A 125,078-nucleotide genomic window follows, 5' to 3' on the forward strand; every position below is an offset into this window, starting at 1 on the left:
TTAAACTGGGAGTTGTTTGTATTTGAGTTAAAGTATTTTAGGGATTTGGTTATTGGTATAGTTGGATAAGCTTAGTTAGAATTTGTTTGCTTATTTTTAACCCTGTATTCAGCTCTGGGAAGTGAGGGTGGGAGGGTTGGGGTGGGGGGGAGGGAGGGAGGGTTATTGTATTATAATAATAAATTTGTATAAAACTTTTCAATTAAAAAAAAAGACTAGGGATGACATGATAGCAGTGTTCCAATATCTAAGAGGCTGCCACAAAGAAGAAGGAACCAACCTATTCTCCAAAACACCTAAAGGCAGGACAAGAAGCAATGGATGGAAACCAATCAAGGAGAGAATCAACCTAGAACTAGGGAGAAATTTCCTGAGAATTAGAACAATTAATCAGTGGAAAGACTTGCCTCCAGAAGTTGTGGGTTCTCCAGTATTGGAGGTTTTTAAGAAGAGATTGGACAATTGTTTGTCTGAAATGATATAGAGTTTCTTGCTTGATTAGGAAGTAAGACTAGAAGACCTCCAAGGTCCCTTCCAACTCTGTTATTCTGTTATTATATTACATAGTATGTCAGGATCCTTTGTCTGAACTTGGCAGAAGCTGCCTAGGCATTTGACATAGCATGGACAGATAAGAATCCCTGTTAAGTAGTAGAATGCATCTGTTTTAAGCCTTTGATTGCCCCTTGTCACTATGAGAATAGATGCAGTTCCTTTAGACAGAATAAATGTTCTGGACTAGACTATCTCTCTGCTCACAAGGAGTGAGAAGGGTTTAGAACCTTAAATGCTTTAAAAAATGTTTGAATAGAAAAGGCTGCAGCATTATCAGAATTCCTTCTGTCACTATTGGTTATTTCGTACACTATATACAAATCACATCCTAGATTTGAGTCTTCCTCAGGTTTGCTTTAGACTCTAAATTGTGAGGACAAGGCATTTGTAAACTTTAAGATACTTAGATGAAATCCAACAGACTGGACTCTAAACACTGCAGACTTTAATCTTTCAGTGGCTCACTCTTTTAAAGAACATTAAAGATGGCAGAACGTGTTGACTAATATGAGTACTGAAACAGACTTTAGAGTCTTTGTCTAACAGAAGCGTTTATATGGATGAGAATCACATTCATTTTTAATGGAATATATTTTCTGCTGCTATGTTTTGGACCAAAGAGTGCATGGAAATATATCAAACATATACACCCACTTCAGTCCAAACTTGAAAACGTATGTAAATCAAAAGTGAATTGAAACAGTCAGTATTTTCTGAAATACTACTCCACTATAATTCCTTCTACTAAACAAATAAAAATGTTTCAATAGCTGTGATAGTGCTGTAAGATAATTTATAATTTTAATTATCACACAAAAAGCATTAATAGAATTACAATTTATATAATGGCTTACTTTCACTTAGGATCATCGAGATTTATTTTGGAAACTTTTTTCTTATTAAAATGAACTGTGAATTGCTTTTATAAGTCAGATGGGAAAAAAACTGTGCAACAAACTCTTTAATAGCTAAAAGCTCTCAAAAACTTCCCTCCTTCTAGAACAGTGGTTCTCAACCTGTGGGTCAGGACCCCATTTGGGGTCGAATGACCATTTCACGGGGGTCGCCAGACAAGGCTGTCCGCCATTTTTCCCCCTTTTCTTTGGCCACGCCCCTGGCACCCGGTGATGTATAAGTAGTTGGGGGTCACCACAACATGGGGAACTGTATTATGGGGTCACGGCATTAGAAAAGTTGAGAACCACTGTTCTAGAATCTGAAAACAGGCTTTCTCTAACTGGTCAGTAGTCCCCAGTACTTATCAATGCCATCCAGTAGGTCCATTAGACGGCAAAATGAAGCAACTGCCCCAACAGCAGATGCCAAAAGGAGGGAAGCAGCTGCAAAAAGTCAAATCATAAGCTGGCTTTCTTTCCACAAGTATGTGTATGGATTTTCTCAGTCATCCAGGTCATGGTTGTCCCAAAGATGCTTTTTCAGGAGGCAACTGGACTTTCTTGTTTTTCTTTGAAGATGTTTCACTTCTCATCCAAGAAGCTTGTTCAGTTCCCCACCATCCAGTCAGAGCTGAAGAAACTTCTTGGAGGAGAAGCAAAAAGTCTTCAAAGAAAAACAAGAAAGTCCAGTTGCCTCCTGAAAAAACACCTTTGGGTCCACAAGTATGGTGGAAGACACTTTCCTGTCTGCAGTACTGCAGATGACTGAGAGATGACAGCAAAGAGATAAAGAAGCCTCTAAGCCAGACATGTCAAATTCGTGATGTCACGTGACGTCATGCAACTATCGGAGCTTTTTCGCCATTACCGGCAATGGGGTGGGCATGGTTTCCCGGTGACGCATCCAGCCTGTGGGCCGGCAGTTTGACACCCCTGATCTAAGCCTTTTTGATCATCTATTGTTGCAGCTCATGTATGAAATACCAAAGTTGTGATTTAGCTGAAAGTAGAGTTGGAGAACATTCTGAGGTCAATCAAAGCAGAGGTAGTTTTCAACTTAATAAAGATCCAACACAATGTGACCAAGAATGGATATGGTTAAAGAATTTATACTAGCCCTAATAACAATGGACTTTTCAGAAGGCTAGTCTGAAACTACATTGCTAGTCTGATATATGTTCTCATGGTCAACATAGAGAGGAAATTGACTAGGGCTTTTTTTCTGTTATGACAGGGGACTTTTGTGGCCAATTTCATTCATGGCAAAAATGATCTGTATTCTATTAAATACTTGGCTAAACATGTTACCTGTGAATAGGGAGTGAATTTAAGACATCCCTTTTCAGTCATGATTTTACTACTTGCATTTTCTCCCATAGCAATGTAGAAAAGAAAATTGCAGGCAGAAATGTAAATGGAAGGAAATCAAACAGTGATATCCCCCAAAGTGGACTCCCAATAGAACACTGATCTATTCTAGTAGAATAGCTGAAAGCTATTCTTTTATTCCAGGGCAGGGGTGTCAAACTCAATTTCATTGAGGGCTGCATCAGCATTGTGATTGCCCTCAGGGGGCTGGGTGGGTGTGGCCAGGGTGGGTGCGGCCTACTGGGTGGGCATGGATGGAGTGGGTGCAGTCTACTGGGTGGGTGTGGCCAGCTCTACATCATTCATGTCAAGGGTGGCTGTGGGGGCCTGGGCAGGAGTGGGATAGATCGGAGGGTCTCTGGCAGAAGGCAGTGGGACCAGAGCAAATGCCAAGACATGGTCCACTGGAGGAGCCTCATTGTTCCTCTCAGGCCACGCAGGGGGGGGGCTTATGGAGCTAAGACTGAATGCGTTTCAGCATAGATGGCCACCACAAAATGGTACATTGGCTCCCGGCTGGCTTGGGCCAGGGCCATGGCAGAGGAGGCCATTCCCTCAGTTTCCAGGATGGCTTCGCGGGCCACAGGAAACCACTTCATGGGCCGCATCTGGCCCCCGGGCCTTGTGTTTGACATGTCTGTTCTAGGGCATAAGCCTCAGTGTATAGTCATGCTGGCTATATAACCACAGAAACATCTTTGGACAATGCTGCTAGGAAATGGGGCTGAGTACTGCCCCTAGAGTCAAACATGACTAGACAGGAGAAACCTTTATCTTTCACCTTTTTATTCTTTTATTGAGAACCAGTTTGGTTTAGTAGTTAAGCTGCTTGACTCGGATCAGGTAAATCTGGGTAATATTCCTGATTATTTGTGGCCTGTCACACTCAGAGTTCTAGAAAGAAGGCATTGACAAACGTGTTTAGAAATGCCAAGGTGACTGCCTGCATCCAGGTAGTCAACAGGAGTCAAGACTAAATTATCCGCCCAGCCAAAAAAAATCCCCCACTCCACTTTTAATATCATGGGTAGTTTGACCCTGAAAGTGCCAGGTTCAAGAAAGGTCTACATGTTTTCAAGACTAAAGCCAGTATTGGGCTGTCCCAAATACTTTAGAATTCTTGATTCTATGTTTTCAACCTATCTATTTCTGGTTTCCCCAGCAGTTTCTAACATAAATTTTAAGATCAGAAGGAGTGGGAAAATATATTATTAAAAAGACTTCACATATGTGTCCATTCTAACATCAACATTCACATAAATGTCAGAAAGGAGGAGAACAAAAGCACAAAGAAAATTTTACATTATGGATGAGGTTTTTTTTTTCATTTTAAAGAGAACAATTGTACAGAAAGCCAAGAGTTTTAAAAACATGTCTTAACAGAAGCTTTATGCCCATACATACCCTTCAAATTAGTTTTAGCTTATATACTTCAAAGATTGAAGTAAATCAGAACTGAATTTTTCCTCTTTTTTTGGTGAAGAAAGGGTTAGGGGCCCACTCACCTAATGGAAAAATAACATTAATAACATTATTATTAAGAAGCTACATCAGCGATGAATCCTCTGCATTAGGAATACTAGGCATTGTGATGTTGAAATGATGATATAATTTCCGGGCTTACCTTGACAACTTTTTCATTGGGAATTAATCTAGTTCATAAATCAGCAGGCAATCTGACAGAATTTTAAAAAAGGTTTCTTGCTTCCTAGATTCATATGTGGTTAATTATATTCACTGTTAGCACTACTTAGAACAACTTAGTTCCTGATTTGTGGCAAATGTTTCTTAAACTCTTTTAAATGTTTTAATGTGTTCTAATCCTTTTACTCTAACATTTGAAGTGCTTCAGCTTCAGACATGAGTTATAGATTTCTTTTTCCCGCCATATATTAAAATTGAAACTATATTCTTTGGTTTTTTTGATCACTTAGACAGAATGTGAAACATCAAACCCTTACATCAGGCTAATTTGTATTTAAATAGCCAAAATTCAGATTGGAAATTAACTGACATATTAGCATACCTTTAATGATAGAATGGATGAACCGCTTGTCTAAAACTGGATGAGGTGTGGCCATTTACTGTGTACACAGTGGGGTGTTAAGTGAATTCTAAGGAATAAATCCAGTGACTTTTGACTGATTAGATCAGTGGTTCTCAACCTTTTTAATGCCGCTATCCCAACCGGTCGTAAGTCGAGGACTACCCAACCGGTCGTAAGTCAAGGACTTTCCCTGCCCGGGAGTGCTGCGCATGCGTGGTGCCACCCCCTGCACCAGCCGAGGCATAGCTGGCAAGCGGCAGAGACGGCGCAGGCCGACCACTGGCTGGGCCACCAGCTGGTCCAGCCCAAGGGAGGTAAGGCACCCGCCGGGCCCCACACGCACCAGCAACCCTCCCTGCGCCCGCAGGCCTCCCACCTCCCACCCCTGGCCCTCTTTTACTTACATTTTTAGTAGTTGCTCAGCAGGGAGGGGTGGAAGCTTCCAGATAGCTCGCCTTCGCTGCAGACAACTTGCAGCACCGTTTGCAGAATGGGACTTTTGGCAGGCTCAGCAGGGCAGAGACAGCCTGGACAATTCCTATTGGCTTTTGAAAGTCAATAGAATTAGACTCTATTCAAGAGAGTCTATTCTATTGGCTTTCAAAAGCCAATAGAATAAAAGAGAGTAGCACAGCTAAGGAAAAGGGGGAAAAATGGAGGACTGCATTGTTTGGCGACCCCTGTGAAATGGTCGTTCGACCCCAAATGGGGTCCCAACCCACAGGTTGAGAACCACTGGATTAGATGAAAGCAAGTTGATCTAGATGAGTGACTTCAGTTGGCATGCCAGCTGTGACAATACTAACCAGAGACATGTTGACTATAGCTATCTATCTGCTGGCCTCCAACCATCAAAATTACTGCAATGCATTGAATATGGTATTGGAAGCCAAATAGTACAGGCCGCTTGCTGGGACCAACTGTTTTCAATATATCACTCAAGGATTGGATCAGCAATATAAACACTTTTCAGATTGAATGTCCTCTGAAATGTTCTCTTGACATACAAAAAAGTAGTGAGAACCAATTTGCTAAGATCATGATTGTAAGGGGATGCCATAGATGTACTTCTTTTATTTTTATCTGATGCATTGTCTTGTTTTCTTTCCTTTAATATTCACTATAAATTACCATGAGTCTTAAGAGAAAGGTAGAGGTCTCTCTGTCACTGCAATCCATTTTCTTAATGAGATCCCTATTTGCCTTTGCACTTTGGAATTTTTCTGGTTTACTCACAATAATACATACACAAAAATAGAAAGTGCAATATAAATAGAATTATTAAAAAATAAAGAACAAGATGGCAACTCTAGCCAACAACAATCAAACATATGTGAGATTGGCCCCAATCACTCTACCCCAAGGCCTAGAGAATAATTAAGTTTTTTAAAAGACTTTTAAGAGAGAAGGCATGCTTCCTTGGTTCTGAAAGATGACATTATTTCACTGAAAGAGTCTGAAGCCATTATAGGCCAATTTTTGTTGGCTTGTAAGGGCTGGGCAGACACCACAGGAAATAGGCAGTCCTTCAGATTACCTCTTTGTTGCTGTAAACCACCCAGAGTCAATTAGATGAGATGGGCAATATAGAAATTTAATAAATAAATAAAAACAAGGCCCCATACCATGTAGAATTTTTTAGGTCATAAGCAGCACTTTGAATCACACTCAGAAACAAACGGGCAACCAATACAGTTTCTGTTTGTGCATGAAAATAGGCAAAGATGTACCTAAACAGAAAAATGGGGATTGAATGCTGAAGCAAAATACAAAAAATTCAGTTCTGGAATCTATGCTATATATAATTAGAAAGTACCTCTGCAAATATAAAGGGTTTTCAATTCATGTGCAGTCCTAGCCCAACACTGTATTTCCAATGCTGAGAGGGAAAGTGAATTTCATCCAGTTGAAGATAGCTGTAACCTTTTTTTGTTTGCATGGACCAGTTGCAGAAAAGACTATAATCCCATCTGCAGGCTCTCTCCAAGATTTACAACTCTCTCTGATGCTGATGATGAAAATAGTGGACAGTCTCCTTGTAAGAAATTCTTTAAAATTGATTCCTTCTGACAATAACATTGGACCACTCTACCAAGCAATATTTTATAGATAAAATTAGTTCTTCTCATGTCAGGATAGCTGATTTCCTATCCATGCCAGCTTCTTCTCAGTTTACAGATTGCAACCAGCCACAGCAACTATGGCTGGCATGTGAGGTCCTATCTTCCTCAGCATCATGTTTCCTAACGGATTGCACTTTGGCAGTATTGAATATGAGTTTTACTATTGCTTAAATTGTTGCTGCATTTTAAATTCTCATTGGGAACTGGGGTTTGAGGAATACAAAGCAATGGCTTTGTGTATATATATGGCTTAACTAAATTTGGGCAGGAGTTGTTCCCATAGATACAGCACATTGCATAGTCTGGTCTCTGAGAGAAATCAAATAGCTCTTTTTAAATTATTATAATCTTTTTCTCTTGTTTTACTTTTTTTAACTTTTTCCTTTGGTAATTAATAGGTATAAAATTTATACCCAGAGACAGAGAGGAATGTACACTCACTAAGTAACAATAAGTAAAGGAGACTTTCATAACTAATCAGCTTCAAACCTCTATATAAAAATGACTTTGATGTGAGCTATAGTGGTTCCTTTTCAGTTTTGAATGAAAAAGCTAAATAATTTTATACTTGTAATATGATTCTCATTATTCCAAGCTATTTAAATAATAGAACATTAATATTTTTAAAATATATTGTACAAATATCAATGCATGAAAACATGACATATTAAGATTGACAACATAACAGAAAGGGGGGGAGAAAATACTGCAAATTAAGTAACAATACATTGCCTATGTTCAGCCCTACTAAACTTAAATCTTGTTTGATTTCCAGCTCAAAATTTGTCTCCCAATATCAGCTGCTTTCTTCTGGGCATCCAATCCAAGGGTAGAAACTGACAATTTCACCTGGAATTTGGAATGAGTTGTGTTGTGATTGAGGACCAAAAAGTTGATAGAGAGCATTTTTTAGCCAGTAATGCAGTTCTGAATAAAGTTATGTTCTCCTTGGGGTTAGCTTTGCATTGAGAAGTATGGCTAGCTCCAGTCCTGTTTCTGGACACTCAGATGAGATCTGTGACCAATAGCAATATTTAGTTGATTGGCCTTTAAAGAAAAAATCCTTCTTATCAACAGTGCTATAGGAAGCAGCAACAAAGTTATGAGACTTCATTCTCTGAGTTTGTGTGTGTGTGTGTGTGTGTGTGTGTGTGTGTGTGTATGAGAGAGAGGGGGGGAGAGAGAGAGAGAGAGAGAGAGAGAGAGAGAGAGAGAGAGAGAGATTTACATTAATTTCCAGTCAGTTGTTAAGGACCATTTGGACTACTTGTGCTTGCCTTTAAAAATCCTGGAGTATGCAGTCTGTTACCATGCAAATATTTTACACTAACCTCTGTCAGTCACACTCAGAGCGGTAGAAAATACACTCAACGTGCATCAGGACCTTCTATGTAGTTATACCTAGAGCTAGAAATTCTCATTCTAGAAACATTTTGTAAACTCTTTTCTTTATTCCAACGTTGATTTTCTTTGGTTGGCTTTCTAGAAGCAAAGAGAGGTAAAGCATACTGCTAATTTTAGATTAGTTAATTGTATATTAATTTTCCTGATTCAGATTGGGTTTTACTGAGAGGTACGGTTGGTTTCTTGATTGTGGGTGGGGTGACCAGCATTTTTATTTATTTTGGAATAAGGAGTGGTTAGTAAAACTATTTGCTGTATTGCACAATAACAGAATTACAGAGTTGGAAGGCACCTTTGAGGTCTTCTAGTCCAATGCCCTGCTCAAGCAGGAGACCCTATAGCATTCCAATCAAGTGGCTTTCCAGTTTCTTCTTAAAAGCTTCCAGTGAGGGAGCACCCACAACTTCTGAAGGCAAGCTGTTCCACTGTTTAATTGTTCTCACTGTTAGGAAATGTCTTGTTAGTTCTAAGTTGCTTTTCTCCTTGATGGGGGGAGGAAGTGTTTGTGAAAAAGCTATTGGATACCTGACTGAACTAAACTGGGACATATGGAACACTCCAGAAGGCCTGAGCCTGCTTGATTCTTCTTTTTAGTTACACTTTATGTACCCTTTCTGCAATCCAGAAACTCACAGATACCAGGTATCTTGAAAAACCTCTTAACAGAAGCCACCCAGGGACCTGATTCAGGCTTTATAACACAGAGACAAGTACCAATTTAAAGTGGACGCCAATTCCCAAAATGGCACTATCTGTGTTGTGTTAATTCTTTATTATACAAAAGATTGCTAACGGTTCATATCTGCACAAATGTGTTCATGCTTCATTCATTCCAAGTCAATAATAATGGATTCCTACTATTGATTATACATGAGCCTTTTTGTCCCATCATAATGAAATTTTAATGTTGATGGTCCCTAAACTATTATTTCAGCCTAATAGCAGCGAGACTTGACAATTACCTTGGTCTGTGAATTGCAGATAGAACTAATAAGGTCATCCTTAATAACTTTTTGTTTACCTGACATTTGGTAATTTTATAGCTATTATGTATTACTTTAAAGTCAGCGGCTTGTTTTCGTGGAGGAACGTTGCCTCTCTGTGGAGTCAAAATACAGTGCCAGCAGAAGGAGGCCCTTTGGGACTAGAAGATTCTGACCTGCTGCATGGCCCTCACTTCTGTTACGAGATCCTTCCAGCTGCAGACAAGAAAGGAGCACAATGAACTTCCTAAATGCCAAAGAAAGACAGAGAAGAAAAGAGAGAAAGACCTCTTTAGATCTTCCAAAACAATTTAGGAAGGGAGGGGGGATGAATTTAATTTCAGCATCAATAAGAGCAAACACGTTGCCACAGTGATGGTGCTATTGCTGCTGCTGCGTCTCAGCAAGCTCAATACAGACATTTTACTCTATAAACTGCATGCTAACGTGAGGTTCACCGTGAAGAGGTTTCAATAGGTGTGGGGTCGGCACAAGTGGCTTTCTTTGCTTGCAGCTAATCTAATGCTGGTGGCCTGAAGCAAGTCCATTTGATGTAGTGGTGAAGAGAACCTCTGAATGAAAAAGTTTCCTAAATGAGTGGCAGACAAATGCCAGTACTCACAAGGGAAGCAACAGCCACCCCATGTAGGAGTGCCTGTGGGAGAAAGTTGCACTAATCTGAAGTTGCACTGTATTAGGAAGTTACTACTACACTCTTGTGTTCACATATAACACTAAAGGTCAAGCCAAGATTTCTAATCATTTAACCATAGTTAAGCTAGAATGGCTGGATTCATGCAACACATTAAGACAAAAATAAATAAATTGCCCTATCTTCTATCAGATACAAATAACATCATTCTAATTTTTGATGGGATTAGAAGGATGTTACTTGTGCCTAATAGAAAACTGGGTTTTATTTAATTTTACTGTAACAGACTGAACAGTTCTTTGTCTATATACCAAGATGCAACTTATATAGCTTATTTTTTTAGAAGTGATGTCATATCAACTCACTTGGCCAGATGCCCAGGATTTGCCACAGATTAGCAGATCTGCTAATCTACCAATTTGATATTAGTTGTACAACTGTCCCACTTGAAAAATTCCTCTGGGGGGCCATCTATAACCACTATTATCTATGCCTTAGTAATTTTCTTATTGCAATATTGCTATATGTGAGGCTGCAGAATGTAGCAGTGTCTGTTTCGCTGCATTTTTTCTTTACTTTTTAAACATACAGATCATTATGCTATTTTAACAAAAATAGTATTGATATTACTAATAATTGTATCAATAAACTTTAAACCTCTAATTTCCACATTGTTTAGTGGCTGAATTCCCCTTGACCAACACATGGCAGAAAAATATGGAGACACAGAAACAAGAATTCCAATAAGCAGAGTGCAGCATTGTAAAATATATATATATATAAACCAGGTTTTGCTTTACAGTAGTTTCAAATCACGGTGGAGCCAAGAACGAAAATTGGCTCAGCTAATGTCCAATGTTGACAGCATTCTCTGAGAATGTGATCATTATTCTTTTCTTCCAGCTTCTATCATGCCTGAGCCTATCTTGAAACTCAGCCTGTGTAGGTATGGAAGAACAGGATTATTCTGTCATATCTTTAGATTTATTGAAGCTGACAATGAAGCTAAGTGACATAAGAATGAAATCTTCGTTTTGCTTCTATTCAAAGAGAGCCAGCATAATGTAGTGGTCACAGAGGTCTTCTGGGCCTCCCTTAAGCATAGAAGCCGGCTATGTGACCTTGGGTTAGTCATTCCCTCTTAACCCAAGACAGCATCAAGCTCTGTGACAAGCTGGCTGATGAATAAAGCCCCTTGTCTTGTCATGTCATGCACTGATAGCTTCACTGGAAGAACCGGCACAATGCAAAAACAAGTGGGTCCTGCAAGGATGCAGGAAAATGGGAAGAAAAAAACATTCCATTTCACAAAGGACCTCAGGATCTTTCTCTTTAAGGCTCATCTGAAGCCTTCAGTGAAGGAGCCTTTCATTTCAAGAGCATGAAACCGTTGTCATAGCCTAGTTCGAAGAGAAAAGAGGCTAAGGGAGGGACAGTATGTGAACAGTTTGATTTCAGTTCACTACAGCTGAAATGTTTCTCTTGCAAATTTGAGAAAAATAATACTTGGAAGGAAATATCCTCTTCCCAAACGAGAATTTTTTGAGATTTACTCATTTTGCTTATAGTAGCTGATCAGATAGACCAACTCGTTTAAAAGATCTCGTTTAAGACTGAATTAGGTCTTGTTTAAATTAGAAATCCCACTGTTCGCAAAAAGTGCAATCCCAGTTAGAAACCCTGAGAAGTTCTGCACCACATATTCTGTTTATGAAAAATGGAAGCACACTCCACCAAATCTTCCCTGCCTTTAATGAAAGCAAAGTGCCACAGAAACAGTTATAATCAACGGTTCTGCTTTAGTGGTGTACATGCTTATAAAGTTGATGGATTCCTTTGTAATAAATAGGGGCTTAATACACCACACAAAGAGTAAATGCAACCGCCTTAATAAACATATTCATTTCCTCTTTAGAAAAGATAAAATGCAGTCATAAAAAAATGTGCAGACCTAAAATGTACAAGGACAATTTTCCACCTCAGCAAACATGCTGGGAGCAGCCAACTACTGCCCTTACCAGAGGGTTTCTAATTAAAGACTCAGACATTTGTGCACCCAAGATAACAAGATACAGTTTCCTCTCTCAGAGGTTGCCCAGATGCTGTTACATAACAATGGCCTACGTTAACCTGGATCAATAAAGATGTTTAAGATGCAGTGCAATGCATATTCTTAGATAAATATGGCCAAAAAAAAGCTTCCCATCAAATAAAAACCAACAAATAAATAAATATCCCAACAAAATTATGAGGGAGAAATCTCTGGCAATCTTGTTTTACATGTCTAATTAGAAGGTACACATCTTTGCTATTTGTAACTGATCTCTGAGTTACACTGGTTAGGTTTTCAGCTGCAATGCATTTCATCATTAGAGTCTCTAAGGCAGGGGTGTCCAACCTTGGCAATTTTAAGACTTGTGGACTTCAACTTCCAGAATTCCCATGGCTGGCTGGGAATTTCTGTGAGTTGAAGTCCACAAGTCTAAAAAATGCCAAAGTTGGACACTCTGCTCTATGGAATAAGTAGTTTCGGAAAAGATTTCTGAGAAAGCACACATAAGAAGCACAAATAGTTTGATACCCTGACTAAAAAGGCAAGATATTATAGAGTTAAGGGATCCTTCCTCTCCCCTCCCCCCATCATTTTGAAGGAAACTCAATGAAGCTTTGGGGCATAGGTTGTGCGTTCTTGTTGTAGACAGATTCTTATATTGCAATTTGCCCCCCTCCTCCTACTGATCTGATAATCCAGATTTCTGAAAGAGAGAAGGGGCCACAAATTATTGACCAATAGCAATGTTAATTATGCAGAACAAATGGCAGATCTGCCCGGAACATGTCATTTCCCTGATCCAAATTATGGGGAAGAGACAGATAGTCTGCTTTTAAAAGCAGAACCCTACATGAAAATTAGTCCATAGGCAAGTCTGTAACAAAAAATCCATTTAACCATTAGAGGGCAACAAAAGGGACCCCTATATCGCTTTGCTGCCATCTGGTGCCCCCCCCCCAAAATTTTTATAGCTCAAATATGGTGACCTTGGGCCACTCTGGAATCACAAGTTGTCCGTTCCTGCTGTAGAGGACATTTAAAAACTTTGCAGAAGAGGTATACAGTTTTATAAATGCAGAGCCTACTTTTACCTACATTGCTAAACAAATCAATAGACTGTCCCACTTGTAGGCACTCAGTCTTGCCAGTCTCTTTATAGGAACTGTTCTGCTTCAAAAAAAAAAGAACTAGAACAAGAGCTTTAAAGTCTCTAAATAAGTTTCAAAGCTCAAATTATACCCTTTGCCTACAGAAATACATGCTGGCAGTTGGGAACTTCCCAATCTAAACCACTTGACTGGGAACACATATCATAACATCGTAAATGACATTGTCCTTTTCCAAATACCCAAGTTCATGTCTCAGCAAGAGAAAATCATTTTTGTTTTATTGGATAATCACCTTTTTAAAGGCAATATTTATAAGCTTCTGGTGTTTTCCTCCCAAAATCAGGCATAAAAGGGTAGAAATTATCCTTCTGGATAAGATCAGTTGGTCCAGCACTGCATTTCCCCTGATGTTCATGAGGCTTCTACAAATACATTGTGAGGATAATCTAAAACCAAACTCTCCCTCAGGCTACAGCCAAGCTTTGGATATAGAGAAAACATATTTGGTCATAGTTTCATCCAGCCACCTGCATGAGATTTGCTGCTGGTCCTCATTGTCATATACTTCTAAGCTAGTATTTCTCAACTTTGGCAATGTTAAGATATGTGGACTTTGAATCTCAGAATTCCCCAGCTAGCAAGCTGACTAGGGAGTTCTGGGAGCTGAAGTTCATATGTCTTAAAGTTACTAAGATTGAGAAACACTGCCCTTTGTGTTCATGTACATGTACATACATGACTGCACAATGGAAGATTAGCATAAGCCAAACAGTACAGCTGGCTTGTTGGCAGCTTTCTCTGCGATTACTCTTGTGCCTGGGAAAGCAGGGTGTCTGTTGTTTCTTTCTGAGGTTCTGCACTTACCAGCCTCAACAGTAATATTTATTAGGTGGAAGCAGCTTCTTTGTACGCATATTTACACAGGAGTAAATCAAGCATAGGAATGCCTTTCTGGGGGTCTCTGTTGTTTTTTGGCATAGAAAATCAATAAGGAGCTCAGAAAGTAATCAGGGGAGCTCATAAATCCCAATAGTGCATGGAGGAGGAGGAGGAGGAGGAGGAGGAGGATGAGGAGGAGGAGGAGGAGGAGGAGGAGGAGGAGGAGGAGGAGGAGGAGGAGGAAGAGGAGGGATTCCATCAACCCATTAGAGTGAAACTCTTATCTCATTGCACATGGCTGCTTAAAGGCTTCTTCTCTGGCTATGTTGGGCTTGACACAAAAATGGGAGCAGAGCCCCTTCTGACATCCTCATCTTGGGCTGGCTGCTATATCATCATGCAGGACAGCCAGGACAGTTTTGTCTTAGGAGACACCAACTTCTGAAAATAGATGGAAAAAGTTTATCTTTGGACAAACTCCTCCTCCTCCTCCTCCTCCTTCTTTTTCTTCTTCTTCTTCTTCCATGAAAGAATATTAGTCTGTTGTCAATCTGTCTTTTAAAAAAATGAGGCTGGGCTGAAGCTGAAGCATGCACTGGAACAAATAATCCCTTAGTGTGCAAATATATATCTGGAATTTTTAATCCTTTTTTTATTCTCACTTTAACCTCTCTCCCATTAAGAATAGCCTTCCCACAGCTTGACTCTTTTATGTTAAACCAATAGTCACATTACTATTTCATCTTTGGAAAGTATCCTTCTTGATCAGTGCCAGTATGCATAGTCAAGGGCCTTTCAAAGCTAGCATTTAAATATTGCTAATGGAACTTCTTTGTAATAAGATCAGGAGATTTAACTCTGCATCACACAGCAAAGCCATTTGAAGCATCTGTCTTCAGACAGTCAACAATTGCAGAATAGAAGGAACTATGGCTCACCCTCATTTTTAGTAGGCATGATCAAACAAGAAAATGGCTTTAGAAAAGTTAGCTTGATAGAAAATGCAATGAAAAAGGCTCAGCTGAAGACAGAACAGTGGAGGACCTCAACAAAAAGGCAGCCTTCCAACAAATGGTGTCTTGATACTGACAGTCATCCTTTCCTCTCCATGATACCCATATTTAATGTAAAACAAATCGTCACATGCTACAGTATCCTGGGATCTTTGTCTATCCCAGATTACAGATCAGACGACAATCCAGTGTGCAATTTTTCTGAACCAGGATCACATTGGCGATTTTGAGGGCATGTGATGAACACATTCACAAAATGCCTGCCATAATGGGCAGCCACAAAACATCCATTGATCAGCAAACAAAATAGCCCCTCTGTTATCCCAATAGGATCTTTATTGATGAAAATAAATATGATGCCATTGTTCTGGCATTTTGTGCTGCAGTATTTCAGCTCTTGATTTGTTTTATAAAAAGCATTTTTCTGTGGTGAATAGGCAGCTAGGTGGCTTCAGTGGAATTGTCTTGAAACACATAGGTAAGAATGATCAGGGAGGAATTATGTTATATGGTGATTAGAAAAAAATGATAGATAACAGAAAAAAATGAAAGTTATGTTGTAACCTTAGAGCAAGAAGTCAATTTAAATTTAAACTTTACATGTGTTGTAAAAGAAAGTTGGGTGGCATTTCTTTGTATTTCTTTTTCTTTTATTTCTATGTTTTTGGCTTTGCTTTCTCTTTCTTTACTTTTTTCTCTTTCATATCTTAAATATTAGTTCTTGCTAGTTTTTATCTTTCTAAAAAAAATCTAATAAAGTTATTTAAGAAAGAAAGACTGATCAGGAAATAAGGAACTAAAACATGGAAAAGCAGTTGACTAATCTGGGCACATTTAGTTTTGAGAAAAGAAATTTGTAGTAGTACACTTCCAATTTATTTATTTATGTTTATTTACTTATTCAACTTCTAAAGTCAAGACCTTCTCTTCTTTAGTCGAGAATAGAGGGCATGGAATAATGGATCTAACTTATAGGAAAGTTAATTCTGATTAAAAGTTTTAGAAAAACCCTTCCTAGTTGTAAAAGCAGTTCAGCAGTGGAACCAATTACCAGAAAGATAATGGGCTTCTCTTCGTTGGATATGTCCGAACGGAGGCCAGACAGCCATCTGTCTGCGTTACTTTAATTTGGGTCCCTGCAGGAATCCAAAATAAAGCAATGGGTTGGATTCAGTTGCTTAAATGGCTGTTTCCAATTCTTTGAGTCTATGTCTGCATAATTCTGTGACTTTTTTATATTTTAAATTAATACCTGTAGTATATGTAGGTTATTAAGGCTAAGCCCACCCTTTAAATCTATACTATGGTACACTGTATATCTAATCAGCTATAACGTCTGTGAAATGCTATAAAAACTATCACTGTTCCATCAGGGTCACAGATACATTTCACTGGGCTTAATATTTTTCCCCATCCATCCTAAGGGTTTCTGCAGGCATGCTTTTAAAAGATAACATGGCTCAATAAAAAAAAAACAGTCTATAATCCTCCAAGAAGTTCTTTATCAAATCGGTCCTGGATAATCGAACAGGTCAAGTTCTGCAGTATTCCTGGACAAAGTAATTCAAACAGCCAGTGGACACGCATGGGTTCGTTTCACAAAAGCTCTTTTTATGTGGATATCAGTTTCATGAGATTGTCACAGTCTAGTGAACTAGTACTATTCACTGCCAACAACAGGACTTATTTCTCTGGTTCTAAATCCTGTGGACACACAAGTTCCTAAGTATCTCCTTCCGGTCATCCTTCTCTTAATGCTCAGTGCAAGAAAAAGAGGATTGTACTTATGGGTGAGTTTAATCACAATGAAATTAAGTCTATTACTTCCAGTACTACCCTGACTTAGAAAATGTTTTGATCTCAAAGACAGGTTTAGGGTACAAGCAAAACAGAGTTGTGGAAAGATTTGGTATTCCTCAGGAATTTGTTAGAATCTCTTTGATATAAAAACAAAAAGAATATTGCCTATGGATATGCTTCTATTCAAGCACAAGAAGGATGTCACTAGATCAGAGATCCCCAACCCCTGGTCCGTGGACCAGCACCGGTCCGTAGCATGCCAGCAACCAGGCCACACAAACAAAAAAAGCCCCATCCATGGGATGCAGGCAGTATACAAAACCACACCCCTTCTGGTCCATGGGAAAAACTTTTTCCACGGCACCAGTCCCTGTTGCCCAAAAGGTTGGGGACTTGTGCACTAGATCTTCTGAGACAAAGATTTGGGGGAATGGGGTAGACCAGGCTGCAGTTCCACTGACAAAGAGACTTCAGATTAAATTGGAAATTGTGTTTAAGATATTTGGAAAGAAGACCTTCAAGAGCTCTAAACATTTTAAAAAAAATTGGAAGAAGGCAATGATAATCACTTTCAAACTGCCACCAGAACAATATAGTGTCCATAATGCTCCCAGTGTTGAATTGAGACTGAAAGAGATTTTATCCATTGTTTTTGTCCAGATCTTATAAATTCAGCTGCAGTGAATCCACAAGTAGCATAAGAGATATTCTGAATGGGGGTTGTTATCCAAGCTTACATTCTGGAATCTGGATGTATGGTTTGATCAAGTTGGACAGCCATTTGTCTGAAATGGTATAGAGTCTCCTGCCCGAGCAGGAGGTTGGACTAGAAGACCTCCAAGATCCCTTCCAACTCTGTTATTCTTTTATTGAAAAATACAAGAAAGAACCAGCAGGACTAAACACTAAGTTTCAGGCACTGCTGGAACAAAATAAATGAATAAATGCCAAATTCAGAAGCGTTAATCAAATCTGAGAATATTGTTATGTAAGATCTCATATGAAAATGACTATGAACCATGTCTATTTGTTAAGTGTGATGAAACAACTATAGATGATTTTTGTGAGTACAGGTAATCCTCGACTTAGAACAGTTTGTTTATGACTGTTCAAAGTTACAACGGCACTGAAAAAAGTGATTTACGTCCCTTTTTTACAGTTATAACTTTTGCATGCTTAGGTGATCAAAATTCGGATGCTTGACAACTGGTTCTTATTTATGACTGTCGCTGTGTCCCAAGATCATGTGATCCCCTTTTGAGACCTTCTGACAAGCAAAGTCAATGGGGAAGCCAGATTCACTTAATAATCGGGTTACTAACTTACCAACTGCAGTGATTTACTTAACAACTGAGGTAAGAAAGGTCGTAAAATAGGACAAAACTCATTTAACAAATGTCTCACTTAACAATAGAAATTTGGGACTCAATTTTGTGGTCCTTAAGTTGAAGATTACCTGTATGCACAACCCTATTTATTTGAGCAGTGACAATTCAAAAACTGAAGTTGAAAGAAGTTAGTTAATATTCATCAGAACTAAAACTAAATCGCTACATTATTTACCTAAAAGCCATTACGTATTTATTCCCAAACTAAAAGTTGTTGGATTTTTTTAAAATATTCCTTTCAATCTTAAATTAAGGATTTTGTCCATCAAGCACCAATTGGCAAACTATTTTGGTTCTTTCATTGGAATATAGTAGTACTATATTACTGAGAGCCGGCTTGGTGTAGTGCTTAAATCCTGGCCTAGAAACCAGGAAACTATGAGTTCTAGTCTTAATAGCTAGCTGGATGGCTTTGGGCCAACTACTCTCTCTCAACCCAACCCAAGCTACCTCACAGGGTTGTTGTTGTGGAAAAACAGAAGGAGGAAAATTATGTAGGTTGAGTTACTTATAATGTAGTAAGGGCAAGATAAATATCTAATAAATATTTAAATAAATAAATAAGAAATCAGGATTTCTATGGCAGTGGCCCCCAACCTTTTAAGCACCAGGGACTGTTCCATGGAGAAAGGTTTTTCTGCAGACCGGAGAGGGTGTGATTTTGCGTGTTGCCTGCATCCCACGGATGGGGCTTCACTTTTTTGCATGGCCCAGTTGCTGGCATGCCGTGGCCCAGTAATGGCCCATGGAACAGGGGTTGGGGACCCCTGTTCTATGGGATAATAGCATTGCTGAATCATTTGAAAAGTTATAAAAGAGCCACCAATTTTGTAGCATCCTTTCAAGCTCAATGTTTATATTAAACAAAACTAATCAAGTTAACATTATTCTAACAATTTTTAACACACTACAGTCTTTGACTATCTGAAACACAAAGAAAGCAACCCAAATGACATCCCACTTGTTGACAGGTTGCTCCCTTCTGCCTACTACTGCTAGTTGTCCTCTAAAATGCATAATCCTAGGAGACTGGTATGCTGACGGTGCATTTCTGACCATCATCTCAGTTCACAATAACCTACCACACAAAGCCCAACATTCTGTTTGAGTTGAACTGGAGTATTAGCATCTGATCCATCTTGAGCATGTGATTTCATATTAACATTGCAAATAGAAAAAGACTGCAATCCTATATCCTTTTCTGTGGGAGGGCCCCCTTCTGAAAACAATAGGACTTGCCTCTGAACAGACATTACCATTGCTAATCTTAAACTAACAAGTGAAAACTTTCTAGTTTTTGTCCCAAAGTTTCAGCTGAAGGATCACATTTCTTTAACAACAATTGGGTTTTTTTCCTCTGAGCTTTCCAATTGGCTTGCAGTCATCTAGCATTTCTGTTTCCAGGTTACTAACTTCTAGGCCTCATTATTCACAGTATTTCTGGTCTTGGTTTTTGTTCTTTCCATTAAATTCCCACTGCAGGAACAAAGTTAAGTTTGGCAAGAAATTAGAGAAATGGTGCCTGTAGAAGTGAAAGGATGTGTGAATCGCCCGAGGCAGCCATTTCTTTAGAATTTGTGTACATGATATAGGAAATGGGATACATACGGAGGAACTCTAATAGCAAATGTTGGAGCCACAAACTGCAGAGGTGGAGAGCCATAGAACTACATAAACCTGCTTGAAAGAATTTTCAAAAAAAAGGAAAGAAAGATTTAAAAAACCCTTGCCAGATGCATGGCAGAAATGCCACTAGAATACTGGGTTATATTGTGCTTAGCTGATTGTTCATCTCCTTTTATTTGATTTTTATTGTATTTATTGTTTTAAGTGTGTTTAACGGTTATGATATCATTTCAGTTGTTGTTGTACACTACCCAGAGTAATGTCTAGTGAGAAGAGTGGCCTCCTAAATTTGCTAAATAAATAAATAAATAAATAAATAAATAAATAAAATTCAAGCCTTTAAGAGGGAAGCAATTCCAAGCATTCAAGCCACAGAAACTGATACCAAAATCATATACAGCAATCAATGTTAATCATGCAATCTATTTTTGTAATTTCCCTTCACACTTGGGACATATTGTTTTTTAAATCCATTTTCCTTATAGCATTTTCCAGAAAGGGGGAAAAGGCTAATCCAAAATACTTAGATACACCTTGGGTGATCTCCTAAATGATTCTGAACTCCTGTAGTCAAGACACCATTCTCCTTAGGGATGATGTCCTATTCCACGCATTCTCCATTAGCACATGGCTATTTGTCTCCCACATAGCATTACATCTGCCATGTTTTTCCAACAAATCTTTATTTTCAAGAAGGTATGCTAGTGATATGCAGAATGCATGATGATGCGCTTTTTAAACTTCACCATAGAAACATATTATGAGTCATGGGATCCACATACCACAGTGATCGTAGTGGGCTTAGAGAGACGGGATTGAAATGAACTGCTGGTTCCAAATTAAAAATGTTTGTTATTTAATAAAATGATTTATCATAAATCTAGGCTGTCGAGTCTGTTGGACTAGGAAAAGAAAAAAGCAGACAGTTTATAAGGCCACAATACTCTTGTTGTGAAAAGAGTCCAAAAAAACCTTAAAACAAAACAAGAAACTTAAAAGTCCAGAAAAATATTTTAAAGGTTATGCCTGCCAGAGACAGTATATAAGGATAAAAAGGAGGACATGTTCTTTTGCTGGATGTCTGGTAAACCTAATCATTCTGGGTGTTCTAATTTTATATCATCCTTCCAATTGTATATCATCCACAAATTGATAAACAGCCCATCAATTCATATTTAGATTATTAGTAAAAATCTTGAATAGTATTGGCCCCAAGGCAGATCCCTGCAGGACACCACTGGTTACTGATTTCCAATTCAATGTGGAGCCATTAAACTTTCTCTTCCTTTCTCTTGTGGGGGTTTGTCCTTCAACCTTAAAAGTACTAGTGAGAACACCATCTGGGCCCCAAGATCATTCACTCTTCTCCCCAAGACATGAAGTCACCTTTCATATGCAGATGGTCATACCTTCCGATAAAAAGAGCCAATTTGGTGTATTGCTTAAGGTGTTGGCCTAGAAACCAGGAGACTGTGAGTTAGAATAGAATAGAATAGAATAGAATAGAATAGAATAGAATAGGATAGGATAGGATAGGATAGGATAGGATAGGATAGGATAGGATAGAGCTGAAAGGGACCTTAGAGATCTTCTAGTCCAACCCCCTGCTTAAGTAGTAGAACCTATACCATCTCAGACAAGTAACTATCTAGCCTCTTCTTAAAAATCTCCAGTGATGGAACGCCCACGATTTCTGGAGGCAAGCTGTTCCACTGGTTAATTGTGCTCACTCTCAGGAAGTTTCTCCTTAATTCCAGGTTGCTTCTCTCTTTGATCAGTTTCCAGCCATTGTTTCTCATCCTTCCCTCTGGTACTCTGGTGTATAACATGACCCCCTTTTCCTTGTGGCAGCCCCTCAAATACTGGAATACTGCTATCATGTCTCCCCTATTTTTTTCTTTTCTTTAGACTACCCAAACACAAGTCCTGCAGCCGTTCTTTGTATGTTTTAGTCTCCAGGCCCTTGATCATCTTAGTTGCTCTTCTCTGAATTTTTTTTCCAAACTCTCAACATCTTTTTTGTGTGATATGGTGACCAAAATTGGTTGCAGTATTCCAGGTGTGGTCTTCTAGGGTTTTATAAAGGGGTACTAATACTTTGCATGATCTTGATTCTATGCCTCTATTTATACAACCCAGGATTTTATTAGCTTTTTTTGGTTGCTGCTGCACACTGCTGGCTCATAGTCAAGTGATCATCCACTAGGATGCCAGCAACCAGTCTGCACAAACAAACAAAGCCCAATCCATGGGGTGCAGGCACCATACAAAGCCATGCATTCTCAGGTCCATGGAAAAACCTTTCTCCACCGAATCGGTCCCTGGTGCACAAAAGATTGGGGACCTCTGTATAGGACTCCAAGGTCCCTCTCACGGTTACTGTTTTTAAACCAGGTCTCGCCCAATCTTGTACCTTTGATTTTTCCTGCCTAAATGTAAGACTTTGCTTTTCTCCACATTGAAACTCATTTTGTTCAAGTTTGTCAGTTTGGTATCATCTGCAAATTTGGAGAGTTCCCCTTCAATTCTATCATCTAAGTCAGTGATTCTCAACCTTTCTAATGCCGTGACCCCATAATACAGTTCCCCATGTTGTGGTGACCCCCAAGTGGGTGTGGCCACCAATAAGAGGGAGTAGGACAGCTATGGAAAAAGGAAAAAATGGCGGACAGCATGGTTTGGTGACCCCCGTGAAATGGTCATTCGACCCCAAATGGGGTCCCGACCCACAGGTTGAGAACCACTGATCTAAGTCATTGATGAAGATATTGAAGAGTACTGGGTTTAAGATGGGACCTTGTGGTGCCCCACTGCTTACTTCTCTCCATGTGGATGTAGTGCCATTGAGGACTACTCGTTGAGTATGGTTTACCAGCAGGCTACAGATCCATCTTGTGGAGATGTTGTCTATTCCACCTTTTCCTAGCTTACCAAGGAGTAGGTTGTGGTCTACTTTATCAAATGCCTTACTGAAATCTAAGTATACTACATCCACAGTATTTTGCTGGTCTACTAGTTTAGTCACTTTATCGAAGAATGAGATGAGATTGGTTTGGCATGATCTGTTTTTAACAACCCTGTGCTGGCTACTAGTTATAACTTCGTTTGCTTCTAGTCGTTCGCAGATCTGTTTTTTGATTATCTTTTCTAGGATCTTCCCAGGAATTGATGTTAAACTGATTGGTCTATAGTTTCCTGGGTCCATTTTTTTTTCCCTTTCTTGAAGATGGGAACTACATCAACCCTTTTTCAGTCCTCAGGTACTTCCCCGGTGCTCCAGGATTTATGAAAGATGTGGTGCAATGGTTCTGATATAACATCTGCCAGCTCCTTCGGAACTCTGGGATGTAATCTGCTAGATCCCAGTGATTTATACTCATCAAGGTCAGATAGGTGTTCTCTTACCTTTTTCTTGCTTATTTTAATTTTTGTTTCTAATTTATCTTTTGCAGTGGGGTTTTTTTGGGGGGGGGGTATGTTGGGCTATAGTTTCTTTTTGTGTGAAGACTGGTGCAAAGTATGAGTTAAGCAGCTCTGCTTTCTCCCTGTTGCCTGTTATTTCCTTGCCATCTTCTCTCTTTAGTGGGCCTACAGTTTCCTTGACTTAACTTGAGTTCTAGGTCTCCATTTGGTATAAAAACCAGCTGAGTGACTTTGGGCCAATCGCTATCTCTCAGCCCAGCCTATCTCACAAGAAGGCAGATTCCATAAGCAACTAAAAGCTCTTTTATTCCCGTAAGCCTTTTGGTCCAGCAGGTTAAACCACAGTCATATTTTCTTTGAGATTTTGTTTGATTCTTACATTATAATTTTTGTTTGATACATTGTATGCTACTCTGAATTCTTCAGAATTGGGACAAATTATACTTTATATTAATAAATAAGCAAATACATTTCAGAGAACTCCCCTCAGAGTTTCAAGACCCAAAAAGGCTATATGTACTACTTTAACTCAACCTCAGTAGTCCAGCAAAATGGGCAAAAATATTGACACATTTTTGAATGATATTGACCAGCTAGTAGATAAACCTCTTTATATTAGTCTTTAAAAAAAATAAGGGAATAGTTTTTCCTGGGGCAACCATTTAATTATTATTAATATTTCTGTATAATTTCTTGGGTGAAGACTACCTGAAAACAGAAACTTATGAAGGGTGGGGGGAATAATGGAACTAGAATTGGCTGCAACCAAGCAAGAATAAAGACATGTCCTGGTATTAGATTTTTTTTCATTAGAAGCCATGTAATTATGTGGTCAGAAAACTTACTTGTAAATGAAACCTCAGGGGTAGCTGGTATGTTTCTTGATTTCAGCTAAGATATAAGAGCTACCAAGTATGTTGATCAATGAAAATTGGAATTTGAAATAAGGAATTGAAAAAAATATTTTCAGTATAAAAAGACACTAGTAGGAAAATGAGCTGAGAAAATAAATTTAATTCATAGTTATGTTGCCTGGTTATAGCTGTCAAACACATATCTATATCTTTGCACTTTTTAATATCAAAAGAATGTCAATATTTTCCCCACTCTGTTGATCATGTGTTCTGATGTACTAAGTTTTGTTTGTGTTGCATTCTAATAATTGCTGCCATCTTTGACTCCGAAAAAGCCATCATGATCTCCTTAACCAGTCAAAGCATCTTAGCTCTTGTTACACTTCACAGCAATGTGTATATTGTATGTTTCCATAATGGGTGGGAAGTGGGATTACACACCAAGTTGTGTAGAGGAATATGCGATTGTAGAATATGTTCTATAATTATATAGTAGGATGAGACAAATACTAAATCTTCACAATGTAAGTGATAAAAATAGATTCAACACTGTAGCCTCTAAAGCAGGGGTATCAAACTACCAGCCTGCAGACCGGATGCATCATAGCGAAATCGCACCCACCCCATTGCCGGCAATGGCAAAAAGTCACAATACAGTGCGACACATCACGTGACATTGCGAGCTTGACACTCCTGCTCTAAAGGAAACATTGGGTGGTGAGGGGGGCATAAATAAATTCAGACCATTGCACTGATGTAAACAAGACACCCAATTGTTATCCCAAATTTGTTCCATCATGATTCTCAAAGCAACTTACATGAAGCTCCCTAATGGCTGAACTATCCTGCTGCCTTCGGAAAGCACTGTTTTTCTATTTGTATTTGAAAGCTTGGGACTATTCTTTTTAATCCATTTTTCACCATATATTACGAAAGTGTTGATCCTCTTTTCCTCCAGAGTTAACCTGCACACATTACACATTTTTCAATAAAAGTAGTTTTTATTCATTTGGCAATGTATTTCTTCTAGGTTAAAACTCTTCCAATAGAATATCATTTCCAAGCATTTTCAGAACTCAGTAGTTAACAATTGTTTTCTAGAGACATCAATCTTAACTCTAGCATCATTTCACATTACAAGTTGTAAGGTTTTCTCAGTGCTGCCACTATAAATAATTTTTCATGTATTTATGGCATAGTAATAAAGCTTATGCCAGTTGGATCTGAAAAATCCCACATCAGATGCAAATATTTTCCTGAAGAAAGATATGGGTGATATTTTAACTGAATAGGAAGTTCTCAATTAGAAAAATATTAGTTTTTCCTTAACTAACACATTTGATGCTAGCTAGGGAATATGCATGCATAGAAAATACACCATAATAAAATATAATTGTAGGTATGCATTTGCCAATATGCATTTGCAATGTACAACATTTGTTTGATTTTCAGATTTTTTTGAAATTATTTTCCAATTTGATATACTCTGGATAATTGTCCAATTTGTGATGAAATTAGGAGCTCAGGGGCATATATCTGAGTCCCTAAATTTCACCCATCCTACCCATGCCATCCTTATCTTCTCCCTTCAATACTGTGAAAGTCAGTGCACATCACATTAACTATTATGTGACGCAGGGAATCTCAGCTATTGTAGCTAATTCAGTAAACAATGATACATTAATGAAGGTATGACTGAGCATTAATTATGAACTATGAATCCTGTCAGTTATTTTAATTCAGATTTCGACAACCCTGTTCCTCTCCAAATCTACTGACTTGGAGGTCCTAAAAACCACCTCGTTGTGGGTTGATGGACATCATAATAAAGTATCACAGGACATCCTGTTAGGGAAGTCTGCCTTAACCAGGGGTCTTCAAACTTGGCCCTTTTATGACTTGTGGACTTCAACTTCCAGGCGGCTGAGGAATTCTGGGAGTTGAAGTCCACAAGTCATAAAAGGGCCAAGTTTGAAGACCCCTAGCCTTAACTGTTGCAAGGTGTGGGTTGGGATTCAGCAAAAAAGCCTATACTCACAGAAACAAATGACTTCATGACAAAGTATTGCATGTACCAATAAGTGCTGGAGTATACCATTACAAATCAAGTTGCGCAGCTTGCATGTGTTCGGCCAGCCTCAAGAAATCAGCACACTTAACAGTCAGCTGGAAGGGCTCCCTTTCACCTTTCTTGCCTGGCAAATCTCCTTAGCACAACTTTTGGTTTTCTGAATTTATAGATATGCAAGAGTCTACAGCCATAATCCTGTGGTGCAATGAGTGTTTTTAAGCCTATGTAGCTTTCTTGCAGTATATAACTTTTCTTCTCTGTTTTACAAAGTTTTTTTTTTTTAATTAGAAGTCCAGGTCTATATGCCAAAGAGCAGCAGGATGTATAGAAATCTAGGGATTCTTTTTTAAGCCTCCTTTCACTTTCATTCCTTGCTCTGCTTTCCCCCAGCTGCAGTTCCCATCATCTGAGTTTAGACAGGCAGTTCCTTGCAATGTTACAAGTAATTCTAAAGAGACATCTGCTGGGCAAATGGAAAATTTGCTCCTGAATCTTTGCTTCAAAAGATTAAAAGACTATGGGTGTACAGAAGTGCAACATTTAATTTTTCAAATAAATGTGAATGCAAACCCACTATTGTCCGAATAGCTTTAAGGTAGAAATTCATATTAAGGATTCAAATTCTGGCAGAGAAGCGCAGCCTCCATTCTGTTACTTTCTAAAACTTTATTTTCCAGTCAATCAATGTCATACAGTTTTTCTTATAATTATTATTTATTTATTAACATATAATCTGATTTTCCTTTAGGAGTTCACAGCTTTGTATCTCAGACTTGGTCCTTCAACTTTATCACCAAAAAAAGCCTTAAAGTAGCGGTTCTCAAGCTATGGGTCGCGACCCCATTTGAGGTCAATCGACCATTTCACAGAGGTCGCCAAGCAAGGCTGTCTGCCATTTTTTCCCCCTTTTCCGGCGGGTGCCTTATCTCCCTTGGGCTGGGCCAGCTGGTGGCCCAGCCAGTGGTCGCCTGCTCCGTCTCTGCCGCTTGCCAGCTACGCCTCGGCCGGCACAGGGGGCGGCACCACGCATGCGCAGCACTCCCAGGCAGGGAAAGTCCTCAACTTACGACTGGTTGGGTAGTCCTCGACTTATGACCGGTTTAGTCCTCAACTTATGACCGGTTTAGTCCTCGACTTACGACCAGTTGGGGGTTGCGGCATTAAAAAGGTTGAGAACCACTGCCTTAAAGGTAAGTTGGGTTGAGACTGGCTTTCTTTCTATGAGAGGCAACTCTAATAAAGACCAAATTAACAGGTCATACAATTGATTAAACCTAGTTAGTGAGCTACAGATGGCTAATTTAATGCAGAGTGTCCCTGGGGTTGCCATAGGCCAGGATCTTCAAACTTGGCAACTTTAAGAATTGTGGAGCCTGCTGGCTGGCTGAGGAATTCTGGGAGTTGAAGTCCACAAGACTTAAAGTTGCCAAGTTTGAAGACCCCTGCCATAGGCCAATTAACCATGCCATGCAAACCTGGGTTATCAGAAGCTTAACCAGAGGTCAGTGCCTAATGCCTACAAACATGGAACTTCCCTCCAAACTCCTGCATATGGTTCATTTCCTTTTCACACAACCCTTTATCAACATTGGTTGGGAGTCAAAGAGGTTGGAGAAATGGCTAGAATGGAGTGAGTAACCAGTTCCACCCTGGCTGTAACCTAGTTAGGCCAGTGTGGACTTGTTCACATTTCACGGAATGGCAGGAAACAATAGCATCCTTGTGACTGGGCTTCCAAGGTTAAATATGGATTTAACCTTCAGTTTCTCTAAGACAAGCCCAACATGGAAACCTCTGTGCCACTCTGGCAGTTTTGAAAGTAAATCCTAATTGGACCTAGTTGGAGCATTTACTGCTTCTGGAGGCAGTGGAACAGCCTGCCTCCAGAAGCAGTAAATGCTCCAACATTGGAGGTTTTTAAGAAGAGACTGGACAGCCATTTGTCCGAAATGGTGTAGGGTTTCCTGCCTGAGCAGGGGGTTGGACTAGATGACCTCCAAGGTACTTTCCAACTTTACTACTATTACTAAGTGTATAAAATGACCCAGCAGGAATATAATGAGACTCGCTATCACATGTTTTGGGCTGGGTGGCTGAGAGACTTGGTGTCAAAGGGTGGGGAAAAAAGAACAAGAGAAGGTATTCATAGCCCAATGAAAGCACCACCCATATGGGCTCATCCTTGATTTGGGTGTTTAGCTGAATGTGTAGATTGCTGTCCAGCTGGATTCCCAACTGCAAGCAAGCGTGGAGTATCACAAGACTTCAGCTGAGTTGGCAAGTTCAAGCCCCAGCCAGGTGTCTATGCTGAGGCAAAGCCATTCAGTTCCTAGACAACTGCCATTGGAATACAGAGTAACTAATAGTACATTCCCTTCCTTTCCTGGACCTCTGGCGTATTGTGTTCCACTCTTCTTCCTAGCCCTTTCTCTTTCATTTCCAGCTGAAATGTTTAATATTGTTTATTGGGAACATCTAGAGAAGAATGCCTGCTTAATCAGGGGAAAGAAACTTCATGGAGGCTGGGAGAAGCACCTAGGTCAGGGGTAGGCAACCTTGGCTCTTTTATGACTTATGGACTTCAACTCCCAGAATTCCTGAGCCAGCCAGCCCAGAATTCTGGGAGTTGAAGTCCATGAGTCATAAAAAAGCCAAGGTTGCCTACTCCTGACCTAGGGGTTGGGGCAGGGGTCACTGAGGGAGAAGGCAGAATGGTAGTGATGTGATGTGAGTGAAGATGGTAAGGAGTTTATGTATTTTCGTGGGTTGAGTATAGGGGTTCTTTGTACAAGTAGTCCTCGACTTACAACAGTTTGTTTAGCGACCATTCAAGTTGCAACAGCATTGAAAAAGTGACTTATGACCATTTTTCACCTTTACAACTGTTGTGATATCCTTGTGGTCACATGATCAAAATTCAGATTCTTGGCAACTGACCCATATTTAGGATGGTTGCAGTGTCCTGGGGTCACATGATCACCTTTTGAGGCCTCCTGACAAGCAAAGTCAGGGGGAAGTCAGACACACTTAACAACCATGCTACTAATTTAACAATGGCAGTGATTCACTTCACAACTGTAGCAAGAAAGGTTCGTAAAATGGGGCAAAATTCGCTTAACAAATACCTCGCTCAGCAACAGAATTTGGGGCTCAGTTGAGGTCGTAAGTTGAGGACTACCTGCAGCGTTAGCCATATTGAACATGTTTTATACCATAGCTTTGTGCGTTTCCTCGCTCAAAATTATGGGAAAACATCCTGCTGATTTTCTGCTGCAAAAAAAGGCCTCAGGACAACAGGTGTCTGAGGTTGTTCCCTGCCCACCCCAGGCTAAACTGTTTTCTGCCATCATTAATCTACAGCTAGGCCTTGGGAAATATGCCATAAGGTTTCCTTGAATATAAGGAAACATCTCTCATCCATTCTTTCCTTCCTTCCTTCCTTTTCTACTTTCTTGAAATCAATTGCAAGGTTTAAGAACTTCCCTCTTTTGTACTCTTACAGCCATTGAGCATTTCATTTCTGCCCTGAGAGCAGATGATATACAATTACACCAGTATTATGTGCTTTTTATGCTTCAATGTAATTAGAACCCCTTGACATATTTGGTAGAAAGAGCCTTATAATTTCCAAAAAGGGCATTGCACTCGCCATTGAACTTACAATGACACTGATTTAATATCAAATTGAACAATTTCACAGTGGGTCACTATTTTCATCTGCATTTTGCAGATGTGGTTTATGAGAGCAAGTAAGCCAGCAAGAGAAGCTTATTTTAAATCTCCATCAAGCAAATTCGTAGCAGGGGCAGGATTTTGAGCCAGATTTCAAGTTCAGTCTAGCTATTCTATTAAACAGAAATATGAGGACTTCATTCTACTTCTATATTCTCACTTTTCACCTGAAGCATAGGTACCTCTACTGTACATCTTGAAGGAGAGTGAACTTTTTATGAACCCTTCTTTATTTCCAGAATCATACTGAGGCATCACCACTACTACATTAAAAGGGTTCATCCAGCTGACTTTGAGTCAGTGTGGGCATAACCCTTGCTTTGTCCATTGGTCATTTGCATTCTGCCTCTGTTGTGTCTGACTCACTGCCAAATGGCGTCCTTGTCTGTGAGTACCATTATTTATAGGCAACATGATTAGTTGTTTCCTGTAGCTTTAGAGCACTCTTTCTCAACCTTGGCAGCTTGAAGATGTATGGACTTCAACTCCCAGAATTCCCCAGAGTGCTTTAGAGCAGCGGTTCTCAACCTGTGGTTCGCAACCCCTTTGGGGGTCGAACGACCCTTTCACAGGGGTTGCCTAAGACCATCGGAAAACACATTTCCGATGGTCTTAGGAACCGAGACACCGCTCCGCATCCGTCTCCACATGGCCTCCTCCGCCATTTGCAGAGAGAGAGACAGAGAGGCACTTTCGCTTCCCTTCTCTCTCTCTCTCTCAGGCAGACTTACCTCCTGCAGGGCTCCTGATTGGTCCTGCGCCCGGGTGCCCCACCCCCTGGGAGAAGCATGGCCAGGGCCTCGTGGCTTGGAGCCACCCGGGGAAGCCCCAGGATCCCTGCTGGAAGCGGCCCGCTGGAGACTCCGCTGAGTGGGCCAGCCCTCCCGAAAGCTGCGGCTCAAGGGAGACCAGCCCCTGCAATCCCCAGCCATTGGACCTGGTGACCAGGAAGGCGTGCCAGAATCCAGGCTGCTGGGAAGGAAGAAGGAGATTCAGCAAAGGTAGGAGAGGAGAGCCGCCTCCTGGAGCCCGGTGCTGGCGGCGGCTTCCTTGCCCTTCCTCCTCCCCTTCTGCTGCCCCCAAAGAAGCTTGGGCGGGCGCCGGGGCAAGAGGGGTGCCTGGGGGGAGCAGCCAGGCTGGCAAAGGGACTGGCAGGGGCCGTGTGGCACCAGCCCCCACCGCAGCTCCATTGGATGGGTGGAGGGCAAGGCTGGGCAGCGCGGAGTCCCAGCTAGAGTGATTGCTTCCTCGCCCTCCTCCTCTCCTTCCTCCTGCTTCCCCCCAGGAGGCTCGGGCAGGTGCTGCCTCCACCGCAGCTCCATCGATGGGCGGAGGGTGAGGCAGGGCAGCACGGAGTCCCAGCGGGGGCGGCGGCCAGGCCGGGGGCAGCAGGGACCCGATGATGCTTCCCTATCGCTGACGCTGACGCCGGAGCCGCTGCCTCCTGTCCTGCTCCCCCTCCCTGCCCATTCGGCTGAGGATGCAGCGGCTGGGCCGGGGGCAGCGGCGAGGAACCCCAACGATGCTGCCATGCCACCGCCGCTGCCGCTGGAGTCACTGCCTCCCATCCTGCTCCCCCTCCCCGCCCGTTTGACTCAGGATGCGGCAGCCGGGCTGGGGGCGGCGGTGAGGAACCCCAACAATTCTGCCATGCTGCCGCTGCTGCCACCGGAGCCGCTGCCTCCCATCCTGCTCCCCCTCTCCACCTCTTTGGCTGAGGACGCGGCGGGGTGGCGACCAGGCCGGGGGTGGCGGCGAGGAACCCCGATGCTGCCATGCTACCGCCACTGCCACTGCCTCCCTTCCTGCTCCCCCTCCCTGCCCGTTCGGCTGAGGACACAGTGGGACGGCAGCCAGGCCAGGGGTGGCGGTGAGGAACCCCGACAATGCTGCCGGGCTGCTGCCACCGCCACCAGAACCACTGCCTCCCATCCTGCTCCCCCTCCCACCCGTTCGTCTGAGGATCCACAGAGGCTGGAGGCGGTGGGGACCCTCGACAATACTGCCATAAGAGAGAGAAAGAAAGACGGGAAAGAGAGAGAAACAGAGGAAAAGAAAGAGGAAAGAGAGAGAGAAAAAGAAAGAGGGAGGAAACAGAGAAAGAGAAAGAGAGGAAAGAGAGGAAAGAGAAAGAGGAAGGAAACAGAGAAAGAGAAAGAGAGGAAAGAGAGAAAGAGAGAGGAAAGAGCGAAAAAGAAAGGGGGAGATGAAAGAGAAAAGGAGGGAAAGAGAGGAAAGAGGGAGAGAGAGAAGAGAGAGAATGAGAAGAGAGAGAGAGGAAAGAGAGAGAGAAAGAGAGAGGAAAGAGAAAAAGAGGAAAGAGAAAGAGAGAGAGAGGAAAGAGAGAAAGAGAGAGAGGAATGGTGCTTCTCCAACCAGGCTAAGGGGAGCCGGCGGAGCGGCCTTCCTGCCCCCCCTCCCCGGACAGCTGGATGGGTGGTTGGGGGTCACCACAACATGAGGAACTGTATTAAAGGGCCGCGGCATTAGGAAGGTTGAGAACCACTGCTTTAGAACCATCCCTAGAGATTTGCCTTGGTGGCAAATCACCAAGCAGCAGGGAAAACATCTGCCAGATGGAACACTGCAGCAGAAATGTGGTGAATCTCACTTCAGGAATCTGCCCACCTTCTTTAGCTTGGGTTATCTGACCTGCCTCCCATAACTTATTTGGAAATTTTCCAAATTTACAAAAACATGTAGCAAATAAATCTGAGGGAAGGCAACAGGTAGGAATAGTTCCACAAAAGGAAGACCCTGATATGATTATACATATAGCTCATCCTGTAGAACAGAAGCACTGGAAATAATTAATTGATAAGCAACACCTCTCTTCTTTGAAGGAGAGGGTAAAAAGCTAATGACCAGTTTAGGGAAATCAAGAAATAGGAATTCCTCCCCCGCCCCTCACAGGCATGCACGCACACACATACACAGACATTTATTTTCCACATGGTACTAAAAACAGAGAAGAGGTGGGTTATGGGTATGAAGGAACTCAGGAAAGAAGAAGCTAATAGAGGCTGACTAATGATCAGAGGGGAGAGGGCCTGTCCATACTATCTCTGATTACACTCACACCTGGTCACCTAACTTCACCTCCAAAGAAATATATGGTAAAGCAGACCAGATTGTATTTTCTTGAGATAATTTGCAGTGTGCCAGAGCAGCTAATATAATGTAAGCCCATGTCACCCACATACTGGGGATGAGACAAAGGCAACAACAAGGGAACAAGTCATAAAACTGATGTCGTGAGGACACAACTGGAGCAACAGGGCCTCAGTCTTTTCTCCAGTGTACTATATGATCCTGGCGTCAACTGCCATACTCTATGTACAGTAGTCCTCTAGTTACAAAGGCAGTTGGGACCAGAATCTCTGTTGCTAAATAATGCAGTCGTACAATGCAATGACATGTGATTGCCATGCTAGTGATGGGAATCATGGCAGTCGCAGTTCCCATCATAATCTCAGGATCATGCAGGTCATTAAGTGGGGAAAAGAGGTGGGAGTCTCAGGCAACGAACATGAGGGGGGTGATGGGTGCATGGGTAAGTGCTATGGAGCATGGGCAGACTGATGGAGGCCATGAGCAGACACGATGATGTGTAGGCAGGCTGATGCGAGCCTCAGGCAGGCTGATGGGGGCTACAGTAGGCACTACAGAGTATGGACAGGCAAGCGATGCAATGGGTGGGTGCAGACAATGGAGTGCAGATAGACGAGGGTGGACTCGCTAGGTTCCTCAGAAGAAAAAAGGTGCAGGGTCAGCTTACCAGATTACTTGCAACCTTTCCTGCCAGCTTCCGAACTGACTTTGCTTGTGGGAAGTCAGCAGGGAAGGTCACAAATGGCAATCATGTGAACATGGGATGGTGGAACCATTGTAAGTGCAAGCTGGTTGTCAAGTTCCCAAATTGTGATCACATGAGCACAAAATTTTGAGAACCAATGGCAGGAATTTTGAGAACCAATCAGCAGTACCATCAGGTTACTGAATTAGTGGTTGTAACCTGAGGACTCCCTGTGTAGACAAAGAGAAGAAAGCATCACAGAACATCATTTAGGCTACTAAGTTCAAGTGCTTGCTCAGTGCTGAAACACTTCTGGCAGATGGCTATTTATCTTCTGTTTGAATATTAAACTTGGCCAAATAAGGAATACTGCACACATCAAAGTAGAGATCCCAGTCTTGCCAAGGGTATCAAAATATCTAGGAATGCATAAGATCCCTGCAATATTTTCATTTCCTTTCATTATGTGGTACAAAGATTTCCATAGATAGATTTGTCTCTTTCATTAATTATACAAGGTGCATTAATGAACTGAAATCTACTTCCCTGCCCCCAAGTCTGGTACTTAACAACCTTAGATAGAATTAAACCACTGTTTTCCATTCATATTTATTTAGATGACCTATATTTTCCTTCCATTGAAAAACCAAAGATCTGCCAATTGGAGGGAATCTAGACTTGTGCTCCAAGGAGTTCTGCTGACGTTAAAAGAAAATCAGGTTATATTCACATTTATTCATCCTTTCTCTTGCAGCCTTTTGTGTTTCCTGAAAAATGTTCTGAAGTGGAATTCTGGAACAATTGAAAAGTGCATTGGAAGTACAGGGGAACTGGTCAAGATGAGAATGCCCTTCTGCCAGGGAGAATAGTCTTTCTACAATGGAGCCAAACTTTCAATAGATTGGACTTTGAAATGAATATGTGCAGTATAGTGAATTAAAATATGACTGTCCTACATGGAAACTTCTTCCCTCTTGGGTTGTTTCCCCTGACTGCTGTCTTTTTAAACAGGAGCTGACCACATTCATTCACACATTCAAGGGTAGCCTGCCAGAAGAACTTTGCCCTCAGCCACAGATCACTAGGCTGCCTACATCACACTTATAAAGGCAGAAAACTCCTAAATGTTTTCCATTTCATATGATTTCATTTCAGTCAAAAGCATAACATACCTAACTGGATGGGAAGATCTAGTTTTCTTACATCACAATCACACAGGACTGGACAAGAGCAAAAATAGGGGCAAGTTTGCCCTGATTCCATTCATAGTGGCAGCAAACTCAACTTAACTTTTTTTCTAAAGTGAAAAGTCCACAAGAAAATGACAGTCTTCTTAGCTTTATCATAGCTGGAAGAAGTTTTAAAAGCTTTTCCTTTTTTTTAGTCACTTCATTTGAAGATGCCCACTATCAAAATAAATCTTTTCCTTGTTTTTTTTTTCCTCAGGGTTCCTTCTACTACGGCAAGTTCTCTGTTTCTCCTGGGCTGGAGAAAAAAGGCTGAGAAAAGCTTCATTTTAACCAAGTGTCACCTCTACCCTCTTCATTAACAGGGTGAAAATCATCTTTCCCTTGTTTACTGAATAAGTAGATAGGTTAGGACATGGTGATGCATTTTATCCATATTCCCAACAATGGGGCAGGTGGCAGCTTCGTTGGTAGCATCCCAGCCTTTGTGAGGATAGAAAATATTCAGCTGGAAGCAGAGATGAGAGTCATCTCCCATTAGAGATGCCATTTGGCCCAAATTGCTCTGGCGTTTTGCAATCATCCATAGTGTCAAATAATGGGCCATTTAATATGTGCATATATGCACATTAATCAACGCAATGATGAAAGGCTGTTTCCCCCGCTTGGAAGAGGTGCCAGTTCTACTCCTTCCTCCCACAGGCACTGTTACGCCATTCCACCTTCTCTTGGCCACAGAAGCCTCATAACTTAACCATTGGAGATACAGTACGCTGGCAAACAAGAAAATGGCGCAACTGATTATAATATTAACAAGCAGCCATCAAGAGATTCATACATATATGGAGCCGGGTTTGCAACTACAACACACATTTGCTGCATATAAATTTCTGGCTCACGGTTGGCAATCTGCAATATTCCAGATATTCGGGAACCAAGCCCCTTATCTGTATGCAGCCTGCTTTAGTTCCAAATCTCTCTTCATGTTCTCTCTCTCTCTTCTTAATTAACAGAAAGCAGTTATGAATATTAAAGAAGAAATTAACAACAGTGTAAATAAATCTGGGTGTTTGTAGATTCCATATTTAGTTTTTAATTAGCCCCCACTGGTTTTATAAGAAAGTTTGAGAAACCTCATTTTAAAATTCTCCTTGTGCACTTTTTTTTTTTACAAGTATGAAAATGGTACTTTGGAACTGCAGGCATAAGTATTACTTGGAGACATTACCTTGGGGGCTAGTTTGGACTTTGCTTATGTCCATAGTACAATCCATTGTCCAAAACACCATTTTCCTTTAAATAATAGAATATGGTCATTTAAACAATATCTCTTCCAAAATATCTAGTCGGAAGACTGACAAATGAGACAAACCTAAAGTCTGTGAAATACAGAAACATGCTCCTTCCACACTATGGTGACACCAATGGTTCATTACCATTATAGTTACTGTAAGTCCACTTATATATCTCCTAAATATCAGAATAATAACAAAGAAATGTAATGTTACCTTTAAACTGCCCAGAGTCATATACATGAGATAAGCAGCTATATAAATTGAGGAAGGAAGGAAGGAAGGAAGGAAGGAAGGAAGGAAGGAAGGAAGGAAGGAAGGAAGGAAGGAAGGAAGGAAGGAAGGAAGGAAGGAAGGAAGGAAGGACACATCCTTACATATATCTCCTTCCCATCAAACAATCTTCAGAAAAAGCACTATGAAGGAAGAGATGGAGCTCCTCTGATCCTCATGACCATTCCTTCCAACAATTGATTTCTAATCCATTAATTTCATTCTATCATTAGCAGCAATTATCTGCTTGTGGAAATAATTTGAAACAGGATCTCTGGGAAAAAGTGAAGTCAGTAGGCTTCCTTCCCTTCCAGAAATCCTGTGATTTTGGTGAATCACAGTTCCTCTGCTAAACTGCAGTAGAAAACCTTCCATCCTCAGCAAGATTGTTAACCTAACAATCGATTGATAAATAGACTGCTAGAGAATATAAGGAGTCAAGATGTTTGCCTTAATCTAGATTTGCTAGGCCTTTGGTTTGATCCAGAATTGCTCTGTGTGTTTTTATGTTCTCATTAAATATATACATGGGCCTGTTAAAAGAATATCCATACTAAATGTATAATTATAACAGCACAGCCTCAAAGTGCAGATTATCCTTTTTACAGTTTATTTTTATTGAGCCCTGACCATTATCCAATAAGGGCACTCGACCAAATAATTAAGCACAAATTATATCTGAAGGTTCTGTGCTAAAGATTGTACAGCCCTTGAGACTAGGAAGAGTACAAATTGTTCTTTTACATATAACTTAAGAAAAATAGAAAATGGGCAAAACACATTGCTAAATATCATGCTCAGTTCAATGGCAATTATCTTGATCAGCAGTGGTCAGATGGAAGCCTACTTCTCTGCTCTATTGCCTATAGATCACTATTGGGAGTTAATATCTGCCCCATAGAATGATTGTGTGCTATGAAGTTGGTGTCAGCTTCATATACATAGAGTTTCTACAGAAAATCTATCCCAAAACTGGTCCTTCATGTCTTCCAAAAGTGCAACTCTTCACCAGTGTAATTGAATCCATCCATACTCTACTGATTGTCCTCTTTGTCATCTTGCCCAACATTACAGATTTCCCCACAGAGCTAGGTGTTCACATAATATGTCCAAAGTTGGATAATTTGGGCCTGGTCAACTGCTGTCCATGGTACTCACAGGAGTCTTCTCCATATGAATAGCCTTTCTATCCTGCTCTACACAGAGCTTCAAAAACATATGGAATGAAAGCTGGAGTCTAATCATAAATATAAATTTCCATTTTACACCATGGATGGTGTAGACAAAGATGACTAGGCAATTTACTCTACAGTAAATCGTGGATATTTATAGGAAGTTAACATTTCAAAAAATTAAAAATCCAGTTTGTATTATTGCCTGTGGAAGTTATTTGGAGGCAATCAGGATACAGTAGCATTTGATTAACTAGTCTAGAAAAGGAGCTGAAAAGTTGTCACTTTCTCTTTTGCTTATTTCAAGTGGAACAAGTTTAGTTCTTCAATCACATCAAATGTTAACTCTTAAACTTTGTTTAATTATAAAAATAGGTGAAATAATGAAAGTTACAGAACTTAAAGAGATGTAGCTCTGAAAGCACACCACATAGCCACCCTCCAATCCAGTAATTGAAACTCAGCTTCTGCACAAGTTCTGTAGCACTTTCACTAATGAAACTTTGAAACGCAAAAATAATAATGAGTACAACCATTCAACTTCAGGTTATTTTTTTCCCTTTGCTAAGAGAATATCTTTATAGTCAGATAAGTTCAAACAAAACATAAAGAAAATGTGTTTCATGTAAGTTTTACAAGCTGAGGATGGCACCTTACTGTTCTACAGTGCCCATAGCAGGTAAAGAAAAAGGCAGGTATAGAGAGAAATATTTAATTTAAACATGCCAGCAAAAAGTCACTGAAGAGTTTAAACTCTTTTTCAAGTATTTTTCTGTCATCGTTATCTGTTGATTTAATGATTAACACTTTTTAACCTCTTGGTGTTCTTTTTCAAAGATTTCCTTCTCCTGTCATACTTAGTAGTGTCTTTTCTGTTATATTGATTAGAAAGCTTACTTCTTCCTCCCCATTATTTCCTTTTCAAGAAACACTTGTAATATTGGCTGGAAAAATGTCTAACTAATTATAAATGAGAAAATTGTCAGGTTACAATGACAATTGGAACTGGGGTTGCAGTGATTAAATGATGCGGTCATAAAGTACAATATCATGTGACCCTGACAGTCCTGGTTGCCAAAACACGTGAGCATGAAATAGGAAGAGGCAGGAGTCCCAGGTAAGGAGCACAAGGTTACTGCAGAGAGGGAAGGCTGGGGGAGGCCTTGGAAGTGCCAGGCAGGCCATGCAGAAGTGAAGGTAGTGCGCTGGGTGGGAGAAAAAGCAGGAACAATTCACCAGACTGACTTGCAACCTTCCCTGCTGGTTTCTCCACTGATTTTATGGGAAGCCAGCAGGAAAGGTGACAAATGGTACCCTTGTAACCATAGTTCCCTGTGACATTACAATTGTGAGCCAGACAATGAGCCAGGTAATATAACCATGAGGGTGCTGTGGTGGTGGAAACTTCAAAACATCCATTTTTTTCAGAGCTCCCTAATTTTGAACAATGGCTGAAAGAACAGATATAAGCTAAAGACTAATGTCTTACTAAGTTATCTGTTTGGTTACTCCTTGTAAAGTAGTGTTCTCCAAACTGAGTTTATCTTCTAGTGACCACATGGATACATCCATGTTATTTTGCTATGAACAGCTTCTTGTTTTCTTCTGGAATTTTCTTTAAATTTCTGAGATTTTCAAGCTGCCTCCCATCCAAATGCTAGTCAAATATTACCATGCTACCTTCTTCACTATCAGCCTGTTGAGTTCTTACTTTTTTATTGCTTACATATTACTTACATACATTTTATTTATATACATAGCTGCCATTATCTCAGCTCCACCACAATCCTGAATCTTCCTGCCCATTGGCAAAATCATATTTTCAAGATGTCTCAAAAAACCAGCAGGGTTGGGGCAAACCTAATCCCTGGGTGGGGATGATGTCCCACAGAGTGGGCACCACAGCAGAAAAGGGTCCCATCCTTGGTTTCACCAGACAATAATTCTTGAATGATCTGAAACTTGCTGTTCCTGCTGGATCTGATACAATGGGTAGATGTGATTGAGAAGAGGTAGTCCCACAAACAACCTGGTTACTGCCATATAAGACTTTCTAGGACATTACTAGCATGTTGAATTGAAATCAGAAGCACACTGGCAATCAATGCAGCTTATAAAGCAGAGGTATAAAACATGTATGGATTGTGGAACAAGCCTAATTGCGTGTGTAGCCACATTTTGCAGCAGCTGAAGCTTCTGGGCAGCCCCATGTACAGTGTGTTACAGTAATCCATACAAGAGGTTATTAAGGCATATGTGACTATGAGCAAGGCCTCCTAATTCAGAAAGAGGCACAAGTGGCACACAAGATATGCTTGCCAAAGGCCCTCCTGGTCATAACTGAAACCTGTTCTTTGAACAGGAGTTGAGTCCAGAAGGAACCCACATTGCACATAGATTCTGTTTGGAATAGGGCAGCACCATCCAGAACAAGGGGTGGAAAGCCAGAGGTCTGCAACGGGCAAAGCCACCCAAAGCCAGTTGAGTTGAAGCCTGCTGTTCCTCATCCAAACCCCCACAGCCTTCAGGCACCAGGACAGGACCTCCATAGCATCACTTAACTGGCCTGGGATAGAAATATAAAGGTAGGTATCATCAGCATAACTGATGATCCCTTACCCCAGGCCATCAATTATCCTTATCCAGAGGCTTTATGTAGATGATAAACAGCATGGAGAAAAAGTCAATTCCTGTGGCATCCCACAAAGCAAGGACCTCTCCCCTCTCCCTTGATCAAGATTGATTGGAACTGGTCCCAGAGGAAAGACAATTAATTATGCATTAATATTTTCCAACATTTCAGAGAACGCGGTAGGTAGGGTCATAATATGGAATTGGCCAGTGTATAAAAATCCACCTTTCTTTTTAAATGATTTTACAATCAATTTAAGGCTTATACAATATTTTTGTGTATTCTACCTTAAAAAGAATACCCAAACCAACACAATTTTCTTTTCCAATTTTTTCAATCACACTTCTGCACTCTTGTAAACTTTGAATTCTTCTAAACCTGCTGATATTTTTCTCTGGTGTGGATAGTGTTGTTTTGCTTATATATAGCTCTGTACTCTTACCAAATATTCTTTTTCTAAACCTCTTGTTCCTGGCAATTCTGGCCCAGTGAGATTTTTCTCCTTCATTTTGTTCTTTTTAGTGCGAGAAATCACTTTCTTCATTAGATTTTTGAGTTGCCTTCAGCTCTATAAACTTTGGAGAACTATGTTTGTCCCCCAGATGTCACTAACATTTTAGATTCCCACATTCACAAATGCTCAAAGAAAGCTAGGACAAAAACTCCAGTCAAACTCTACATTAAAAAAAAGCAATCAAATCTGCAAGGAGAGGAAAAGGGGAGAACCCTTGCCTCCAATCTAGGGCTGACAATTCCTGACAGTCCAGATGACACTGAACTATGATTCTCAGCACCCATAGGTTGCTTACATTTGCTCCAGACTATTTCACTTTTAATGATCTAATGTGGAGTCATGTTTTTTAATTAGTTCTGTATGGGCCTTGGTCTACTGGATATCTTTAATAAGAAAGAATATTTGGGGTATGGGAAATCCTACCTTCCTCTAATCTAGGTACAGCAATCCTTACTCCCTTGATGCCTTCATACTTAAAACCATTTTATGAAACTATAAATGCGTATTTCATATTTTCCAAATTCAGCAGACTTCTATTAATAAATACATAATTTTTCTTCATCTGTTAGTCATTAGATCTTCAGAGATTTCCAAACATTCCAGTTCCTTTGATTTATAACTATATTTGAACATCTAGTTTCTCTTAGCACCTTTCCAAATCCCAGGCTGTAATTATTATCACTCTTTCCTGCCCTTGTAAGAGACTGCATTGAACTGTAATAAGGCAGATCTAGCCCATCAATTGTGGGAAATACTTATCTACCCATTATCGCATCTCATGTCTTTTATCCTCTGAAATGCCCTGGGTGTCAGTTTCTTTGAATTTGATGGGATCTCTCATCGTTAAGAGCAATAAAAGAGCCACTTCTTGTCCATGAAATTATATTAAGTGACAGAAATACCCCCTTTTAACTGATGTAAGCATATGGACAGCTGCATTTGTTCCCATGCCGTTAGCATCACTCATCAAGTGCATTAATATTGGATTAGAGGCCATAGGTCATTTTTTCCCCTGACATAATTGGTATTTAAATTTCCTTGTAATGAAAGTACTAATTGATATTATGCTTAAATGAACTTTTTTTAGTGCAATTATAAATATTCTGAATGCAAAATAGCATTTTCATTGGCATGTAGAAAGCCCTCTCTTTCACTGGACTTTTACAGGGGCAAATCATGAGATTTTGTTTACTCCATTTAGCAGCAGTTTTCCAGGGTCTTGTCTAGAAGTTCTCATTAGCATCTCTACATGAGAAGCATTTTAACTGGAGATGTCAGAAACTGAACTATCCCCCTCCCCAGTCCAACAATTTTGGATGAAAGCAGCAGCAGAATAACAATCTTCAGAAAACAATATCAGGGCCACATGGGAAACACTTTGTGGAAAAGGAAATATGGGGGTATGTATGATGGAGTCTAGTTTGGAGCAATGTTTAATGGATTTGTTTCTGTCCCAACCAGATCATAAGCATGAACTACAAAAGGAATGGACTCTATAGGATAGATCAGTCTCTCCCAACTGTAACGATATATCTTCCCTGAAATATATCAGTAAATCATGTACAAAAACATCTACAGACATAAGGGAATTAGCAATCAAGAAATATGCTGCAGACTTCCGCTCTTCTTGACAGCAATTATACATTTTTATTTTGCCCATTCTCTGTAAGGTTACCTCATAATTTCCTTTTTTACATAAGCTTCTAATTGTCAAACCCCAAAATCACAAGTTTATTTATCTCTTTATAACAGTCCATTAGGGGTTTCCAGTCACTAATAAATGTGGTGGTTGATCTTTCTCTATTCAGACAGGTTAATTTTGCTATCTCTGCTATAGTTCTATCATTTTTATCAACCATTCCCCCATTGTGGATATTTCAAAGTTTTTCCCATTTTTTTGTTTATAATTGTCTTGCAATAGTAATCATATATAAAAATAATATTCCATGGCTCTTTTCTAATTGACTGTCCATTACCATCAAGAAAAAACTCTGATTTCAGTTGAATGTTGATCTTTAAAATTATTTGAATCATTTATGTATTGGAACCAAGAGATCTCTGGGGGGGGGGTTACTAGTCCACCAGGCATCGTAAAATTACCCTTCATGTTGTTCACATTTCCAACATAAATTTGAAGTTACCTTTATAGATTCTAGACCAGGCATGTCAAACTGCCAGCCCCTGCTGGATGCATCATACTGAAACCGCACCTAACGCATTGCTGGCAATGGGGAAAAAAATCACGATAAGTTGCGTGATATCACGTGATGTCACGAGTTTAACATGCCTGTTCTAGACAATTTTTCTTGAGTCATTTGGCAAGAGCACATCATTTATCACTGGTTGCCATTCACTATCGCACCACTCTCTCAACTACTTGGAAGGTATCTAGTCACCATAGAAACTCACTCAGAAGACCTTTATAATCTTTATTTTCCTTTTCCTTTTTTAAATTTTCTATTTCTTTTTTACTATTTGCAACTCTTCATTAATTTATTATCTTTATTTGCGCTTATGGTTTTTACATGTTACAAGTTTCTTTCATAAAAATTGTTTAAAAAAAAGATGCTGAAAATTGGCACTAGTGAGAAATGATGGCCTTGGAAAAGACATTCAGATGCCAAAATGTCTGTAGCTGCAAAGAAAAGAATCATGTAGACAATTGTTTTTCCTATTACATTCTTTGGAAGCTTTGATGAAGCAGAACAGAAAGAGTACAGACACTTTTGAAATTTGATATTGGAGAAGACTCCTGAGAATATGATGGACAGCCAAAATAGGAAATAAATGGATCACAGAAGAAATCAATTCATAGATTTCACTCAAGGCACAATTGAACAGGCTGAAATTATAACATTTTGAGCACATTATGCAAAGACCTGGCTCTCTTTAGAGATCTGCAATGCTGGGAAAGATGGAAAGACAGGGAAGAGGACAACCACTAGTAACGTTGATAGACTCAGTGCTAGAGATATCGGATGCATCACTGGAAAACATGAAGGGTTAAATTGGACACAGATTATTCTAGAGACATTGACTTGATAGCAAATATTCAAGAAAACAATTTTTTATTCTAGACATTGATAAGGCTGATAACTTCTTTTGTTTTTAAGAGCAAAATTGCAATCCTATTCACAATTATTCAGAATTAAATAACTCAGTGTGTTTGATAGGATTTATGTTCATGTAAGTGAGAACAGTATTACTGTATACAGTACATTGTTCTATCTACCAGGATACATTTCTAAATCTATGGATTGTCTCACAACTTAATACATAGGATATAGTAGTGTTCTAATTATGATAAAATGTGAATTTTAGTGATATCTACAGATATCAGTATAGAACTGCTGGAAAGGACCAAGGATCCTAATTAGGGTTGAATATAAGTTAATTATGGTTGTTGTATGCAAATCCCAGGAGAGATTGTCACATATATTGGGTGCAATGTGTTATTTTATATCTTTAAATCTAAAAATGCTGCTTTCTATTTAGAATTTGGATGAAATTATCTTCTTTACCATATTTTAATCCAAATCAAACTGAATGCTACTAAAGGAACTTTGGATCCATAAATGCTGTATAAATGAGATCTTAATTTTGAAACATACAACAGTTGGATGTGAATAGCCTTTGGGGGGGGCTATGCATTTATATGTCACAGATTCAATAGAAAATGTATAAAAAAATAATAAAAATAAGCAAAGTCCATCAGTTATTATTTACTGCAAGTATTTATATCTACATTTAAAAAGTCAGAGACTACAAATGATGTAACAAAGTATGTGCAATTAAGGGTTTTCAGAAATCACATTATTTTGCATTCTTTATCCATATATCCAGTATCTTATACAAGCAAAACAATTTGGATCTGGGTTCATGATAGAAGATTAAGGACTTAGATGAAATGAAGAAAGTCCCTTCTAGCCAAATGGCTCATCTTCCCCAGCACAATATCCTTAAGACGTGTATTTGGCAGTGAAGGAAGACACCCAATTTATTTCTTAATGGTCAAATTACTATTTCTCTGTGCACAGTGAAAGGAGCTGTCCTTTCTCTTGGAGGAGAAAAAACAGCAATTTCTAATGGGTATAATATGGATAAGTCTTGAGAAAAGATGTTGACACTTTCCTTAAGAATGTTTCTGAATAGGATATGCTTTTTCTTTTCTTTTTCAGCTGGACCAGAAAGAACAAGATTTGCACTGTATCTGCTCAAATTATGTGTTATCAAAGGAGTGTGTGCTCGCTCTCTCTCTCTCTCTCTCTCTCTCTCTCTCTCTCTCTCACACACACACACACACACACACACTCACACACACACCACGGTGTTAGGACTCTTTATTAAGGCTTCCAAATCTGAATTACTATTCCCCTTTGCCCACACCAGTGCACCCCCAATGAGTTCAGTAGGCTACTCAAGAGCAGCCAGAGCCAGTCCACTGCGCAAAGGCAAGGCAAGTCCATGAGGCAAAGGCAAATCCAGAGTTCCAGAGGCAGGGTCCAAAGCTCAAAGTATAGAATCCAGTCTGAGAATCAAGGCAAGAAGAATACACAGCAAGGAAACGGACATGTTCCCAGCGTCATTTCATTCCACTTGCTGAGCTAAATAGCCTCTTCCCAGTGTGGCCCATCAAGAGGGGTGAGGCTGCCTTCTTGCAAGTAGCCCAGCTGATCTTCGTTGTACCTGCCTCTTTTCAGTCCTACATGCTCCCATGCTCGGGAGGAGGAGGCAATTCTTCCTCATCTCTGCTAGCCAGCTGCAGCTGTGTACCAACTCCACTCGAAGCTTCTGGGCTTCCCAGCTACAGCTGTGTCTCTCCTGTCCCTAGGTCAGCCAGCTGCTCATCGGGTTGCTCCACTGTGCTCAGGCCCTCCACTCCTGGCTCGTAGCCTCTGGCAACCGCCAGACATTCCTCCACATTTCCCCCCGACATCCCTGGGTCCAGCTCTACCTCATCCAAACTAACATCCAGGGAAGCATCCAAGGAAGTCATCCCAGAGTGATGAGCATCATTTGTATTACAAGGGAGTGAATAAGTATCTGGTATTTATAGCAATAAACTATTATTATATTGTGCAAGCCTGTCTTAGAGATGCAGCATCTGCCATCGTATCTGACATTTTCTGAGACTAACCACTCTGGAGATGTCCCAGAAGAAATATACTAAGGATTTTTGTTGGAAAACAGTTATGGCTGCATATTCAGATTACAGCAGAATTTCCCAACCTTTCCGACTTTGCGGACTGGCGGGGGGGGGGGGGAGAGAGAAGCAGCATGCAGCTGGCAAGGGCATAGCAGTCACTGCTCATACAAGGGGAAATGCACATGCGCAAAAGCTCACCCGCCACTTCCGTAGCCCAGTTCCAAATGGCTCATGGCCCAGTAGTGGTCCCTGGCCCAGGGATTGGGGACTCCTGGATTACAGTAACAAGGGGCTATATGCTGAGTTACACACAGCACAGAGTGACACCATGAGAAAAAATATCTTAATCCTGAAAAATCAGTTAGACATATTTGAGATTGTATTTATTTTTTATTTGTATCCCGCATAATTCTACAAAGTCCTGGCCATCTTATATGTAAGTCCTAAATTATAATATACTTTGATTAAAGCATACTAAAAACATAAAGCAACCCCAAGCCTCCCTTTGCAACTAATGTGATTGCAAGTGCTTAACTGAAAGGCCGGGTATTAGAACTTTCCAAAATTCTGACAAAGTGGTGACCAACCAGCTCTTGGAAAACAGAATGGTTCCCAAGAAGCTGGTACTGGGGCCTCATCTCCCTAGTCTCCCATGGAGCAAGAAGAAACATTGATCACACTCAGGTTATTCCAACATTTACTCAAAAGGAAAGATTAAAATCTTTCTGTTGTTTTGACAAAAAAAATCATCCTGAATGTAATTTATTATACTTAACCAAAAGGCCATTCGTCCCACATCAATCATAAAAACAACCAAGTTGTTTCTGTTTTCTGTCCTTCATCTGCACCTCTTTTCTTTTTTCTCTGATGGTGAAGTATTGTGTTCTAGCTTCTTTTTTTCTTCAAAACAATTCTACATTTAAATGCCAAGAACCCTCAACTATATCTCCCATGCAATCTCTTCAGTGGGGAAAAAGACTTTTGTTTTGGAATTAATTTGTTCATAATTAGAGAGGCAGGCAAAGCAGGTTTTCTTTTAAAATATTTTTATTTCTCAAAGGATTCTAAAATCGGGGAGGGGGTGTCTTTAGAAAGACAGCATCTTTCTAGCTCTTCACAAATGTGCAGTGGTATTTTCTTATATCAGCACTGAAAAGAAGTATATTTTCTTTGAAAGGATTTTCAGGAAAATTTCATTCTGTTACACAGAAATTTCGGGTGGCACTATAGGTAGCCCTTTGTAATAGAATTTTAACAGGGAATGGACGTAATAACTGATAAAGATCTACTTCCAAATGGGCCCAGGCTCCCAAATAAAATCCATTTATTATGAGTTGGGAGAATGGATAATTTAAATCTCACTGATGAATCCTTTTCATACACTGCCACCAGTCAGGGTGAACATCCTAATATAATCTAATCTGTTATCAGCCCTTCAAAGTAGAGCAGATTTAAATATCAAGACCATGAATACTAAAGCTACTTTTTATTATTGAGTTACTTGCAGTTCCAAATGTTTCTTCCACTTCTCTGCACTTATCCTAAAATGAAGTAGGAAGGGTCCAGTTTGTGATGCTTTCTCAAATTCCATTCCTACTTTGAGCTCAGATTTCCTTTGTCAGACATTTGCTTTGGCTGTGACTCTTCCTTCACTTCCTCAAGGTGGTTTTCACAGCCCATTACATCTCTCCAGATAGTGAATGCTTCTAATGAGGCAGGCAAATGGATGCCCAGTCCTTCACTGCGATATTGCAGCTGAATAAGGCAACTGGGTGTAGGATCCAGACTGTTGATAATACTCTCTGGATTAAAGATAGATCTTGAGATCATCTCATGTATTCCAGACAACTTGATTTTTTGAATAGATAGCAGATGCTCTGTTTTTTCAACCACTTGCAGTCATTAGGAATTATGGATTTCATCCTGCTCTGAGCAATTATTATAGCCTTTTAAAAGAATTTTTAAAGAGTTTGACCAACCCTTATCCTTTTAATCAACTTGGAGTTTAATTTTTTTATTACCTCTTCAAGAGTGAAAAACCTTCAGAACAGCAAGCTTTGTAATCTCTGTTTAATATATTTAAACCGAACAGAAACTACATACTTCCAACTTTGTAAGATTTTATTTTTGTAACATACAGCAAAAGGATGACTATAATGTTGTTTCTGAGAAGTTTTTAAATGCTAAGAATGTGGATGAAATTGATTTAAAGAAAGATGTGGAAACTAACTAAAAATATCCTTTGTGTGGGAAAGAATTTCTCTGTTTATAAGTTGCCAATATGAAGGTTTTGAAGATTACTAGAAAGCAACAGATTGCTACTTAAAGGAAATTTATGATCTGCAGACTCAAGAAATGTATGAGCTGCTTAACTCTATTTTGCAACCAAAAAGTGTTGAGGAGAATCAAACTTCTTTGAATAAAATTGAAAAAAATTATAGTTATAAAACTATAACCTACAAGAAAAAAATGGAAACATTACATTTACAATTGGAGCTGGAATTTTATTTAAAAAACAACAGAAGCACACAAATAACATATCAAAAGTGGGGTGTGTCGGGTGTGGAAAAACCAGGACAACGTGTGAAATTCCAATTAAACGTATCTATTGCCCATTCAGGAATATTCTGCACTAACAGCACTTGCTAGAAGTTAGATAAGGGTCAACAGAATTCATGGTGGGTTAGCCTTAGTATGTTTGTGATTGTGTAGCAACTCTGATTCCTCTTTTAACTCTGCTCCCAGGCACTGTCTCTCCTTCTCTTATATGGTGTGAGTTAATTATTTAAATTGAAATCTAAAAGATGTGCTAGAAGAGCTACATTGAAACTGCAAGTAGACTTTAATAAAGGTGACAAGGACTATGAAAAAGAGATAAAAATAGCAGAAGAAAGCAGGCATCAGAACTTTATGTATGTGTTTTAAAGACTGCCAGGAGAAAGAAGAAAAAAAATGCAAAACTGGTTTGTTTGATTAGGGCTAAATAATGAGTTGCTGTTTCTGGTGTTGTTCAATATATAATTTTATTGGTTGGATGTATTTGTTTTGCCTACATTATCTAGGTTATTATTTTTGGTATATAAATGGTTATTCAAATAATGGGTCACTGTCTCTGTTGAAATGTTTTATTGAGTGTAATAGGTTTGTTTGTAATAACTATATGGTTTGTATTATTTATAGTAGTATTTTTACTATATGAATAAGTGATATGTTGAATAGTTTTTAATTTTTATAGTGTTTAATTGTTGAGATTAGACTTGATTATTAAATAGTTATTTGGGGAAAATAGATTTTTAGGTTGAAAGTGGGACTATATGTTTAGCATGTTTGTTAATTTTTACTGAATTTTTTGCTGACTAATAAGAGAAACTGAGGATTTAGATATGAATTTATAGAAAATAGCATGACCTGGAATAAAGATGTATTTGATTGTGTTTTAAGAGACAGTGATAATTTATTAATGTTGAATATATTTGCTGGTGATGAAAGAGGAAGGTTGTTGTTTTTTAAACAATCTCTTCTTTTATCTTTTGGGGGGAAATGTTTCTGTACTTATGAAGACAAAATGTCATTGTTTTTTATCTGTTTTATCTGTTTAATGTTTAATAAAATTATTGAAAACAAATCTGTCCAGATGAGTCAGCTGGGCTTTCCTATAAGTTATGGAGAATAAAAATGAATGTCCTTGGACCTTCCTGGCCAAAGTTTAGAAATCCAGAATTTAAAGCTTGTTGCCAGATAGGTAAAGTAAACACTTTCAGAGAATCAAATATTAATTCAATATATCTTATTATCTCAACATGGAGTAACCTGCTAAATGCTTTTCAGGATCCATGTAAAATATATGAGTTTACTTTTGTAAGAGTTTTCTGATCTAAGACATAACTTTTCAGCATATGATTTACACATGACAAATGCAAAGAAAGCATTGCTTGGGGTTAGCAAACATCAGTTTTGATTCATAAATCAGATGGGTCTTTTCAAGCCTATTTATTCAAAATCTAAACTAAAAATTATGTCTAGGGAAACTTCTCCAGCATGACAAAATCCTATCTGTATTTCTTAAGCTTATAAAGTTGTAACTAAATAAGAAAAAAAATCAGAAGCTGAAGAGTGATAAAATTTAAAGAGTGTCTCCATGTATCTGCATAGAGTAAGTTTTTGAACATGCTTACTCAAATCTGCTTATTTTGTTTTTACTTCTCTTGACAATCTTCATTAACAATAGTTAGAACTATATTTGCTAAGCTTTTGACCTGCCAGTTCCCGTCCTTTCTAAGCACTCTCATAAGTAAAAAATAAGTTTTTTAAAAGGAAGGGAAGGGGAGCCTTGTAAAAGAGAAGACTGAGATTGAACCAATACTAGCTGTGCTGAAATTAAAAGGTATGTCAGTACTTAAAGTCTCAGGAGTGTTTTGGTCATTCCAATTCTCCCCACTCTTCTGAATGTGTCATTACTACACATTAAAACTCTATGGAGGAAGTAATTGTATTAGTTCAAATGTTTTTGTCAACAGCCTGTGTTTATGGGATGGTTTTTTTTTTCTCCTTCTGGTGCTGAACCTGAGCTTGTAGAAGGTCAGCTTGTAAGAAGCTTGTGGTTGCTCTGTAAGGATACTGAATATCTGAGCTATGACATCAAGTTTGATAGTTATGGTTTATTGACTTAAACATTACTCACCAAAGTCTGAAGATGGATTCACCATAAAATTTTTAAGAAAAAAGTTCTGAACTCACAATGGATACAACTAAGCACATTGGATCAGATCCTCCTATTACTGACAAGTCAAGAAGCAGATTTTATTTTATAATACCTTAACATAAAGACTAAGGACTGTCCTGGGTGTGATGACTTGTCTTGAAAGGATTTTCACAGACCCTTGATAGCCTTTTGCAAGAATTAGTTTTCACATGATGATCACAGAATGTCATCACAAATATAACCATTATAAAACAAAGGCCAGATAGAGACAGACCATCTAGCTCAGAAAAGAAGTCCAATTAGTCCATTATATAGAATGGGGAGGAAAACAAATTGCAAAAGAGTTTGACTATTTTTTTCTATACTGGCTTGTTCTTCAACAATTACTGAAATTCTTTGATTATAGCTTTCTACTTCCTTCAGCAAGTTTTACTTACCTGTAGAACCTGGATTTCTTGTGAGTTTGCTTCAGTTGTCCATTCCTGCCTTAATGGAGAACCCAATGCACTTCTTGAATCAATTGCAACTCAAATGTTTGATGACACTGAGTGTGTCAAGAATCAAGTACAGGTCAACAGATGCAGGGCTAGGCTAAAATAGGCCGAAAGTACTCAAATCTAATTAAACAATATATCGAAACAATTCATTTTTTTAATTCAAAAGTTCAAATTCAGTTGTTACAATGAAATAAGAACAGGATCCCTTGTTTCTTCTCTTCTACCTTTCTCTGTCAAATATCTTACCCTTTGAGCATAATGTGGGGAAAACTGTTTCAAAACAGTTTGCATTCAAAAATACATGAATTAGGAAAAATGCACATGAAAAAATATAAATAACTGTGTGGATTTTTTAAAAAAATAATCTTTAGATGGTACCTAAACAGGATTTTTTAAGAAAGAAAAATTGACATTTTAATGCATCGTGTCTATTTCAAAAGTTTAATGTATGAAGCATTGAAAACAGGCCTCAAGAATTTCTGTCACATCTTCCAAATATATATACCACAATCCAAAGTTTTTTTAAAAAATCAATCATCTCTTTTCTTTTGCCTAGGCCTAAGACCAATTAGTAAAGTTCTGGTATATAATCTATCCTTTTTATGTAAGCAGAACAGTTCACTGTTGCATTTCTATACAACAATAATACCAGAACTTTCTTCAAAGGGCTTATAGCAGACATGTCAAACTTGTGACATCACATGACGTCACGCCATGTATCGGAGCTTTTTCTCCATTGCCAGCAATAGGGTAGGCGCCGTTTCCTGGTGATGCATCCGGCCCGTGGGCCAACAGTTTGACACCCCTGGCTTATAGCTTTCAATGTTCACATAGATAGGATGAACGAGTGAGGCAGGTTTTGAAGGGATCACATGCTGTTGGTTGAGGCCTTGTCAAATCAGAGTTGCCAGAGTTTTCCCAATGATGTGACTGCTAGTAGCTGTGCAGGCATCAGCATAGGCAACCTACCTAATTACAGTATGAAAATGCCAAAAAATATTAAGGAACTAAGTGACATTCTGAAATAAATGGCTCCATTTTTAAATGGAAATAAGTGGTTCCATTGTTTCTCCTGGGGCCTCAAGAGAAACAAGTTTGATTAGAGAGATAAGGTTACCCTAATAAACCAAAATAAAGTGGAAATTCAAACCTGGACATTCCAACTTCAAAACCATGACCTTTTGTACATTTCATGATACCAAAGCAAAAGCTTTGCATTCAGTCTTCACAGTTGTAAGAGAATTTTACAGATCCATTTGTTTTGCATAAAATGCTATCCATTCATGAACCTAAAACAACAGAGGTCACAATTTCTGTTAGCTTTGCTCATTTAAAAAAATCCATCTATAATCATCAATATCTTCTTTAAACACAAAACTGAGTCACCCTGAAACATAATGTCATCAGTTTGCCATGAAACAAGTACTATGATAAAATTAAACTGACCTGAGATGAACTAATGGTGCTTCTGCAACTCTGAGGGATTGACTTCTTCAAGCAGCACTCTGACTAAGGGGAAGGAACTAACACTGAGAATTAATAGCATCTGGATCTAGTCTTTTAAGACAAAGGGGACCTCAGGTGCTTCTGTCAGGAAAAGCCAAATGTATATGAGCTTTCTGAAATTCTCTTCCTGTGTCCTAACAGATTAGAGAGAAAATCAGATGCAACATCAAAACAGAGATTGCTTTGTGAAAAGTTTAATATATCGGAGGGAAATAGGAAACAATAAATTAATTTCAACAGAAGAATTTCCAAACATATTTTTAATAAAAATTATGACTATCAAGCTCAAGTTAGTAATGCTTTCACTAGTTTAACAAAATATTCCATTCTTGATTTTATTTTAATAAAGTAATTTTGAAGAGCAAAGGAAAACAACCATCTATTTGGGAACTGGTCAGCTGTATCAGATTTTTTTGCTGTCTTTTTTCTCCTTAGATTTATAGGCCACCAAATCCAGATTGAATTACTGCAGCTAACATACATACATACATACAATATATAAAGAATTATTTGCATATCAAATTATTGTTTTCAATAATTTCAATTAAATCCCAAATGGTATTTTGAGCATCTGAAATGTTAGCACTTTAAAGTCTTCAAGCATTTTTTGCAGGGGTTAGTAAGCATAACATAGCATTAACTGATGTCATCAGAGGTTCCTGAGTTTAGAAATCTTTGTGGAATATGTGGCTTGCATATTACCTGGGTCACAGTATTGTTGACAAATTTCAAAGAAAGAAGGCGGGAAGGCACCTTACCACATTGGAGAACACGCAACTCAGGAATGCTGCTGATATTCATGGTAAGTAAATACTGGATTTTTTACAAATTCAAAAATAAATGCACCCAGTATTTGAAAGAAGCCTATCCATTGACCTGATTCCAACAGAAATATTGAACTAGAATAAATACATAGTGAAAAATTGATAGAATGTACAACTTGAAGCATTATGTAACAAATGTATTAAGATATTTTGACCTTTAACTATACGTACATACATATACACACAATTAATTTTCTCTTTAGCAGAAACAATCCATCTTTATTAAAAAAAAAATGAAGATGAACTAGCATGTGAAATACACTCTTCTAAGATCGCTTTTATTTCAATACACAAGCATTTTAGCAGCAGGATTAACCTTGGCAATTTTCATAATATCTACAATTGCTCTAAGTAAATTATCCAACTAACTATAATGCATAAAGAATTAGAAACAAATTTAATTGACCTTGGTACACCAGTTATAATGTCTACAGTTTTATAAACAAAATCCTATCAATTTCTGACAAGTGCAAAATGCAGTGAGTTTTTTTAAAAAATAGCCTCATCACTTAGTCATTACATATTTGGCTTCTTACTTTCTTTCCTCCTTTCACAAATTTTTATGACAATAAAAAGTAATCATAGACAAATACAAGTGGATTCAAAGAAACTAGTTGCTTGCCTGAATGATACCTGTTAGAGTACAATAAATAAAAGACAGAAATTTCACACAATTCTCTGCTCTGAGTGTAATACTATCAGTGGAAGCCCTCACATAGTTTGGGAATTCACACTGCTTTAGAACACTTATCAGCACTACTCTGAAACTAGACTTCTCTTGATGATTACAGGCTTCAGAATAACAACAACAACAACAGCAAGTATAGAAGTTCAAGGTATATTGGTCCTTTTGTTTATAGAGCTGCCACATTTTGGCACTGGCAATTGTTACATTGTAGGACTTACATTTTGAAGAGTGGGATTCTTCTAAGATTTCTTCTTGTGTTTGTGTAAGCCACTATGGGCACTGGTTTTTTGTGTATTTTTGCTTGAAAGTCCTTGGGTCAAAGACTTCTCTATTTCAATTTTCTTCTCTTGATTATCTGTGCGTTTTGCAACTAGTCTTGGGGACAATGATCCAACTGCACTCTGAATCTTAATAAGACAATTAAAAACAAGATATGTCAAATACTGAATGTAACATGGGAGATAACATTTAGCTAAAGTACATAGTTTCTCTGTTACTGCTGAAACAAAATTTCATTGGTAAGATTTTGAAGGAGTTTACATTAAGAACAGAGATGTAGTTATAGCTCAAAATGACTGTAAATCAAATAAACTAAAATGTGAATTAGCAACAAAATCTGCACAGCAAAACTATAACCCAGAGTACACCGAGAACTTTTGCACTGGAGACAAATTCCTTGTTTGTCTAATCACACATGGTCAAATAAATTATTCAGTTCAAGTCAATCCTTCAGAGCTAGAATAGCTAAGCCATTCCCACAAGCCCCAAGAAACATGGCAATGGTGAAGTACTTTCCACCTACTGCTTTAGAGTTCTTTTTTACTCACGTGTGCTATGATATTAGTAAAAATCTTTCTGGTTCAGCATATGAACATGTCCTGAAAAACTGTGGGGCTACATTGGGCTTACATCTATACTTACCTCACTTGAAAAAAATGAATTCATGAAAACATTCTGATTTCTGTGATAACAGCATTTTTCTTATCAACTCTAGTAACATAGAGCACTGATCATCCAGGATCCCAGCCTAGTGCAAGTGCTTACAGTTGGCTGTTACATAAACTAAATTGATGGTTGGGTAAATATGCTTACACTGGAGGTTGATTTGGCAGTTGAACTCTTCTTTCTATAAGTCCCATTTGGTAAAACATTGACATGAATTTTTTTCTTGCTAGTCTGGGGAAAAAAAAAGTAAAGGACAAACTGATTTTAAGGAAAATATCAGCTGCAAACATAAAAAGAGATATCAGGCTGACTAACACAGCTCTGTGCTTAGCTGTTTCATTTAAGCTGACAAATATTTTAAGTTTACTTGTTTTGTTGGTGTTGAGGGTTTGCTGCTCCCACTCTCTGGTTCTGTTTCTATATTAGGGTCTGAATTGCCATTGCTGCTAACAGGGCTATCTTGTTCTCCACGAATTTCTTCCAGTTGTGAGGCAGGTGATGCACCATTTAGCCCATCTTCAAAAACCTTTACTTCTGTAGTGCTGCTACTACTGTTATTCCACTTCTTCATTAACTCAAGGACATTAAATGGCCTTTGAACAATGTCTGTTTCACCCTAAACAATAACAACCAATTTAAAAGGTTTGGGTTTTTTTAGGAAAAATGAACAAAATAGACGAGCAACTACAGTACTACACTGCTCTAAATAGAAATTATATTTCTTAATAAGCCAATGATTAGAGTGCAAGTAAGCCAAAGAAATATTTTTTTTCTCTTTTAAAAGAGAGAGACAGAGACAAACATAGAAAATTAAAACAGTAGAGTACTAGTGGCTTTTTTAATAAGAACACTACCAACTTAACAGAGTACTTTTTTGATATAACTCTTTTTCATTATGACCAGAACATGCCAGAAATTGCTTATAAATAGCACAGGAATGACAGATTGTGCAGCTGGCCTCTTTGGAGAAAAAGGTCTCCTTAAGAGTTTCCATCAGAAAAAAAAATCCTGCACCAACACCCACTATGTTTTATGTTTTATTTCAGAAATGTACATCTTAGGGAAAAAAAGTAGTAGTTTGGACGGGATAACAAATCCATTTGACTGGCATTTAATTACAACCAAATTATTTACATATAAATTCATAAAGTTATTTTCCATTTCAAAAATGTTTCCCTTCCATCATTTTAAGAGTATAATTGGGCAGCAACTTTGGTGGCATGCTGATCTCTCAGCCAAGGCTCAGGTTCTGCCCTATAATTAGATATTGCATATTTGTTAAGAATACCTGAAGAAAATTATCATAAATTATTGGAAATGATCAAGGTTAGAAATAAGAACAGCAGAACTCAATCTTGATATTGCAAGTGAAACGTGCAGTATCTGCAAATATGGTTTGCCTCTTTCCTGGCAACAAAAAATTTCATGAATTCTGTCAGAAAAGCACTGGGATTATTAGCAAAGCTTCACATTTATAGTTCAAAAGCAATAATATTTCTAGAATAACTGTACCATTCCAGCCTACCTACCCTCAGCGTCAGCTTTCTCGTTGCAAAGTATCAAAATATTTAAATAGAGAAAGAAGTATCTGAGACAATGACCCCCCACAGATATTGTGCTACACACAAGTGCAAACATTCACAAGCAGCAAAGAAGCACTTTTGTCCTTATGAAAAGTACAACCCTTTTTCTATTACTATGTAGGGAATTGGAGCTGTGAACAGCTGAAAGAGCATAGCCATTTAGAACGAAGGTACAGCTTCCTGTCCTCAGTTTGAGTTAATGTCACGTCATGTGACATATCGCGGGGTTTTTCCCATTGCCGGCAATGGGGTGGCGCGGTTTCGGCGTGACGCATCTAACCCGCGGGCCAGCAGTTTGACATGCCTGAATTAACGTAACAGAAGTATGAAGACCAAAAAATTATTTGGTGGTGGTATCATGACACAATCTGCCTACCTAGGACTAGACTAGATTTGTGTTCACATGCGTGTGTGTAAGATTTTTTTATTGTGATCTATGACAAAAGTAAACATTTGATTTTAATACTGTCTTTATTATAATTATCAACTCAAGGTGGTGAACACACGCACTACTCCTTCCTCCTATTTTCCCCACAACAACAACCATGAGGAGAGTTGGGGTGAGAAAATGTGACCGACTCAAAATCACCAATCTGACAGGACTAGAACTCACAGACTCCTGGCTTCTAGCCTGGTACCTTAAACACTAGACATAAGGACTGGAATAATAGAGACATGCACAAAGAAAATTCTATATGCATTTAAATAATGTATGCCTAGTACTTCTGAATTTATAGAATAATTTTCAGATATGAACTCCCAGTTGTGAAGATGCAAATTTACTTCTGTAATTAACAGTAGACAAACTGATGTTTCAGACAACAAAATAACTACCTTATTTGCAAGCACATTCAGGTAATTAAGTGCACCAAATCACACCTACCAAATAAGAGGCTGAGTTGTAGCCAGGGGAAACAAGCCTATGTTTTAAAGGGCTTCAAATACTTAAATAGCACATGAAATAGGATGGTTGTATTCTGACAGTTTTTAAGAAAGTGGAACCACTTAAGTTAATTGCTATATTGCTTCATTTGAACACCTGTTGCTTTTAATTTTGCTAGCATCTGGTGCTAATTATGGGGAAAGTGGAGGATTACTAATTGGCTGCCTTTTAGATTGTTCATTTTCTTTTGTCTTTCCTTCAAGTTCTTTTCATCCAGATTTTTAAAAAGGGCACGTCAATAAGATTCAAATCATAGATTGAAACAATATGCCCCTCCATCATGTGGCACTCAGCTTACGTCAGAAAGACATTTTCCACTTTTATGATCTTCAAACACTTGCCTCTGAATGGCAATATTCCCAGACCATGCCAAGAGAAAAAAATAAAGATTTGCTGAAGAAACTCTTCAAAAATTAAGAAAATAATAACAAAAACCTACAGTAACAGAAAAAGAGGCTTTAATAGCACTTACTGGCTACTAAAGAAAATTAAATATATGCCCATAAACAAGACATTGCAGAATTGCTGAGCTTATAATGGTTAAAACAATTTATAATGACCAGAACAGACAAAACTAGTGAAAGCATACTCAGTGCTTAATAATAGTGAAAGGAAAAACCATGGTATTGAAAATAAAAATGTAGCACTCAGCCATGTTTGATGTCAAGAAAATCAACATCAAGTACAAACCAATTATGTGATACAAAACATAGTAAATTATACTTTCATAAGATAGATAATAAATTTATGTCTAATGAAGTTCACAAGCACAGGCCAATTATTTATCTTATTTTCTTCAAAGGCTTTTGTTCATTAATCATTGAAAGAGAGAAATAGAAAATTCTAAGGATGCAGTCATTGTCTTCCTACAATAGCTATTATTACAATATTGTAAACATTATGTCCAAAACTAATATTTAACCATTTTTCTTCTAACACTGTTAGGATAGCAAACTCTCATTTGATATTTTAGCTTTCCTATGCTGCACTACAAAGAAACTGAATTATCTATAACTCAGATTAATTATCAGATAAATTAATAGTTAATGGGTTATCTTAGCCATGGTAACCTCACACAATTACTTATAATTTGCACTGATTTCTTCTCCATTTCCATACCCCATTCAAAGTGCTGATATTAATCTTTAAAGTCTTAAATGGCTTAGGATCAATATGTACTTAGGCTGTCAGATTTTATTTTGAGATCTTTCTCTGGATGCTCCTGCCAAGCAATGTAAAGTTAGTTATGGAAATTTTAAATTTTGTTACATTATCTGTTGCTGTAATTTAAGAAGAAAAGCTTCTTCTCATTTCCCCTTGTTTCTATCCTTGCTTGTTCACAACATTATTCCAATAAATTTTCAACCTTCCTGATTCCCCCTCACCCATCATAAATCTCTTAGCTCAACTGATATAAATCTAAAATATAAACTTTCCATAAGACTGGCATCCACACCACAATCATTTCAACATCAGATGCACAATCTTTGGTAATTCCAAGTATTTTGCCTTTCATTTTTATTAAAAGAACTTCTTAGATCCATGCTCTGCTGCTATACTGGGCTTTTGAGTTTCATTAAATTTATTCTGTGGAGTTCTAAGTACTCGCTGAGCTTGGCTGTTTGCTTGCAGACATTTCCTTACCCAACTAGATAACATCATCAGTGACTAACATAAACAGGGCACTGATGATGTTACCCAGTTGGGCAAGAAAGGTCTGCAAGCAAACAACCAAGCTCAGAGAGCACCAAGAATTGCACAGTTCAACCCATTCAATTCCATTCTAGGTCTATTCTAGAACTGTTGACATTTCTTTTTCATTTTATATTGCTCCACTATTTTCATGTATTTTATAGTTTTAACTTTTGCTTATGAAAGGCCCACCAATCTTAGTAATTGTATAGCACAACCATGCAATATATAAATTATATATTTATATATTGAATATATATAAATTCTATATATATAAATTCTAACTTAGAGGAAGTTTTAAAATTAAACCTAGTTTTGCTGTATACGATTTTCTATAGAAATTGTTCTTCTTATGACTATTACTGTGATTCATTATATCCCTTTTCAGTATATCCCTTTCCAAAAGAAAGCAACACCAATGGATACAAGAACCAAAAGTAGAATTGTTTATTCAGAACTCAACTGGGCTTATGTCAGCAGGACAGCTGGCATTTTCCTCTCTTTGTAAGTTTTTTAATTTTTAATTTTCCTCCCATTGTTTACAATGGAGTAGAAAATTGACCAATTCCAGGATTGCCACACTTTTCCCTAATGTTATTGGCAAGTATGAATAATGGGAAAATTGCTGTTCTTGTGAGTTCGCAACTTTCTGAGGTCCCTCCAAAATCTCTCCCCCCCTTTTTGCTTGAGCAGCCCAAGGCAGCTGGCAGAGGAATTTAGAGCTTGGATCTCCACCATTGTAGAAGTTCTAAAAGACTGAGAAAAAAATAGAATTGTATAAAATAGGAGAGTATTATGGATATTATGGAAATAATTATTTCTATAGCTGTAGGAACTTTCTGCAGTTTCTAAACTTAATATACTGAAAAAAAATGAATACATACTCTGCAAATTACTGAAAGCAAAAGGAGATTTTATTTGCTTATGTGTGGAGGCAGAACATTTTTAGACAATTGTTTTGAGGAAGTAAATTGTGCCCTTAACTGATTATTTCCATTGTATTATGTTCGCTTATTTATGATCTAGCAAATAAAATGAAGATGTGTTACTATTCATTTTTGAAGGAGCTAAATACATTATCCTGATTATGTCACAGGGCTCAGTTTCTAAAAGTGCTGCCTACCATTTAGAATCAAGGGATTAATTTTTACAGTAGAATAATTTTTCGCTATTAAATATCTGTATAGCATGAAATTATCTGGACCATTAATAAAATCTGGTTTCACCTTTAAACTGTTCTAATTAGAATATGTTAAACGTATAGGTATATAACATGTATATAACATGTAGGTAAGTAAATGTTCATTTGAACTTAACTGGAAAAATTAATTTTGCAAACAAAGAAATTAGAATTGTTTAAAAGAAAAATGAAATAAAGCTTACTGTGATCCACTGGCAGTCAAGCAGTTCATTTGCAGTGATTCTGTGGGCAGGATCTACTTTCAGAAGTAGCCGCAATATATTTTTAGCTATAAAAAAAGACATTCATGAACCTAATTTCTAATAGTTGTAAAAGATACATCTCTCCATTGTATTCATGTATGTTAACCCAGCAGAGTACTACTCAGTAATTGTTTTGTGAAATTTCTTTATACTTCAATGAGGATCATGTTAGTGATTTTAAAAGGTAGAAGGTGATTTGACAACACTTTTATTTTATTTATCAATGGATTTTTAGTCATACAGTTATCTACTTACCAGCTATATTGACTGATTGCCAGACTGACTGTTTAAAATGAAGGTCTCCTTTTTTTATAACTTCAAAAAGTTTTTCTTCTGAACTTGCCATAAAAGGTGGTTCACCAGATAATCTGGAGAGGTAACAGAAAAAATCTTTTCAGTTATTGAAATATATCTCTAGTTCTCTACCAATAGCTTCATGTGTATACTGTATTTTTTTCAGTTTATGGCAGTATTTTTTATCCAGTTGAACAGTAAATATAGAAGGAAGAATGGGGATATGATGGGCAAAGAAGCATCAAATATCAATTCCAAATTCTTAACTGTCAAGCTCAAAGAAGTTATATATTGTATTACAGCTTGACCAAATATCCCTTTTTGCAGTGATTCAACTCTAGCTTAAATAGGATTCATAACCAATGAAAGTAGCCTTGAAGAACTATAAACAGAGTACAGAAGTAGCCTTGAAGAAGTATGAACCAGCCATTATGAAAAATATAAGCTCAGTCTGGAAAGACAGAAAGGGAGGCAGTCTTGAGGGCTGACATAATGGATACTTACAAAATTACCCCTAGTCTGTATATGGATACAGGGATTTAAACTGCTCATTCAAATTTAGAACATAGTAACTTGTTTCAGGAAACAGGGATTAAAATATTTCCACAAAATTCTTTTTAGGATATTTGTTTATTAAATCTGTTCAGAACTACTGGTTTCTTCTTATATTTGTATTAATGTAGGTTATGGCTTCTTTTGCTTCTCTGGATCAGTTACATGAATGATCCACCCAGTTGGAAATCATGCTGTAAAGTGTGACATCATACTATTGGTCATCTAACCTAATTTTACTGGCATTATTATCATTAAAATTAAATGACAGACTGGGTGAAAGCAACATTTCTGAATCAGTCACATAGAGGATCCCAGTCAAGTGGGGATTACAATATACGGAAAAATTATTATTACATTATGCAGTCAATCCACGTTAACTCCATGATGATGATACTATTGGAGTACAAACAAAGGTAACTGAGGTTAGAAATTAAAATGTAAATGAACAAGAAAACATTTTGAGAAGCATTACCAAAAACTAATACGAAATAGATGTATTTCAGTATTTCCCAATATGTTCCTATTTGCAAGTATAGTTGTTTTCCAGAATACTGTGGAAAAAAAAAATACTGACCAGAGATATTGCTAATTTATCCCTGTAAAATTTGTGATCCATGAGGGCATGACAAACTCAGCCCACTAGGAACTCAATAAAAAGATAATTGTCTCTTGTTTTACTAGTCGGTATTTAAATAGAGATGGGCCATAAATTGCAGCTACATTACAATAAAATACACCATAGAGACCCTATGCTACTACAAAAAAGTATCCATGAAACTCAACATTTCATTGTAAAATGAATATTGTATTTGAAGGATTGGATTTTCTATGGATAACAAGGTCAAGCTTAGTGTACTGTAATAGATATGCTGGTTAAGAGAAGGTATGCCATCTCTATTAATACAATTGGTTCAGCAGCTAATACATTAATATAGATCCATTAAAAACTACTAGGCACATCAGTTAGCAATAACAACATTAAACATTCACTTAGCAAGGATAGCTAAAAAGATAAGCTAACAATGGTAGAATGAGCTGCTTATGAAAACTGTACAAAAATTAAAGAATATTTCATGTGTCTATTAATATATCTTCCAAATAGAATAAAAGGAATGTATATTCTATTAAGTTTTATCAAGTTTGATTTTTAAGTGTCAGTTAGGGGCAATATAAAGTAACATTGTTAAAATATTACTGTGTTTCTACAATTCCAACTTAAAATATTTATATGTTAATTAAAGTATAATGTTATGAAGCCTGAACTGTGACTAAAATCAGGACAATTCGGTGCTCTTTGTTTTACAAGTTCTGTGAATTGTACAGATTGCAGAAGCAGCATGGAATTCTTACTTTCCAATCAAATTACCCCACTCCAATGTATAATACATTCAGCTATGCTATATTGTGCAAAAATGGCATGGCAACATTAATACAATAAACTGTGATCATAAAATTGGTACTGTCTTGGTATTAAAAAGTTTCAGAACACAGCATGATCTACACATTTTTTAAAAAGTAAAATCTGTGTGCTATGCACAAGAACTATATTGGATAAATTGAAGGAATAATTATTTGGGAAGTATTAACTTTATTGGGAAGAAGTTTATTCTTTTTACTTGACTGATCTCTTCTCAGTTGCCAATATTGATGTTTTAAAGAAGGGCAGCCTAATGAAATCCAACAAAGAAAAAGAACAATGTTAGGTCCCATCTTGTTTCTCCATCAAAGAGAGTTCCTTGTTACAATTTAGACATATTTGTAGAATTCAAATTGAATTATAAATGTAAGGACTAGAAGTTTTTTACTGTTCAAGTATACTGCATAAAATATTTCTGATTTTCGTTATTCGATTAAAATATTAGTCTTATTTATAAATAACTGAATAGTACAGTAACCCAAGATCTATAAAGTACAACTGCCTATAAGTATTATAGATAGTAACTTGGATCCAGATTTGGTCATATTAAAAGGGGATCTGTTATAATAAATGAGATTTAAGTTAATCACAATTTCAATAGGTTCACATGAAGTATGACTTAGATCCAATTCTAACCTTAAATAAAAATATGTGTATTATAGTGTGTATCCACTTAAAACAAAGGCTTTCAAAGATAACATTTCGGGCAAATAAACTCCATTTTGTTAAATGTAACAAACATAGCACAGAAATAAAAAACTGTGTGCTCATAGAGAAAGAGACAGAGGGAGATAGGAACAGAGTACATGTTTTTAGCTATGATCCAAGAATACTTACAAGAGTTGAGGTTAATAATTTCTTTTAGAAAGGATTCAGCAGAGGCAATTTAACTAATGTAAAACACTAATCAATAATTGACAAATATTGTCTTCTTTAGGAAAAATATTTTTATTGTATGTAAACTACTTACAGCATATACATAATGACACCTATGCTCCAGACATCACACTGTTGGCTATAGTCATGTGCACTTATCACTTCTGGAGCTGCCCACAAAGAAAAAATATAGATATTTTTAACTACTTAAAAGAAAGCAGTATGGATGAGATACACTTTGTTCACCCATCAAAAAGTAGCAGATGTTGATATTAATAATGTAGGGCCCTAAACAATTCATGATGATATATCCTCACTTTGATCGTTTAGTTAGTCACGATTATCATAATTCCTAATTTTGTTGCTTGTACTCTTCCTATTTGTAAATTCTGAACACTGTTCCTAAAATCTTGACTTCAAATCCTTTACAATACCACACAAATACATTTCCATTTGAAAAACAAATACATAGGTTTATATATCAGTTTTAAAGTAGGAAAGGCTTCTTCCCTAGTATATACTGTAAGAGCAGATTTTAAATAGTATGACATGCAGTGAGAAGTAAAAGTGTCAGAATAGGAATTAGTAACCTGTTTGTGTTGAGAGGTCATGTGGGATGTTGAGTTTAAACAATGGGCATACACAAAAAAAAGGAAGCCATAGTGGACATGACTAGTCTCAGAAGGAATTTTCCAAAATGAAAATGGTCATCAAATATGCTTTCTGTCATCCAAATGGAAATGTTGTAGGAACTAAAGATTCTTCTACAAATTTCCTATTTGTTATTATTTTTTTAAAGCTAGGTAGAACAGGGAGCTTCATGGCCACCATTTTATAAAATAACAGGATTGCTGCTGCTGCTGTTGTTGTTGTTGTTGTTGTTGTTATTATGTTTTAACTTAAGTTACCCTATGGTAAGATGGCGGCCAATATATTTATAAATAAATAAATTATTCATACAGTGCTTCAATAGATGAAGTGTTAGTCTTTATAAATACTCTTCATTTAAATTCAACTTCAATCCTCGTATTGTACTTGCCAGCAATATTCTAAGAACTCAAAGACTATGCTTACTTATACCAATATGGAACAATGTTCCCAATTAGAAATCCCTTTGAAAGTGAATCAAACATTGCAAGTAAATTTATGAAAATGGAATACAAATGTCTGTGCAAGTAAAAATCCATTGATACAGTAAGGCATTTTGCTTTTCTGATTGCAAACTCCTGCTCTCCTCTATTTCATCTCCAACAAAAAAAGCACAAACAGACCCATGTTGTGATAATGTGATCTTGCCTACTATCATGCAAAATCTGCTTACATTAACCTTGACACTATTCATACAAGCAACCTCTTCCAATAGTTAGTCATTTCATTCTTTCCCATGCCATATCTCAGTTCTTCTGATTCCAGATCTCCCCAAAATGCAGAAGAATGGGGGGGGGAGGAGGAATAGGAAAGCCCTCTGTACCAAGCGTGCTTCTGAATGTTAATATTGGAAGCAAACTTCTGTTCTCGACAGTACCTATTAACATCATTATTTCCATTCTACTCAGTTCTGTTTGAAGAAACTCTGTTGGTAAAATATACTTATAACTAACAACAATTGCACAGCTTCAAACTTATATCATAATAATGTATCCGTAAGCCCTGCGCATAGCAATTATTGTACATATATAAATTAATAGCATCCAACGTATTCGTACACATGTATTGATAGTTACAAAACTTTAATTCATTATATTATTTTAATCAGTTCAGATTTAATGGAAAATATTACATAAAGTACTGGACTTACCCATATAAATAGGAGTCCCACAGGTAGACTGGAACCTGCTTTCACTTCCTCCCGTCTTTTGAACAGCTAAACCAAAATCAGTTACCTGTAAGAAACATAACCGTTTTCTTTCTTACATATGTATTTATTCTTCTTAAGATTTCAATATTCAGAGCAAAACCACTTTGTGAGAGATTTAAAAAAATCTCAAATGATTTCCTATAATAGTTCACATTAAGCAAAAACTCTGCATCAAGGTTTCCATAAATATTCCCAATTTTTTGTTTGGAAATTGCATTTGTGCATACACAAAAGCAAGGTGGGTATTCAAGAGAAATAGCCAGGAAAACCAAATGCTGCTATGGGACGTACATTAACACCTTTAAAAGACACATAATTATAATTTCACAATGTTTAAAGATCCAAATGCAGTATGTGATATAAAAGATACTAATACTGAGCAGAAGCCAGTATAGAAATAAAGACATTTAGAAACTAAGTGAATATTTCAACTTGGGGGAATTTCATACATTTTATTTGTACACATTCTATAAACAAATAAGCAACAAGGAAAAGGGAGGGAGGCTGGAGAATATTTTCCTTCAGGGAATCTAAGTACCCAAGGATCTTTACAGCCTATATTTCATAGACTGCTTTCAGAGGGCTGCCAAAGTATTGTCCATTTTTTGTATTTTTTATTTCAGACATAAAGGACAGAATGAGATACACAGTGTCAATCATGTGTCAGTCGTGTTCCTGTCAATCATGGTGTCTGCAATAGATAAGTATTAGTCGATTCCATCTAGTTGATCTCAAAAAAGCTAAGCAAAGGCAAATCTAGTTGAGTGCTTAGATGAGAGATAAACAGAAAATTCCATCTATAAGAGAGACTGGGAAGTCAAAAAATATCCAGGAAAAAATGATACCTAAATCTGTATTATTGTCAAGAAAATAACAAAAACATTCATGAAATCATCAAATATCATTATGGAATGGAAACTAGAGCAATGGAATTGGTGCTTTTATTACCGCAAATTATGTCCTCAACTTTCTAGGGAAGTGTGTTCCATTTTCTTTCCAGGCATATTATATGGCAAAAAAAAAAAAAGTCAATCCATTGCTTGGTAACATCTCCCTTGAAAGGGCTATTGTGTGGGTAGAGGCAGAAAGGAGAAGAGGGAGGGAGGTTTGTCCAATTTACTCTCTTTTCCCTTTTTTCTCTTCCTGTCTCAGGAAGAGAGGTAATCTGTGGTCCCTGCTTCCCTGTAAACAGAGCTTATTTCTGCATCTGTGGGAAATATTCTGCTACATTGGACTCAGGAACCATATATCCTGACAAGAAGGAGGCTGGATAATTGTGCCTACAACATGTTGCACTCACCTATTGTTGGCACAAAAGAATAGGATTATGCCAAAGTGCTATGCAATAGAAGAAAAATCAACATGGAAGAACTAACATTGCCAGCATATTTCTGAAAATCTCAGCTACTTGAGTTACATTATTGTGTCTTCAGGCATTGATGCTTTGTCTGGTGCACTGTTTCTTCTAAAACGTTTTCATCAGAACTGTCCAGGAAAACTGATGCCAAAAGAGCACAGCAAGGCTGTGCAGTCTTAACACATAGTCAATACTGTGTTGAAACAGGAGAAAAACAACAGTCTACTTTAACACACAAATATGCCTCTCCTCAAACCCAAGAATGATCATACATTTCTCCCCAGAAATGCAAGCAGGAGGATATGCAGAATCAAAAGGCATGAAGAGAAGCATAAATTAGCCCTAAGAGAAACCTTGATTCATGCAGAACACTCATGGAGATAAAATACACTTGATCATAATATGTGGCTTTAATTCCCATAAAATGTACCCTAATATTAGATATCATTATAGACATTTTATTAAATCCTCCCAGTCATTTAAAGCAACTATAAAAATAGTAAGCATTTTGTAATTATATTTATTAAAGGCCAATTATTTCTTTATAAATAAATAAGTGTACGTTCTTGAGTCAGTTAATGCATTTTGGTAATAAATATTCATCTGAAGTCTATATAGTAGAAAGTCGTTGGGATGTAAAAACTATAGTTTTCAAAATTACTAAAATGTTTAAATTAACTTGCCAATATGCATAATTCATGCTAATCATGGATCTCCAGGCTTACATTTGCTAACAGTTTAAAACTCTATCCAAAAAGTGAACAAAAAGAATACTTTTAAAAACATTTCTTTACATATAACTATACTGTTCTTTGTTCAATAAGAAGTTTTTCACTAGTGGCACTTGACTCCCACATTCCTGTCAATTGGTGCTATGTCAGAACCTTATTTTCTGGCTTGATTATACCATTACAGTTCAGTTTAAAAGCTACTAATAGGCATTTACTGGGAAAAATGACTTTTGATACCTGTATCTGAAAAAAAACAACAAAACAAAAAGTAGTGTATAAAGCAAAGTATTACAATTTCTTACCTTTATGTTTAATTTCATTTCATTTTGTTCATCAATGTCACTGCTTTTAACTAAAATGTTTTCCAATTTCAAATCTCTATGAACTATATCTGTCAAGATGGGGAACAAAACGTAAAAGTGTTATTTATCAAATGCATTGAAAAATATTCTGACAGAAATATTTTAAAACCCTTTTGACTGAGTAATTTATGTGCATTTCATTTTACATTAATGCACGCAAGCAGACACTGTATTCTTTCTTTCATAAAAAAAAAAAAAGAACAGTGTCTGTATATCCCAAACCTCGGTCAAACTTAGATCTATTATTCAAATAAAATGAAAGAGAAGCCTGCATAGATTTTATTACATTAAAGAATATAACATGTCACAGGAATATTTTAAAAGCACTAATGTATAAAATTAATATTTTAAATGAAAATAGTTTGCTTTCTATGTTCAGAAACACAAAACATTTTAAAAAAGTTCAGGTGAGCGCATTTTTTCTTATTCAGTTCCTTCTCACCACTACTACTGTTTTATTTCAATTCATAGCTGAACCACAAACTGCCCATTTTCTGTTTTCTATCATTTGCTTAGCATTTTTTTTTTAAATATAGCAAATCTCACAATAGTATTTTGTTCCATGTGTGTCTATTTCTCTGAGAATCCTGGGGGAATAAAATGGGGCTCCGTGACACTCTCCAAAACAGTGTGAACTCTCTATACCAGTGGTGGCGAACCTATGGCACGGGTGCCAGAGGCGGCACTCAGAGCCCTCTCTGTCAGCACGTGCGCCATTGCCCCAGTCCTAGGCCTTCAGATGGGTTTTATAAAACCTTTTCGTTTTAGACCTCTGCCGCTGTGTGCAAAAAAAAAAAAGGTTCAATCAATCAATTTCAACGTCTCACAGCAAAAAAAAAGATCATGCAAAGTTGGAATTGATTGATTGAACTTTTTAGTCCCACCCAGTCTGCCATTACCACCGCAGCCACGCCCACCCAATGGGCCACGTCCATCCAATGGCCCATACCCACCCAGCATTCGACGATGCAGAAGTGGATTTTGGGTTGCAGTTTCGGCACTCAGTCTCTAAAAGGTTCGCCATCACTGCTCTATACTCTCTTCAACTTCTCTATAACACCCCCACACACACACACACACACATCTTAATGACTAAGGGGAAAATGAATGAATGACCAAATGTTGAAGATGAGGCTCAAATCGTCTGTACTGCATCGCACAGTAAGAAAAGGATTTCATATAATAATTCACCAGCATCCATAAGTAAAAGATTCTAATTCTATATATTTTTAATCCAAGAAGTTGGAGGAAAGCTTTGTGATAGGACCCAAGGAAGGTATGAATCCTATTGTTCTAAAAATACTAAAAAATAAAACATTCTTGTATGGACCAAATAAGAATAACCATTGTCTTACCAACTGTCCATTCAAAACCGAACAAATTAGGAGATAATTTTAGAAAGATATAATTTCTTCTCAAGGCCCTTCTCTCTCTAAAACATATCTTCTTAATTCCCTTAATGAAGATTACTGAAAGCTATACACAAATGCTCATATTGATCACTGTTTAGATTAAAAAGAATCAGAATCTATATTAACTTTTGCCCAAATTCACATTGATAAAAATGAAACGTCCAAACTTGATAAGTATGTTGTGAAATGGATCCAAATATTTCTAGAAATAGCACCTTCATTGCCATCCTCACTGGTTTTTGTGCATCAGTTTGTAATGTCACTATACAAGGAAAGGATATTTTGTCATATTTTGTTAAATGTTTTATACAACATTAAAACAAACTGGCTGAAAGACAAAAGCACATGTAAGAGATTCTCTGTTTTATTTTTTTATGTTTTCTTTGACTTTCCAACAGCAGTTCTTGCTACATTGTGGGTCTTTTCTGAACCTCCAAACCCGGAGGTGATGAAAAGACACATCCCACTCATTTGTTTATTGAACAACTTTCTGGACTAGAACTTATGTCCGCAGAAATGATAAGAAAATAATGATTATTGGAAATATTCTATTTCCTTCTTACCTTTGAATAAACTGCTTATTAACTTACCTATGCTAAAAATATAATTAGAAAAATGATTTTCAGCTAAAAGTACAATGAAAATAGGAAAATTGCAATTACTAAATATAGCATAAAATGAACATTCTTACCTTTCTTGTGAAGATAAGCAATTGCTGATGCAAGACTTTGGATTATATGCCGAGTCTCATTCTCTGTAAATTGACCTTTTCTTTGAAGAATCTCTTTCAGTTCTCCATCTTCGCATAACTCCATTACAAGATACACTCGCTGACATTAATAAAGAATATATGTATCTCTGTTTCTGTGTACCACCACCTTAGCTTACATAGAATATTGAACTGAAGGAGTAATGTGGGAGTAACTTTAATAGATAGTTTTTTTCCCAAATTTTCTCAAATTCAGCATGTTCCAAAATTCTTGATGGCTGCAGATTTAACACTGAATCTTTAATATCAGTGAAGGCTTTCACCCAATACTTTGAATGTTAGTGTTCTTTTGGCCCCACTGATGACTCTAGATACAGAGATACTATACTTGAAAGAGCAGGGCCACAACTTGGATGTCATCCCAGAATCCTGCTGCAGCACATGGATCTCTTGGACATATTGGGGGGGTGGAGGGTTTGCCTAGCTTCAGCTACACGTATTGTAGCTGGATCTAAAGTGAGAGCTGCAGTCACTCATGCTAACATCACCACTTGTCCAGACTACAGCAAAGCATTCTACAAAGCCTTTAAAACTTCAGTAAACTTCTTTATAGATGTTTAGGACACAGATGGGATTATGTGATATTATATGATATTATATATTATATATTTCAGGCCCTACACTGGTCTTAACCCTTATGGTTTGATTTCAGGTGACTTATAGGAATGCATCTCCCCACTGGAATTTGCAAATGTGCCAGGAGAGGCCCCTGATTGTTCCCAATTTTCAAGAAGTCAAGAAGGAAGATGTGTTTTATGGTGGCAACGCTGGTGTTTTGAGTGGCTTCCCACTTGAGGTTAAGTTAATTCCAACACTGATCACTTTCCAAAGGAAGCTGAAGACGGAGTTCTTTCGGAAGGCATCTGAATCGTTATAGATAGTGTATGTTTTATGTCTAGTGTGTGCATGTGTGTGCGTGTGTGTGTGTGTGTGTTACACTGTATTTATTGTTATGTCCATTTTATTTGTAAACCATTGAAAATTGGATTAGATTGTGGTGAGTAACAATTTAATAAATGAAAACATAAATAGTTGACAGGGAAAAGCTGGCAGATATAACAATCCCGATAGAAACAAATAACAAACACCACAATCTATGGGTCAAAAAGCAAGGTAGTCATAGCAGCTCTTTTTTTTACAATGGAATAGGCTTTCAGTCACCTAGCTGCAACTGTCATTTCACCATTTATAACTGCCACCATCCAACAGTTATCAGAGCAACCAATATAAGAATAATCCGACATTCATCCAATCTAAATTGGCAAAAAAAACCAAACCAACCAAATGCATTTCAGAATATGCAAGCTTATTTGAAATCTGTTCAGAAAAAAAGATATCCGAATGCTACAAATTTGAAACAGAGAGAGAGAGAGAGAAAACATAGCATTAAATAATTGAGAAGAAAGTTTTGATCCCAACAAGGTGGTTAGGGAAGGCTTAACACTATTTTTAAGAATTTAGGAGCAAATTAATTATAACATACCTAACTGCCATCATTATATCTTGTTTTCCGCATAATATAATATTAACTGAACACTGGGAATTAAAGTTATGAAATCTTACCTTTGGTGTCTCAAACACTTCTTCAAGATGTATTATATGCTCATGGTTTACTCTTTTCAAAATGTTTACTTCTTGTTCAAGACGCTTCACAGCAGAACTCCCAGCCTTAATGTGAGAAAAGCGTTATTTTTTTTGCAAATAGTACTAAATTTGATTATTTTTTGTTTGTTCTTATAATTTATTTTCATTTATTTATTTGTATCCCATCTTTACTATTTTTATAAATAATCAAGGCGATGAACAGATGCAAAATACATTTCTACCAAAAAGAACTTGACATTGAGACTATAGAGGTTATCAGACACTGTAAGAGCCTCAAAAAGAAGCAACAAAGCTAAGCTTTGTGCAGCTGAATGTTTGGTTGGGGCAACAAAATACAAAAAAAAAAAAAAAAAAAAAACCAAATGCCTACCTTATGCCACTTTATGTAACAAAAGGAAAGAGAAAAGGATGACGAGCAGCTAAGTGGATAGACTCAGCTATACTGGTAAAAGTGCATGGTTGGAAGACCTGAAAGACTGGATTAGGGACCCATCATGATAAAGACAATATGGTTGGCAACAGTCAACAGCAACGTGACGACACATAATCAATCATTCAAGTCAACAATATTTTGTGAAGTTTCCTGATTTGTAGTCTGATTTCTAAAGCTACCAGGCCATTTGTCACATTTCATACAAGGGAGAGCAGGAAATCATGCACTCCAAATGTTTAAACCTTGATTTTGAAATTGTCTGACTTGCTTGACTTTTTTAGGGATATTTGAAATTGTTTCTTTGCTAGGCGTCTGCATGTTTTCTTTGAGGGGGAGGTTGTGGGTCTGCGTGTTTCCATCTAAGGGGAGAAATCGATTGCTCAGTTTTAGTGGGGCTGTTTCTGGTTGGATTGGATTGGGCAAAGGGGGTTTGTTAGTTGTATGTTGCTTCTTTCTTGAGTATTGTGTTTCCTCCTATGTGTGACATACTTCCATTTGTCTTCCTCCAAGGGTTTATCAGTAGGGTTAAATCCTCTAGGAGTTATTTGTTCATTAATTGGTTCAGTTTGGGTAGAGCTTTCTTTTGTATGTTGGGGTTTGGCTAGAGTTGCCTCTAAGTTCCTTACTTTTTCCTCCGGTAGTTTACATAGTTTACATCTAATGCATGTATAGTTTGGGCGTTCTTTGGGCATAAGCACATACATGGAACATGTACTGCATACCACAATAGTATCAGTCACCCGTTCCATGAGTTTGTTGTTTGAAAATCCCTCTTTTGGGTTGGTGGATGTGCTTTGCTGTTAGCTTTGTTTCTAGCTTCTCTGTTCTAGGTAATTATACCTATTTTTTTCTCTCCTTTTTTCTGCCTGTTTGTGCTCTTTTTTTGCCTTGTTATTTAGGTACAGATAAAAGTATGATTTTAATAGAAAAAATTGCAGTTTATATTGAAGTTAAAAGCTAATGTTAGGATACGGTTATTTAACGAAAGGAAGGGCTGCTTTCTCCTCAACAAGGGATTTGCTTTTTGCTTTCTGCCTAAAAATTCATCCCTATCCTTCCTTTTCTTAATTTGCTCCTTATTTATCTCTATCCTCTCTGCCTTGCTTTTTTGACTGCCTTCCTGTTCTCAGCCGATCTTTCTAATTGCCCCCAGTTGCCTCCAACTGTTGCTCATCTGAGATATCTTCTATGTTCAGCTAGTTTTTCTGTGCTGAGCTGGTCTAATAGCCGGTCTTTCTGAGCTGGGCAGGTTTGCTAGTTGGTTTTTCTCTGCTGATCAGGTTTAATAGATGGGTTTTCTCCACTGGACCTTCCTACCAATTGCCTCCATCCTCCGCTATGCCGCTCTGTCTGCAACTGTTGCTCCATCTTCAATGTTCAGCCAGGTTCTCTCGAGCTGCCAGTTGGGTCCTCTGCTGCTCCGCTGCTTCTGTCGTGCTGCTTTGTTTCCACCTGCAGGCCTCCCGATCAAGTCCAGGTAGCACCTGGTCTGCTGCCGTTTGTAGGCCCCAGTCTATCGGCATCCATAGCACCTGGTCTGCTGCCCTCTGTAGGCCCTGATCTACCAGCATCCATAGCACCTGGTCTGCTGCCATCTATAGGCCCTGGGTTACTGTCCTGCAGCGTTCCACCACTTCCACCAACAGTTCCATGGCCACCTGGCTCCCGTTTGCTGGTCCGCCGTGCTGGTGTTCTGCTACCTTCAGCAAATAGGGCTGCCTGGAGGGTTCACAATAAGCTCTCCTCTTCTCTCCCTGGCTGGCTCTCCTTCCTTCTCCTCTATCTCAACAGCTCTCCTGTTTCTCTTCTCTGCCAGTCATTGCGCTGTCCTCAGTCGGCTTTCCTCTCCGCCCTACGGTTGATTCTCCTTTCTGCTCTGCAGATCTTTCTTCTCCTTTTCTCTTCTCCAGTCTTTATTTTTCTGACTTATCTTTCCCTCTTTACCTCTTTTCCTACAGTTTTGTCTTAGTTTGAGATAACTTAGTTTAAGTGCAGCTTCTCTTTCCACAATGTAACCATGCTTCCTCTGTGGCCACCATCTTGCTTAGCTCCTTGCTTTACTTCAGGTTTAAGGTTACTTTTTCTTTGTGTAAATATGGTATTATCACTTTCACCTTAGCTAGAGCTGTTACTATAATCTCTTTTGTCTGATCTTGTTCACCGTACCACTTGAGTAGTGACCACCCTAGGCATGGTTTTTCTAAGGAACTATCTGATTAGAAACAGATTCATATACAACCACTCCTTGAATTAACATAACTTCACATTACTGGAAAACTTATGAACATCAATGTTTGCATACATTAATCTAAACTACCCAACATTTCCTCACCAGATAATGGGAACAGAAAGGGTTTGGTGGGTCAATATCCTTAGGTGCAATTGCTTCTCATCACATAGGGAGATGCCCATTTCATGGCTAGTCCCTGCTATTTTTAGACTGCATTGCCAGGAACCTTCAACAGGCAGTGCTGCCTGCCACATGAAAGATGCCAGAAAGCTTTCTCCTCCACTCCTTTACACACACAAAACTATAGAGTTAAATCAGAACTCACATTATTCAGGAAGTACTTTACCTGTATATACAGTACAGTATTAATGAAATCTTCCTATTAATGATACCAAGTAGAAAAGGTGAAAGGAGCCATTTTTTCTCTGAATGGCTCTTATTGATATTTTAAATATTCTAATTAAAGAAATCAGTTCTTTAAGTCAAAATCAATTTTCCAGTCAAAACTATTGTTGTTCCTACATTTATAAAAGCTCTAGATATTTATAGAAGCCTCTGCAAAGGTCTGTAATTGGTTTTTAGAATTATATGTATGCTGAAAACTGCTCTAAAACATCCAGCTCACCTATATTTACAAAATGAGGTCCCTAAAGTTAATTAAATTTCATTCATATCCATTTACTGTTCCCATATTCATTTTTGCCAGAACATCAGCAAAGAACTTATTTGCTTCAGTCTTTTCTAAGTCACATCTATATATATTTGGTAGTACTGTTAGTATCTATGATACGTTAACTTTGTAACTGCCAATTTTCATTACAATTCTTTAAATCGTTAAAGCTCATTGCTCACATTTTTGTTCTTTCTTTGAAAGCCCTCAACTTCATTTTTATAACATATATCATTTTTTAAATATGGTATCACTTCTCAGTGATACTTGCTGGTTCAAAGTTTAAGGATTTAATCTCTTATGCCCTACACAATCTTCTTTGAAAGAGTTTGATTTAATATGAGTAAAACACGCATACTTTGTAATTTGATCATTACATATCACTAATTAAAGTTTTTAAAAGCAGTGTTTTATCATAACATTTATTGAAATGAACTACCTTGATTTGTACAATATATTAGCCTGCATTGTAAAACTTTTTATTTCATTTGACATATCTTCAGTCCCACAGTTACAGTCAAAATAAATTAACATTATTGGATCTCCCATAAAATGTTGAAGAAATAATAAAAGCACAATAATCAATATTCCCCAACTATAGTAGAAACTTGAAGCTCATAATTATAGTGTGGTTATTTAAATTAAATGTTAAAATAAGGTAATCATTGCCAAGAGGGTGAAAAACTCTTAGTGACTTAGTCTATTACAAATACCTACCTTTTCACGGTTCACTTTCTTCATTGCCCACTTTACGCCTGTTTCTTTGTGTGTTACTTCAATCACTACACCAAAGCTGCCTTGTCCTAATTTCCTTCCAAAAGAATAAATTTGCTATAGAAATAGAGGAGAAATTGTAAAAAAAAAAAAAATAAGTAAGAGGACAAAGTACAGAAGAAAGATACTTAGAAGTTAGTTCCAAGAAATCACCAAATATATATTAGGGAGATGATAAATATGCACTATTACATGTAGATGATGTTTTATGCATTAAGAAAAACAAAGTAGAAGGCAATGGAAGGGACAATAGAATTGAATGAATTAAAAAAGAAAAATAATTAGAATTCCTCATTGTTTGAAATGTTTACTATAGGCAGTTCCCTCTGTTTCCAATTTAATGCTTGGGGTATTTAAGGTAATACATTCTAATTTATATTCCTTTAAATCTAGTGCCATTTTTGTTACCTGGTTATTTTTAAAAATAAATGCCGGTATAAATACAGCTTTTTTACTCCTAGCCTCGCTGTAGAAATGGCCTGGGCTTGCCTTTTTTATCCAGAAATATTTGGCAGACAGACCTTTAGCCCCAGCTAAAAGTATTATGGGACAGGAGTAACAATACAAAAAAATACAAAGCAACTAACTAGAAAAATCAGAGTTTGCAATAACAGCAAGTTATGTGGTCAACTCTATTACCTTGAATAAATTATCCAAATTACTCATTAGTACCCTTATGTTTGATTTAAGCTGGTTCTGATAAACAGAGCAGCATGAGGGGGAAAAAAAATCTCTAGAATAATTTTTAGCCGCAATAATCTGATCGTTTGTGTGCCAGATTGATATAATTTCTCTGAGCACAAGAAGTATCCTACACAAATATTTTGAAAATGTGTTCTAAATAGAGTAATGTCAGCCAGTCCAAAATCCATTTCATTTTGTTTAATTTTGAGACTGATGATTTCTGGAGAATTCAATAGCTTGTTCATTACTTTAGATCAGTGTTTTTCAACCTTGACAATTTTAAGGCATGTGGACTTCAACTCTCAGAATTCCACAGCCAGCATTGCTGGCTGTGGAATTCTGGGAGTTGAAGTCCACATGCCTTAAAATTGTCAAGGTTGAGAAACACTGCTTTAGATATTTCCATATTATGATTTTAAACTCTTTTCAAACCTACTGAATCCTAAACCATTATCTCTTTATCATAAAATCATACTTAAAAATTACAACAACATTTCACAAGGATACTGAATTACAAACCTGAATAGCTGCTCCATCGTCTATTCGTGTATGTGGGATTTTGCATTCTGCAATATTGCCACGAATGCCTGGGGTAACGAGCATTTTTCTGTGTGAGTCTGTTAAGTCTGCCTTTGACAACTTTAGGAACATAAAAAGAAAAGCATGAAATTAAAACAGAAGCCCTTGCTTAAAGACTATATACTGTTTGAAATAGCTTCAAGCATATGAGATACATTTTATGTAACTTATTACAAGTAAAGAAAATATATGAAGTGGGACGGGAACTAAAAAGACATACTTAATGGGCTTAAAAGAACACATCAGTATAAATCTATCTTCTGTAATAGAGAAAATATTCTTGCAACATGTTATATCGGAACTGAGCTTTCCCTTCCACACGGACACCTTTTGATCAATTTAACTATGGAAATTTAAATTCATTCATATTTTGTAAAACATTTATGCTCTGTTTCAATTAATGATTCAAACTGAAATATATTCAAAATCAGCTGAATCCGAATTTTAATCAATCTGATTCATATATGTATCCAGGAGTGGTTCACATCACAGCAATGTTCGTTCAAAGGATCTGACCTCTTCTGAGGTTGTATACATATGTACTTTAGAGACTCAGAGTAATCCAGAGCCAGTTTATTTGCATAAAAAAATGATACATTGAGCTTTTGGGGAGAAATATAAGAAGAATGCAAAGCATCTCTTCAAAGCAAAGATGAGAAAGGGCAAGAGACAGCTCTGTTACTTCAATTTATATATTGTACCAGGCTCTCCAGTTACAGTGCTATTTGTTATGTTACTTTTCTTAAACTTGAATATTAAAACAGATTGGTTAGTCTTGGAGAGATTTAGATATAATTATATTTGCTGTTTATTTGGAAAACATCATACTGTATGTCCAAGACTTCTGTCTCTTCCACTGTTTGCTGTGCATCCATTCACATGCCCAACTGCAATTTTTGTGACTTTGATAACAACTCCCTTAAAAAAAAACTTTTTATTCATCATTACGTCATAAATCCCCCCATTTTTCTGAAATAATTCAGTTTTGATGCTGTGGGACATGTCTGTTGTGTTTCTATTTTCATATAACCTTCCCAAAATGGGTAAAGAGGAAGCGAAATGAATGGGTTTTAACAGAGGACCTTCCATTCTGAAATTTGCATGACAACTTTCTTGAGAATATCTATAAAAAGGATAGAAACTAAGGAGAGAATATATCTTTTTTTTTTTTTTGGAAACTCTCAACTGTTATTTTTGTAGTTATATTAGTTTCTCTAAAAATCTGCAAAACCTAAGTTCATCAGAGGTACTGTGTCACTTTTGCTATATATTTCATCCAATTCTGTCAAGAAATAGTTTATTAGTAGTTCTCTTCTTCAATAAATAATTCTCTAACAAAACATCTACAGCTGTTTGTAGGTACTCGGACAGGATTATATCCCTAATAAATTACTTCCATTCCTGTAAACTAAATTATGCCAAATAGAAATGAATACAGAAATGTTTATCAATTTCCTATTATAATCAATGGGAGTTTTGGCTCTTAACTGAATGATTAAATTCAGTCTGCTTTCTGAATCACTGTTCAGAATTAAGCTGAATCTTGTGGCTGCTGCTGCTCATTCCTATTGACAATGAACATTTCTTTTTAATTTTCTTTTCTGGAAAACATTACCCAAAAACTGAGTCCTCAAGTATGTTTGGATCTTGAACATGCCTGCACATAATCTCTGGTTCCTGAAGCAGGCCTACTTCATCTTGTGTTCTCCAAAAAAAGCTCTAGTTTAAATATCAGGCAGATAAGTTATGTTCCCTAAGTGTCATGGTTCAATGGCAGCGCATGTGCTCCACATGTATATACTGTATACATAATCGCCTATACAAGTTAATGAATATGAAGCTTAATGGCTAATTTTAACATGCCTTTTAAAATGAAGCTAAATTATGTGTGAGGAATCCAACTAAAAAAGTCTATACTCATGAATGTTTTCACGATTGAGCTTGTGCTTAAATATTTCAAATTTAGAGCAGCCTGAATAAAAAGCAACATATAATTTCAATTGTAACAAACATGAGATTCTAAAAAATCTTCCTGACGATACAGTACATAGTTTAAAACTCTTTGAGTGCAAAATTCAAGGAGGAAATAGATAGCCAAAGAGGCAAAACATACCGTCTCATTTTATCATGAATCATCTAGCATTTTCTCATCAATTTTTAAAACTGAAGAAGAATTACAGTAGTAGACTCATCTGCAGGGAAGCTCATACAAATTAAAAGGAAGTGACACTGCATATTTTCTTATAGGTTACTCAACTAAAGATTAAATTAATACAATCTTCAATGTCTGAGAAACAAATACAATAACATCCATAATGCTATGGATATTATAATAAAATGAATTAAGAAAGAAGAAACAAGTAAATGATAAATAGGTTTCATATGAAACAAGTGAAACTAAAAAGTCCCATACTTAGTATGCCCCATCTTTCTTGCCAGAAGGATTGAATATTGTTTTTCATACTACTAACCATCCTGAAATGTAGAATTCATAGCTAAATGTTTGATATCTTAGTGCAGGACAAGGAATCTTGAAGGTCAAGGGTTAGTCTCCTAAACACTCAAAAGGCCATTAGATAACATGATGGTGTTACTGTGAAGAGTAGAGCCAACATTTTTTGGTCTGTTAATTTCTGGTGAGTTTTAAGACTGCAACCAGCTCACATTTCAACCATAAACTCCACAAAATCCCTCTTAAATATCTCAATGTTAATCTCAGGATATGGGGAACAGGGCATATGGTAGGGTTACCAGAGATCTGAATAAGCAAAGGAATACACGGACAATTGTAAAGCAGTACAAATGAGGGGAAACTAGGACATATTGTTTAACTTTCTTGGCAATCACAACAAAAAAATACAGCATTTTTTTTTGCAAAAAAATGTACTTGTCTATGAAATTATTTTTTTAGCATCAGAAATTATTTCAGCAATGACATACTTTTCAAATTTCACCATAAAAATATATGATAAGTCAGGTGATCTACAGATATCAGTGATCATAGTTTTGAAGGGGCTGGATTGAAGCTAATTGCTGAAATCAGGAAATAAAATAAATAAAGTAAATCTACGCTGTCGAAAATTTGAATGACACTGCTGTAAAAGCTGTTGGTTTTTTTTTAAAGATACTCAAAAAGCCAGGCAATATTTGTATGGATGACATGTCTTTCTTTTGCCGGTCATCTGGCAACTTGTCATATGATTCAGAAATTTTCCATTCCTGTCATGCTGTCTGAATACCATTTTCTATCTCAGATATTGGTTATTCATGGCATGTTCAAATATGATTTATATGATTGTATAAAGTTTTGCCTCTTCATTTTAAGAGAGCCTCTTTAAAGAAACTAAGGAAGAAATATATTACCCTTTTTTCTGCAATTTTTGCCTTAACTCTATTCTTAAATGTACACTTCCAACAATATTACGATAGGAGAAAAATATAACTGTACCAGCCCAAAAGAAAAAAAAAAGAAAAAAAACCTCACTATACTGGATTAAAACTAAATAAAAGGCCTTTTAAGAGGAGTCTCTTATAAAATCAATGCAGTCATTCATTACTTATTTCAAAATATTTGTATTTCATCCTTTACTAAAATATTTAGTATATCATCGTTCTATTCTACTAAAAGCAACCATAAACATAAAATTGGTTTATGGCAATGCATTAAAATATATAATTAATTTATATGATTTAAATCATATATTATTTAAGTATATATTTAATCTATAAAAACAACACGAGAAAACAAAAATATAGAAAAAACTAAGGTATCTCTCAAATTTAAATGCCTAGAAAAAAAAAAGACCTACTCGAAATCTTGGATAACCTATTCCATTGCCTACATATGCTGAAAACACTGAAAAATGTTGGAGAATAAAATATTTAGTATACTGTGAGGTCAAACAGAAATTCATTGGTGCCACTTTCTAGAACCAATTCTGTACACAGAATCATTATACCTGCATGCCTTTTATACCAATTTTAAAATCTATTCAGCCAGTTATCAGGATCAATTAAATCCTTCTCTGAAGGAGATTACTCTCCGATCTCTTTTCCTCTGATTGGAGATGTCATCCATTCAGGCCTTCGGTAATATTGTTGCCAAAATGGAACAATTAAAATTGGGGAAGTGGATCCAAAATGGGTTATCTAATGTAATCTACTATTTCTTATTTCTTTCACTTAGTTGCTTCCTATCTTACAACTAGGGATATAAATACAGAAGATTCTATATAAATAAGTAAATGAAAAGTAAACCAGTGCTTTAAAATGGCTGCAAATGTATTTGTAATAAATGTGGTCTGTCTTGATTAAACTGCCTTGATTAAACTGAACATATTACACATTCCTGAAAGCAAATCCTTAGGTTTGTTATTTTCCACATAGGAGTAACTTAAGAGTACAGCTACACCTGGCAGATCAGTTTGTTGTTGACGAATGCTAGGAATTCCACTCCGACCTAGAGTGACATTAACAAGACATTAAAAGAATTTTTCCAGAAACTGAATCACCATTTGAATACATGAAGTCAGAACCAGTCAGAAGAGAGAACAGATGGGGAAAGAGCAACAGAATAGCCTGCAGATGTCCTTGGTTACAATTACTATGATAAATGAAACACTCATTTGAAGATTAGTAAAGAGACAGCTAAATATTGAGTCAGTAACTAGGAGTTTGCCTATTTAGAAAAGAACGAGAAGTTACAGTGGTCACAGGATTTCATAAGAGAAGGAATAATATGAATCAGTCTATAAAGCAATTGATATATGATGCAACATCCATAGCTAGATTTCTCAGCACTCAATTGCGTATAAAACTCATCCCCATTTTAAAAGGAAGCTCCATCCAAGATTTGAGCAGGATACGTTTTTCAGGAAAAAATCACTGCTATTTCACAGGGCAAAGGCTATGATCCTGACATATTTGCCTGGGTTTGTGGGTGATAATTTGTAGATGGCAAATGTCACATGGTATATATATTTCTGCAATTATTGTTATATAGGCGCCACAGAAAATAATTTCAAAGTAAATCAGTGCTAGAGCAGAGGGAGACAAGAAAATGTCTAAATTTTGTTTGCTTACATCTTCTAAAGAAGATACTTGTTTTCTTGAGGGGCCTTCTTCAGGTTCTAAATTCTCATTGGCTTTATCAGTTGATACATCTGAGGTTTCTCCTCCAGAGCACAAAGAATCCTTTTTGCAATAGGGACAAGAAAGTACAATATTGCTTGGTTGAAATGTTGCAGAGCACTTGAGGCATTTTACATTCTTCTCTTCTTTATTGAGATCAGCCATTTGTTGGATTGTATGGATCCTGCTGTGCAAATTAAATAGTAGCACAAAGATTGGTGCCTCTCTATACACTGTTGAAGGAAACAGAACAAGGAGGTGAGAAAAAGAACTGTTCTGGTGGCATAAAATATGTATTGAGTGGCAAGCAACAATATTGCAACAAAGAAAGACCCTTGATATTTATAGATAATTTGGAAAAGCAAAAATTAAAAAAAAACATCATTATAAAAATATTTTTCTACAAAGCAAACTCCAGCAAAGAATTATGGGAATTTTCCCATGTATTAAAAATAGTCAATAAAACTGGGTCTGTAAAAATATTTCTATAAGTAAGAAAGTTAAATCATCATTATCACTTCCACTATAACTTTATAGTAAGAGAGTACAAAGTAAAAATTCAACAAAGAACTTACTGAGATTCAGTTTACAAAGCACAAAAAATAGCACTGTGTTTTTTATGATCTAGTATTAGTTTGGTTTAGTTTTTTTAATTTACTGTATATGACCACTCATTTCACCATCCAGTTTTGGATGGCCGACAACATATAAAAACAATACAACAAGCATAATAAAACCACAATAGCTAATGGTGTTCCAAAGTATAAGTGCTTCAACAGAAAAAGTATGCTTTCTGAATCCAGCAAGATGAATTGTTTAACCAGTGCAACTCATACCATGCCTCTCCCACCAGACCAAATGGGACAAACAGAAAAAAATTGGGGAAAGGCAGTCCTACAAATATCCCAGATTTATTCCATGAAAGAAATTGCATCCTGAATCACAATGAAATAAATGGAATGGAATCCAGTGCAGCTCATGGAGCAGAAATATAATGAAAATGTACTAAAGCAGAGGCCCGCAATACCCAGGCTACAGATAATACCAAGTCGCACTCCTTGGGAATCAGGCCATGCAAGTGGCGGGTGAGCATGCAAACATGCAAAACTGTATTTGTGCAAGCGACACGAGTGTGCAAAACTATCCCCTCTTCCCTTTCCCACTATGGCTGCTAATCCATAGAGCTGGAAAGGTTGGGGACCAATGTACCAAAGCAGTGATACCCAACCCCCGGGTGGTGGCCCACTACCAAGCCATGGCCTATTCAGAATTGGGCTGCATGAATGGCTGGCTGGAGCACGAATTGGGCTGCATGAACGGCGGGCCAGTAAAAATTAGCAAGCATGCACGCTGGCCTGCTGCTCACACAAGTCAAGCTGTGTGCATAGGTCTGGCCCTCTGCTTGTGCAAAGGCTGTGTGTGCACACGTTCACATGTATGCCACTGCTCGCACAGTCTAGTTCCCTATCTCCCCCCAGCCAGGCTGCCAAGTCACAAAGGTTGAGGACTGCTGTACTAAAGTATGCCCACAACTACATACACTGAATCAGTTCCAAATTCTGGATTAGGGTCAGCCCCATTTACAATGCATCGCAGTAATCCATTCCAGACGTGATCAAGTGATGAATGACCATAAGCAATGTGTTCTGGTTCAGAATAAAATGAAACTGTGCAAAAGCCTTCCTGGACATGGTTGCCACTTGATGCTCAAGCAGGAGCTGTGAATCCAGGATAACCTTCAAATTGCACATCAGTCCTATTTGGGGTAGTCCAAACCTATCCAAAACTAAAGATTTAATATCCCCAAATCTAGGAGGTCCTGAAAATTCAAAGCCACCCTGTCTTGTTCAGCTGAGCTGCCAGCTCTTCTCTGTCCAGACTCCCACAGCCTCCAGATCAACGTAGAATCTCTACAGCATCATTTGGTTGCCCCAGGATGGAAAGAAAGAGCTGGGTATCATCAGAATATTGATGATACCTCACCCCATATGTTCAATTGCCTTACACAGAAGCTTTATGTAGTTGTTAAAAGGAGAGCATTGAACCATGGGCTACATTTCTTTTCCCCGTCAACACTGGCTGAAATTAGTTCCTGAAGAAGAAAAGGCTGCTGAGAGATCAAAGAAAGCTAGGACAGACACACTGCTCCCATCTTACCCTCATCGGAGGTGATCCACAACAACTATCAATGCCAATTTGATCCCATACCTAAGTCTGAGACCTGATTGAAAGGGTCCAGATAAGAGAAGGTTGGAAATGGGACTAAAATTATTCAACATGATTAGGTTCAGCTATTGTTTCTTTAGGAAGGAATAAACTACCCCTCCCTGAGCACTGGCAGAAAAGCCCTTCTCTCAAGAATTCACCATATAGCCTTTGCTAACCACGAGAGTCATGGAGCTAGGTGGCTTAGCTTAGAGTTCCAAGAATCCTGTCCACTGAATCAGGATTAGCAGGATCAACCTCATTCCAGATAACCAAGCCAGAATGGTCTTCAATCAATTTCATGGGACCTCCGTCAAGGCCAGAGCTCAATTTGGAGCAACTTTCTCTGATAAGTACATAGTATATTTCTCCCAGAGAGTCTCCATATGGTCCCACTTTCTTCAAGTTGGCTTTTTGCAAGACCATCAGATGACTATTTGCAAATGCAGTAAGGATGGAGAAATACTAGTGTGTGGCTGTATTTACTATCACAAAGTAGGCATTAATAAGGGATCTAGCTTGTACTCAGATTCATCCCTCATTGTCATCCAACACTGATCTAGGCTGGTTGGCTCAGGAATTCTGGGAGTTGAAATCCACGAGTTATAAAAGAGCCAAGGTTGCCTATCCATGATCTAGACATTTCTACTCCAGTTTTATTTCCCTCAGCTCCTCTGTAAACCAGCCCCAGGATCCATGAAAGGGGACAGGTTGCATAAGGTAATCAGTCCAAAACACTAGCTGCCCTTTTATTTCAGATGGTGACTAAGGCTTCAGTCAAATCATGCAACATATCCTCAGGAACAACCTCAAGTTCATTCTGGAACTTAAGATTAGACTAATTAATTGTGTCCAATGTCCTGTGGCAGTGAGCATCACCAAAGAACTTCAAGAAAATCAGTGATGTTACCATGACAGGTATATGAGAGCAGTGTTCCCCAACTCCAGATCATCCCAACAGAAAAAACAGATCCACCATATGATCACTATTATCTACAAGTCCACTGATGACCTTGGTCAAGTCTCTCATTATCAGAGGCCATGAGTTCCTGAGCAAATTTTGCTTCCAAAGAATGCAGGTAGACCATAAGCCTGGGGACTCCATCACCAGTCCAGTCATGGAATCTAAAAGGTCAGGCAGAAAGGCTGCTGTGAAGCAAGGATTATGGTATAGTAGCAACAATCCCAGCTGATCCCTAGAGACCTACTTAACAAATAGGGTCTCATATCCAATTATCTATGAGACAGCACCCCTGAGCACCAACAAATTATTCTTGATGGCCATAGCTAAGCCACCATTACTAAACAAAGCCCTTGGTGATATCCAGGTAGGTAGATCATCCAGGTAGGTAGATTATCAAGAAGGGAAATCTCAAATCCATGTCCAATCATGCCTTGGGACAAATGCCAATTAGCCTTCTCCACCATGATTAAATCACAGATGAGTTTTTATTGCAGACTGACCTGATATTTAGCAGCAGCAGCAATAGCATTCAAAATTCAGGGTCTCTAAAAATCTAATGGTTTGGAAATGGGATTGAACACAGGAGGTTAGAACCAATATAATACATAGAGGCCATTTTTCCCAAGCTTGCCCTGGACCATCTCTCCCCTTACCCATAATCAGAGTGATGTTCAAGCTTGGCCCTAACCTCTCCTCCCAAATGTCCTCCTCCATGTAAGCCTGTTCAGCCCAGAGATAACCATTCATTATTAGAAAATAAATAGTTAATGTAATGTAAAAGAAAAATCTTACCTCATAAAGTGAGGCCCCACAATGAAATGGGCAATATTGTCATGGAAAGGAATAGGAGCAATACTAGATAGATAGAAATCACTGAATGCCACTGAATGCCAAAAGTACAGATTCAATCCCTTTAATATTCATGAGCTATCTAAAAAGACAATAAAAACACAAGAAATTAAAATCAAGTTCTGAATAGTTAAAGGTATGTTTAATAAGGATGTATCAATTGGTAGAACTTGAAATCTTGGATAAAATTTCAAACCCTGCCTTTGGATCTCATTTCATTTTAATTAAGGCAATGCTTGTCAGACCATATGTAATTCTATTTGTTTGTAGTTCTTTAATGTTTCATTCTGTACCATGAATTGCTTGTCTTGAACAAGGGTCATGGGTCTTTGGTAAGCTCAGCATCTCCTGTAGTTCCAAAAACATAGTTTTTAAGCCCTAAATTACTGAAAGATTGAAGTTACTAAATAAAGTTTATAGACGCTCCATAATAATCATGGCTCTATTATTATAATCAATATACAGTATAATGGCAATTCAGCTTTGAAACAACAAATTAAACTTTGCTGTTGCAGAACCAAAAGGATCAGTCTTTCTGTTTCAGTACTGGAGTGAATTTAAGATTGAAAATAATTTTGCAACCTCAATCCAACAGTTTAAATCTAAATAGTTTCTTTCTAACAAAACAAAACTATCGTCTTCTTCACAATATTCCAAGCCCAAAGAACCAAAAATTCTTAATAAACTAAAACTTTTGGTAAATAATTTAAATCATGTTAACAACTTTAAACATATTTCTCTATGCAAAACCACATTAATAATAATTTGAATATCAACACAAAATGGGACTACAGTATTAGCAAGCAAGCCAAATCAATCAGAATAGAGCTTGAAGGGATCTTGGAGGTCTTCTAGTTCAATTCCCTGCTCAAGCAGGAGATCCTAAACCCTTTCAGATAGGTGGCTGTCCAGTCTTTTCTTCAAAATCTCCAGTGATGAAGCACCCACAACTTCTGAAGGCAAGCTTTCTACTGGTTAATTGTCCTCACTGTTAGGAAATTTCTCCTTAGTCCTAAGTTGCTTCTCTCCTTGATTAGTTTCCATCGTTTCTGGTCTTGCCTTCTGGTGCTTTGGAAAATAGGTTGACCCCCTCTTCTTTGTGGCAGCCCCTCAAATACTGGAATACTGCTTTCATATCACCCCTGGTCTTTCTTTTCTCTAGACTGGCATGTATCACATGTATCAAAGTTCCCTCCTGCAGAAAAGCCTTATAAATATCTGCTAAGGTTTCCAATAAATACGAGTTAGTGTTAAGTTCATGCAAGACATGAACTTTTTTTCATTTTTTTTTCAAACATGACCATGCTGAGTTATTAAAAGTGGATGTTCTAATATTTCATTCCATATTTCATGCAAATGGTCATTTCTATCTTAACAATATTTACAATATTTAAAACACAACATCAGCAGGCTTAGGATTTTCCAAACTATTTCCAATGCAAGTCATTTAGGAAAATTCAGAAGTTACAACAGGTCTCTACCAAACAGGCAAAATATGTTTTAATTGAATATATTGACATTTGACAGCTTTATGCAGCCTTTAGTGCTTCCCCCCCCCCTTTTCTGCTTCTCCAGTTTTCATTTGTAAGGCAAACAAATAGAATCATTTACTATGTAAGGGGAAAAAAGATATTCCACATTTTAAACTTTACTTCACTAAACACTTAATATAATGTTCAGGATACAGCAAGCACAACACAGAAGTTAGTTGTTCATGACATAGGATACAATCATTTATTTAATGGTCAACTGTGCAAAATGAGAGTGTGTTTTGTCTACCACACAGGTACCAAGAAATAATTAACTTAAGGAACCTCTTAAAACTTTTTAATGTTAACAAACCATGTCAAATGGTCATTCTTTTGCTCTCCTTATTTCGTAATCCATTTGAAAGCATTCCTAACATACCAAAAAAAACAACATAATTAAATATAAGACTTATAATAAACAAACGTAGGGGAAAACTTTATTATTATTCTTTCTAAACTGACAAAAGCTTTCAATACTTAAAATGAAAATAACAAGGAAATCTTTATAAGGCCCATTAAGTTAGTCTTGAATGCTATAGGAAGTCCATTGTGAGCTGAAGAATTAGTGTCATGTTATTCATCCCTAAAAGCAATAATTGCATATTAATAAAATAGCTCAAGCCAATACCATGTAATTGTAGCTTTATTTCTACTAAGTAAACTAAAAGCCTTTTATTATATATTCGCAAGAAGGCATTCTTCGCCTATTTAAATTTTCTATTTAGGAATATTTTAGGCTTGTGTTATAGGCTAAAGGCATAAATGATACAAATTGTATTATGTGACAGGTAACATTTGTTCAATTTATATACTTGACTTTTTAGCAAAATATGTATAATCAAAAATTCTCTATTGATATTAAATTATTTTATTTCAGCTCATTAATACTAATTTATTTAAAATGTATCCTCCCTTCAAATTTTTCACTAGGATAATGCGGACTACATCATTATCTAATAGTGGTATGAAATTTTCTAAAATGTTCTAAAAAGGCATTATTTTGTCCGTGTCCAGTCCATATTGAAGCATGAATAATGTGCTTAGTCCTCTCTGCTGGCCTCCATCAAAAGCAAAGAGCCCTGATTAGAAGAGTAGAAGAGCAATGATTCCATGGGTTGATTCTAACAAACGTTGAGACCAGAGGGAATGGCTTTGAAGGACAGGAGGAGGAGACTCCACCAAGACAAGAGTCTGATAAAAGAGTTTGGGACACGATTGTGCCTGAATAAAACCTCCAAAAACTCCCCCCCTAGTTCTCACAAAGACAGGGGGGGAGCACATTCAGACTTGCAAGATTTTGTTACCATAGCTTTACAATAAAAGTAGTACTGGCCTACATGACATTGAATTCCTAGTCTGTTCTACCCTGAAGGACTGACAGTAAATATATCCAATTCATAGTCCTTTTATTCCCTCAGGGAATAAAATCTTTAACAAGCTCTACAATAGAAAGTATAAGCTGAATCACAATTAGCAAGACTGTTCCTAATACAGCCCAACACAATGCCATACTGGGCTTTATAGGTAATAATCAATATCTTGAATTGAGCCTGGAAGCCTACTGATAGTCAATGCAGTGACTTTAAGATTGTTAAAACACTACTATTACAGGTTTCCTTAACCAGTTGAAGCCTTGTCACCGAGTAAACAATTTCTTTAAATATTCTGATCTTTGTTGTCATACAAATATTCTCACTCTCTATTATTATATTTCAGTTTGCCACTGCTTTCCTTCCTAGACTTAATCTGCTCTTTGCTTGTCCAACATACAGTACATATAGTTTTAGGCTGTGTTTTTAGGTTTCTGTTTTCATCTCTGTGAAAAACCTGCGTCTCAGTTATATACTTTCCTAGAAAAAAGATTCCACTGTTTTAAGAAATTTACTTAAAGCTAAGGTGATCCTTTAAGTAGTTATACCTTCCCTCTCTGTTTGTTATTCTGAAGTATATTTATTTCTTACCTGGCACTGAAAGTCTGTGTGCAGCCATTGTACTGGGTGTTCTTTTTGTTGCCTAGCCTTTCATTTTCTAGCTTACTTTGGCACTCGTGATCTGAAAACACTGTCTACATCTGAAAGCCACTTGGATCTTTTCCTTTGAAATGTTTGCAGTGCATTTTATTTTCTGTTTTGGATTCCACAATAGTTCTTATTGCTCCCCATAGCTTCTCAAGTTATCTTTCACATAAGTTACACAAAGTAAGTCTGTCCTTTACACTTATTTTATTGTTTGGGTTTATGTCCTCCAGGTCAAATTTGCTGTCAGACATACTTCAATTTTCTAAGTGTAATCTGTATATTTGACCTCTGTAGCTCATGTCTGTTCTGTTCTGTATTTGAACTGTCCCAGGTAACTAGACTGCACTTCTGTATCGTCTGTTTCCAATGATGTGGTCAATTTGATTTCAATTTTCACATTATATCCACTAAATCCAATACAAAGGATAAGCACATACTTAGCAATTTTGTTTGAATTTACTACCATTTTATTCCATATTAAGCTCTCATGTCCTGAATAGTATATTATATACTCAACTAATTTAAAATTCTCCCTTCTGGCACTATTGTCCACTTACTCCTAATTTCTCCTAATGTACTCCACTTCTACTTTGACAATTTCAATGTTTTCTTGGCACATATTTCTCATATTCTATGTATCAATGGTGTGTGTCTCTGGATAATGGGACATTCTTCTTTCAATAAGAGTGCCATAAACAACCAGGCTTCCTTGTGATTTTGGTCTGGCTATATCATCAGAACTACTTATCAGACTTTAGTATTATTTCTCAATAACAAAAAAGGGTCTTCTGACTTGCAGATTCATAATCTGGTATTTGAAATGTTTCAGCCATTTTATCCGGTTTTCTTGGCAACAATAACAAGGTTTGCAACTGATTTTTGTACTTCATTCTACATGAATTGTCTTCCCTCGTATGCACAGCCCACCTCCTCTCATTCTCTGTTGAGGATCATGCCTGGCTTTGCCTATTCCCTTTTGACTTTAATGGTAAAGATGACCTTGTGGTAAAGATGACCTCACTCTGGCCTGTGTTGCTCTCAGTATTTACTGAAGCTTCTCCAACCTCCCATCTCAAAGTCCAATCCCATCAGAAGGAAAATTCTGTTTAACAGCTAAAAAATGAAAAATGTAATTCTAGCTCATCATTAAATACATGGTAGAGCTCTATACAAAATATGTTTGTATATATACATATATTTGAAAGAAAAACAGTGTACCCATTTAAACATTGTAATTATGTTTAATATTATAAAAATGGAAGCAAAATGGCTGGAAAAATTAAGTAGAGAATTTAAATAGAGAAAAATACTAATTAAAAATGGTACATGAAAGTAAAATGCAACCATTTGTTTTCTTTTGTTTATGTTATTCTATTATTTACATTGGATCATATTTTTCTTAAGTGAACATTTATATGATATAAATTCTAGAATAAGTCCACTGAAACCAATATTCTAAGTTTAAGGAATTTCTGGTTCAGTGTGATTAAAAGCAATAGAGCACATCATCTGATGATATACTTCTCAAGAAAAGGCAATAAGCCTCAGGCTCACTATTATTTGATTACACAATTTTACTGACAGGTTGAAAAGCTTAAAAGGTAACTGAGAAATGAGCAAGATTTCATTTTCACAGGGAAAAGGTTCATTTCCTTGTTTGAAAGGGCATCACCATGTCATTTTTCCAATGCTTAAAAATCCCCTTCCTTTGTTATGTGAAGCCTGGCTAGAATTTTTTTGTTCTAATCTTTTCATTTAAAAGATTTCTAGTTGAAGGGGTTTTTTTCACAATGCACAAAATCATTTCCAAGTAATGATGGTTGTTTAAAAGTTTTTTAGTATTTTATATCTGCATGTTTGGGAAAATCAATATTCTTACATTTAGTTTTCCTATATCCCTCTTTTTTCAAGTATATAGAATTATAAAGAATTAAATCCAAAGTTCACAGGCTTTATTTAGAAGACCTCTTTTGATCAACCTGTGGTCAAACAGAGCAATAGTGCTACAAGGGAAAGGTAAGCATTGCCACTTCTCTTCTCACTTTGCAACTGCTTGAATTCTCTAAAAAAAATTACTCCAAAGAATCCCTCAGACTTCCTCAGCAGATTTTTCAGACAGTAAAGCCTCAGAGAGTGTGTAAATAAGCAGAATAACTCTCCTTGCTCTTCTATTGGCAGGACATTAAGCAGAGATAAGCTAGTAAAGCATGCAGTGTGGATGCAATCTAGTATTTATATATAGGAATGGAATGGAATGGAATGAATAGAGAATAGTATGTAGAATGGAATATGGACTAGACTAGACTTGACTAGAATAGAATATAGAATATAGACTAAAATCATAGGGTGAAATGTACTTCAAGATCTTCTAGTCCAACCTCTGCCCAAATTAGGAGGCCTTACACCATCTCAGATAAATGGTTGTCCAACCTTTTCTTGAAAACCTCCAGTGATGGTGCACTCACAATTCTGAAAGGCAACCTGTTCCATTGATTAAGTGTTCTCATTGTCAAGAAATTTCTGTTCTGTTCACTGTACAATTTAGCCTTCAGACCCATTATCATTTTTGTTGCTCTTCTCTGCACTCTTTCAAGGGTTTCAACATCTTTTTTGTATCTTGGTGACCAGAATTAGACACAATATTCCAAGTATGGCCTTATTAGTACAGTATAAAGCAGTACTATCACTTCTTGTGATCTTTTATTGATGTAGCCTAGGACTGCATTGACCTTTTTGGCAGATGCAGCATACCGCTGGCTCATATTCAAGTGCTGGTCCACTAGGATACTCTCACAATTACTACTGCTGAGCCAGATACTACCTATTTTTTACCTATGCCTTTGGTTTTTCCTACTTAAGGATCAATTTATATTTATTATCTAGGATACTTATTGGCACTTGGATCCTCAGAATAGGAGTTGAACTTAAATATAAAAATAATTGCAAAGACTGTTGATAAAACAAGAATATTTGAACAAGATCATTCTGCCATATCAAAGAGGCACTACATACTGTAACCATTTTCACCACTTTCTTTTTTTTATAGTATTTTATTAGGTTTTACAAGAATAAGGAAAGGCTAGGATTGATATGGGTATTAGGTAGGGTTCAGAAGTGGGGTTAGAGTGAGGTTAGGTACAAAAATAGAGTTGCCCCCAACAATAATTCCATGCTTTAACAAGCAGACTGTCGTCCAGATACAAATATTAAATAATAGTAATTAATAAAATGATAAATAACTATAATCAATAAGAATAACCATAATCATAAAAATATTAATTAGTCAATAGATATCATTCATCCTAACAGACTTCACAATCCTTTCTCGCTAGATCGTATTGCTAACCATTGATAGAATTTTCCTCATGTTTTAAAATAAACTGAATCAAAGCCATTCCCTCTGGTCTCTACGGTTTGTTAGGATCAACCCATGGAATCATTGCTCTTCTACTCTTCTAATCAGGCCTACTTGTTTTTGATGGAGGCCAGCGGAGAGGATTAAGAATATTATTTTCACATTCTTCACCACTTTCTATAATATAGTATGCATAAAATGAGAGCTTCTAAATCCTACTTTTTAAAAAAAAATCACATCAGTTTGGCAAACATCTAAAAGCAATCAGAATATAGCTTCCGGTTTGCCATCGCAGTGCTGGTGGACACATGGAGACGAGCTCTGTCTTCAGCGTCTGGTTTTATTCCACTGGGAGACCCTGGAAAGGGTCAAAAGTCATCCTGTAGGGGCGATGAGCAAGGAGACAACCCCCGCTTGATCCGGGGCAGCTCTCCAAACTGGCAGGGAAAAGACCAGCCATAGTAATATGGCTCGTCATTAAGCTGCTGACAGTGGAAGACAAAACTACAACCAAGCACCTTTAAAGCAACACGGATGAAACTGGGTGAGATCTGATCTTCTCTTTAAGACTTTAAATATATTTCCTGCAAAAGCTGCCCAAAGTAATTCTCCCCCTGTGAGGAGAGAGGGAAGGGAATTCTTACCCCACCCTCTAAGAACAGCGGCAATTGACTATTTAGGGGAAAAGAGCAATTATAAGAACAATTCTAATTTAATTGGATGCATATACCTTTGAAATTTGGAAACTAAAAGTTTTCCTATTCTTACTGGAGATATTGGCTTTTATTTAAAAAGAAAAGAAACAAACCTTGAAAAACTATTATTAAAACTTGGGATTTAAAAAGTTTTAAACAGCATTGGTGACATCTTGTGGCGAAATATGCTATTACAATTTGTTATTGACTAAAAGAGACTTGGCTGGAAGCTCAGAAATTAGAAAAAACCCTCTCGACCTTAACATACCTCCTGTGAAAAACACAGCTATAAAGAAGGAACTGCAAGGCGGTTTATCTGGCCTGTTTGAACTATGAAGATAAACCTTTATTGACTTTCAGAATTATATGTGGGAAATTGTTTTCCTATTTCTTTACATGAGAAGTATTCGTTACTACATGAGATGATGGAATACTTTGGACTATAAATTCTTACCTGCCAAACAATTTTCACTATAAGACTGTTCGCAATACGTGAAATAGATGTCACACATCTAGCTACAAAAACTACTTTTAACATTTGATTTTAAATCCTTAATTGAATACATTATCAAGAGAATATGGATAAAGATCAGGAAAAAATCCTTTCTATGTTGAAAGCAATACATGAAACAATTCTTTCAGCATGTAACAAAATGAGAGGCAACATAAAGGAACAAGATGCCAGCTTAAATATACAGACCCAGATTTTGGCTACAACCAAAGACCCAACAATGCAGAAAGCAGCAGAAGAAATGGAACAACTAAATATTAAGACAGAGGACCCAACTGACCAACAGATACAGCCAACGGGGAAATTAGAAAAGAGAGTGACAACATTGAAAATGGAAAAGATTTTTTTCATAAATCAGAAGAAACTTGAGGAAAAGGGAGAAGAACAGACTGAATGGAAGATAAACTTATTAGGACAACTGTGGGAAACTGAAATAATGGGGAGGCAATCAAAGAAATATAATGGGGCTAGTTCTTCCAAAAAAATTGTAATAAAATGGTTTTCTTAACCCAAATAATACACACAATAATAGAGGGAGAACTATTTGATGAATTAAAAGTATTGACATGGATAGTTAATTGGCAAAGGAAAAAAGCCAGAGTAAGGCTGAAAGAAACTAGGGTTTTGATTTATTAGGGGGGTTTTGTACTATTGATTAGAAGGTTAAAGATGGTCAAATATAGATATTTTTTTAGGAAATAAAGTAATATTATAACTGAATAGGTAAGATGTATAATAAGATTAATAGATTTTTGGTTTAATATGGTGGGAAAAAAGAGAATTTTTAAAATACAATAAGATTATATGCAAATAGATAAGATGTATATTTAGAATATTAGATTTTGTTATAAAAGGGGGGGAAATGTAGAAGTTGAGATAAGGGAAACTCTAGTTACCTAAAGCTTAGAAACTATAACATACTAAATGTTTTGAATATAGAGGGGAAATTAAAGCCTGGTGAAAAAGCTACAAGACATTGATATATATAAGATTGAATGTAAATACAATTAAGGTACGTTTAAGTTCAAAATTATTGATGAATGTAACATTGTTACTTAGTTGGTAACAATAAGAATTATATTAATTCAATATGAGATAGTACATATTAAGGGATAAAGAGAGGAAATATCTGATGTTATAACTTGAGATTTGTGCTAAAAATTTATGTATGTTATGGAATCATTGATTACCCGGTCACCACGTTGCTTTTTAAATGTTTAATTGTAAAATTAGAAAATCAATAAAATATTATAAAAAATGAAATAAAAACAATCAGAATATCAGAATATGTTAGAAGGAAATTATAACCCAACACATATAGAGGGTACCATGCTAGTAAAGTCTAAATCTCAGTTCTCATATCCCCATTTTCATACAAATAGCCATCCAGGTCAAAAAGTCAATGCTTGCCTAAAAACAAGACTTATTTACTTTAAGTAATGTAGTCAACTCTAAATCAAAGATCTGAGCTGAAAACATATACCATCCTCACTGAAAAGGAATAATATACAGCCTGATTCATAAATACAGTGGAGGGAAGGCTCTGAGACAAAGCTGTTTGTCAGTTCCAATGACAAACTGCAGTTGCCATATTTTTATCTCCATTTACAATCAATTTGGAATAAAAATACTACATTCTGGACTGCGAATCAGAAAGTAAAGAATCATATGTATCTTGTTTTTTTGTATAGAACAGAAATTTACTTTTTTAAATATTTCTAATTATGGTCCTCATCAGCAACTTTGTGAAAAAAGAAATGTGTGAAATAAAGATAGAACTGCTCCCACTAAGAGCAGTTCCAAACAGATGTTACCATGCTTAAATCTAAGTTTATCTTTTAGCATATGTTACATGATGGTAATTTGAAGAAAAATAAATAAATTGTTGTCCTAATGTGCAGTATTTAGAATAAGCAGGTTGAGGACTGCAACCTTAACCTACAAATATCTGACCTACACCTGCAGAAATTGAAATTAGATATACTAGTATGTACTAGTATGCTTTCATATTAGTAGTCTACAAACTACAAAGTTTACTTACTTCAATATATTTAACAGCAGAACATAGTACCTAGGAACTGAGGCAATGAGCAATAAATTCTTAAATTAAATATGTGGATTAGATGTATATTAGCATTTATTTAAATCATATACTGATGTTCTACATGCAAATTAATGTCAATTACTGTCATTAATGCAATTAAGAACTGTGCAAGTGGCTTTTCAGAGTAATTTGCAAGAACAGTTGGAGTGGGAGCAAATCCAGACTACAGTCCTGGGGATTGATTGATTGATTATTTCATGTTTCTAAACCGCCCATTTACCTCAAAGAGAATTTAGATTTCCTACCTAGAGGCATACCTGGTGATCCTATTGCAGACTGATTTCCTTTATCTCCTATCCCACTATCTCCTGTCTGTATTGATTTAAAAAAAAGTCTCCTATAAATTCCTCACAACTACATTGCAATTCCAAGCCAGAAATTGTTTACTTTTTACTTTGATGTAGTGTTTCAATTTGTTTCTCAGTTTAGTGGAACTTTGTTTTCTATAGAAAATTATCTGCAGTATTCTTATTCACTTCACTATGTATATTTTTAGGAAGGAAGAAGCAATATACAAAAGGTATGAGTATTTTTTTCTATGAGTGGTGAGCATGAAGCTTTATTTTCACAATTACATGGACATCAACTTACTGATGTCATAAACTATCTTTATTCTTCCAAATATATATGTTTTCTTTAACAGAAAGGCCTATTTTGTTTCTACAGAATACCCAAGGGAGAAGGATCTATACACCTAGCATTTTTAATTAAATTGATTAAAAATCACAATTCTTACCTGATTCATTTACATCTAATCTGCAGGACAAAAGCAGCAACATGACTTCATATAGTTCTCATTACCTACATTGTTAACAAAGAATGAAAAAAAAGTTTTCTGTTACACTTAAATAGAATACTGGACTTTCCATTATACTTACTGTTCCAAAATGATAAATACAGAAAGGACATTTGAGAACATCCAATTTATATAGTAACATTGTCAGAGCAACCAAAAGTTTCATTAGATTTTCAATGGCTGGATGCCAAGGCTTTATAATCAGTGGAGCACATCTGGAAAAGGAAAATTCAAACGCAAGAGACCCAAGGGGGTTGGAAAAAATGCTTGATTATACATGAAATCATCCAGGGGTAGCAAGGACCAAGTCTGTACAAGTAGAAGTAATTCTATAACTAGTCAACCTACTAATTGAGTAACAGATTGCTAGGAACACTAAACATAAAATATATAATATACTTATCTAAAATTGCCTTATATGATTCTCGTTGATCTTCCCATCTAATATAACTATCATATTTGATGGACTCATCAAAAATAGTGTTTTCTGAGGAAATATATTCTGTTCATTAAACAAATAACTGAATATTACATAATATTACATACCTTAATCAGTAAGTCACATAAGTCAAATAACCACAATTGTTCTTTCTAGCTGGAAACAGACAAGACTACTCAGTTTCACACCCTTGGCTTTTATTTGCTTTCTAATCTCTCCCCTGCTCTTGAAAGCACAACCCAAGGCTGGGAGCTATACAAAAAGTTACTCTCCTGAAATCCCCATGTTTCCAATCTCTCCTCTCTGTGGGTGGGGAGAAGGGGGGAAAGCATGTGATTTCCGTAGACAATCTTTCTCTTGCCCACTGGCAGCATAATTATATTGCTTGTAATGTGTAGAAGACAAACAGTTACTCTCCTGAAATCCCTCTCCAATTTCTCTGTTCCCCAAGGGGGGAAGAGAAAGGAAAAAGAAAAAAATGGCAGGTCAAGCACAGGCTAATGCATATAGACTGATCACATGACTGAAGGACACTGCAAAGGTTGTAAGGGGTCCATAGAGATATTTTTTTTCAGCACTTTCATAACTTCAAACAGTTGCTGAATAAACGGTTGGTAAGCAAGTACTACCTGTATCGAGAGCACAGAGTAACCGTTTTGCTAATGTCTTTAGTGTCATTTTCAGAATGAAATTATGAGGTATTTTTACTTAGCCTTATGTTCTTTATATTTATGGCTTTACCCTCTGTCTGAAGCTGCTGAGAGAAATCGTCCTAAAGTATGAAGTGGCATCATATGATGATATAGATATCCATAAGAAGCTCAGTCCAATAAGTTGAATTCTCTGTGAGTCTCACATCTTATTTAGGGCCAATTTCATAATTGAGTCCAAGACTGAACTGTTAACAATCCCACAGAATGTCTTTCACTAGCTAAAGCCTCTCTCTGGATAAACAGTATAGTCACAATTATGTAAGTTTTAACAAAATATCACCAAGATTACAGGGCAAGTAATACATTTTGTGTCTAATAGCCATTGAACATAGCTTAAAAACATTACTATGAAAATGTAATAGTTATAGAGTTTTGATGGAAAAAATATATCTGGTCAATAAACAAAGAGCTTCACTAACTCCTGGTTCAGATACAAGCTCTCCTTATGGACTAAGATTTAGCTTTGCCTAACCTTCCATGGCTTTGGATATAAGTATCTGGAGACAAATCTGCTGCCATATAAATTACTTATTATTAGTTCACATTTGCAATCTATTTATTTGGGGAGCTTAATGAAGTCTACATATTGCTCCTAGCAGACACTAATCAAATTGACCGGATGAGATTTATAAATGTGTCAAAAGACATCCACTCTAATCTCAGACCTATCTTGCTCTGTTTCCAATGGCAGTCAGTTTCTAGAAAGCTTACAGTTTTTTTCAATTTACATCTGTAGCATCTGATGCCTATTGGTTCTGAACATGGGATTTAATCCAGGGGTCTGCAACCTTGACAATTTTAAGACTTGGTACTTTTATCTCATGGTCATTATTTACAATTATTCATAAAACTAATTAATCAGTAGACTCCTGTTCCCTCACTAAGCAAGATTTCAATTTAAAATAAATGATTCTAATTTAGCAAGTTGTTTATACTATAATAGGAATATTTTTTTTTTACTTCGTGTGGTGCAAACAAAGACATTGTGATTTGCTTGAAAACTATGGCTAAAAATCACTGCTCAGCAGAATGCAGATATTTCACATTTGGCTTCAGTTAGTTAGCACTAGAAGTATAAAAATCATATGTCCCGCTCCCTTCATTCTTTTTCATTCATTTCAGGTTCACACCATTTTTACAAGTAACTCATTTCAAAAATAAATAAAAGTAGTCCTCGAGTTACGATCACAACTGAGCCCCAACATTTCTGTGGCTGTGAGACATTTGTTGAGTTTTGCCTCATTTTACGACCTTTCCTGCCACAGTTACTAAGTGAATCACTGCAGTGGTTAAGTGAGTAACACAGTTGTTAAGTGAATCTGGCTTCCCCATTGACGTTGCTTGTCAGAAGTTCACAAAAGGAGATCACATGACCTGGGACACTGCAAGTTATAAATATATGCCAGTTGCCAAGTGGCCAAATTTTGATCACATGATCCTGGGGTGTTGCAACGGTTATAAGTGTGAAAAACAATTTTTTTCAGTGTTATTGTATCTTCAAAAACTCACTAAATGAACTGTTGTAAATCAAGGACTACCTGTGTGCAATATTGTGTCATTCCCTTTAGTCTTTCACTTTTCAATAAAGTTAATGTGACCGCTTTTTCAATTCCTACTAATTTCATACCTAAAATTATTAACATAAAGAGCATTTTTATGGTTAATCCATAATTTCTCAGTAACACAGTTTCACAAACATTTTAGTCTGCCGTCAAACTGTAATCTCCCCACACAAAGACTATCTGGAATATGCATATATTTCAAGTGCCCACTAGACAGCATCTGTTTTAATCTATGAAGATAGTAAATCTTATCCCTATTTAACTCCATGTTTAGAACAAAAACATGACCTTTGTGCTAGCTCTCAAATTGCAAAGATATCTCATATGAGAGTTTATTAAAGACAAGGCCTTTTAGCTTCAAGTATTAAAGAGTTTTTGGGAGAGAACCACTTTAATTACACACACACACACACACACACACACACACACACACACAGAGAGAGAGAGAGAGAGAATATATAACTTGTATGCACTGTAATCAATTGCAGCTCTTATGAAATCTTTCAGTTTTCAGAAGCATAACCATAAGCCTATTTTCCTTCCAGTAAAAAAAAAAAACCAAACCCTTTCCTTACACCTAGGCTTTTACTCTATTACTTTAGAATCATGATTTCCCAGAGCACCTACCAACACTAAAACGCAGCAGAAGCATATTCATGATGTCTGATTTTATGATCTAGATCACGGGTCGGCAACCCGTGGCTCCAGAGCCGCATGTGGCTCTTTGAGCCTTCTCCTGCGGCTCCCAGCACTTTGCTTCCCTTCTCTCTCTCCCACTCTCTCTCTCTCTCTCTCTCTCTCTCTCTGTGTGTGTGTGTGTGTGTGTGTGTGTGTGTGTGTGTGTGTGTAAAAAAGAGAGTGGCCTCACCCTGTTCCAATGAGGCGACAAGCTTATTGGGCTGGGCTCCTCCCTTTGCTGCATCTCTGCAGGAAGCAGGAAGGGAAGGAGAGAGCAGCCCAATAATGTGTGTCAGCTTGTTTCAGAACAGCCTAAAGCCAGCTTGCCAAGTGAGCAGAAGATCGGAGAGAGGGAGAGAGGGGAGAGAGAGAGAGAGAGAGAAAGAAAGAGAGAGGTGGAGAGAGGGAGAAGAGAGAGAAAAAGAGAAAGGGGAGAAGAGAGAGAGAGAAAGAGAGGGAGAAAAAGAGAGAGAGGGAAAAAGAAAGAGGGAGAGGGAGAAAAAGAGAGAAAAAGAGAGTGAGAGGAAGAGGAGAGAGGGAGGGAGGGAGAAAGAGAGAGAAAACGAGAGGGAGAGAAAGAGAAAGAAAGAGAGAGAAAAGAGAAGAAGAGAGAAAAAGAGAGAGAGAGGAAGAGGGAGAAAGAAAGAGAAAGAGGGAGAAAAAGAGACAGAGGGAGAGAGAGAAAAGGAGAGAAAGAGAGGGAGAGAGAGAGGGAGAAAAAAGAGAGAGAGAAAGAGAGGGAGAGGGAGAGGAGAGAGGGAGGGAGGGAGAAAGAGAGAGAAAAAGAGAGAAGGAGAGAAAGAGAGAGAGAAAAGAGAGGGAGAGAGAAAAAAGAGAGAGAGGAAGAGAGGGAGAAAGAGAGAGAAAGAGGGAGAAAAAGAGACAGAGGGAGAGAGAGAAAATGAGAGAGAGAAAGAGAGGGAGAGAGAGAGGAGAGGGAGAGAAAGAGAGGGAGAGAGAGGGAGAGAAAGAAAGAGAGGGAGAGAGAAGGGGAGGAAAGAGAGAAAGAGAGGGAGAGAGAGGGAGAGGAAAGAGAGAAAGAGAGGGAGAGGGAGAGAGAGAGAGAGAAAGAGAGAAAGAGAACTCATGCACAGCAGCCTCTATTTCTTTTTAATTAAACTCTTCAATCAAGATCTCCACCCCTTGTGTGTGCTCGCACGTGCGCGCAAGTTTTGCGGCTCCCAGTGTTTTCTTTTTTTCTGGGAAACGGGTCCAAGGGGCTCAAGGTTGCAGACCCCTGATCTAGATAATCCTGAATGTAAGCAAAAGGGTAATAGTTGGCATTAATTGATCACGGAAATTTAAGAGACACCAGTAGCTATCAGCTAAACTTCATTTATTTGTAACCTAAGAGAAATTTAAGCCTGTTGGAAAATGAAATTCTTTTAAAACTGAATTTGTAAATGGAGAAGACCTGAGAGCTGTGAATGTGAGCTTAATAGATGGAAGTTAAAACTACATGAGAATTGTTCGGATTTCAAAGCTTATTTCATGGAAATAAAATAAAGGTAAGGAACAATATATTTAAAAAGAGAGTGGTGTCCCACTCTGTCTATTAGGCAAAAAACACTACTGGCAAACCTGATTTCCACTTCCATACATAAAACACACATCTGTACCTCATTGGGGAATTAGAGAATTTATAATAATAATAATAGTAAAGTTGGAAGGGACCTTGGAGGTCATCTAGTCCAACCCCCTGCTCAGGCAGGAAACCCTACACCATTTTGGACAAATGGCTGTCCAGTCTCTTCTTAAAAACTTCCAGTGTTGGAGCATTTACTGCTTCTGGAGGCAGGCTGTTCCACTGATTAATTGTTCTCACTGTCAGGAAGTTTCTCCTTAGTTCTAGGTTGCTTCTCTCCTTGATTAGTTTCCACCGTTGCTTCTTGTCCTGCCTTCAGGTGCTTTGGAAAATAGCTTGATTCCCTCTTCTTTATGGCAGCCCCTGAGATATTGGAATACTGCTATCATGTAATACCAATTATTACCTAGTAATCTCATTGCATTATGATAAAGCTGCTATGAGTAGCAGCCCCCGTTCATCTTCTCTCTTCTCCTCTTTTAAATTTTGACTGACTATTTCAACTTTGTCCTGAAATAAATGAGTCCACAGTTGATCCTATTCATGATCCCATTCAAAATGCCCTATCCTTTTTCTGGGAAGTCTATAATCTTGACTGAATTTCCAGCTGACATTTGCTGTGGTCTAGCCTCTTGCATACCAGAGAAACATGTCATATTTATATAGGAATATCAATAATTTCAAGGATGGGCAGGAATTGCACAGTTCCACCACAGTAACAGACTAAAATCAAATGGAAGATATTCAGGTCCAGGTATAAAACAAATTTAAATGTATTTTATTTTATTTTAAAAAGCTACTACAAAGTTTCCAGTGTAAGTGCCTGTATTAGGTAATATACAACAGTTCTGGATAATAATTTAAAGAGAATAGTTCTGAAACCTCCTAAACAAGCGTGTTTAAATAATTTATATTCCATTAAATTATTTTCTTTTTAAAGGGAAATAAATTGAGATTATTATCTTTCTACTTTTATCTGAAATAAACATAAATCCTGAAAGGTAAGGCTTAGATAAGAAATGTTTCTATGTTTTCAATTTAATTTAATATCATATTATGAAAAAGGAAAAAGTAAAGAAAATAAAGATACACTGCTGAAGTATATGCCATATTTTACTAGTTTTTTGCAAAATATTTAGATTTACAGGTCACAAATTGTAGGTATTATATAGGCATTTATTAATATTCTAAAAACAACTATATAGTTATAGTTATAGTTATAGTTATATAATATAGTTATGTAGTTATATATATAAATTATAAATATTTATAAAGCCGCCTAGAGTTATCAGCAATAATAATAAATGATATTTTGTCAGACAGCAATGTTATTATTAGTTTTTTCCACAAGATGGCACCCTAGTCCCATTCTTTCTTGTACAAATTAAATAACCAGGGTTTTACAGTGTACAGTATTATGTGGGTGCATTCTAGCTATTTGTACTTCTGAATTCAGTGAACCATCATTTTAAATGTCCCTGAAATACATATGTCTTATCTATGTAACAGAAGTGATTCTTGCCAATCATCAGGAAATCGGGGTTTTTTTATTTCCACAGAAGATGATAGGTACCTCACTGGTGTGTTTCTTAAGCCTTTCATGTTCATGATGTGTAATTTCCTCAGGGGGAAAAGCAACACTACAGAATATAGTTTGAAATTCAGTAGTGCCTATTCATCTAACTAACCTTTCTATCTTTCTAGCCCAAACCCTGTTACGTTCCACTCCATCTTATGGCACATGAATGTCTTTTAAAAGAAATTGACTATTCTCAAAAACAAGCAATGATTTTACCTACTCATCAAGATGTATTGCATAACACTGCACACACTAAACAAATGCAGAATGACTAACAGCATCTTAGCATTAAATCTCCATGTTTCATATTATGCCATGACTGTATTATTGTGTTTGTTAATACTGTTACTTCTTGCTGGCCTGATTTTCACATTATGTTAACCTGACAGGCTAGTTTACATAAAACATTAAGCTATAACGGATGGATTCACACTAATCCAAAGCATAAGAAACTATACCATGTATTATGACAACCCATTGTGTACTTAGGTAGTTTGCCCTTCACAAGCTTATAAAATCATTCCAATACAATGTGAACATTTTAAGCATTTTTTTCCCAAATTAGATTGTTAAACTCATAATCATTAAAAAAAACCCTATGAGAAAGAAATTGTGCAAAACATTCTATAAAATCCATATAGTCTCCGGTTAAATAGAAATAATGATCCACTGAACAAAGGAGTTCACCATGCTTGTGTTTCATACAGACGTAGTTGGTTGCTAGGAGCAGGGCCTTCAATAGAATCTTTGCATTCTTGCCTAGTTAGCTTCCTAAAGTATTTGCTGTAGCATTGCTATATTTCTTCTCTTTGCTTTATATATATATTTAACACTACAGAGAGACTTCTATAAAAAAAACAGTTTGTGCTTCCCTGTTTAGAGATGTAAACTTGTTTTAAAATAGAATAGAATAGAGCTGTAAGGGACCTTGGAGGTCTTCTAGTCCAGCATCCTGCTCAAGCAGGAGAACCTATACCATCTCAGCCAAGTGACTGCCTGGACTCTTTTTAAAAATCTCCAGTGATGGAGCACCCATGCTTTCTGGGGGCAAGCTGTTCCACTGTTAGGAAGTTTCTACTTAATTCCAGATTGCTTCTCTCTTTGATCAGTTTCCAACCATTGTTTCTTGTCCTGCCCTCTGGTGACCCCCTCTTCTTTGTGGCAGCCCCTCAAATACTGGAAGACTGCTATCATGTCTCCATTTCTTCTTTTCTTTAGACTAGCCAGACCCATATCCTGCAGCCGTTCTTCGTATGTTTTAGTCTCCAGGCCTTTGATCATCTTAGTTGCTCTTCTCTGAATTTTTTCCAAAATCTCAACATCTTTTTTGTGATATAGTGACCAAAATGGGCTGCAGTATTCCAGGTGTGATCTTACTAGGGTTTTATAAAGTGGTACTTATACCTCACGTGATCTTGATTCTATGCCTCTATTTATAAAACCCAGGATTATATTAGTTTTTTTGGCTGCTGCTGCACACTGCTGCCTCATAGTTAAGTGATCGTCCACTAGGACTTCAAGGTCCCTCTCACATTTACTGTTTTTGATTTTGATTTTTCCTGCCTAAATGCAAAACTTTGCTTTTCTCCAGATTGAAACTCATTTTGCTGGATCTTTTTGGATCCTGAGTTTGTCTTCTGGGGTGCTAGCTACTCCTGCCAGTTTGGTATCATCTGCAAATTTGATGAGTTCCCCTTCAATTTCATCATCTAAGTCATTGATGAAGTTATTGAAGAGTACTGAGCCTAAGACGGAACCTTGGGGTACCCCACTGCTTACCACTCTCCATGTGGATGTAGTGCCATTGAGGAGTACTCGATGAGTACAATTTGCCAGCCAGCTACAGATCCATCTGGTGGTGATGCTGTCTATTCCACCTTTTTCTAGCTTACCAAGGAGTAGGTTGTGGTCTACTTTACCAAATGCCTTACTGAAATCTAAGTATACTACATCCTCAGCATTTTGCTGGTCTACTAGTTTAGTCACTTTGTCGAAGAATGAAATAAGATTGGTTTGGCATCATCTGTTTTTAAAAAACCCGTGCTGGCTACTGGTTATAACTTTGTTTGCTCCTAGTTGTTCGCAGATCTGTTTTTTGATTATCTTTTCTAGAATCTTCCCAGGTATTGATGTTAAACTGATTGGTCTGGAGTTTCCTGGGTCCATTTTTTTTTTCCCTTTCCTGAAGATGGGAATCACATCAGCCCTTTTCCAATCTTCAGGATTTTTGAAAGATGTGGTGCAATATAACATCTGCCAGCTCCTTCAGAACTCTGGGATGTAATCTGTCAGGCCCCGGTGATTTATATTTGTCAAGGTCGGATAGGTGTTCTCTTGCCATTTTCTTGCTTATTTTAATTTTTGTTTCTAATTTGTCTTTTGCAGTAGTTTTTTGGGTATGTTGGGCTATAGTTTCTTTTTGTGTGAAGACTGATGCAAAGTATGAGTTAAGCAGCTCTGCTTTCTCCCTGTTGCCTGTTATTTCCTCCCATCCTCTCTCTTTAGTCGACCTACAGTTTCCTTGACTTTTTTCTTGTTGTTAATATTTTGGAAGAAACTTTTTTTATTATCCATGATTTCTGTTGTGAGTCTTTGTTCGTTCTGAGTCTTTGCTTTCCTGACTTCATCTTTGCATGTTCTGGCTGTCTGCTGATAATCAGCTTTCGTTATGTGCCCCTCTTTCCATTTTTTGTATTTGTCCTTTTTGTCTTTCAGTTTGCCAGAGAGATCTTTATGCAGCCATGCTGGTTTCTTCTTGAATTTCTTGTTTTCCTTTTTTAGTGGTATTGTGCTGGTCTGGGCTTTTATGATGAAATTTTTCAGAGTTTCCCACGCTTCTTGCATTGTTTTCCCCTTTAGGATTTTCATCCATGGGATCTTTCCTGGGTTCTCTCTGAGATTGTTAAAGTCAGCTCTTTTGAAGTTCAAGACACTGGTTGGATTGTTTTCTGTTGCTAGAGTTTGTGTTATATTAAACTCCAGTATGATGTGATCACTTTCGCCCTAGGTTCCGGCAACTTCAACTCCCTCTGTCACTTATTCTCTATTAGTTAGAATTAAGTCCAGTATGGCTTTACATCTAGTTTTCTCCTCCACCTTTTGGATAACAAAATTGTCAGCTAGGTTGGTTAGGAATCTGTTTGATCTCCCGCTTGTTGCAGAGTTTGTCTCCCAGTTGATATCTGGATAGTTGAAGTCTCCCATTACTACTGTGGTATGCTTCCTACATACTTTTGTTAACTGGTTGGCAAAGAGTTCATCTATTTCTTCTGATTGGTTGGGTAGCCTGTAATATATACCTATGGTAATGTCATTTTTTTCCTCTTTTATATTGACCCATATACATTCTGGAGAGATTTTATCTTGGATCATGTGCATTTCTGTAGATATGTAGTGTTCTCTTACATATAGTGCAACTCCCCCTCCTCTTTTTGTACGCCTGTTCCTTTTGAACAATTTGTATCCATCCATCAGTCCATTCCATTCATGGATTTCATCCCACCAGGTTTCTATTATGCCAACTATGTCATACCCTCCATGTACTATTGCTTCTACTTCGCCCTGTTTGTTCCCCAAGCTTTGAGCATTTGTATATAAGCATTTAAGACTTTTATATCTGTTTGTGGGTATGTTTCCTGTATCTCCTGATTGTTGTTTGGGTTTTTTTTTCTCATCTCTGCCTGCCTCATTGTTTGATTTGTTTTGGGGGGGGGATTTATGATTGGTTTTAGGTTGCAGTGATTCTAAAGACTGGTCTCCCTCCCCCCTCAATTTTAGTTTACAACCTTCCTGATGAGTTGGGCAAGTCTTTTTCCAAGTGTGTTTTCCCTGTTTTCGTGAGATGCAGCCCATCCCTTGCCGAGAGTCCTTCACATAGAAAATGCAGTCCATGATCCAGGAAACCAAAGTTTTCTTGGTGACACCAACCCTTTAGCCAATGGTTTATTTCTAGAATTCTTTTTTCCCTTAATGGGTGTTGGCCTTTCGTTGGGAGTATGGATGAGAACACTACTTGTACTCCTAACTTTTTAACTTTATTGCCTAGTTGTTTGTAATCTCTCACTATTGTACTCAGGTTCTTTGTTGTGTCATTCATCCCAATGTGGAGGAGGAGGAAAGGATAGTAACCAGTAGGCCTAATTATTTTGGTTAGGTTCTCAGCCACATCTTTGATTTTTGCTCCAGGGAGACATCATACCTCCCTGGATTGTATGTCTGGTTGTAGATGGATGATTCCGTTCCTTTGAGGATAGAATCTCCTATTACGTTATGTCAGTAGACTCTTCATTTCTTTCACAATATTTCTATACAACCCCAGTTTGACAAGTCTAAGTGCTATACAGAGAACCTCAACCAAGCAATCTCAAGAGTACAAACAAATAAAATACTGTAATCAGAAACAATAGGCACTTTTATGTCCACTATCCATCAAAATCCCTAAGCCTTGTTTAAAAAGAAACGTTTTAAGTAGCTTCTTACAAATCAACCTTTATATATTGCAAGTAACATATACAAAATATACAAAATTTGGTTTCAGAAATATTTTCTGAATAATTAAGCAGCTATTGCTAGCCAGTTAAAACACTATAAATACATTTTGGCTAGCTTCATAGATATTACTAAACAATGTTGTTGTTTTTGACGTTAATTTGTTGGACAAGCCACAATGGCTGGATTCATACGAAATGCTAAACCACAAACTATTGCTTACAAACACAGTGACAATATATTCAACATTATCACATTTAGCATCATTGTATATCATCAATTCCAGGCTACCAGTATACAAAAATGTTATTTTTCCTTAAATAAATAAATTTAGCACACTTTTTATTCCAAATCCATTTTTTAGAAGAGGCAGAAAATTATTACTTAGCCTAACAACATATGTTAGCATTGTTATTTAAAGAATCTTTATTCTTTCTTTCAGACTCACACTAACTGTAAATATTTATGTAATTTTCTTCTTTCTACCACGAAAGATCAACCTGTACTAGAGATATATACATGTACATATATACTTGTACATTCACCCCAGAGGAAGGAAGGAAAGAAGGAAGGGAGGGAGGGAGGGAGGGAGGGAGGGAGGGAGGGAGGAAGGAAGGAAGGAAGGAAGGAAGGAAGGAAGGAAGGAAGGAAGGAAGGAAGGAAGGAAGGAAGGAAGGAATTTTCATCCAGATAGAAAATTTTGAGCATTAATTTCAAATACTCCCAATTTTAATTCCTGTGTACTTCATCACTGCTGGGAATTTCACTTCTTTCTAGCAGGCATATTTTTTTTTATTGAATTTTTTATAAACTTTTTACAATAAAATACCTCCCCCCTCCCTCCCCCCATAACCCTCCCCCCTCCTTCCCAGAGTTGAATACAGGGTTAAAAAAAAACAAGAAAAAAAACATACAAATTAAATAAACATCAATCAACTATACATACATCCTAAAAGATTAAAAATGCTTTAACTCCAATACATTAAAAACAACAAATCTAACCATAATTACTTTAAACTATAAATTATTCAAAGGCTAAATAATACTTTCTAATCCCATATTTATTCTGTACAAAATTTACCCATCTTTTCCACACAGAATTATATCTCTCTTGTGAATGGTCTTTCAGATAAGCCGAAATTTTAGCCATTTCTGATAAATAAGAAACTTTAAGAAACCATTCCTCTAAAGTAGGCAAGGAATCATATTTTTAACAGGTACATGTCAGGAAGATTCTCTCCATTCTGGGCATAGCTACTTGTCAACATTCTCAATTTTTTTAATAAATGTAATGGGGAAAATGATGATGATGATGATGAAGAAGAAGATGATGATGATGATGATAAAGTTGGAAGGGACCTTGGAGGTCATCTAGTCCAACCCCCTGCTCAGGCAGGAAACCCTATACCATTTCGGACAAATGGCTGTCCAGTTTCTTCTTAAAAACTTCCAGTGTTGGCACATTCACCACTTCTGGAGGCAGGTTGTTCCACTGGTTAATTGTTCTAACTGTCAGGAAGTTTCTCCTTAGTTCTAGGTTGCTTCTCTCTTTGGTTAGTTTCCACCCGTTACTTCTTGTCCTGCCTCCAGGCGCTTTGGAAAATAGCTTGACTCCCTCTTCTTTGTGGCAGCCCCTGAGATATTGGAACACTGCTATCATGTCCCCCCTCGACCTTCTCTTCGTTAAAAAAGAATGAGGATAGAACATGAAATTAACTGATTTATTTAAATAAGCATTTATTCCCAAATAAACTGGTATGAAATCTAAAACTGGTGCTATGTTTTCATCCAGTAAGAAAATAGTACAGAAATCTTACATTCTTTCAATAACGTTAGCATGTATTTGTATGCCACCTTATTATGGTTTGTCGCACAATCAGCCAAATGTTCAAATGGGATTTGGTATTTTTATCTACCTGTCCTATCGAGTCCCTCCCAATACAAATCAAAGAAGCAAACACTCCTAAGACCCCTGCCTCCTGATTTTCCCCAAACAACGGTGAAGTAGGTTGAGCTGGAAGAGAATGACTTGATCATTCTTTCATGCCTAAGGCAGGTCTAGAACTCACAGTCTCATGGTTTCTAGCCCAGCACTTCAACCATTACACCAAACTGGCTCTCACCATAAAACAACAAAAAATCTATCTTCTGTCTCTAACATTTTCTTCAGGCCTCCTTACAGATGAAAGTTGAACAAATTCATGATTTTCAATTGCCGTAGGTCACAAACCTGTTAGTAAAACAACCATTTAATAAACCAATTCAAGTACAATCTATTATTGAACATAGTGTTCAAGAATCAGGAAGTTCAGGTATTTTTTCTCTGTTAGGAAAGGCTAAAACTATTCTTATGTAATTAGCAACCATGGGGAAATAAGATAATTGGACTAAATGAATAGGATTGAATAACATTGTTCTTTGGTTTGGCCAAACCTAACAATATAATTATTAATAACAGATTTTTTTAAAAAAAAAAAAACAAGTTGCATGGATAATATAAAACTCAGAAGCAAACTTCATATCAGAGAATAAAAAGTTATTCTCAGAAAGGACTGCTTAACTGTCAGGTAATCTCAACATTCTTTCCAAGAAATTTAATTATGTACTGTAACTATGAAGTGTCCATGAAGAATAGAGTAGGATTCTTGAAAGGATACAAAGAGATAATATTGTAAAATTATCCCTTATACAAAGCAAAAGAAATATATTTTTCTTTTAGATTTATTCATTCTTTTGCCATTTTTCTTACTACAGAATTTACATATTTCTTCAATCTTCAAACTTTAAATTCAATGTGTTTTACAAAATAAAGTGTTTAAAATCACACATTTATGTTATAGGCTGCTCAAATAATTTTCTCTCCATTCTGGGCATAGCTACTTGCCAACATTTTCAATTTTTATATATATAAATGCAATGGGGGGGGGGGGAAATGAGGACAGGACATGAAATTAATTGATTTATTTAAATAAGCATTTATTCCCAAATAAACAGGTACCAAATCTAAACTAGTGCTATGTTTTCATGCAGTAAGAAAATAGTACAGAAATCTTACATTCTTTCAATAACGTTAGCATGTATTTGTATGCCACTTTATTATGGTTTGTCGCACAATCAGCCAAATGTTCAAATGGGATTTGGTATTTTTATCTACCTATCGAGTCCCTGTAGAAATAATACAAAGAAGGGGGATCAAAATAATGGGACTAGCTGATATAAGATGCAAATGACATGGTAGTAAAAGAGTTCATCAAGAATACTTGTTTATTTACTCAGGAGAGGCCACAACAAAGAATGGAGTGGGCTTCTTGGACATCCAGTCATAGCAAAATGCACTGAGAATCTCTTTGTTGCATTTGTGGACCAAGAGAAAGCATTTGATAGAGTTGATAGGAAATTGCTAGGGCAAACATGGAGTAAGAAACATCTTATTAGATTATGCAAAAGCTATATGGTGATTGCAGAAGCTAGAATAAACCAAGGAACATCAGAACTCTTCACAGTAACATCCAGAGTAAAACAATGATATGTACTATTACCACTATTGTTTACCACCTGCACTAACAGCATAAGCAAAGACACCAAAGTCAAGAATGGAATAATATCAACGAATTACTCTGTGCAGACGATCAGGCAATGATAGCAAGTACAGCTAAAAAAACTGCAACAACATCTTATGGCCATGAACCAAGAATGCAAGACAAATAATATGAGAATCAGCAAACAGAAAACAGAAGTAATGGCAATTGGAAGAAAAAAGTTTACCTTAAACACAGTAATAGAGGGAACAAGTATAAAACAAGTATCAAAGTTCAAATATCTAGGAACAACATTCATCAACGATGGTAAAATCGAAGAAGAGATTAACATACAATGCAGTTAGGCAAATCAAGTATTGGGATAGCTAGCTCAACTCCTATAACATAAGGCAGTACCCATCTGTACAAAGATTATCATAGAAGGCATATCCATCCTCACTCTGTGTTACAAGTGCCATACATGGAAACTTACAATAAAACATAAAACAGATTAGTCACCACAGAAATGAGATGATTGAGGAAAGCTGCTGGAGTGACCAGAAAAGATAAAATTAGAAATGAGATCATAAGAGATCATTAAAAATGCTTGAACTTTTTATTAATGAATAAAAAATTAATTTTATTAATTTTTCAGGATTAATAATCCTATTAGGGTTATTTCCAAATCCCCATTATTCTATTATCAATTTCTGATGACTTGCAAATAAGAGTCATCAGGTAAGATTAAGATGAGTTTTTTCCAGACTGCTGCCTGTCAGATTATAGCCCATTCATGGAAATACAGTATGAATTTCAATTAATCTGTACCATGAGGGTATGGAACTTGGCCATAATAAACCATATGAGGATGAGCAGAAATATTAATTATAAGTATAGTCACAATTTATAATTTGTATTAATAATGAAGCTAAAAATATTCAATCTCCTATGATCCATGGTAATTTATAGATAGTTATAGTGAAATAATTATGCATTCAGGAACTACTAACAATGACTAGTAGTTTCTACATAGCTTTAATATTCTGATTCTTTAATTCTAATATTCTTTTCCATTTCCTAGGATGCTATCTTATTATAGTATTTTTTTCTTCTTCTTTAGTGCTGGTATATAAATCTGTTTCAATGTTTTTTTTTTAAATCCATAGCAATATAATAAAACTCTTTTTTCTTTGCACAGAACATCAATTAAGTATTGAATTCATGACCAAGATAATATCAGGCTTAGAACAGGACCATACAAGTCCAGAGATATTATCAAGAGTTCCTAGACTTGAAGGCAAATACTACCTCCATTATCTGATGTAGTCTGTCTCTGGTTGGCAGCTATTGTGACATTAGCTAGATTGGTGTTTAGTCTGAACTAACAAAGCTTTTCTTCCTCTGCGCTGAGTTGTGTACAAATCCAAGCAGCAAATACAATTATATAGCGCTCTCGCTCTCATTCTCTGTGTGTGTGTATGTGTGTGTATGTGTGTGTGTGTGTGTGTGCACGCGTGTGTGTGTGTGTGTGTGTGTGTGAGAGAGAGAGAGAGAGAGAGAGAGAGAGAGAGAGAGAGAGAGAGAGAGAGAGAGAGAGAGAGATGGGAGGGGGGCTATTTACAGTGTGAGAAAGCAAATCCTAAAATTCCATTTAGGATTTTGCAGATGAAAAAAGTGAGTGTTATAAGGTGTTTTTTTTTTCAAACCACTACAAATTGGTGTCTTAGAAGAACAGAATAATTTAAAATAAAGCAACAAAAGACACATTTTCTTTTTTAACTCAATGTAGTCTATATAAGGATTAGAGATTGATGTTTGAACCTAGAATGCATAAAGGATTAGGCTTGTACAGTATATCATCTCAGAACTCTGCCAAAAGAAAATAATTATAAGGAGCCAAAATCATATGAAAGAATACTTTCCAGATATCACTAAGCTACATAAGCTCATGTTACAAAACTTGATACTCCACAGCAGTATTTCCTGATAGGGCCAGCTACTTTAGTTTAAACAACAAAAGGACTCGACTTTTTCATTTCTTGCTCTTCTGCTCAGCATTACTTATCCAGCTTTGCTAATACCCTGCCTGCTTGCCTTCCTATCAATACAAAAGCCTACCTTGAAGTATCAAAAGCCAGATTTGCTATACATATCACTGCAATAACCATACTTCAAGACAGAGAAACTGGAAAGATTGTAGATATAAAATAACTAGAAATGTGACAATAACACAAAAAAGTCTAAATTTGGAGCTCCCCCATAACAAATTTTCAAATATTAGAAGGTAAACTATTCTTCTGGGAATACAGTGTCACTGTAGAAATACTGAATTTCCATGATCAATTGAAATATTGATTTCTTGACAAATCAGTTAAAAGAGATGATATTTCTTCTCCACTCTCATTCTTCTCACCCTCTCAGTTCTTGAGTTCAAATTCTTCCCATCTTATCTCTGCACTGACTAGATTTGAATCTTACTTTAAACCAAAATTCTGTTTACATAAACCATTAATATTTCAAATCATAGTAGTATTGGCAGTTTGTATCAGGTTCATCATAATTTCCATTCACTTTTGCTTGTTTAATTTAGAACAGCAATATAGTCCTATAGTGTAAAACATGGGTTAGCTTGTTGTAAATAGTTCCTGATTCAAATCTAATCAATGCAGTGATAAGGTGGGAAGAATACTCTTCTGAGTTGAAAAAAATGACCATATTAAATTTAATAATTTACTTAATAATATGATCTTTGAAAAAATATTAAGTACATATTTTTGAGAAAAATACATATTGGGTAATTACTGCAATATTGCTTATTTTGTAGACTTGAATCCAGAGTTTTCATCCTGCTGAAGGAATATTCACGACTGGAATTCCATTTAGAACATTCCTAAGGATCAAAAGGAAATTGAATTTCCACGTCCTGTATTATCCCTAGGACCCTCCAGTCTCATTATGTCTGACCCTACAATCTGTCTTCAAAATACTTAAATGCAAATAAATGTATCTCAGTCAACTCAATCTGCTTTTGAAAATTCCTTTGAACAGAAATCAAAAGCCTCTCAATAGCTAGATTAACACATAGCATTAAAGGTATAAGGGTAGTCCTCGACTTATAAAAACAATTGAGCCCAAAATTTCTGTTGCTAAATAAAACATTTCTTAAGTGAGTTTTGCCCCATTCTACGACCCTTCTTGCCATAGTTATTAAGTGAATCACTGCAGTTGTTAAGTTAGTAACAAGGTTGTTAAGTGAATCTGGCTTCTCCATTGACCTTACTAATCAGAAGATTACCTGATCCTAAGACACTGCAACTGTCATAAATATGAGTCAGTTGCCAAGGGTCTGAATTTTAATCACTTGATCTTGGGGATGCTGCAATGTCATAAGTGTAAAAAACGGTCATAATTCACTTTTTTCAGTGCCATTGTACTGTCACTAAAGGAACTATTGTAATCAAGGACTACCTGTAGCAACAATTTCTGAAGTAATTTGTTAGGAATACTTGGTAAAAAAAATTAAATGGAGACCAATTGTGACTTTTAAAGAATCTTTAACTCAATAATTCTTCAGTTGTTCAATATATTGATAATTTTTAATCATTATGATTAAAATCATAGATAACAACCTACTACTTATAAGATAATAAATGTCGGTTAGACAGCATCACCACCAGATGGATTTGTAGCTGGCTGACCGGCCATACTCAGCGTGTGGTCCTCAATGGAACTGCATCTACATGGAGGGAAGTGTGTAGTGGGCTGCCCCAGGGCTCTGTTCTGGGCCCAGTGCTCTTCAACATCTTCATCAACGATTTGGACGAGGGGATAGATGGAAAACTCATCAAATTTGCAGACGACACCAAGCTGGCAGGAATAGCCAACACTCCAGAAGATAGGCTTAAGATACAGAAGGATCTTGACAGATTTGAACATTGGGCGCTGTCTAACAAAATGAAATTCAATGGTGAAAATAGAAAGGTTCTACATTTAGGCAAGAAAAACCAAATGCGTAGGTATAGTATAGGTGGTACCTTGCTCAATAATAGTAACTGTGAGAGGGATCTCGGAGTCCTAGTGGACAATCACTTAAATATGAGCCAGCAGTGTGCTGCAGCTGCCAAAAAAGCCAACACAATGCTAGGCTGTATTAACAGAGGGATAGAATCAAGATCACGTGAAGTGTTAATACCACTTTACAATGCCTTGGTAAGGCCACACTTGAAATACTGCATCCAGTTTTGGTCACCACGATGTAAAAAAGATGTTGAGACTCTAGAACAAGTACAGAGAAGAGCAACAAAGATGATTAGGGGACTGGAGGCTAAAACATATAAAGAATGGTTGCTGGAATTGGGTATGTCTAGTTTAATGAAGAGAAGGATGAGGGGAGACATGATAGCAGTGTTCCAATATCTTAGGGGTTGCCACAAAGAAGAGGAAGTCAAACTATTCTCCAAAGCACCTGAAGGCAAGATGGAAACTAACCAAAGAGAGAAGCAACCTAGAACTAAGGAGAAATTTCCTGACAGTTAGAACAATTAACCAATGGAACAACCTGACTCCAACACTGGAAGTTTTTAAGAAGAGACTGGACAGCCATTTGTCTGAAATGTATAGGGTTTCCTGCCTGAGCAGGGGGTTGGACTAGATGACCTCCAAGATCCCTTCCAACTTTATTATTACTATTACTACTACTGCTATTATTATTATTATTATTATTATTATTATTATTATTATTATTACCTTTATACCTTTTCAATACAAGTGATACAAGATATGGTTTACTTCATAACATTTTGCCATATTAAATCTGGTAGCTAACAATCAAAACTAAGTTAATTTTTGTTATATATACCTTAAGAAACTGCAGACAGGTGCAACTTATACGGAAAGGCAACCCAACTCCCCAAATAAAAGAAAATTATTACAAATATGATATTTTTAATTCTTATTTCAATTACTTTTGTATAAATGAAGACCATATATTAGATATAATTTAAGTATTAAGGAAACATTTACAAAGTAGTATGAGACAGCAATAAAAAACAATTATCTATTGTACTAAATTATATCCTCATTTAATTTAGACAAATTTGTTGCAGCCTCAGAGATCTTATTCTGGTCTGCATGTATGGTAGAAAGCTACATACAAAAGTAATATTTTATAGAAAACTATGAGTTAGGATGAATTGTGAGTTTTATTATGACACTAGGAATAATAGAAAATAGAAATAGAAAACTGGAAGGAATTATATTACTGAAATATCCCAGATGGAAAGCTAAATTAAAAAAGAAAATTAAGCATTTTCTTCCAATTCTGAAGAACAAGATAACCTAGCTGTGTTTTTAATTTGGCAAACATCACAGTTGATTATAGTGTTAGCGGAAGTAGTTCTAACTATTACAAACACACAGCATTCCAGAAGAAAATCAGATTTAGATATATTTGCAAAAATGTGTTCTAGTCAGGGATGCTGAAGAACCTTGATACTGATTTATCATTTTATTTATAAAACTAAATTCTGGCTAAACCATACAGATATATTTTGTTTTAATAAACATACAGAGTTTATGTGAAAACTAGACTAATTTGCTTCAGTATTTCAGGTTGCCAACTTTTTTCTAAAAGGATTTTCTGCTTCAATTTCAAACATTTGGAGAGAGGCAGAAGAAAATTCATTATCTGAAACTTTCCTTGATAAAAGCAAAGCAGGAAAAATGTCAAGATTATAAACATTTAAAATTATCCAGAGTCCAGATAAAAAAAAAATTATGACATTGACAATGTTGCACTTTAAATGAAACCCTAAAATGAAAATTGTGATTAAATGTGACAATTTACATGATGATATAACAGTACATACTTGAAGGACAAGGTTAGGGACAGATCATCATAGAGAAAAGATATCTATGTGATCACTAAGATGGCACATAATCAACCAATCAATTAATGGTGTAAATTTACATGATAAATACTAACATGTGGAAATTAGTGGGAAAACATTTCCATTTTTCAGGATTATGTGCAACTAAAGTATAGAGATACCCATTCTGGAAGCAACATGTTTCAGCAAAGACTCACTAAATTGTTTAACAAGATGCTCAATTCCATCTTCTTTTTTCTTAACAAAGGTTAAGTATTTATGCCCTATTGTATATGTTAACTGACTTACAATACCAAAATATTTGTTGGCACCAATATGAATAATCACTATATTAATTTAGTATACATTTAGGATTGAATCACATATCAGTTTATTTAGGAGTAAGTCTCATAGAACTCTGTAGAACTTACTTTATTAGCCTAGACAAAACTGCAGAGTTACTAGTAGGAGGGTAAAATGCAATATAGGCTTTTATTGCAGTCAGCACCTTTTGCATTTTGTCTTCCTCTGAATGCATTGCTCACGCATTTTTTCCCCCCTCTAACAACATTTGTAGAACTCATTTACCAAAATGGACAATGTTTCATGCAGTTCATGAATTGGGATTCCAAGCCATTAAAAAGTCACAAGAAGCACGATAGCTTTGAAGTTACTACGGGACTGCCGGTTTTTTGTTTTGTTTTGTTTGTTTTTTGTGCTTGTTTTGTTTTGTTTTTCCTACAACAAACGCAGCGCCGTTCTGAACACTGCTAGCCTTGTAAAGCACCCGAGTAAGAAAGAGGGGTCTCGCGCGTACCCGCCCCCGTGGGATAAACCGGCGAAGATGCTGCTCTTTCTCCCCCCCCCCCTTGCAACCGGCGGCTCTGGGCGCCCCAACGCGGCGAGCATCCTCGCCGTCGTCATGGCAACTGGACAACTTGCAACTGGTCTGTGTCGCCCCGGCGGCAGCCGCTCGCTAAAATGTCCGAGTTCGCCCGCTTTCGACCCTGTACCTCACCAGCACCTCCTCCTCCTCTTCCTCTCACCCCTGCAGCTCACCCTCGCTGACCTGCCGGGCGGCGGTCTTCTTCTGATACACTTGGGCACCATCGCGTTGCAGAAACTTTTCCCCGCGTTCAAACAGCCTGAGAGCCGCAGATGGTACAGGGGCCGCGGGCGGACAAACTGGTACACGACGCGAAATCGTTCCTTATTCTTCCCGCCCCCTGGTGGAGCTGGCCACAGCTGCTGAACAGGAAAGTTCCTTTTTTTTTTTCGACCACCTCCCTCGGAAAGTCTTTTATTTTATTTATTTTTTGGGTGAGTTCAGATTGAGGTGACAAGAGTTGACTTTCTGTTCCTCCAATTGAGGTATCATAGCTTCAATCCTATAAATAGGTGCCATATCCTAGAACTGATAAAAAATAATTTGAAAACTGTACGTTGATCTGGGACCTGTTACTCTCATTTAAATATCCTGAATTTTTTTGTTATTTTGATACTAAAGTTTAAATTCGTTGCAGGGGGGGGGATATTTATTTGACATGTTACTGGTAATAGTAAAGCAAGCATGTGTGAAATACAGCCCAGAAAGCTAAAGATCCATTAATAGGAATTATGTTTAACTGTGTCCCAAATTGTCTGCTATAGATAAACTCAAATTATTTTCAAAATCAAAACAGCAACTCCACCGTTTTCTGTTTTGTAATGTGGGGTACTTGGTACTTTCTGAGCTTGCTTGTTTTCTTGAAAAATGTTTCATTACCCAAACTAGATACCATCATCATCATTGCTGAGCTACAAATATTCTCCTTTATTGGTTTTGTAATGTTTCTATGTATTACAGTAGTGTTTATAGTGGAAAGTTTTATAATAATATCTATCTGCTACACTGCCAAGTTTAATAGTATCCCAGATTCTATTACAGCTACTTAACCCAGTCTCCTTGCTTATCTTTTGTTTCTAAAGATATGGACTTCTTTACTTTTTAATAGTAAAATACTCCAGCAAGCAAATAGGTCAGTTTGCTTATGTAGTGTAATTTTCTAAAAGAGCCAGGTGGGATGAAGAGGTTTGCTATGGGAATAACCATGGTGCCTTTTTAAATAGGATTAGTGATGTTGTTATGATGTTGCAAAAATGAAATAACCACATCAAAATACACTATCATTCAAGATGGTTAAATTCAAATATATAGAAATATAGTAATAGTAGTAAAGTTGGAAGGGACCTTGGAGGTCATCTAGTCCAACCCCCTGCTCGGGCAGGAAACCCTACACCATTTCGGACAAATGGCTGTCCAGTCTCTTCTTAAAAAATTCCAGTGTTGGAGCATTTACTTCTTCTGGAGGCAAGCTGTTCCACTGATTAATTGTTCTCACTGTCAGGAAGTTTCTCCTTAGTTCTAGGTTGCTTCTCTCCTTGATGAGTTTCCACCCGTTGCTTCTTGTCCTGCCTTCAGGTGCTTTGGAAAATAGCTTAATTCCCTCTTCTTTATGGCATATTATGTGATACAATTCTTTTTGAACAGTATCAGGTCTAGATGCTAGTAAGGGATAACCCTTCCTTTGAGGAACTGGAATATGAGCACTCTGGAGAGAAGTTGATCTTAATGTGGTAGGTTTTCATATACAGTATTTAATCATGCTGGCTTGGTTCACATTACACCAAGTATGATTTATTGTATAAATTGCAGTGAACTAGATTCACACATTGTACTATTTCATCTGTTTACAAACTTCAGTGATTAGGGTCATATTACACACTGAGCAAAAATCAAACAAACCACAGTAGTGTGTTGTGTGAAGTCCAAAGTGGCTTCAATATATATAAGGAAAGAGGCAGAACTGAAGAGAAGGCAGCTCATTAAATTTAATATATAACACCTGAACTGATCATTTGACATTTAGACACTGACAATGGCTTTGCATGCCAGCAATGCTTATTTTATCAGGCACTGAAAATCCATTCATCTATCCAGTGTCAGATTAGAATGTATAAACTGTGTTGATCAGCATAATGAAGCATTACTAAAAGCACAGAACAATGGATTGCTGTACTGTGATCATTTTCAAAGTCAAAAATATTGACAATCATGGTAGAAAGTTAAACAATCTGTTTGCTATAGATCAGTAGAATGCTCAAGATAATTTTAACTACAATTTAATAAAACCCTTGTGTTCTCTAGCTATAGTAAGTCATTACACACTAAACTTCAATTACTTGTGATGCAATCTGACATGCATTTATTGGAAAATAAATTTTATTAATCTGTGGGGCTTATTAGTAAAAAATATATAGGATAGCATTTTTTTTATCTATTAAAAGAAAATGCCTAAATATTTTGAAGCATATGAGAGTCAGTAGAAACTATAAATTCCTGCTGTAGAACAGAAATCCACCTACCTGATATCGAAATAAGGCTCAGAGTATTCCAAAAAGTGGGAATAGCCCCTCCCACTGAGTTTTGAATATTGTCATTTCTGATATCAGATGTATAATCCATTTCTCCTTTTGTGTGAATATTAATTGTATCTCCTGTATGGAAGGTAGTATGCATTGCTAGACCTCCTTAGTAACAAACATTAGCACATACTATATATCATGCTGAAAGATAAATCCTTAAATGCTTAGAAAATATTGTGAGCTAATACAGTACGACTTATGTGATTCTGGCAAATTTCTAGTCCTTCAGTAGAAAACATTATTACATTTAAAATAAAGAATCGGTTTAATGAAAAGCAGGCCCCTAAAAGAAGTGAAATACAGTAAGGATGATAACAGCCTTCTATTTTCCATTGGGTATACCTTATTTTCAGAATGCCTGGCCCTAAGGAATGGTTCTGGTGGTGCTAGGGATTATGTGATTCAGCCTCCAGAGTGAACATTACTGAGAGCCAGTTCCAGTATAATGGTGTAATTATTCCTAGTTTATTACCTGACAATGGCAGATACCATAATTGTAAATAAATGCTATAATTGCCTGCTTCTGTGTATTTTATAGCATGTTGGTCTAGATGTTACAAGTTTCTGTAATTATCCACAATGTAAGTTTATTATCATACATTTGAATCCTCATTTCAGAAGCACTAAAAACACTTGCTTCCAGCTCTCATACATGTATTCTCTTGGAAAAAGAGAACAAGTGACTTTAAAATCCAGGGTTTTCTTAATGAAGCTGAGAGCAGCTCTTCGTATTATCATTTCCATTTCCAAAGAAATAGAAGCATTCCCAAGGAAGTCCAGTCTAAAGATGCTTGGCAGCTGAATCCCTGATAAGGCAGGGCCTCTGCAGTGGGGGGGGGGGGAAGGGAGGAAAGCACTTGAGGTGGCAGGTTCAACCTGGGCTAGCACCTTTGCATGCATATATTTTTGTCCTACTTATACTAGCTCTTCTATACCCTACACATAAACAAGTGCAAGCAAACAAATTGCAGAAATTTAAGTTTTTTTATACCAATAAAAGAGAATAAACAAAAGTAGCATCAGAGAGCCCTCTGCAATATTGACAGTTTAATCCTGTGCATAAGTACTTAGAAATAAGACACGCTAGTATGTTTATAGCATAAAAAGATTGTTAGAGAATATAAAATTTTCATCAAAATGAAACCCCAAACAGGCAATAATGACAAACTTTTTAAAGGCTATTGCATAATGCAGGTGCTGAAACAGAAAGACCTTACCTTTGCCAGTTGCTTTTCTTTTCTAAAGAGTAAAAGGCCCCAGAAACAAAGACTTGATTGGTGTAGAAGGAGAGAATTTCTGAAATAAATCCTTGTACTGAAAAGCCCCAAATGTTATTTTATCACATGTACAATATATTTACTTGCCACATATACTTATTTAATATGGCCCAAATGCATAAGAACATTTTCCAAAGCAGAGCGGCACAGTGGCCTAGAGGTGAAGATGCTTGACTCCCACTCGGAAGGTTGAGAATTCAATCCTAGGCAGTGACAAATGTTTCTCTATTAGGGTGTAAAGAGAAAATATCTGCTGCAAGCTCCAGGTAGATGTCAGGAAGGGCATCCAGCCAGTAAACGCTCAGCTCCATTCAGTCATCCCGACTCCACTCCGAAGCAAGGGATTACAGGCTTGTAAGAAGAAAAACAGTTCTCCAAAGTAAATCCACAGTTTACTTTCCAGTGTAATGTTTCAAAGCTATTTTTAAAGATATGAAGTAATCAACCAGTGTAAATTTCCCAATATTTCTTTGAAAGAAATGATAGTTCTGCAGCTGCCTTTCCTTTGTGCTCAGTTATTTAGTAGCTCAAAGCTGAGGAGCTGGCTTCATCATATTCTTATTGATAGGATTAGATGAGAGCATTATCATATATAATCATTGTTTACATGACATTGAACCGCATATTAGCTAACCACATTTTAGTCTACTGTATTAGGTTAAAATGAAAAATAGATAATTCTATAAATCAGTTATGGAATTAACCATAAATAAGTGCATTGTAGAAATTATGTGGCACCATTTTCCCCAAAGAAGCATGGCAAACATACATGTTAGTTCCATAGAATGTACAGGTAATCCTCGACTTACAACAGTTCATTTAGTGATGGTTCAAAGTTACAATAGCACTGAGAAAAGTGACTTATGACCATTTTTCGCACTTAAAGTCATTGCAGCATCCTCAGGGTCATGTGATTTACATTCAGATGCTTGACAACTGGTTCATATTTATGACGATTGCCATGTCCCGAGGACATGTGATTACCTTTTCTGACCTTCTGACAAGCAAAATCAAATGGGGAAGCCAGGTTCTCTTAACAGCGGTGTTACTAATTTGGCAACTATAGCGATTCACTTAACAAATGTGGCAAGAAAAGTCGTAAAATGGAGCAAACTTAATAAATTTCTCACTTATCAACAGAAATTTTGGGCTCAACTGTGGTTGTACTAATCTTGTTCAGGACTTAACATTTCCATTCCGTCAGGGAGGAGGAATAGTCGTAGTACAATGTTGTGGTTCTGCTCATAAAACCCAAGCCATAGTTTATGAAGGTTGCATAGTTCAGTTAAGTTTACCTAATTATTTGACATTTGAATTCAGCCGTCTTTCTCAGGTCTATTTTCTAGTCAAGATATTTTTTATCTTGTTTATCAAGTGCAAACATCACTATTCAGACTAATGGCTGAGTCATTAAACAAATATTTCATTTCTTTCCAGTGAACTGTGTCTGTGGCCACAGGTGACCCAGCAGACATTTCAGGGCAACCTGGAAATTTCAGTTGCTACTGAATACAAGGGTTCTGTTGTATGAATAAGTTGAGTTGCCAAAAACATTTCAGTATATCTTATGCCAGCACTGGAGTTGTATTATCTTTTCATCATAGCGCTATATACTAACCGGCTTTTGCATCTAGTAATGAGTAAATAGAGCATGGAAAAGCAAGAATATCAGCCCGACCACCAAATGCAGATACGTCTGCACTACTACATTTCCCGTAGCTATCTAGTGTTGCAAAATTTGGACATGAAAAACTAGACAGAAAAATCAACTTGTTCGAGTTGTAGTGTTGAAGAAGTCTCCTGTTCATTTCTTGGTCATTCCATTACAAGCAAGTAATGGAGCATACAAAATCAGACTTATTACTGGAAGGCAAAAACACAAAATTCCATTTTATTTATTTTGGCCATATCGGGTGACCAAGTCACTGGAAAAAAGCATTTATGCTCAGAATGGTCAACAGTAAAAGCAAATGAGAGCACCAAAAACAGTGTCTAGACACCCTCAATGCTGACACCAGTCACGGCATGAAACTGAAAGAAACCCTACAACAGGGGTGTCAAACTCAATTTCACTGAGGGCCACATCAGCATTGTGGTTGCTCTCGGGGGGGGCGGGGTTGTGTGTGGCCACAGTGCGTGTGGCCTGGGTGGGCATGGATGGAGTGGGTGTGGCCAGTTCTACATCATTCGCGTCAAGGGTGCCTATGGAGGCCTGGACAGCAGTGAGACAGATCTGAGGGTCTCTGGCAGAAGGGGGTAGGACCAGGGCAAGTGCCAAGGCATGGTCCACTGGAGGAGCTTCACTGTTCCTCTCAGGCCATGCGGGGGGGTTGG

The 125,078-nt window shown here is 37.0% G+C and overlaps 1 protein-coding gene across 5 annotated transcripts; it reads right to left on the reverse strand.

The window, feature by feature from the left end:
• Positions 1-53,715: 53,715 nt before the first annotated feature.
• Positions 53,716-121,621, reverse strand: STK33 (serine/threonine kinase 33). Of its 5 annotated transcripts, none has more exons than XM_039350194.1 (16): positions 121,408-121,621; positions 97,514-97,578; positions 86,509-86,647; positions 82,500-82,780; positions 77,358-77,477; positions 76,098-76,211; positions 72,006-72,110; positions 70,365-70,503; positions 68,202-68,290; positions 65,752-65,836; positions 64,048-64,123; positions 61,067-61,179; positions 60,752-60,837; positions 55,518-55,766; positions 55,298-55,381; positions 53,716-54,612 (listed from the first exon to the last, which is right to left on the reverse strand). In XM_039350194.1, exons 4-16 carry the CDS (start codon positions 82,710-82,712, stop codon positions 54,445-54,447), a joined length of 1,641 nt encoding a protein of 546 aa, XP_039206128.1. In that variant the 5' UTR covers positions 82,713-82,780; positions 86,509-86,647; positions 97,514-97,578; positions 121,408-121,621; the 3' UTR covers positions 53,716-54,444. The 5 variants fall into 5 exon arrangements, with proteins under 5 accessions (XP_039206128.1, XP_039206127.1, XP_039206126.1 ...); XM_039350193.1 differs by lacking the exon at positions 121,408-121,621 and adding an exon at positions 119,072-120,134; XM_039350192.1 differs by lacking the exon at positions 121,408-121,621 and adding an exon at positions 119,062-120,134.
• Positions 121,622-125,078: the final 3,457 nt, after the last annotated feature.

Source organism: Crotalus tigris, unplaced genomic scaffold, assembly GCF_016545835.1.
Source record: "Crotalus tigris isolate CLP2741 ecotype Arizona unplaced genomic scaffold, ASM1654583v1 scf7180000018308.1980950, whole genome shotgun sequence".
Classification (NCBI taxonomy): domain Eukaryota; kingdom Metazoa; phylum Chordata; class Lepidosauria; order Squamata; family Viperidae; genus Crotalus; species Crotalus tigris.

Bases quoted from the DNA above. Each gene is read 5' to 3' on its own strand.
- STK33 (XM_039350194.1), bottom strand. From the start codon at position 82,712: ATGGCTGATCTCAATAAAGAAGAGAAGAATGTAAAATGCCTCAAGTGC. The intron at 77,478-82,499 runs GTAAGCAAACAA...ATGTTCCTAAAG, and splicing joins AAGTATCTTCTTTAGAAGAT to TTGTCAAAGGCAGACTTAAC. The intron at 65,837-68,201 runs GTAAGAAATTGT...TGTTTCTTACAG, and splicing joins AAATGAAATTAAACATAAAG to GTAACTGATTTTGGTTTAGC.